General features: G+C 45.9%; 2 protein-coding genes across 2 annotated transcripts; one reads left to right on the top strand and one right to left on the bottom strand.

Annotated features, from left to right (window-relative positions):
* Window positions 1–28,435: 28,435 nt before the first annotated feature.
* On the bottom strand, window positions 28,436–134,599 carry XKR8 (XK related 8). Its single transcript, XM_078682507.1, has 3 exons — window positions 131,631–134,599; window positions 77,595–77,791; window positions 28,436–30,701 (listed from the first exon to the last, which is right to left on the bottom strand). The coding sequence occupies exons 1-3, from the start codon at window positions 131,993–131,995 to the stop codon at window positions 29,962–29,964; spliced, it is 1,302 nt and encodes a 433-aa protein (XP_078538633.1). The 5' UTR covers window positions 131,996–134,599; the 3' UTR covers window positions 28,436–29,961.
* LOC144823731 (uncharacterized) lies at window positions 133,864–135,322 on the top strand. The gene is made up of 2 exons (XM_078682508.1): window positions 133,864–134,296; window positions 134,598–135,322. The coding sequence occupies exons 1-2, from the start codon at window positions 133,864–133,866 to the stop codon at window positions 134,984–134,986; spliced, it is 822 nt and encodes a 273-aa protein (XP_078538634.1). The 3' UTR covers window positions 134,987–135,322.
* The last annotated feature ends 8,857 nt before the right edge of the window (window positions 135,323–144,179 follow it).

The raw sequence follows: 144,179 nt of genomic DNA, 5'->3' as shown, positions 1-144,179 counted from the left end.
TGTCCACCCAGTGGTTTTCCTTTCCACTCCAACTTGTGGTTGGAAAATAGGCAGTTCTGGGGTAGAAATCATACAATTCCCGTGTTACTATTGGCCCATCTCCTCTTTGTGGCTCCCAGCTACGCAAATATGGGACGACCTGGTTATCCTTAAAGTTAACAATCACCAGGTCTCCGGCTATGGTCTTGGGTCGGGAACCTATCCACCCCACCCTTCTCACATTTAGAATTCTTCCGTCGATATTGAACGGAAGGGGTCTGTTCTTTGTCAACCAAAACTGTACTTTGCTTTTAAGGTCCTGGTAACCTTCAATTTTTCCGATAGTGAGCTCAGGCACTCCCGAGAGGACGCACGCATAGGGTGCAGCCTCCGGTGGTAAGTTTATACATTTGTTAATTGCAACTAACCCCTCAGAACTCATTTCTACTTTGTTCAACCCTGCTCTGGGAACAGGGCTAGGGGCCATTGTCGATTTTATGGGTGCCTCCTTGCTTTTAAAAACTAATGGTACGGGATCCAGTATCTGGCTCTGGGCAATGTTGCTGTTGACAGTGGTGTTAAACTTTTTTAAAGCAACTATGCCCCGGGACTGATTGTTTAACTTGGTAATTTCGTCTATTTTTGAAAGCTTATCCCCAATTCTCTCTATCCTCTCAATGAGCGGCGATAGTAGGGTTTTGACCAGTTCCTCTAGTTGGGCCAGAAAAATTGAAGGTAAGAGGGATACAGGGGTTTCCGGTGTTTGACGTGCTTTGGGTATCTCAAGGATGGTGGTGTTAATGACCGGATGGGGGCTTGAGTTAGTTTTTTGACATTTCGCTGGTTTCCCCTTGTGTTCCATATCTTTGCGTTTTCTATTCTGTGAAGAGACCAGGGGATGTGCTGTCGCTTGGATGGTAGATTTATCTGTTGGTTCAGCAGGAGTTTCCAGGGGACTTTTATTGGGTTGATACGATTTCCTAGGCTCGGGGTTTCCGAAACCCATAGGGCATGTAGGGGAACCGGTTGGTTCAATTCCCTGCACTCTAGGAATGTACCTAGTATTGCAAATTGCATTAAGTTCCCTAAGAAGTAGAGAATTTGGTGAGTCAGTAGGAATCAAGGGGGATCGTACGCGACATGTAGTATCATGAGGAAGGCTATGTTCTATAGTCTCAATGGCCGATGTTACCCTTGTTATATACAGGTCCAGTGTCCCCTTAAGTGACCCTTCCTGTGATGAAGATTGTTTAGGGGCCCTTTAGGGGTCATGGTGCAGCTAGCTTGTAACCCAAAAGCACACACCTATGTATGTGACCAGAGGGTATCTTAGTCATCAATGGGGCTATCTGGAGAGGACGAAGATGTTCGTTTTAGCCTCTAGATGAGTAGACTCTGGTTAGGCATACCTTAGTTCAATTAGTTAATCCCAGAAGACCAGGATGGATGTCCCGACCCGACCTCCTCTGGCCTCTGAGGGCCACAGAGGGCCCGGGCTTAGCCCGGCGTCCCCCGAGGGAGGACTGACAGTATTTTTGTGCGCCTCCTGGCGCTGTGTTGTGGTCACGTGGTTCCCGTGGGCTGCTGGGGATTGCAGTCCCCTGACCTGCACTCCACACGGGTGGAAGTGGGAGCGGGCAGCGGGAGGCAGGCGGCGACCCCAGCTGGTGAAAGAAAAAGGGCAGCAACTCTCCACCCAAGCTCCCCAGTGGCAGTGGCAGCAGGAAAGTCCAGAAAACGCTCCCCTTTAATAATAAGAATTTGTTCCGACCCAAACAAATTTTTTTTTAGCAACATCAGGATAATGAAAGACTGGGTAGAAAACATAACTTTGTAACCTGTACCATGCAGCTTGCATGCAGCTCTTTCATGGCAGTTCATAGCTCACTGTGCTAGATTACATATGTAACTTATGAACTGCACAGTAACAAAAGAATCTCACTGACAAAAGTAGTAACCCAGTGAGATCTGCACACAAAATACTATTCTTTGATATGCATGGTACATATTCTTTGCAGCAGGTATATTAACCTTCTGTGCTACCTTAGATGATTCAAAACTCCCATCTCAGTCCTGCAGGTACATTAGTCACCAGACACTGGTGAACCGCACCTTAATACAAGTAAGGCCGCTTTTATTGTTGACTGAAAACTGCTGGATATTCAGGGAACTTTGCAGTGTCAGCCTCCGGTAACAAAACCGCCCTACCCCACCTTTTCAGCCTCCCAGGGAAACACGAGATGCCCGGTCCGGCCAGCCCTGCCTTGCTACAAACCTCTAATAGTACCCCTGATCTTCAAATAGATCCTCTCTCATGTGTATTTAATTTCTTTTATAGTGCTACTCATCCCAATTATGTAGGGCAGGGTGTCGGAGTGTGTTGCATCACACACTTATTATATGGAGACAATGAATCATATAAATGTGAAAGTCAATTTATAGGAAATGTTACTTAAGATAATAGGGGTTACAAGGTGTAATAATTCTTTCATCCATCATTCAGTCTTCCACCATTCATTTGTCCTTCCATCTGTGTTCCCGTCCACATCCATATTTAATCATTTATAAACCTATCCATCATGTATCCTTGCATCCATCACTTCAATCATACATTCATCCACCCTTTCAACCTATCCATCTGTACACTCATCCATCCACTCTTCCACCCATTCATCCATCCATTCAGTCATCCATCCAGCTACTTACCCTTTCACTCATCCAGCCATCCTTTCACTTACTAATTCATCCACCCAGGCATTCATCCTTCCACCCATTCACCCTTTCAGTCATCTATCCATCCATCCTTCCTTTCTTTCCTCATCCCCCTTTCACTTAGCCATCCATCCTTATATCCATCCACCCACCCATCTATCTTCTCATCCCACTCATGAATCCATCCATTGACCCTATCACTCATCCATCCGTTCACTTATCCATCCTCCCTTTCACTCCTTCACTCATCTATCCATCCTTTTGTCCTTCTACCCTCCCTTTCATTCACTCATCCAGCCTTACATCCACCCTTTCACTCATCCGTCCATCCATTCACCCATTTTACTTATCAATTCATCAATCCATCCATCATTTTACTCATCCATCCACACATTCACTCACCCATCCTCTACACTTTCACTAATCCATTCATCCTTTCACTCATCTATCCATCCTTTTACCTATTCATCTACCCTTCCACCCATACATCTATCTATTTACCTTTTCTCTCATCCGTCTTTCCACTCACTCATCCATCCATCCTTTCACGGTCCATCCATCCATTCTCCCTTTCATTCATCCATTCACCCTTTCTTTAATCGATCCAGCCATCCACCCATCCTTTCACATTGCTTATGAACTGAGCCTTTGTCTGCAGAGTTGCAGACAGAAGAGACCCATCAAGAACTCCACCCATGCTGTAGTTCCTAAAGCAAGGGGTGGGATGGGGGGAGGGTTCACTATGCCCCTGCACATAGGCAATCCGAAAAAGTGGAAGCAATAAGTCATGCATGATGCACAGTGCCAGGACATGAGGCAACTGTGACATGGTGTTGTTTCCATAGCTATAAGTGGGATGAAAAACTAGGGGGTCTCACCAAAGGGGGTGTTGGATGTAATTAAGGGCATGGCTTAAAACACCTAAGGAAAAACACGGGCTTAGCATAGTGTGCCGCCCGACTGGTATTTTGCTGCTTCTGTCATTGCATCGTGATATATAATACAACAAGTAACATTACACATACAGTAAGCCAGGGCTACTGGCTTTGTTAAGGGTTATTAGTTGCATAAAATAAAAAAGCATCATCCGCAGCTTCGTTGAATATAATACTGAAAATGCGACAGTGCTAAAATGATGAGACTGTGAAAGAACTATAACCTCTTCTTTTTAACATGTTGGATGGGTTTTTTCACCACCACCATCACCATGTTTCACCACCTTCTTTTCATGAACTAGTATCTCACGTAGCAGCATGGGCGTTTTTGTACATTTTGTCATCTGACAGAATGCCCTGCCCTATACCGAGGCTGGAGGAGGCCACCACATGCTTTAACAGCCCAGAACGGCCCATTGTCATTCTGTACGTGACAATCAGCCAGCACACAGAATGACAATGGGCAGAGTGGGGCTGATCTTGTGCTCTGAGGAGGAGTGAGAGGCGGCCCCATCAGGGAGTTGAAGCTTCTCTCAGGGGATGCCCAAAATTACAGTAAAAAGGAGTCCGTAAATGGGATCATCAGGGACAACGGCCCGTCCGTGAAATTCACGGTCGGCTGGTCATCCTAACTACAACCCCCTTAAACAAGAGGAATACTGCAGTTCCTAGTGAATACATATGACTGCAGTGCACAGCTTAGGGACACATTTAACACTAGAAACTGGTAACCCAAGCTATGCAGACCCATGGCATCATCTTTGATACGTACCTCATTGATACAGGCTACGGCCGGTTCGAGTCTCCCTTTCTTCCTGTACCTAATAAAAAATCTATTTAAATACATGATGATCATTAGTTCAGAAAATAAAACAGTGGTAAATGGGAAACAAAATAATAAATGTACAATGCCGCAAATGGACGAACTTCCACAGAGTGGACGCAAGAAGATAGGCGTGTTTGGTTCAACAAACAAAAAACAACCACACCACTCCATAAACAGAGTAAAAGCAAATGAAAAAAATAGTGTGACAAACCTTAACAAGTAGCCAGCAGTGAACTGATCTTTGTAACAGGGTCAGTCTCCAGGGCAGAACAAAACAGCCAAAAGGCGGGACTAATGTAAACCATTCACCAATGAACACAAAGCATTTTCAAAAGGCAGAGTAAGAAACGAATAATAAGCGATGGGTGTGCCTTAGCTCCATAGACGAGATACAGCATGTCAAGAGAAAGTGCATGCGCTGCCTAGGCTGGACCTAAAAATGCGCATGGGGCGAGAAAGGGAGAGAAGGCTGTTGGGCTGCAGCGCTGAAGAAAACATAGGCATAGCCGCCACTGTTAAAGTTGAATGAAAAAACTGGCTATTTTTGCTCAAATTTAACGTTTATTTGTGTTTGTTTCTATGATAGTTCTCATTCTGGCTCATGAGGCCTATTTAAAAATGGAGTCGCTGGCCTGCTTTGACAGCGAAAGACAAGACGCATGCGCATTAATGATGACAAGAATGAATGCGAGCCGCCTGTGCCTGTGCAGAAGAGAGTTCAAGGTCGTGGTGGCCTGGAAGTCTAGATGGCTGCCAAGTGATGAGAACAGTGGTTCTGAACGTGAGAACTATACCCGAAGTTGCAAATTGAAGAACTCGAATAGGCCGGACTGTAGAAAACAATGGGGGCATTAAAAACCCCTGACAGGAAGAAGAAGTATAACATTGACGATGAGGTTATGCTCATCCACCCCTAAATTGACCAATGAGGACTCGACTTTTCTCCGAAAGTTACTCTTTTAGGTAGATAGAGCTAGTGAAAAAGATATAAAAAGTGCTGATTTTACAATGGAAATAACGCTCTTTCGATTTCCTGCTAGACATGCTGTCGGACTGCTGATTACATTGGACACGTAAGAAACTTGGGAAAACTTTAACTTTTCCTTTTCAGCAAATGCACTTTAATGAGGGATTCTAGTTAGAGAGGTTAGGAAAATGGACTTTGAGAACTATCAGTCTTTGCTAAAACTTGCGTTCTGAACCTAAATTGCTAATGTTTACTTCTGATATTTTCTAAATAAATGCTAATTAACTGTTTGAATAAAATTTTCGTCTAAATGTCATTGAAGAGCTAAAATAAATAGAGAAGATTAGTTTGGACATGCTAAAACTGCTTGAATAAAATTAGATAAAATGGAAAATTAAGCTGGTCCTGAGTTTTCCTACACCTAATTTCTTACTAGCAGATCTGTCGACCCTATGATAAAACCATGGTAAATTTCTGAAAACTGCAGATGTAAATAGTATAACGCTAAGTTTAAACTAGACATCTCGCTAAATGATACAGCAGCTCTCCATTAGATTCACTGATCCCTAGGATAGAGAGAAAGTGTGCGTGAGAAGCTCTCAGTGATATGGGCCCCACTGATGAGTAGATGTATGTTCTGGTGTCTCAGGGATAAGTGAAATGGTTTCAGAGTTTATTTTTGGAGTAGCGCTGCATCACCACTACCAAATACTTAACTTTAAACCAATAACACTATTTTCCTCCATAAGATAACAATGAAGTGTGGAGTTTGAAAACCTAAAGAAATTCTTAAAAAAATTGCACTAACTAGCAAAAACGATTTTACTCGCCTGTTTACAGGAAATGTCCTACAGTAGTATCCAGGTATACTACTCTGAGTAAGAAAAGTAATCTAAAAAGTAACTTACCTGTAATTTTACTGAAAACCCCATTCAAGTCTATGTAGTGTATTTACTAAGTATTGCATTTCTCTGAAAGCATACTGTAAGTCAAAACAAAGTGCATATACAATTTCAATTCAAACGTTATACAAACTGCATTACTACTGTAAAGTATGTATTGCTTACCTGTGCCAGGCTTGCTTGGTTCTAGAAAATAAAATAACTTCAGACCAATTGTTTTTGTATGAAAATAATCTTTTAGTTTAGTTTTTGAGTGTGTGAATTCATTTGCTGAGTGGGTGTGTACAAAAAATAAATGCTTAACACTGTCCTCCTATACTACCTTACTGCTCAACCACACTACCACAAATAGAGAGTGAGGTGCTATCTAACTTTACCTCTGCCTACCTTTAGGGTTCCACTGGACTCTGTGCACACTATACCCCACTTTGGTATGGTATATACAGAGCCAGCTTTCTACAGCAAGAGTTACAGGCACAACCAGCACAAGAAAGACAAATAACTGATGTAACAAACAACATGATGCGTGAGGACTGCAGTGTATTATGGTAAGTTTCCTTTGACCTGGAATCTCAATACGAATGTACTCACTCGTGCTTGAGATTCCATGTTGCCTAGATTCGATATAGAGAACTCCAGACTGGCAGTTTGATCCTGGAGTTTGGTGGAGGAGGTGTATGCATCCTTTTTGGTTATGGAATAAACTTACTTTTTAAAGAACCATTTGTGTTTGTGTATTCACGATACTATGCGTTTTTGGCGATAACAGGGAAAGGACCCTGAGCCGTGCTACCCTGTTGAAAACATAACGAACTAAAGCTGTCTGAAAACAGAAACAGAATCTAAATGAAAACCCGTTGCATGGATTAAGGAAAGGGATTGGCAGCAGTGCGGGTTACAAGCAACACTGGAAGTGCTAAACAGAACAAGTAAGTGTTGGCAAATCCCTAGTGAAACACCGCTTTGCGCAAAAGGTCACCGTTGGAAGCATCTTTTGAAACCTGCATTGCCTTACGATGATCCCCTGGTGCGTCCACTCTTGCCACACGCGCCGAAGCGCAAGCAGCACAGCTTCCCGATGCTCACATACACAAATAGCGGGTCACTTCAGAATTCTTCAGCGCACTGTCCTCGAAGGAACCGTGTCACAATACATGACTTCAGCGTGACCCCAGGAACCAGAGGGTCATGTTAAATGTTGCGATTTTGGAATATATATATATATATATATATATATATATATATATATATATATATATATTTTAAATAGAAGAGACAAGAGAAGACTGACAAGAAGAAATGTAAATGTGAAGTGTTCAAACAAGGTATTGAAGCATACAAGGATTAAAAGGTACATATATAAGGATTCATACAGCCTAAATTTTGTTTTCTTTGTTACTATTTTTAATACTTCTTACAAGTTCGTATAAAGTAATTGTAGTCACGTCTACTGAGGCAGGGCCGGTCCTAGAACTTCTGGGGCCCCAGGCGAAAGGTAAGATGTGAGGCCCCTCTACTTTGCACGTAACATCATAAGAAGTTACATCACAGAAAGGGACATCGCAGGACTATTGATCTTATTTGGCATCGCTGAAGAGACCTAATGTGGATATAAGTAACAAGGACAAAAAGATAAATATACAAATTAAATAAGTTCATATATTTTAAAACTGATTAAATGTATTACATTTGTCACATTGGATGGAAAAAGTAGTTGCACGTCTGGGCGTACCCTGCCAACTTAGGGCAAATAAAGCAAACACAAGTTGGTAGGGTATGCCCAGACGTGGGTCCCTTGCTCACTTTGCCACTGGATTCAAGCTAGCCTGGCTGATGAGGGGTGTTACCCTGAAACCGGTCCCAGAATGCTTGTTTCCGGATCAGGGAAGACCTGGCAGGGCAGTTCGGGCTGGACTGTTCCCATGAGTCACAGGGTCAAGACTGATTTGCATATAGCTGGGTCTGAACGGGCAAAGTGAGCTAAAGAATTATGATGGTTTCAACCCAGATATGTGACTGGGGGTGAGTGTCTGAAAAGTTTCAGTGCTCTGTCCATCATACGAACCCTTTTTGCAACATTAGGATATTCAAAGACTGGGAAAAAAACACGGCGCTCTAATTTATACCTTGCAATTTGCATGCAGCTCTTAGATGACAGTTAATTGCTCATTGTTCAATGTTAGGATTTTAACTTATAAACGGCATGTAACAAAAAGATCTCAATGACAAAAGCGGAAACCCAATGACCTATTTACATTATGTGCACTTTGTGATCTGCATGCTGCATGTTCTTTGTAGCAGGCACATTAACCCTCTGCTACCTTTCCATGAGTCAAAACTTCCACTTGACAAAACTCCATCTCTCTCTCTAGGAAGAACATTAAGCACCAGAGTTGATTTTATTATTATTGCCAAAAAATGCTGGAGGCCAGGAAGGCTTTTAAAAACATAATATACTTGCAAACATGACGCCCTCACCCAAAGTCAGCGCTCAGTGCAATCTTACTGGTCGCACCTCCATAGAGCCTCCTTGCTCAAGGGTCCTGCAACCTCAGTGACAGTGTCACTGTTGCTGTAGGGTGTGCTGCTTCATAGGCCTGCCCAAAAAACTTGCAATGAGCTTCAATAAGGGTCGTGGTGGACAGGCCTTCAAGGTTAACCCACACGTGCCACGCTACCCCCGTCGCCAATTGGCGAGGGGGTAGTATTCCAAAGCATATGACACCTTACACGACATGTTTCGATAAAGCCAAACCAAAGATAGCATCTAACCGCGAGGAATATAATGCACTTAAGAGTATATGGTATGGCAATACCCTGGAACAGCTATAAGGACATGGTTCCGAAAGCTGCAGACAGGCTCAGCTCATGCTAGAGCACCATCTCACATAAAACCAAGCACTCTGCCTCCAGGATTGTTAAGGCCTGCCATAGGAGTGACTTATAGGTGTATATGTGTCCAGATATAGGTTTAGACATAGGTATAATATATCTAAGCAAGGGGTGATTACACGACCTTGCCCCAGCTGAGTGATCAGCCAGTTGTGTCAGTTTGGATGGCCAGCCAGGGGTGGCAAAAGATATGCTGCAGCCCCTGGTAGGCCTTGGATGCACCTATGCCCTAGGTACCTATAGTACACTGTACAGGGGCTCATAAGGTGACCCAATCCCAATTAGTTATGTTCCTAGGGTACATGGAGTCCATTTTACAGAGAGAGCAGATAGCCTGGGACCCTGATTAGCAGGATCCCAGGCCAACTAAGTCGAAAACCAGCTAAACACAAGGCAAAAAATCTGGGGTAACCATAATCAGGTATCCACCTTCCCACACATTTGTAGAGCGATTATGTGGGGCAGTGGGGCCTGGAGGAGCAGGTGGGCTTACCCTGTGAAATTTGAGCGCAACTGACAAAACAATTCAGTTATTTCAGTATTTACTCCAATGCGCCACTTAGTCTCATGATTTAATAAATTAAAATAATGGAGTTAGACTCGACTTCAATATTAGTCAAAACCACTGCAGCGATATGACCATCCATGTCGTTATGGCCTGACTAATCAGGGAGACACTATATGCATAGTAGGACGCAATAAGGATAGACAACCACACAGTGCATTACTGGTCGGGACCGGAAGCCACGAGCGACCCCGGCACGTTAATTTAAGCCCTCTGGCCACGCCTGGCCAGAGAGTGCTACAATGTTGTGCAGTGCTTCCGGCCTTCTGCCCGGGGGCAGAAACACTAGAGTGCTACATCCCATCCCAAATTAGTTCTTTTTCGAAAATACGACTACAAAGTCCTTTAACACACAAAGTTTGCAAGTCTCTGACTGGGCCGAGGATTTGGCCTCAGGTTGTATGGTCGTTGACGACTTCCGCGGTCGTGTTCAGCACTCACTGTCCCACTAGGTGGCAATAGCTGCTCGGGACTGGTTGCAGGCAGTCCACTAGGGGTGGCTGCTGACATGGTGCTGTCTTGCTCCGCTACAATCGGCATGTCCAGCTGGTGATGTGGGCCGGTTACTGGTGGTATTTGCTTGAACCATGACACTTTGCGCGTCACTGTCTCTCCATCCTTCTCGGCGGTGACGGTGGTGCCTTTTGTTGATTTGAAAATCCACGGCTCGGCTTCATAGGGGGTGCGGAATTTCCCTCCTGGGCGCCTTGTTCGTATCAGCACCGAGTCTCCTGGGACCAACAGCCGGGAGTGAGCCCTCCGTCGCCAGCTGGCTTTGTCATTGGTGTGGCGCCTCAGTTCTTGTGCTGCTTGTGGGTCATACGGTTCAGAAACCCAGGTGTCGGCCACGGGCAGCATGTCTCGCCGGGGGCCAGTTAGCATAAGTGCCCAGGGGGATCGTTGTGTGGTGCAGTGTGGGGTGCTTCTGTATTCCCTCAGAAAATGTTGGAGAGCCGCTTCCGGATCCTTCTCTTCCGCCGTTGCGATGCGTAACACTTTGTTGATGGTTCGCATGAAGCGCTCAACCTCTCCGTTGGCCTGCGGCCATTGTGGCGTGATCCGGTGGCGTCGTATCCTGAGTTCTCCAAGGAAGTCTTTGAACTCACTGCCCTGGAATGGAGGTCCGTTATCTGTTTTGATAACGTGTGGCAGACCGAATAGTTCGAACGCCTTGCTCAGAATCGGTTGTACGTTGGCAAAACTTGTTGATGGGGCTACTTCCACGATGGGATACTTGGTGTAGCTGTCAACCAACACAACTGTGACCCTGCCATCGGGAAAACTGCCAAAGTCAAGGTTAACCCACGACCACGGAGACGGTGCTGGATCTTCGGTGATGATCGGGGCTGGGTTTTCTGAACTGCTGGTGAGTTGGCAGGATCTGCAATTATGGACCAGTGTGTCTACGCTCTCCTCTAGATTGGGGAACCACACCTTTTCCCTAATTCTGGACTTCATCCTTTGCCTTGGTGGCCTTCGTGCGCAAGAATTGTTGCTTGTTCCTGCAGATCTTTTGGGATGACAACTCTTGACCCTCTCAAGATGACCCCACTGTCAGCGATGCTGAGTTCGTCATGGACTCTCCAGAATTGCCCTAACCGGGCCCTTTCATCCTCGCTCCACCCTTGGACATTGTTGAGAAAACCTTCCCATGACCCACTCGTTATAGCTTGAGCGACTCGTTGGAGTACTGGGTCAGCGTCAGTGTGTGTCTTGATCTTGTCGATTGCCATTGCTCTGGGAGATGACCACTGGGCGACCATGTTAACGAATTCTTCAGTTTTTGCTTCCTGGTCAACATCGGGTTCACTTGTCGGGGCAGGATGGCGGGATAAGAAATCGGCTGGATTCCTGGTTCCGGGGCGGTACACCAGGTCCATCTGATACTGTTGTACTTGAATGGCCCATCTCTCTATCCTCAGTGGTGGATGCGGGGCCGTGCCCTTGAACAGAGGAAGGAGTGGTTGGTGGTCAGTGACTACCCGGAACGGGTGTCCGCTCACGTACAGATGGAAATGGTTGCTGACCCATTTTACTGCCAGTGCCTCCCTCTCGATTTGTGACTATCTTGGCTCGGTGGCAGTGAGTGCTCTGCTCGCGAATGCCAGTGGGGCCCAGGTACCTGGTTCTGTTTCTTGGGTGAGTAGCACCCCATAGCCAACAGGGCTGGCGTCGACTAGTATCTCGGTGGATCTGGTAGTGTCAAAGTAGGCCATCGTGGTGCTGTCTAGCAGTGCTGCTTTAACTTGGTTGAATGCTTTGTCTTCGGTAGTTGACCATCTCCAGGGTGTTTCTTTTTTTGTGAGGTTCCGTAGTGGCTCGACAATGGTTGCTAGGTTTGGAATGAACCTTGTGCAGTATGTCGCCATTCCCAAAAAGCTCCTGACTTCGGATGCATTCGTTGGGGCTGGGGTGCCCTGAATGGCTTGTGATTTTCGGGGATCCCCTTTGACTCCATCGGAGCTGAAGACATTGCCAAAGAAGTCGATTTTTCTCTGGAAGAATTGACACTTCTCCTTGTGTAGGGTCACGCCATGTTCTGCCAAGCAATGCAGCGTGGCTCTGAGTTGCCGATGGTGTTCTTCAACTGTTCAAGAATGGATCAGTATATCGTCGCTGACGTTAGGGACCCCTTGTAGTCCTGCCAGGATTCCCTTCACTGCATTTTGGAAGATCTCGGCCGCCGATGATATACCAAAATAGAGCCTCTTGTATCGGCGGAGCCCCAGATGAGTTGAAAACGTTGTGATGTATCTACTCTCCTCCACCAGTCTTAACTGGTGATATTCGGCGTTGAGGTCGAGCTTGAAAAACCATTGCGAGCCGTTAAGATCGGCGAGGATCTCATCGACCGTTGGTGTAAGATGTCATTCTCGTTTGATAGCCCGGTTGGGCATCTGCATGTCTATGTAGATCCTAATCTTGCCTGGTTGCTTCGGCTTTTCGGCTATAACCATGGGCGACACCCACGGTGAGGGGCCTGACACCTTTTCGTTTAAGCCCTGCTGTTCTAACTTTAGTAATTCGTGCTCCACTAGCGGCCTCAGGTGAAACGGGATCCGCCGGTGTCGTAGTGCCACTGGCTGCACCGCTTTGTCAATGTGTAGTCTTATTGGGTCTTTCTTGATAGTGCCTAGCCCCTTGAATAATTGCGGAAAAAGCTCTAATATGTCTTCTGTCTGGAGTGTCTTCACTGCATTTGCGAACGCTATCAGTTGCAGGTCTTCTGCAGTGTGGCTCCCAACTAACAAATCTGCCTCCCTGTCGACGACATGAAACGTTGTTGTTACTTCTTTGTCTTCCGCTGTGACCTGGACGACCATCTTTCCTCGGAGAGGGAGGGGCTTCTGGCTTCCGTCTGTGAGAATGCGGATCTTGGACGGGGTAAGCTGCGGCCTCGGTTTCAGGCTCTAGTAATGCTGGAGACCCATCACATTGACTTTTGCTCCAGTATCGATCAGGCCGGTTACTGCAGATCCGTCTATTTCGGTGTTGCACTTTGGTTACAGCCTTCGCTTTTGCTTGGGATCGCTTGCGAATGAAACGAAGTAGCACTCTTCGTCTTCATCCGTTGAGGAGTCATCCAGCCGGTGGTACATTTGAAGTGATTTCTTGACTGGACGGGATGTTGTTGGTTCTTCTAACGACAGGTGTCTCACTGCTCATGCCAACGACTTCTTTCCGGATGCGTTCATGCCTCGAAATCCTCCTCTGCACACACTCGTGAAGTGATTCGGGATTCCGCACTTGGAACACGTCTTGCCTCTCACTGGGCACCCGTCTGGGTTGTGCTCTTCTCTTCCACAGTATCCGCACGGGGTACGTCGTGTAGCTTTGGCGGGCCACCTTCCTCGTCCGCCCCTAATTGGTGTTCGGATGGCGTCTACCCGCTCCGTCTTCACTTGGGCGTGCGTGTCTGCTTGCGGATTGAGCGCAGCTTCCATCGCCGTCGCTCGTATGTCAGATAGCTCATGTGACCGCGCGAGTAGCAGAATTTCATCTAGGGTTATGCGCGGTTGACGAAGTATGAGGGTCCTTAGTGGTTTGTTTTGGCAGCCTTGGATGAGCTGCGGTGTGACTTCTTTCGTTTGATCATCTTCGGTGCACGTGCTCACTAGCTCCCTGAGTCGTGCGTGGAAAGCGTCCATAGTTTCTCCCTCTCTTTGCCTGGACTGTCGAAATTTGAACCGTTCATAGTGAGGGTTAAGCTGGGAGGGTCAAAGTGAGCGTTCAACGCCCTAACAGCGGCATCAGAATCGTTCGACACGCCAGTGTTCGGGAGGTGCGCAAATAATTAGTAGATTTCATCTCCTCCGAAATGCAGGAGCAGCAACCTTTTAACCGCTCCATCGGTTTCGCGGGTCGCGATAAAGTAGTTGTTCAGACGCCCAATCCATACTGCCCATCTCAGTGACGCAGTTGACGGCTCAATGAGCTCACTGAACGGGGGTAGTTCTTGGATTTGAGAGTGCGCCGGTGGTGGAGGCGGTTGTGCTGGCTGCGCCGCCTGTTGTTGAGGCGCTGTGGCGGCTGGCTGATTCGACATCTCGTGTTAGGGTGTCAGCGAGATGGGGTCTGGCGTGTGATCACCTGACTTCGCCTCACTTGGCTGGTGGCGTTTGTTTCAGGGTTCGTATTGTTGCCCTTGCTAATGCTTGATGATAGGGAGTGTGTCTCCTCCTTCCTGCAGCTGATGCCTTAGATGATTTGCTTAGGGTTGCTCACGTGTTGCTATGTGGCTCTGCTGCTCCTGTGGCTGCCTGTCTTGGCCGTTGTTTTTTCCAATGCTTGTTGGCTCACTGGGTTGCCTATGGTATCCCTTTTGTGTCTCTTGCACGTTCCTGCAGGAGTTTAATGCCGTTTGCGGTCCGGTCTTAGTAGTGCCTCGCTGTGGGGTAGGCCGCTGGCGTAGGGCGCGGCCTCCACGCTTCTCGGGTGCATCCCCGGTGCCGATTCGTTCAATGCGCATGCGCGCGCTTCCCTTGTCGGTGCGGGCCTCTGCACGTCGATCGGGTGCCTCTGTGAGCTGCCGGTGAGTGTAGCGCTTGGGTTTGCAGCGTCGCTCACCTCTTTTCTTCTTGTCCCTTTCCGCTTCGATGTCGCTGCCGCTCGGGAGGGGTGCGTGTTCCTGCTCTTCCCTCACTGCCTCAGTGCGAGCGCGGCCAGCCCTTCTCCGCGGTGTGTCCTGAGTCCGCCGCACCTTCAGCAGCAGTTTTCACGGCGGTTGCGCTGTTCTTCCAGGGATCCCATCCTTGTCGCCAGTGTGGGGGCTGAGCTTGCCAGGGCATACACTGGGGACAGCAGGCCTGACCAATCAGGGAGACACTATATGCATAGTAGGACGCAATAAGGATAGACAACCACACAGTGCATTACTGGTCGGGACCGGAAGCCACGAGCGACCCCGGCCCATTTATTTAGAGTGCTACCATGTTGTGCAGTGCTTCCGGCCTTCTGCCCGGCGGCAGAAACACTAGACTGCTACAGTTATGTAGAAGACGGGGAACATTCAGGCCCTTTTCTACAGTCAAATCACGCCACTCCAAAATACAAAGACATGGAATAGCAGTTTCCGAGTTGAAGGTCTGTTTTCACTATATTATTCGTTTGACAGTAAAATTACAGGTTTCGGTACAGGTTGAAAGATTACATACATGTAACCCTCTCATGTCATGAAGCAGCGTTTCATCCTGATTGTAGGACATACCACTTGCAATCCTGCAATAGAAATGGATGCAAACTGTAAAGAATATGTTGATGAGAGCAGTGACAATGTGTAATGCGGTGAACATTACTTTTACATGCTTCAAAGAGCTTTCAAGGGAGAAGCTTTCAGGAAGAGGCTTGGCTAACGAGCTATCAGAATGGCTACAAAGAATGCAAAAGATATGCTGGAGATGATGAGTCTTCCGAGACTTCCAATGTTTTATGAAATTGCCTTGAGGCTGAGCTGTAAACACAGCAAGCTCCGTTAGGAAGGAGCCTTGGGCCTGGAATGATCTTACACTACAATATTGTTTTTTGCCTGAGGTATAAAAAGTTTATATCGGACAGTCTACCTAAGGAGTACAATCAGTACATATGGTAGCTGGAAACTGGCGAGGTAGCCAGTTGCTTGGCTACGAATGTACTTGTGCAAAAAACAAAGGACCTTAAACTTTATCCTTTAAATATCTAGAGCCAATTAAGACATCATTGCAGAAGAAATGTGATCGGTGAGTTCCAGGCCAAGAGTAGGGCAAGCTGCATCGTTTTACAAACACTGTAGTTCGGCCATATTGTTCACATAAAAGGTCCTCTATAGTTTATTACACTAATCATTGTAGAAATAATTAAACAAATCACTGGGTAAAGCACAGAGGGGGCACTGGCATCATAGACATGTTAGCATTAATAATAACATCCGGGAAATGGATATTTTGATAGGGTGCGGTTACACAGGGCCTGGAAAGGAGGCAGGTCCCTTTAATAGTTGTATCAGTGTTGAGTGCAGTAAGCTAGAGAAAGTTGTGGTGCATTTAGCTTTGGGTGCTTGTCAGTCGCTCCACAATCTGTTACTGAAGCTGATGTGTATTGGGTATCATCAGCCTACTTATGTCACACTAAAGATGCACGAGTGTAAGTGTGATACTACATATCATCATTAATAACATGGATGATGTTGTTAATTATGTAATGCCATTTGTAATGTAATTGATGGCATTATTTGTAACGTTATTTTGTATTTCAGGACAACTGCAGTGGGTGGCAGGGGCTTTTATGGTTCTGTACACTACTATAGCTGCCTTTTAGGCCTTTCAATATTTTTAGGTTCCCAATTCAGAGTCAAATTTGGGTCAGTCTTCAAGCTTTCTTTAAAAGTATAAGACTTCATTTTTGGGGCTTTGGTTCTCGGAAAGTATGTATATGCATCACATTTCAAAATGCATGATGCAATGGCTATGATCTTTTTTTTTTTATAAACATTTTTATTTGCATTTTATTATGGTACAACATTGCAATCATATCATCTTCGGTCTTTACTCCCATCCCCTCCACCCCCCCAGCGTCTCAGCATAAATTCCATCCAGTTCAAACCCCCCAAAATATGTCCGTTTAGATCCGTGGCAGTTTGCTTGCCTCATCCCCTGATTCTCCACGATTGATATCCTTGTTCCCTTGTATCGCTTTCCACCTTAAATCCCATCCTATAACCCCCATCCAGCCCGTGGTATCGTCTCCATTTGGCCCATACTCTGCTAAATTTCTTGGGGCATCATCTCGCCTTATATGTGACGCTTTCCGCTGCCATATAGACATCCAGCGCTCGTCTCCACTCCACCAGCTGTGCGGTGTTTCCGTTCCCCAGTACTTGGCTACATCCCTTTTTGCTATCACCAGGGCTAAGACTAAAAAGATCAGCAGGGGACGGGCAAGGTCCACATCATTAGTCATTCCTAGAAGGACCAGTTTAGGGTCAGATTGTAATGGGGCCTCAAGTACCTCCCCCAGCTCCCTCAGCACCTCCTGCTCTGTATCGTAGGGCATAACCAAATGATATGGTAGAAGTCCCCTTCAGCGCTGCCACATCTCAGACATCTTGTGTCACCAATCCTGCCCATCCTATGTAGTCTCACCCTATCATAGTACGTTCTGTGAAGCACATTATATTGTATGAGTCCTAGCCTGGACTTTATAGCTACTTCTCTAGGATGCATTAATACCGTGTCCCAGTCTACCGTATCCATTTCTCCCACTTCGTTCTCCCACTTCCTCCTAAGGTTGCCCAAGTCATCCGCCATGTTATTAATCAATGTTTTATACGTGAGGGAAACTGCCTTTTCTTGGATTTGTTCCTGCAGCAATCTGCCCTCCAGGGGAGCGTATTCTGGGAGTGTGTCCAGTTGGATTTTTTCTGCTCGCCACGTGTGTCGTAATTTTGCATATTTAAAAACCTGCTTATGATGTAGTCCAAATTCCGTCTTCAGTGAAGCGAAGGATTTCAGCTCCCCCTTAGCTATTATGTCACCTATGTTTGAGATTCCTATATCATCCCATCTCTGGAAGCCCTTTAATTTATTCAATTCTGTCAACCACGTACATTGCCAGATCGGTGTCTGGCGAATAGGCTTTTTCTTCCACCCGGTGCGCACCGTCGCTTTGTTCCACATCGCCAAGGTAAGCCCCGTGGCCGGAAGAAGTTTCGTTCTTCCCTTCCCCCCATATAGATAATAAGTACAGGGCCGGGCGGCCATGTGGTATCTTTCGAGGGCATATGTGGGGTGGTCCGCAGATGCATGTAGCCATTTAGTAATTGGGGCTAAGTGTTCCGCCCAGTAATAAGCTTCCAAATTCGGAAGAGATATCCCTCCGCTATACTGGTGGCGTTGGAGGGTGCTCAGCGCGACCCTTGGTTGTTTGCCCAGCCAAAGGAAGGTCCTGAGTTTCGCATTTATTCTCTCGAACACCTTTCGTGGTAGGGGGTAATACTCGTTTTGGAGTGCGTATAGAAATTTTGGTAGCGTTATCATTTTAAACATGGCTGCTCGCCCCAGTATAGTAAGAGGGAGCTGCCGCCATCTATTTGCGTCCTCTATAAAATTCTGCATTATGCGTTCTACATTCTTTTCGTATGACTGTTTTTTGTCGAGAGTCACATGGACTCCGAGGTACTGAAATCCTTCGGTTGTCGTCATCTACCTTCCGGGCAAATCCGTCCAGCTTCCGCGCCCACTGGGGTCGTAGAGGACCGACTTGTGCCAGTTTATCTGGTATCCCGCTTGCTCCCCATAGCGTTTCAGTTCCATAAAGAGCTCCGGGATCGTGGTTTCCGGCTTTCTGATGTATTGGAGGACATCATCAGTGTAATGCGAAATTTTCTCCTCAGCTGGGTCTGCCTCTCCCCTCCTAAAATCTCTGATGTCCTCGTTTTGGTGAATTCTACCCGCCAGCACCTCTATTGTGAGTGCAAAGAGGAGGGGGGACAGTGGACACCCCTGTCTTGTCCCTCTCCGGACCGGGAAGTCACGTGATATGGTTCCGTTTACCCTAACCTTGGCTCTGGGCTCCGTGTATAACAGGCGTATCCATGTCTGAAATTTAGGGCCAAAGCCGAACTTGTTCAGGACACCCTCAAGAAAAGGCCAATGTACTGCGTCGAACGCTTTTTCGGCGTCCAATGACAGGAACCAATGGGGCTCCTCTCTGTCGCTCATCTCTTGTAGTCAGTTATGAGTGCGTCTGAGGTTTAATCTGGTGGCCCTATCAGGGAGAAAGCCCGTCTGGTCTAGGTGGACTAGCTCCGATATCACCGACCGGAGACGGAGTGCTAGGATAGTCGCCAATAATAATGGCTATGATCTTTATGTAATATTTACTGTTGGTGTATCCAACATTTTCTGGGAAACTGCCTTTTTAAAACTGCCCTATCAAGATTTAAATGGGGGAAAATAGTTGTTTGGGACACCCTTTTTAATTGTTAGCCCCTTAAGTAATTTGCACAAACCTTCCAGGATTGTATGATGTGCCATTGGATGCGGTTGTGTGTAAAGCTCTTCCTGTTTAGGATTGTGACTAACTATCTTTGTAAAAAGAACTGCAGTGCTGTAATGAGTTAAAAGTCATTGACCATATTGGTTACAGCTTCTCAGAACATTGAGTCAGTGTCAAAGCTAATCCCCAAAGTCCTCTCTCCGGTGATTACTTTCATCTGTCTACCTCAGGGTACTTGGATATGTCTCTGTATATATCTACAACAGTGAGACTGTTCTCTGCTGTCAGCCTTTGGCGCATCTAACCATATTATCTAAGAATCTGTAGTAATCACTCCAAGCAGGTTGAGATGTTTTAGGAGTATTTATTGTAGCTCAATAGTACAGAAGTAATATAGCCCCACCAGGAGCAGCCAGCATGGTGTTCAGTCCTCATCCAACTGTGGTTTTCATACACCAACATTCCATGTTACATCATCGTTACAGGGTTCCACTGGTGGAGCGATGGATGACATAAACTACCATATAGCTATGATATAACATATCCTCTTTGCTTCCAAACAGAAAAGAGAAAAGTAAAAGCAGACATAGAAACTAGATGAACGTAATAGAGGGGAGAGTATAGGAAGAAACAGGGCAGAAATAGAGAGGAAGAAAACAACCAAAAAACTGCGGAAACAGATAAATACAATCCATATCCCATCCTCCTTTCTATAAATAAACAAAAGAAGAACAAGGAAAGAATAGAAGGAAAACCCACTGCTGACTACCAACTGCACACCCATTGGCCAGACAGATGTGCACCGAGGCAGGTCAGAGCATGATGAAACAAGCAGATGGAGAAGTAGAGAATTACATTATATAACTCATACTTCTCCATAATATAATAAACATTTGAGTAAAAAAAAATAGAAAAGTACTGGGCTACAGTGATGAGAATGAAAGAGGAAACAAAATTGTGAGGAAAACGCCCAGGCTAACGTGAACCAATGCACTATAGTTAATGGACAAGAACCAAACTATACATCCATGTGGGTAACAATATGAATGTGCAGAGGCGACTACAAGAGGGGTCTATACATAGTGCACTGTTATAATAAAAACACAACTCACACTACACACCTTACATAAGGTAAAAAAAAAAACATTGCACTAAGTAGTGAAGGTGTACGACCGTGAGATGTACCTCCGCTAGAGGTCCATTGATATGCACATGAAAGTGGGAAATGACCCAAAAACACACCTCGGGGAGAGATCAAGAAATTTGCATGTAAGTGCCGGACAACAGTCCGCGCAACACCTCGTGTAATTGAGGATTGGGAATGCGGGACAGCAGCCTCGCAACGTCTGAACCTTGAGGTAAAAGTGTGCACTGAAACAAAAGAGACATACCTCGTGGAGAGGTTAATGTTGTGCACAAGAGTAGCGGAAACACAACCCACGTGAAACACCCCGTGAAGAGGTAAAAACACTGTGCACTTTAATGAATGGGTAAAGGACCCATGAAACAAAATCCTAGACAACGTATGTAGGGTGACAAAACAAACAAAATGACCCTGGTGAGTGTCTGTTGTTGTGCACTGTAGTGACAGGGAGAATATGAGGACTGAAACCTAGATGAAAAAAAAAACGTGCACTGTAACAAACGGGAGAAAATCCCCTACCCTGTATGGAGGTACAGATATTATGCACAATGTGAGGTAACTGCAAAATCAGACTATAGACAAGAGTTGTGTACTCTAGCAATGCGACTGGAACCCTCACGACACTATGTAGGGATGGAGCACTGGTGAGCGAACTCTCACCCGAGGCAACGTACAGTCCCAAACGCAGCAGGTAAGCAGTTGTAGTGAGGAGAACGGTTTCTATAAGGGGCAGTGTTCAAATTGTGTGATTCGCCAAGTCCAGCATGCACATCACTGACTTAAGTCAACTACTCGGATTAGAGCTTGCTGACGAAAGTACGAGCATGAAGAGAGAGAACCGCCAGCTCCTTGAGGCTTAAAGGAAATGTGACAAACAGAATGTAAATGACAAAGTACCTTGATGAAGTATTCCATGGACTTGACCCGAAGACCAATTCTGCGGCAGCAGGGGCAACAGGTAGAAGAAAGAAAGGGAAACAGAACTGCACACGCTGTGTGTAAATTCAAATAACAGCAGCGGTTCAACTGCAGTGGCGTAAATAAATGAAATGCTAATGCGCACCAAATAAATGTAATAAGAAAACTTACAGTCACGGCTTGTCGACTTAAGATAGACATATGAGCTCACCGGGATGGCACATTCTCACAGTTGTAGGTGATGGTGAACCATAGTGGCACACAAAACGTGCCTTAACATGGACACTGGGAAAACTCAGTGTTGGCCTCTGGCATGGCGTGGTGTGGCGTGCAGAGACTCGAGTTGCGTAGAGACTGGAACTGCCACTTTTGCGTAGAGGGCGACCGGTGTAGAGGTCACTGTTGGGGCTGTGGTGTACCAGTTCATTGAACATACGCAGCTGTAGATTTAAGAGTTATTTCAACTTGAGAGTAGGTTCTCAGGAGTTCTTTGCTTCTCCTCGTTGCCATAAAAATATAGTAATCACGCCTTCCTGCACTGAAACAATCATCTACGCAATGAAGGCACCCTTGCAGCATGGTGCAAGGGTGCCTGCCTTGACACATGACAACAGATTGTGGACCAGCGCAGGGGAGAGCTCAGGAATATATCATATTGTAAATATGGCGCATCCCTGTCCTTTGAAAGTGATTCAGCACGGCGCAGCAAAATGGATTGTGGCAGCGCTAAATTAAGGCCCTATGAGACTAAATACTAGGAGTGTTTCCCATCTTATGTGGCTTCCATCCAATGCACGCCTGAGTTGCACATATCTATAGTTTGTTATTCATTTAACTGGAATTCCTCCTGTGGTTTTGCAAAGCTCTTGATATGGTTTCCTTTCACTAGGATGCCTATGCTTTCCCAGGCCTGGAAGCTGGTGAGCTACACTGGGTGTTTTCAACCAACTCCCTTGCCGTGATCATATTTCTTGTGTGACATTTTTGCTCCATTTTGTCCATCCCTGTGTCTCTCCAACACTGCCATACTACCTTAGTAGGTGATGGATGTGTGTTGGTGGCTGTATTACCATATGGGAACACCCACAACTGAGTATCCCCCCATATCTTAGCTATCTAGGCAAAAAGCTAGGTCAACTTGGTCGCCCCAAAAACACTTATTCACAATGATCAGCATAGAGGCCCAGAAATAATATTGGATGTCTGAAGTCCTCATTATATACTAATTGGGTGCTATTTGTCACCAGCAATATGTGGTTGCTGCCAGTCTCAAAGACATCTCACTACTGGCAATTTCCTTGATAATGCATGTGTGAGGTATAGAGGGGCATTGACAGTTCAATCATTTTATACAGTGCTACCCTACCTAAAAAAAAAAGTAAGGTGCAGTTTGCTCGATGGCTGGAGATTATTTGTAAGGTCTCATAAAGGGCCTGAATATTCAGCCACTAACACCTCTCTCCATTCAGTGTCAACTGTACCACTAAGTATTTGAAATTTTTAACTTGGGTCCGTAGTTTATTTTGTCAGCTTACCGCTGACTCGTTTTTGGGTATTGGAATTACGCTTGATTCGTTTGTTACTCATGAGGCCAGATGTTTGCCTATAGGACTCAACTATATTCATTAGTGTCTAGCTTGGGGTGACGTTCGGAAGATCAATACATCATCTGTATATAAGCATATGAAGTCTTTTGTAGTCTCTATCCAGTCAATGCCGCCACCTGTGCATCACACCCAATCCAGTTTGCTAGTGGTCCTATTACCAGTGCGAAGAGGAAGGAGGTGAGCACGCAACACTGCCCGGTACTTCCCCTTAAATGGAAGGGTTTCAGACAAGACCCTGTTTACTCTAACCGAGCACGTTTATATGCCAGTGTTACCTGTGAAAGGAAACTGGAACAAATATTCATGTTTTTTTAACCTGGTGGAGGAATTGCCAGCCAAACGAATCAAGGGCTTGTGCCTTTGCAGTTGTCAACTGGACCCTTCTAATGCAGTGCTGTGTGCTTCCTCCTAGGTGTATTAGGGATGTTAACAAACTTGACATTCTCATGGATAGAATTTTTGCAAACATCTTACTTCGTGATCTGGGAGATAGAATGGTAGGTGCGCTGTTCAAGTGGCCGTCAAGTTTTGTGTATTGCTGCAATGAAGGCTGTTTCCTGATTCGTGAAGAAGGCACCAATTTGTATCGACTCTAGAAACATATTCAGACAATAAGGAGCTAGCAGTGGTTTGCTAATGCTGATAAATTTCTTCTGGAAAGCTGTTCAGCATGTGATGTTGCTCAGATTGCAAGTTAGTTGTTGCGTGTTTAACCTCCTTTTCAGTCAATGATGACATCATCTTTCATGCTTCTTCAGTTTATTTCCTAACTGGAAGATGATTTATCAATGGCAGGCCTATCTGTTTGATCGGGGTGGGGCGTGCACTATACAGTGTACTACAGCACTATGCAAATACAGTGAGAATTCCTGCTAGGCTATCTTCGCTTCTATTTGGGGGTGCTTGATCACTGCTACCAGTCTCGAAGACATCTCACTACTGGCAAGCCTGTAAAGGGATTTGTGAAATGTATCCCCCATTTCGCTTATTGTCCTTTGTATTGCTAATGAAGCAAGTTTTGCTGTGTCTAGTGCTATTTGTTTAAGTGACATGTTTACCACCTTTTACTGCCTCAGTAGGGTAGGGTCAGATGAAGCCAGAAAATGGTTGATACAGTTGCAAGATTCAAGATACCAATGTGGTGATTTTCTATTTTGTCTGTTTATATCTTAAATGGAGATATGATTTTTCCTCTAACGTCTGCCTTAAAGTCCTCCCATAGTGTAACATAACGTTGGGAGCGAGCCTATGTTCACTTGGAAAAATAATTTTATCTCAGTGCAGATTTTTTTTTAATCTGCATGGTCTAACCACCATGCATTTAACATCCATGCCCCTCTTGCCATACTTTTTAGTAACCCAAGGGATATCTCCACTGAGGAGTGATGTGTGAGACCTCGGGGTGCACACGTGTTCCCTGTTTCCAAGGCAGGTGTTTGACTGGCATAGAGATGTAATCCACTCTGAAAAACGAATAGTGCTGTCCAGAATAATAAAAAAACACTTTTTCTAGTGCATTTCATATTTCCCAGGTATAGAACAGTGCCGTGTCCACCAAATTTGAGCCTTTATTTGATCCAGACGTCTCTGAAGTGAATATTTCCCTTGACCTGTATAAAGTTTCCTCCAATAGTTGTTGGGGTCTGTGGGATTTCTGCGACCAAATTTATGAGGTCATCTAGAACCTTCTTCATTAATGTTGTGGGGGATATATACTCAGGAAAGACAACAGTGTCTATCCTCTACTTTGCCCGTTCGTGTAAGATAGCCGCCAAATCGATCTGTCCAAGTTCGATCAAAAGGCAAGAGGAAGGTTGTTTTTATTGCTATTCCTCTCACACCTCTCTTAAATCCTGGCTAGACTACTCTATAATATCAATTTCGACTCTGGAAGGAGCATCTCATGTATGTGAGGTAGGTTTCTTGAAGTAGGAAACAGTCTGCTGCATGTCGTTTGGCAAAATGTAGCACCATCCCTTTTTAAACTGTGTTGTTTAAGCAATTAACATGCACATGTGGGATTAGGTATATCAGCCACGTTTGCCTTTAGCTGCTAAGTGTAGATGCAGACGGTCACATAGGAACAGATTTTTTTAAAAATAATAATTACTTTGTCAACGACCCCAAGTGCCTCCCACCCTTTACTTCCTCGCTTAAGGCATCTTTAATCCTAAATAATGGGAAAAAACATTGTTTAAACATCAGGAGCATCACAAAGTATTGTTCTTTGGATTAGATGTTTCAGCAGCCATTGTGTTCAGGTCCTATATGATGATCTTCTCTCCTTCTCAATGTCTGCTTATTTTTTCATCAACTCTCCTCTGATTTAGCTTGATTTGTCAAAGTCTGGCTGAACAAGGATGTGGTTGGATTCCTCTCCTCTCCTTGGTTTTGGTTGAGGGTTTCGGGTGATCTGTCTCAGAGTACATTCTGGTGTTCTTCTGAATTATCTGGCCTGGTCCTCTGTATTTCAGCCCCCCGACCTGTCCCTTGCAAGGATACGTCCTCCAAGCAACTCCCATCATTTCAAAGAATAGTTAAGTGGATGACCGTGTTTGTGGGGTCCTTCTCCACCACCTAGTCCTATGCCTCCATCAGTGTATTAAAGAAGATATTTATTTTGATCTGAAGAGAATTATTAGCTTGGCAGGAATTTTTTGTTTCACCACTCAAAGAATCAGCATTTTTGCTGGATTAACCTGGTGTAGCTTGGAAATATTAGTACTTGGGAAACTTTATATTAGAGGTGTGCACCATTGTGGGTTGCTCTCACTACCTCAGCTAATAGCTCTATAATTGAGAACTCTAGCAATCATAGGTCTTGGTGCATCCCCAGGAGATGGATGTTGCATAAGTACCCTGTTGCGATCTCCATTACAAAGTGCAATGAGAGTTCGTCATGCAGGATTACAGTTCATCGCCATCCCTCCAGGAATTTATCCGGCCCAGATCTTCTACTCTGTCAAGGAACCAAGTCAGAAGACGGTCGTTCCTGCAGACTCTCCCTTCTGCATCCTCTTCTCTAGTCAATAGATTCTGCAGATAGCTGTTTGAATAATCTAGCCAGAAAATCCTGCCTTTAACTACAGTATTGTAGAGGTGCTAACTCGGGCCCAATCAATGCCCAACTCTCCAATTTTACTCTCCAGTGCCTGTTTAGAGGACTGGATAGCCTGTAGCATTGTTTCTGGTGGTGACATCGGCGTAATCTGACCACGGTCATCATGTGCCAATCTGTCTGTGCAGAGGTTCCTGCCCTAGTCGTAGGGAATTTATCCATTGTTCCTGGTTTGTGCGTAGAAAGTCTGGTCTTTCGCCATCTTGATAGCTGAAGAGTAGTGATAGGTGTGCAGGGGCAGGAGGAATAACGGAAAGACACACCTTCAGAGCAAGACTAGCAGCACAATTCAGGTCTCACCATCTGTGTCTTTTAGGTTTTTTGGAACAGGACACAGCCACTCTTTGACTCTCCTTCTTATTTCTTTCTGGATCTATTTGAGGATAGTGTCTCTTAAATAAGTCAGGGGAGATGGGCTCTCTTTTCTTTAAATAGTGGGATAGGTCCTGGCACATGCAAGCTCCCCAGCCAGCCTCTTTGATCCACTACTTTCTGCCTCCCCTTTGTGAGATCTACTCAGCCCTCAATTCTAGTGTGCTATTGCTGCAGAGACAATCAGCATTTTGGATCCTCTGGACTTGATTACATTACCTAAGACTCCTTTTATATACTTCATATGCTAGGTTGCGGGCAGAGTAGGACTATTTACTTCTCAGGTCTCTGGAACTATCCCATCGAGGGATGCCCAGCTCTATTATTTACACAGTGTGTCCTCTGTATAACCCTCTCAATTCCTCACTGTCGTCTGAGGTGTGCTCTGTCCCCCGCTGCTGCGGTTTGATTTTCTTTCCTCCACCCCACCTCTCAGAGTTCTGGCCAAGGGAGATGGGGTCCAAAGGAGACCCCAGAGAGGCCCAGTCAGTCGTTCCCCAGTAACTGTACCTATGACCGCTCCAGTGAACCCACCACTCTTTTTCTTTAGGATCCTGCCCGAGAGCAGCATTTGACTCACCAGTCTGTGGGCTCACCGTCGCTCTGTTCCACTAAGGCCTGCAGCTCTAACTTGTTCCTCTCCGCAGATGGCTGCCTTAGTCCAATTAACTTTTTACCCAGGCTTACCTTTTGTCACTGTGGGACCACATCAAGGACAGAACCAGGGAGCCCGGCCAATAGGCCAACTAGGTTCTCAGGCAGTCCTGGCGCCACCTCTTTTTCTCATTTAAGCCCAGTTGCTGCACCTCTCGCTTGTACTCTGGATACTAGAGTGCCTCAAGCCTTTGTTCTTTCTGCTGTGCACTGTTTCGTGGTCGTTTAGGTGGCATCATCTTCTTTTTGCTCGGACTGGCCCACCACACTGCCCACCACGCAGGGCCCTCGGATTGGTCAGGACACGAGCAGCCAGCTCCCTCACAAATGGATGCTCTGAGATGCTTTCTCATTAACCCTGAGTTTTTCCCAATGGTGAGGAATAAGAGACGTGACTACTGATTGAATGGACTGTAAGGCAGTGGTTCTTAACCTGTGGTCCGGGGACCCCTGGGGGTCCATGACATCTACTTAGGGGATCCACAACTGCTTAGGAAATAAAATACTATTAACAGATTGGTAACATTTATTATATAAATAACGAAGCAAAATGTACAACTGAAAATGTTAAAACGTGCTGTAAATGTGAAGGAATTTCAAATCGGAGGATAAAAATTAAGTTGGTACACTTGGTTTGATTCATGGGAGCAGTGCAAGTGCATCAAACAGCATATAGTGTTGACAATCTGTGGCCTCAATTGAATTTACAGAAGCTCTAACTTTACCATTAATTTATTTTTTATGTTTGCTGGGCATTTGTTTGATAAATGCTTGTTTCTGTAATTTTGTGTATTGTGCATAGGCCGGATCCCCGGATTTCAATAACTCAGTAGGGGTCCCCGGATTCAAATAATAATTCGGGAGTGGGGCAGGATTATAGTAATGAGTAAATGGGGTTCCACAAATGTCAAAAGGTTAAGAGCAACTGGTCGAAGGGATCGCAGAGCCTCACTGAGGTAAGTTTGCCATCTGGGCCTCCCAGACAATGCCGCTATCGCGCCCCACTGGATGTCACTGGACCTACCTTCCTCCAAAGAACACTGAGGCTCTATTAGCCCAAATGCAGCTAGGGAGAAATAACTCTTGCTGCAACAGATCTGGTCATGGAGGCTCAACTTTCTCCTTTCAGACTATGAAGCCGATATTAGAAAAATTTATGTCCATCTTGCCTTCCACGGCAGGTCCCAAACCAATAATTCACCATCATTACATTCAACTCATTATGGAAACTATCTGCTGTGCCCAATCTTGGAATATAGCAAAGTGGGATCCCAGCTACCTTGACCCTTACTCCTTGTGCCATGGTCAGAGTATCTCTCATATATATATATATATATATATATATATATATATATATATATATATATATATATACACACATATATATACATATATACACATACACATACATATATACACACACACACACACAAATATACAAGAACCTACATGGGAAGACTCAACATTTGACATTTTCAATACTTTCCTGAATGTTGCACTTCAAGACCATTTCGACACCACTGGAGCAAACCCTTGACTGTCAGACACATTACCTATACACACATCGGTCACACAAATCAACACTGTTCCCATCCTTGTCTTGTGAGAGTACAGTTAACAGAAGCTCTAGACTACTCTAAACTGAGTTGTGAACTGCATATATGACAATTATATTCATGACGTTTTTGGTAGATTTGTGAAACAGAATAGAGTTGGAGGGACTTCACAACATGTTTTGCCCATCGACTAATGGCATGAATAACAACCAAAGAGTGGCTTTTGAATCCTCTGTAGCAAATAGTTAAATATTTCAAAATTAAAGGTACATTTACCACTGTGCACATTAAGTACATGAATTGAGAATTCTTTCCAGGAATCAACAGTTGCTTCAAACGAAAATTCCAGCAAGATTTGTAAACCTTCTATTTAACAGTTTAATTCCCAATGTAGGTAGGGAACACAAACTAGTTAGCTGCCGTTAAGGGTCCAAGTACATAGTGCAGAGGATTGTATGTAGCTTAAATCCCTGGTTCCAATCGTGGTGAGCCTACTCATACTACAGAAGTTGATTAGTTGGCTAATACAGTTCTTGATAAAGTTTCAGGAGTGGTGTGGGGTACCAGTACAGCCGAGCAGCCTGGAGGGGCTCAGTCACGTGATTTGTAAATATAACAAAAATAGCATCTTTATCTTAAATAGCAGCAGACGGTGTGCACCCTGAATGGTGACCCCACAGAATATCTATAGAGAAACAATATTGTGGACAAAATATGGAAAAAACTATATTGACAAGTAAGTAAGGCTAGATTTCCTACACTTAACTCCACGTATACGTACCTACCCGGTAATTATATCTTCAAAGTAGGTAGTTGTGACCTTAGGAATAGTTAATCTATACTGGTCTCTATGCCTCTACCTTTCCATATTTTGTCCCTTGATATTCTTGTACCACAATAGTCCAGGGGTCGACAGTCAGGAGTGCAATTCAGCAGCAGGCTTTAGGGCAATCTAAAATAGAGCATCTTCTGTGAAAGTCTCAGCAAACCAGAATCTGCTGGACACTAACTTGCAATGGCAACTAGGCAGCAGTAGCTGTGCACGCATTGGTATACCTTGGAAGAGGATGTATGACGTTACAACGCAAGCCTTTACGGAGCAAGTTTTACCGACTTGCGTTGGGGGGCGCTGGATAGTGAATAGTTTAATTTACTATTCCAACTCCAGTCCCCGTGGATAGTAGGGAAGGTGTTGGAAACTATTCCCTATCCTAGAGCGCCCCCCAGCGCAAGACGTTGTAAAAGTTGAGTTGTAATGGTTGCGTCGTAAAGGCACTTCGTTGTAAAAGTTACGTTGTAAAGGATGTTCCCCCTTGGAAGACATCGTCCCTCTGACACTAGCACTAATAACCATTGGTTGCAATCGTCCGGGCTGGACTGCTGAGTTTATGGACAGTGCAGGAAGCAGAGAAGACATTTTGCGACAGCTGACACATCCTCGGATTGACTGGAGGTTGTTGTTGTCTGATAAGGCTTCTGAAATCAAAGGCCATTGTTTTCTTGTCAGAGTCCACTTCATCGTAGGAAGGTTCCTGGAACTTCTTGGGGTGGAACCACTTGTAGTACATACACCTTAGCAACAGTCCAGCTGTAAACGACAGCACGGTACTCACACAGAGAGGCAGTGCATAACAGTCTGTAGTTAGGGGATCTCTGTAGTACCACCAAGTTACGAGCAGGAGTAAACTGTCTGTTGTTATGAATACATGGTATATTAAACTGCGGAATACAGTTCGGCCCTCTGCCACATTGAACCAGGAGAAGTACAGTATCAAAGCTACTGTTCCCCTGTAGAAAGGTTCCAGGCCTGGTAGTTTCATGAAGTCAGTCTGTTGCAACCAGACCCAGATTTGCAATGCGCACCAGAGGATCAGAAAATGCACACAGATGTAGTACTGGAACAGCACTGTGAATACTGCGATGCACAGAATCCGTGGACAGATGAGAAAAAAGTTCCACACAAAATAGAGAATGACGGCAACGCAGCTGAGTCTGTGCTTATTTTTGAGAAAAAAACGAAGTGACTGGTGGTAATCCTGAACAGCCCAAGAAATGGAGAAAAATGAGACGCAAATGCTGAAATCTAAAAAAGAAAGAAAGAATGAAGATTAAGAGCATGCATGAAAAACGAAAATTCGAAGAATGTGCCTGAAGACTTCATATGAATGCCAGTGCAATTTAAATTCACTCAAATGGTCACTACTGTGACAGAAAACATTCCGCATTAGCCGCTAGCAAAATTTGTCACAAAGAAGAAACTTTGAGGGGTGACTACATCAACCACTTCCATGCAACCGCCACAGGATCTCTCACAAAGGGGACACTCTGAAGTCAAACCAAATGTACCCTTCCAAATGTATGCAACAGATTCCCTCCCACAGAGGCATCTCTGAAGGGTGAAATCATGGGTCATTTCCCAGCATCCACAAAAGTAAATCTTGCAGAGAAGCTAGTAACGCACTTTAGTTATCATAGAAAGCAGGTCTTGCAGAACAAAGCCTAGACATAGTTTGGAGCGACCCAGGATGTCAATAAAAGGGACGACTTATAGGATAAGGCGGCCTGAAAGTATGGGGGTTTACTACACAATGTTCAAGTCTGAGCACTGCTGATGAGGACTGGGTTAAACATTCTGCAACTATTCATGGGTCTAAGGGAGAGTTGGGGATTAGGACAAGTTGCAAATACAGTGTTGAGTTTGTAGTCATGCAAAAGGAGCTTCAACATACATGAAATATCACTTCTTTATTCAAGAATCTTGGTCCTGATTGAAAGCAGGCGGCAGGTTTAGAAGAGATGCCAGAGTTCTAACAGCCTTTGCTTGCGAGAATTTAAATCCTGTTTTTCAGACCTGGAAGTACTCAGCCATTTCCAATCTTTCAAAATAGATCCATGCCAAATTCGTTCATGGGCTAGTTACATTAGAAGGCAGGATTACATGTCTTCAAGTACAGTCAGAAGAAGGGGTTACATACCGACACATTCTGTTTGGGCTCACTCAAGAGCTTCGGTCGTCATCAATCACCTTCAATCAATCAATCAATTAGGGGTATATAAGCGCGCTACTCACCTGAGAGGGACCCAAGGCACTGGGGTGGGGGGGGGGGGGGGGGGATGGGGGAGGGCGCAGCTCTGGCAGAGAATTAAGCTGATCTCTTGGCTTTCATGGACCTAGCCTCTGTCTTTGACAATGTACATGGAGCCACGTTTTGGTAAGGAAGCAGCGATAGTAAGAAGCTGGAAAGTCTAATGATACTATTTAAGTGGTGGTGATGCAGTACAGAACTTTAAACAGGGTTAGTGAGTCTATCGAGAAGGTGTGTTATAATGAGAATGAGGTTAGGATGGGGAAAAGGAACTATTAACTAGGAGAGTAACTGGGAACATTTGTCGATATGATTCAGGTGGAGGAACTGGCCCAAGGGTCACCTCGGCCCCAGCAGCCCAAACAGAGGAGACACCACACCAGAGTCCCTTCACCTCTCCTCTTCCTGAATGCACTGGAAGGAGAGGTCAAGAAAGGTCAGAGTGAAAGGAGCAGAGAAAGGATGGAAAAGGCACACTCACACAACCCGCCAGGAGATAGGGGTGAAGGAAAGAGCAGGAGAAAATCCAGGTCATACTCTAGAAAAAAATATCACTGATTGATAGGCAGGATGAGATCATTTAAAAAAAATAAAAAATAAACGCTGGGGAGATATTCTGTACACAAACGTTATTGGATTTTATAAAAAAATACCAACAGGGGTTGGTATAGAATCGGTCACAACGCCCCATGGCGTCTGTGTCACCTGTAACCATATGACACCTTGTAGATGCATAGCCAGAAATGCATTAGCCTTGAGTTTGGGGTGGCATAGGAAAAAAGAGCTTTGATTACAGGCAGATGTAGGGAGACAGTCAGGGCTGGCAGTTGTAAAGGCGTGGACTCCGGAAGACACAACTAGGGAAAACTACCCAACCACTAGGGACCGGGAGGGCGGTAACCAGGGAGGGGGAGGGGCAGAGAGAGGGAAGGGGAGGGGCAGAGAGAGGGAAGGAGGGGGAAGAGATCCAGTAGAACATGGGGAGGGAAGCTCCTGCTTTTGTTTGTGCAAAGTGAATCTACGCTGTGGAGATACACAAATTGGTAACAAATTAATTGTAATAACAAAATATGTAGGGTAACATGTGGAAAGATATTTATTCAATATTTCCAACATGTAAGAATGCTTTCCAGGTGCTCATATGAGTGACAAAGGTGCATATAGGGACATGAGTGAATACAGTGAACAGTCACATTGAAACAAGGAGTTATCCGCATAAATATATACAGTGAGGAGGGGGATTTTCCTAGAGAGGGTCGACGACGTTTCGATCTTTATTTATTTAAGATCATCATCAGGACTGGAATGAGCTTCCTGAAATATGTTTTTTTAAGACCCTGTTAATGAAAGAGCGTGTTGCTGGCGTTGGGGAAACCTTCTTGGTGGTTTGGCGAATCGATAGGAGTATGCCGGCAGGCGTAGATTAAGGTAAAGGAAAATGGCGTCATGAAGAAAACAATTCCCTGCCTGGGATAGTCAGCCCAGACGCGAACACAGCGGTGACTCAAGCAGCCCTGTAAAAAAACGCGGACCGCGGAGATTAACTCCCGTTCGGGACCGTCGGAACCTTCCCCACTGTATATATATGCACCTTTGTCAGTCATATGAGCACCTGGAAAGCATTCTTACATGTTGGAAATATGGAATAAATATCTTTCCACATGTTACCCAACATATTTTGCTCCTACAATTAATTTGTTACCAATTTATTGTCTGTTATTCTTTTGGACCTTTTTAGGCCACCCTTGAACCTCTGTTCTCTTTAACATATTCTATAACCCCAGGTTCTATTGTATGGGGTACCCTTGTTTTTTGAAGCTACACTAAGTGGAGATACACAGCACAGCAAAAGATTTCATTAGCTATGGCCTTCAGAACATGCTAACCAGTTTTTAGGTCTCGCCTGGCGTTAGCAGCGCACATGCGCTGCTCTCGCCATGCGAGGGCCTTTTGGAATCAATACAGATTCCAAGCGTGAACGAGGTGGGACAGAAGATGTGCACGCGGGGGACTGGATGCTTTACTGGTAGCGTGACACTCTGGGGACTTTTTTTTGGGCTTGGCTGCACGGCTCCTGACGGTGGACTCGGCATAAAACTTCAGTTTTTATGCATGAGGACTCAGCTTCAAAGGTAAGCTTTTGATTATATCTTGTTTATTTTAGCACACCTTAACCGTCGCTATGGTTAATACGTGATGACACTTTAGGAGCACAGCTTTGGGCATGGCAACCTTTGTAAACCTCTCAACCGTCCTTTCTAGTCCCAGACCGTGGCTGACCCGGAAGCACATGGACCATGTTTCTGGATGTGTTCGAACAGGAAAATATGGCGGCTCCCAAGACCAACCCAAAGGGTGCACAGGTGTGTATGGAGCCGAAAAGAATACTTTAGTCATAAGTTGGGGCTGTGCAGCGAAAGTGTTTGCTGTAGCTGTTGCTGATCTTACCGAGCAGCGCTGAGATCTCATGCTACTTCAACTCCGTCCCTTAGGGAATCTTCCAGCGATTCCCCACGCTTCATTTTTGTACTCTATTACTTTCTTTCTTAGCATGGATTCCGCCTAAAGTTGTTTTCACTTTTCTGGTGTTTTGACTGAGTGAAATATATGTCGTGCTCCCATACACATAAGCATATTGATACAGTACTGGAAAGGTGGGGGGCATTAGTCCTAACCACAGTAAGGTGTATTTTGTCAAAATATTCTTGTTAGAATCATTCTTGTTTTATTAGGGGGGTTATAGTGTAGGACTGAGGCAGTCCAGACTCAGCTGAGAGGAGGAATGCAAGTTTTAAGAGCCCCCGGCATTTGAAGTGCTTTTCCATACAAGAAAGCAGCAGTGACAGGGCAGGGTAGAGCTACCTTCCTGAGAGGCGCGAATTTCCAGCCCACAAGTTATCCGTGCGGGCTCTGGGGGCGTTGTCTCCTCCCTATTTTACCCCGGGCTCTCCCGCTTTAGCCGTGCGGCTGCTGGCAATGGGCTGTGGGTGTTCCTTCCTCCCTCCCTCCTAACGGCGCGGGAGGAGTGCGCAGGATTCCGGGATTGTTTAAGCTCACCCTGGCATTCCTTTCTGCCGTGAGATCACGTAGGAGCATCCCCTAGCGCCCTACCTCCCGGACGCGCATACCGGCAGCATGTCTGGCATGATCCGTATCGTTATGGAGGGCCCGGGACCCTGGGGCTTCAGGCTCATCGGTGAGAAGGACTTTGGACAGCCTCTCATCATCTGCAGGGTAAGTGCTCAGAACACCGGTATTCCAGGGCCCGCGTGCTCTGATGCCAGCGTCCATCTTATCTCTGCTTTGCAGGCAGGCCCTCTTTTTATTTCCGACTTCAGAAAACATAGCCAGAGTTCGCTTCCCACGGCAAGGCTTCTGCCGTCGGGTGCTTCAAAATATTGAAACTACCCACCTAAAGTGTGCGAGCGAGTGGGATGCCAAGACGAGCAAGAATATCACCTCCTGCCACCTCTCTAGGACCTCGTTGCTGAGGTCCAACTGTTGCGTCCTGCTCCTTAGGCGCCCTGGCTGGAAATGCTGCTTGGGAGTGGTCAGTCGCCACATCTATCTGCCCTGCTCTAGTGAGCCGGGGTTTACTGGAAACAGGAGGCTTTCCCACACCTTTGACTCCCAAACGCGTTCTCGAAAGTTCCCGCTGAACAGGAGTGTAGACCCCATGACTCCAGGAGGGCAGCCTGCTCTTTAACTTGAAAGCTAAAATCCTCTTGTGATTGACTGGTTGGTGTCCGATTCATGGTGTGTAGGGTGCTTTTGTTTAGTCATGTTAGTTATCTTACAGAGAAAGCTAAAGTCCTTTATATAAACCGCGTACCGTAGGATCTGTATAGACCTATGCACACCCTGTGTTTCCCTTATAAAGGCAATACTTCAGTCAGAGGTTTGAGGTTTTGGATGATTGGCACATATTTTTTTTCCTTCTATGGGAAAGAAGACCAACAATCAAGTGGTGAGTTTAATACTTATCAGTATTATCTATCATAGAGAAGCAATACTGCTGAGTTTGTTCTTTGTTTAAACCTTTCGATGGTGAGAACATTCAGACACCCAGAGAGAGAGTGTCTGCAAATGGAAAAACCGCGATTCCTTCTTTGGCAGCTGTTTTTTCCTTTCAAAGAAGCTTTATTTGATTATGTAGGTTTATTCAAAGCAATATAACAGTGGACATTATCACATTAAACTGAAGCACATGTAAGCATTTATATAGTATGCTTTAGAAGTAGGTAATGTTTACCTTGGAATTTCATTAGAATATTGAAAGATGTTGGATTCTAAATGATGCGCCTCAACCGCCGTAATATTTTTGCACATGTACAATTTGAGACATAGTAATACATGTTAATCATTATAACCATTTTGAAAACTGGGATGGTAACTGGGGGGGGGTGGAAGGGACAACTACTGACCAGATGAGGGAGAATCAAGAGCATTGAAAGGGTAATGGGACAAACTAATGGCTTGATTTGAGATGATTTGACTGATAACTAGTGAGGATCAGTGTTTCAAGAGTATCGGTGGGAACACTATGAAATCAAGGTGGGAGAATTTCGACAACAATCCTTTTCAGATGGTCAAGGAGGGAGTCCTAAGTTGCTGACAAAGGGTGTTTATGAAGATTTTCTCCTCAATACAGAACTCCCCACATTTGGCCCATTTTGAGAGACTTTGTAACCAAGATGTGGTGAAAGCGGTAAACTCAAACTTCCATTGTAGAGTTATTGCTCGTTTTGCTAGAAAGAGCACAAAATTGGCTAAACTGGACCCAGACCGGTCTTTCTTGGACCTCATGTACATGCCTAGTGCTATGGAAGGTCACTCTAAGGGGGAAGGTTTGCATATGATGGATGTAAGCAGGTTTTGTTATGTCAATCTAGAAGAGGTTGTGGATGGGGCAGCTCAATACCATACTCATGAGGCCAGCATTTTTTGTTGAACGTCTGGGATACATAGATGCCGCCTGCGGAAAGTATTTATTCATATCGAGCGCAGTTAGGTAGGCTGAGTGGAGTACAAAGTAGTGGGTTAATTTAAATTTGGAATTTCTAGATATAAGCTGGGAGACCTCTAGAGTGAGAGACCATTCCTTATCATGTAGAACTCTACCTGCCTCATCCTTCCACCTCGTTCTAAATGAACCTAGCATAGAGATGCCAAGGGGAGAAAAGTTCTATAGAACCATGAGATGTACCATGAGTTCTAGACCCATAGAAAATAACACTTGGATGAATGAGTGAGGTTCACGGATGGAATCTGAGATGTGCCAAAGCTGCTGCAGGGCGCGATGGAGAGTATAGCAGAGTAAGAATAGGCCCAGACTGAGTTTGTGTCTATGAGCTTTGTAATGGGGAGCAAGTGTTCCTCACCAAATAGGTCATCCACTGTCAGGAGGTTAGACTTGTGCGAGTGAGTAAGAGAGGTCATGGTAAGTGGACTGGTAGGTGTAGGGAGACCCAGCAAAGAAATTGACAGTGCATATGGGCTGAGTTTCTTAGTCAGGTGCAAAGCATGCAAGTAACAGTACAGCGCAGTCTGAGAAGACGAGGCTGGAAATGGGATCGCCGGGGATCCGAGAGTAATCATATATGTTCAGGTTTTTGTATTTCAGCAGTGCTGAACAAGTAGATGTCTCTTCAAGGGAGAGGCCTGAAAGCCACCTCCTCAACCATTAAACGTGGGCGTTAAGGCAGTAAAACTCTAGATGTGGAGCACTAAAACCACCCTCATTGGTTAGGTGACAACATTTTGCAAGCGCCACCTTCTGTCTACCCGCACCCAGATCAGTTTGTCAAGGAGTTAATTCATGTTACGAAAATAAGAAGGGGGAAGGCTAGCAGATTGGAAACTTAATAAAACGGTTGGGTAAGGACCTTCATTTTCAACAGAGGCATGCGTCCAATAGGCACTAGAGGAAGAGTTTTCCAAAATTCAGTCTGATAAAAGAAGGATGACACTGCCCTAGACAATTTAATCTCTAGGAGGTCCTGATCGGAGTGGGACAGATAAGTTAATCTCTAGGAGGTCCTGATCAGAGTGGTATACACTAAATACCCAGATATTTAAATGTTGTGTTCACCCAACGTAATGGGTCGCCGTCTAAGTCATGATGCGTAAATGGAATATTGGGGAACAGTGGGAACGTGCATGATTTGGCTAGTTTACTCAAACAATAGACCCTGCAGCAAAGTGCACAAGCAATTGCGGTATATCAGCAGCAGGAGCACGGCAATCATCTAAATAAAGGAGGAGGTTATCAGCATATAGTAATACTGATTGAACTCTATCCGGGAGTCGGATTCTCCAAGACAAGCTCGATGCTCAGAATTTGGCCACCTGTGCCTCCATCACAAGGGCAACAAGCATTTGCAATGCTAGGTCTCGCATTTACGCGAATTTAAGCTATTGGCATTGTAAATAACAATGCCTTTTATTTATGCTTTAAAAACGAAAACTAAAATAAAAGGCATTGTCATTTGCAATGCCAATACCTCAAACTCGCCTAAATGTGAGACCTATAGCATTGCAAATGCTTGTTTAAATTTCTTGCTTACGTTAGGTAGGGTGAATATTTGCTCTGCTGTTGGCTACTTTTAGATCAAGCAGTATCACTAAGCAGATGTATACATTAATGCTAATGACTTGTTTTTTAGGAACCTGCTTGACAGGGTGAACTGACCCATCATACTTGGATGTACTTTTAAGTGCACCACTTTTTATCCCTCGCTTTTAAATTAAATGATATTTTGGATACACTGAAATCTGAATTGACTGAATTACTGATATGAAGATAGAGGGCCGGCCTGATTCTACTGATACAAACACGTGCAGATTTACTACTTTTTGGAGTTCACAAACAATGCTAGTATTGCACCCGAGGCACATTTCCAGGCATAATACTGACAATGTCATGTGACATTTCTGAACGTTTCTATTTACCCAGTGCACAACTGTACACACACTAGAATTCCACACTGGATTAAGACAACCATGCTGCACAACGGCATATTTTTTTTCTCTATGGATAAAATATTTTTCCCACTGGGGAAAGTCCCCTTACACCATCATGGATTTAGGTGATGTTTCCAGTACTTTTATAGTCCAAGGGGGATTTTATTCCAGCCCTTTGTTTGACCAAATTACAGATCTTTAGGCGTGAATGCATCAAAAAAGTATAGGCGTTCACTAAGTCTAAAGGCAAAACATGCTTTTTAATCTGCCCACTTCGCACCCTTTGTGTACAGTGTAATAATTTCCAATTGTATACACTCATGGTATACACTAACGAGTACTAAATGCCTTTACGCCTGCTATGTTTCATTTACTGAATAAGAGACTGTAGTATTCTATGCATTTCACTTGTCTCTGTTAGATTGTATTTCCACTTATGTTATGTTTATCTCCTAAGTTCTGTTACTATGGATTCTTGGAATCCTGTTGTGTTCTCCGAGTGCATTCCACAGGCGGGGCACTCTGGCTTGGACCACGACTTGAACAGACGGTTGTACCAGTATTGCCCGTTCTAATAAACTACTTTTGATCTACCACCTTGCATCCCGTGGATTTCTACAGAGACGGGGGTAAATGCAGTCATTTTTACTGCAAACATATGTTTATGGCCCACGCGTTTTACGTCCCTCAAAGAAGTCCTTAGTCACTGGGAAAGAGGAAAAGGAAGCTTGAGAAAGCCCTTCCCGTAAACTGTGAAGTCACTGAAAAAAGGTGCAATAGAAAAGCGATTCAAACAAGCTTTTATCAGCAAAGAAAGGCTGTCTGAGTTCTTCCTGGCACTGCATTAGGTTGATGGGTTTGTACCAGATTCAGAATCTTTACCATTACAAAGCTTATGATAACCTGGCGGAAGGATAAGTCACTTATTTATGACCCACGCAAAGCCGGCTTTAGCCCAGGTGGCTCTCAGTGCAACAATTTCTTTTGGCGCCCCCAAAGACCACCTAAGTCACGGATACCCTCACTACCACCCTTTAACAGTCTCCATAACCTCTCTCTCAGATGCATTTAATTAATTTTATGGCGTCACTCATAAAAGTGAAGGGTGTCAGAGCACTTTACATAACACATACTTTACAAATAGACAATCAATCACAGGTTTGTAAATCAGGGTATAGTAAATGTTACATAAGACAGAGGACAACGAGGGGTGGATTCACAAGTCATCCATACAGGTAGGCAGTATAGTTGAAGAATATTTGGTCTGTAGAAGCACAAACCCGGAATTTAAAATGCAACACAATGGAATGGGGCTCTCTTTAATAACAAGAAACGATTTGTACCCAAATGAACCAATTTTTGCAACATTAGAATAATGAAAGTCTGGGGAAAAATGCATGTGCTCTAATCTATACCTTGAAGTCTGCACGTAGTTCTCCTATGACAGTTAATAGCTCACTGTAAACTGTAACCATCAAAAGGAAGTATCTGACAAAAGCAGTAACCAACTGACCTGTTTACATTATATTCACTTTGTGATCTGCATGGCACATGTTCTTTGCAGCAGGCATATTAACCCTCTGCGCTACCTTCAAAACTTCCACGAGTCAAAACTTCTACTAGACAAAACTCCGATCTTGCAGGAAGAACGTTAATCACTGGAGTTTTCTTGACATTTTAATTGTTCACTGAACATTGCTGGAGGCCAGGAACGCAGCAGCAGGTGCTTTTAAGCAAACAGGCGCCCCCATGTGAAGTCAGCACCCGGTCGCACCGCCCTAGAGCCGGCCCTGGACCAAAGCCTCACATTTTGCATTGACAGGTAGTGGTTTGCAAGTTGAACATTTTACTTTGCCAAGTAATCGCAGCCTTTCATTTATGATTCTGGCAACCACATTCCTACCTTTAGAAACTACCAGAACACAGTCTGACTCTGCCAGGATCCTGCAGCTCTCGGAGCCTTAACGGTGAAGAGTTAGACCTCTTGTCTAGTCCCTTTTCTAACGTCTAATAATCGACACTGAGCAAGACCTTCTCTTCAGAAGTGAACAAGCATTTTTTTTAATCAGACTGAATGTAAACAGAAAAAATTGGTAATAATTTCCTGCAAGGCTCGTTTACCTTTTTGTGATGGAGAGGTTTTTTTTCTTTTCTTAATTGTCTTCATTTAACAGTCATTATTCTCGTAGCTTTATGGATAAAATGGCATATGTATTACAGCTCTTACTACAATTTGACTATCACTTTTTTTTTGTTCAGGTCAACTTTCCATGCATTACTCCATAGCCACAGAGATCATGATTCCAGACTCCATCCTCCCCGCCTCGCCTTCCAAACCAGCTTCCTCTATCCCGTGGTTCATCAAGTACAGTAGGTGTCTTTTCCGAAAGTCATTATTCTAATGCAACTCCGACTCCAGTCCCTTTATGCAGCTTCATTCTGGTTATTACTAGTTTGCACATTATTCCTTTGGGTTTCCTCCGGTTCTTCTAGCTCCCCCATCTACATCTTGTTGTGTGTTCGGGGTTAGTCCTAGTACCTCTTGTATCATCATCCCCCAAGCCTGTAGTATCTCTAGTAGTTTCTCGTCCCGCCTAGTTCTCCTTATGTGTTCCTCCTTTGCTGCTGCCCATTCTGTAGAGACGGCAGGCTACTGGTGAGTGCTGAAGAAGTCTTTATTAAGTTGTACAGCTGAAATCCCAGACAGCCCTCAGCCATGGTTGCAAGCACGGCGCCAGCCTTACCAACCGTCCTACACCAACTGTCAATACTCTGAGCCAAACACGCTCCAACGTGGACGAGGCAGAAAGGCATAGAATGTCCATGCGCGAGGGGCCCGCAAGGACAGAACACTACATATATCTCTTTTCCATAAAGATAGAAGTAAGAGCGGGGCACCAGGGAGGAGGAGGAGGAGGAGGAAGATAGACCAAGACGAGAAACAAAAGAGAGAGAGAAGGAGAAGAAAGGCAGAAAGAGAATTACCTGAACCTGGCCAGCAGTCTGATATCCGTACCACTCCTCCTGGGGGGAGCGGGAGAGTTAGTTACAAGATTATGGTTACGGTTTCTGGATCCTGGGGGATGTATGGTAACTATTTCAGCACCCTGGGAAGAATTATCATGTGACTTGTCATTGACTTGTCAGTGACTTTAACAACCTTGTTCTTATACCACCAGGTACGCTGATTGACACGAACTGCACTGCCACAGATTTTGTCAATGCGAACAGGTTCACTAAACTTTGAGTCACCTTTTCTTTCAAAACTTTGTTTTTTAAATTGGACTAAGTCACCCACTGCGAAATTCCTATTGGAGACATTTTTCCTAGAGTCAAAGTATGTTTTTTGTTTGGATTGAGTGTCTTCAACTTTGTTTCGAACCATAAAGTCAAGCTTGTGTGCAGTGGTCCTGTGTTTAAGCCACTTGGACATTCTTGCTGGTCTGAACTCCGAGCAAGCCTTCCTGCCCTTGAGCAATTCGAATGGAGAAACACCAGTGGATGAGTGTGGCGTGGTTCTGTAGAACCACAACATGGTCCTTACAGCAACAGGTATAACTTTGTTGTGAGATATTGCCCACCGTATGCAATCCCCAATGACTCTATTGAGCCTTTCCACTAATCCATTGGTTTGTGGATGATAGAGGGAGCTTTTGAGGTGGTTAATGGAAAATTTGGTAAGGTAACATCAGCAGAAATAAACTGTACACCCTTGTCTGAGATGACTGTCTTGGGAAAACGCTCCCGCATGAAATCCTCTTTCATGAAGTCAAGGATTTCTTTGGAATCAACTTTGGCTACACATTTTACTTCAGGCCACTTCGAGTAGTAGTCAACTAAGACTATTGCAAAACGGGTCTGAAGGGGTAAGGTGTTGAAAGGGCCCAGTATGTCAATACCCAGTTTTTCCCAGGGAATATCAGGAAGGGAATGGGTGTAAGGGGAGGGTCTTGTCGCAACCAGCACAAATGTGACAATCTTGGACCATCACGTCAATGTATTTGTCCATTTGTGGCCACCAGAAGTATTCATGTACTCTGCGTTGCTTGAGCGTGGCACCCAGGTGTCCATCGTGAGCTTTAGTAAATAGGATTATTGTGAGGTCGCAAGGGGACACCATTTTTACTAACCTGAGGATAAGGTCATTTTCTACAGGTATTTCATCACTTATTTTAATATAAGGTTAGATATCAATATTTAAATTTTTCTCTTTTGACCAACCTTCAGCCATGTATTTCTTAACACATCTCAACGTTTCATCATTATGCATGGCAAATTTCCAATCATTTTCACAAATAGAACAAGTGTGTTGTATTTCTACAACAGCAACTAAACAGTCTTCGAGTTCGTCATCGCCATTGGGTCAGTCACTACCCACTGACAAGTTTGGAGCCAGAGGCAAACGTGAGAGAGCATCAGCATGCACATTTTTCCCTCCCAGGATGGGTACAATATCAAATTGGAATTGAAGGAGTTTGGAAGCAAATTTAGCTATGCATGGTGTACTGTTGCGATAATTAGTGTTACCTAAGATGGCCACCAAGGGTGCAATTGGTACACCTGGTGCCACGAACACCAAGCGTGCCAATTGCCGGCCTTCGAGCATCGCCTCGGTCCTCGCCTTGATCGCCATTCGCGACGGGCTCGGTACCTGACTTTGGTACTAGCAGTATTATCCCACCCCTTGTGCTAGGACAACGGTTCCTAGAAGCCCGTGGGCTTCACAACCAACAGTTCGGGCTCACCCCGACAGGTGGTTCACCTTCAAACGCCTTCACAGCAGCGGCGCTGCCATTCTGGAGTCAAATTGCCCCTTCTTCTGAGATCTCACTCCGGGCTGAGTCTACACACGTGGACTTTACAGGCCTCCCCTGGTCAGACAAACATATATTATTGTTTGCATGCAGGCACATCCATGGCCCTGATGATGATCCCATGTATTTTAGCCAAGGGATCGAAACGTCGACACTAAATGTACCATATGCCACTGAATAATATGAAAAAGTGTACAATGGTACTTATATGAGAATTAAGTCTGTGTAAATACATACCCAAGTACAGACACCCTCCCATTGCCTGAACCCCCTCCCTCTACCCTGTTTGTGTACGTGTGGGTCGCAGGTGCGTCCTATCGGTTATTATTGTTACCATTCATGTTTACAAAGCTTATCTCTTAAAATAAATGCTGTCCGGCTGGACAAAAAACATACTGTCTAATTAGCATATGTTTATCAATTGCTCTCTACTCAAATTGTCTAGGGACCACTGTCTTTAGTAACAATTATACTACCCAAGGTCCCTAGTAACATTACCTTTGGGTCCCCTTGTCTCCCTCAAAATCATTTTTCTAAGGGCACTGATGTAGGTGTCAACATCTTCCTCGTACTTTTGTATCCTTTGAAGAACTTGTGTCTTAACACTACAATGCTTGGCTGGACATCATATCTACAAGCCAATTTCTTAATAGTACTTCCTCATCCGCACCTGCGGGATCTGGTAGATGTTTTAGAGTAAATAGCCATTCACATCCAAGAGGATGTAGCAGTACATATTTCTTTCAGGTCTAAATCTATGTGCCCCAATTGCACCCAAATAAGTTTCAAATGCATCAAGCCAATAACGCCAGCTAATTGGTGGTTCACCAGGGGAGTCAAGGAACGGTGGTGGTGGACTAACCGCTTGTATTATATTTAAGTGTGTAAACTTAAATCACTGAATCGATAAGCCTTTCACATAAAATGTAATAATACAATAGTTCCCACACAAGTTGATGTTATACGTAAAGTAAATACTACATGCAATGTGAACCAACATCCCAAAAAAGCGTTATGCCGCGCAGGGCCGCCTCAGGTTCCACCCCTTCCTGGAAACGCGAAGTCAGGCATCAGACATGAACTGTGACAGTCTTGTAGTTACACACAATGCAGCTGCGCCTGTGTGTACAGCCTCTCCACCTATCTGTTGATGATCCGTCGTCGGAGGTGAGAGTATGCGAAGGGTGGTGTGACGTCAGGATACCACACAGCTTGTGGTTTGAGGGCATACTGGTCCGTGTGAAGTCTGTATGGGATCAGCTTCCAGTTCGTCGCCACGAAAGATGTAGAGACAACAGGATACCCGTGAGTGTTGAAGACGTCTTTATTAAGATGTACAGCTGAAATCCCACAGACAGACCTCAGCCGTGCATGCAAGCATGGCGCCAGCCTCCCAACCGTCAACACTCTGAGCCAAACACTCACCAACGGACAGCACAAGCCAGCAAGGCATAGAATATCCACGCGCGAGGGGCGCGCAAGGACAGAACACTACACATTCCTTAAGGTCTGTCCTCCACTCAGGGCCGGCTTTAGGCATGTGCAAGCTGTGCACCTGCACATGGCCACCAAACCCCAGGGGCCACCACGCCAATATATATCCTTAATATATTAATCCTCTGAGGATGGATACATATTTGCGTGGTGGCCCCTGGCAGGGATTTGGCGGCCTCCGGCTCTGTTCCACTTCTAAACACCCTGACCCCCTCCCCTCTTTACTGGCCTGCGCGCTCCGCCCCGCCCGAACCCCCTCTTCCGAACCCCCTACCTACGCTCCTTGCCCAGGGCCACCATGAGCCTAGAGCCGGCCCTGCTCCACTAGATAATGGCTGGGCCCTGTGGGGTCAGCCAGTGTATTGCTATTCATCTCTTGGCCATCATTAGCTCTAGTATTAATAAAAATCTACTGTTTTACGTTTTGGGTTTCTGGGTAACAGTCCCAGGAGAAAGTTCCTTATTTCTAATGTTACCTTCCACCCCATCACTCTACTAAGTTGTTCTATTACTTTCGTTCAGTATTCTTGTATTGTGGGGCAGCGCCAGACCATATGTATGAAATCGGCCTCTGTGTATCAGCACCTGGGACACCTTGGGTCTCATGTTGTATTTGTGTTATGTAGTCGCCTGGGGGAGAGATAAGTCATGTGTACAATATTGTATTGTATCAGTTTAAACCTGGCACATACAGACTTTATATACTTCCTCATGTATTTTTGTCCAATCTGCCGATTGTGATGGTGAGTTATGTGATTAACAATAAGGTGTACTTGGAACTGATCCTGCTAAACTCTCAACTTACTACCTACAAATTGCAAACAACTTAACTAGCAACCTTCTTTCATTCTACAAGAAAGCAAATGAGGGGCTGACCTATGGGTGGCTGTTACATTATATAGTTATATACTACCATATATAACAGCGGTCAGCAACAAATTATAACTTATACCTATTAAATTCACACACTACATAACTGTATGAGGGTTGTCTATCAGCAGCACTGTACACCCAAAAAAACAAACATCACCATATGAACAGGCATGGAATAATTGAAGACATCTGTCTCGCACTACTGGACGCTTCTGGAGGACTTAATATAGTCCATTCACTGCAGACCCCCAAATATCTATACAATCTGACCGCTCCTTTTCATATCACATAGACATTGTGATATGGGATGATCTCCTCACTTTCTTTCTCCCTCCTACCATACTAGCTCAGGACCACAACTATATACAACATCTTAAATTAGACAAAGGAGTGCAGTAACCAGCTAAACAGACTATATCATATGAAGTACCATAAAGGGATCTGCAGAGCTGTTCAAAGATAACAGCATACTGAAAACCAAAAAAAGCACATCTATCTCTTACACTTCATCATCCAACACACTGCTACACACTGTGTCCCAGAACACGATAACCGTGCCTCGGTGGTCAACACGTACAACAAAGAAACACTTCCCACATAGGATCAAAACACAAACAACATCCTTCCAACCACACACCCTACATGGTGTAGCATGCTACTCATGTAGGCAAGCACTCCACATATGGGGTAGTAAGCAATATATAAATGCTGCAATACAATACAATGAAATTAAATACTAAACGACCCATTTGTAATCAGCTTCTACTCAAGTTAGAGAACTGAAATGAGATATCCATCAAAAATTACAGATGTCCTGACCGCCCTTCTATCAATTCCACCATCTAATTTAGAGGCTGGTGTAATGAAGTGTTTTAATGGAAAGCCACCACAGCTTCCACCATCAGGGAAATCATTGTATGGAGAGATGGACCGCCGTATTTACTCTTGTTCTACTAAAGCTGTAATTTCAACCATGACCACCATGAAGAGAAAATTCCAGGAATGTCCCCTACACACTCAAAGAAAACTTCCAGCAAATGGGTTACATTAATAATGCCATTTACAAAGATAGCCGCCCCCCTCTACCCACATTTTTGGGGTCCGTATTCGGAATAGGATAATGAATCGCAAGTCCGCTATGGAAGGTCTTGCTCAAGATGAAAATATTCTCCAACACGGTAGAAAGCTTAATATTTGGCAGGCAACGCCACTGCCACACCAGCCAAGTCTGGCCTGACAAACTTTAAATGATTCCATACGAGCCTCTGGCATTGATGCTTGTATACATCTTCAACCACAGCAGCATGTAAACTGATTTTGGTATCTCGCAGCAAAGACAAAATAAATGAAAGCTGCTTTATTATTTGCTGATACAGCAAACAAATGATGGAGTGAACGCCGACAATGCAAACATTCTCCCCCAGTCAAATCATCGTTCTTTTGCCCACTATGCCACCCCAGTTTGGACCCAGCCATATGCAAATCAGTCTTGACCCTGTGCCTCATGGGAACAGTCGAGACCGAACTGCCAGGCCAGGTCCTCCGTGGACCGTAAACAAGCATCCTGGGACTGGTTTCAGGGTATGTCACCCTTCTTCAGCCAGGCTACATTGAATCCAGTGGCACAGTGAGCAAGGGACCCACGTCTGGGCATACCCATCCCACTTATGGCGAAAGTGTTACAGCAATCAAATGATGGACGGAATGCTGACAATGCAAACATTCTCCCCCAGTCAAAAGATCTGGGTTAAATCCATCGTTCTTTAGCCCACTACGCCACCCCAGTTTGGACCCAGCAATATGCAAATCAGTCTTGACCCTGTGACTCATGGGAACAGTCGAGATCGAACTGCCAGGCCATGTCCTCCCTGGACCGTAAACAAGCATCCTGGGACCGGTTTCAGGGTATGTCACCCTTCTTCAGCCAGGCTAGATTGAATCCAGTGGCACAGTGAGCAAGGGACCCATGTCTGGGCATACACATTCCACTTAGGGCGAAAAGTGTTACAGCAAACAAATGATTGACAGAATGCTGACAATGCAAACATTCTCCCCCAGTGAAAAGATCTGGGTTAAATCCATCATTCTTTTGCCCACTACGCCACCCCAGTTTGGACCCAGCCATATGCAAATCAGTTTTGACCCTGTGCCTCATGGGAACAGTCGAGACGGAACTACCAGGCCAGGTCCTCCCTGGACCGGAAACAAGCATCCTGGGACCGGTTTCAAACTGGGGTGGCGTAGTGGGCAAAAGAAAAATTGATTTAACCCAGATCTTTTGACTGGGGGAGAATGTCTGCATTGTCAGCATTCCGTCTATCATTTGTTTGCTGTAACATTATTAATTGCTGAGCTACAATCACCACCCATGCCACATCCCATTCTGATTGCCAGAAATGGAGGAGGCACAAACCCCTTTTCCACCTTTTAGGTAACTCACCACCCTTTTCTACTTATCTTCCAAGAGTTCTGTCACACTTCCCCACTCACCAGATGTTTCTCCTTCTTCCCTGCTACTCAATTCTCTGTCCCTCACCATCGGTAGATCAGACTGACATAAGTGACTGACATTAGTGACAAATACTTGAAGAGATTTTGACAAACTCCTAGCCTTATCCTGAGCTCCATAACAGGTTGAAATACCGCCCTGCTGTTGGCAATCACTCAAGTCTTAGTGTATGACAAGGAAATACTTGCTGCAGCTTCCAACTTAACTTAATGGAGGCCAACGAGGCCCCAATCCTCAGTACATTTACCCCTACACTCATGGGTTCATTGATAGTTGTCACTCCAGCTCTTGCCTCCACATCCGCCGTCATGGTTGTGCCTAAGAGTGTGCAGCACTTTAAGATTTTGTTTTCAGATCTTGAGCTACTCTGTGGGTACTCAGCTGTCCATCTCTAAAGGAGATCAAGATACTATAACTCTGCTTAAAATCATCAAAGGCACCTGGTTGGCTCTTGACACATTAGAGGCAGTGGGGGGTCAAGCAGTCATGGCTTATTTTATCAAGTGTTTATGAGTAGAGACCTACAAATGCAGTGTAAAAGAATCACATTGTAATGTTCAACCATACTTTAGAATAATATAGTTCTTTATCTATATGGTAGATGACTAGAACTGTATAAATAACAGTCACTAAAGCTAATATTGAGTCTATGGCCAACAGACTGAATGTAACTAATGCGGTCTCTAGTTTATCCCAGGACTTCCTTAGGATTTAGAAAATCAGCATCTGTTGGAAGCTGGCTCAGCATATACTACATCAAAAAGAGATATAGTGTGCACAGAGTCCAGTAAGACCCCAAAGGTATAGCAAAGAATAAATACATAATACCTTACTCTCAATTTAGTGGTAGCTGGGCTGAGCATTTAGGCTTATCAGAGGGTAGTGTGAATGCATTTGTTGTACACTCACATACAAGGCAGGAACACACACTTAGTGACTAACTCCAGGCCAATGTTTACAAACATTTTAATTTAGTTACTTTTATTTTAGGGACCAAGTAGAACTCAGTTGCAGATAATTAGACTTTTCAAGAATGCAATACTTTCAAGGTACAGTTGGCAAATGTTTTGTATAAGCATCAAAAATTCTTGCGTGAAATACTTTCCAAGTTCAAAGAGATGCTTTGTATTATTCTCAGAATCAACACAGTACAATACAGAGAAAAATCCATACAATCTTGTGGGAGGAAAGACAGGTAAGTAATTTCAAGTAAGCACTCGACTTACAAGTTCTGTCTTCGGAAGGTTTGACCAACACAGTGCAACGCTTGGACCAAGGTAGGTACTGCACCACTAACTGCGCTGGGGCGACTGGGTGCAGAGGTCACTGGGCGAAATATTAGCCTATGGGAGCTGAGGGCACCTCGAAGAGGTACCGATTGCAGGTAACTACCTGCAGTTCAGAGACACAGGCCCTGGGGTTTGAGGTCAGCACTGTAAGGGCTACCAAGCAGCACCAAAGCTGCACCACCAGCGGCACAGGGGGGCCGGGTGAAGTGTGCAAAGGAAGAAACAGATGCCCTATAGGAATCAAAGGAGATCCTCTGTTGGAGAAAACAGCTGCAGTCTAGCTGATGAAATCCAACGACTAGAAAGGCGAGTTAGATAGTGGGGGGATACCAGAACACTGTTGGTTGGGCACTCCAAAGCTTTGGGGCTGCGGGTGCAGGTGTGTCTTTAGGCATCAGATTTCCCTCACCGGATACTGTCGCAGTCAGGGGGACCTTTCAAGATGAGGCTGCTGGCGTCGTTGGGAAGTTCAGGAGAGGTTTCCAAAGCTGGATCCTAGGTCAGGATCACTGGGAGACATCACTAGATGGTTGGGCCACCTAGACTCCGGCTGTGGGCGATGGGTGCTGAGTGGGGAGGATTCGCAGTTCCAGGAGGCACTGGAGTCCTTGTTGGAGGCTGTTTTTGCTGGACAAATCTGGTGTCCACGGGAGAAGAGAGTCTTTGTGAAGGCAGCTCAGGACTCTGGGGTTCTTGAAGGTTGCGGTCAACTGGACTCGCTGGTTTCTGCGAGCAGGGTCCTTGAAGCGGGAGACAGGCTGGTGGGACTAGGACGAGTCAGTTGTCGTCTTCCTCCTTTGCTGCTGCACGGCTCTTCGGTCCTTCTTCTTCTTAGGTCATCAAATCTGATGAACAAGGTTCAGAGATGCCCTTAAATACTAAATTTAAGGGTGTTCCTTACAGTTTCCAAGAATGGACTCAGACACTCCAGGGGCATACTGCTCATGAAGCTGTGCTCTCGCCCCTGATATAGTGCACCCTGCCTTAAAGGTGACTTACCTATGCCACAGGCAGTGGTGGGTAGGCATGGCACCCAGGTAGGTGTGCCATGTCAACTTTTTTAAGTTTAGTCACACCGCAACACAGAGTGTAATGGCAGTGTGCATGTGTTTGGTGTAGGGCCCCTTAGGGTTGCACAATACATGCTGCAGCCCTAGGGGAACCTCTCTGGTCACAAGGCCCTCGGTATTGCTGTTTCCTTTTACAAGGACTTCTATGGAGCCCAAAGGTGTGCCAATTGTGGGAGCAATGGTACAGTTTTGGGGGAAAACACAGGCCCTGGGAACCCGATCGTCAGGGACCCAGGGTACACTAATTCAAAGTGCATCAGATATCAGGCAAAAAGTTTGGGGGGGGGACAATGCAAACAAGTATTTGCAATGCAATCGGTCTCGCATTTGTGAAAGTTAGAGCTATTGGTATTGTAAATGATAATGTTTTTTACGTATGTCCATCTGTTTTCAGTGGAGTGGTTGTATGTTTGTAGTGGTGTTATGTGTTTTGTATTGGAAATGTTAGTTGTGGAACTGTGTGGGGTGGAATTGTGTGAAGTTCAGTGTATGTGTGTTTTGGAATTATGTGGTATGGTGAATAGATTTTGGTGAGAGGTGTATAGAATATATGGAAAGTAATATGGAGAGGGGTAGGTAGTAAGTGTGTGAAGAGGTGAGTGAACACTGCAGAGAGCAGTAGAAAAAGTGTGTGTGAAAGAGTGAAAGAAGGGTAGAGAATGTTGAAGACTTATAAAGAGGCCATGTTTATATAGGTAGAAGACTCCATAAGCAGAGGATGGTAGGACATGTTAGAGGTGCACATTTTTTTTAGAATTTCCTTGTGTTTGAAACTGTGCCGAAAGACGTGAAGTGGATGAATATGAGAAATGATGGATTAGTGTGTGGGAGAGAAAAAGTGTTTTGAGAGGGAGAAGGAGCAGTGTAAGTGTTAATTAGGGGGCGGTGGAGGTGAGAGATGGATTTGAACTTCGTTTTAGTATTTATAGGAAGGTAGCATGTCTTGGTAAATAATCCGGAGAGTAGAGATGGACTTTGAGGGCATGATGTGAGGGGGTAGTGGAATTGAGAGATGTATGGGGTTAGTGGGCGTGTGAAAAATGGATGATAGAGGTATTATTTTGCTTTTATTGTAATTGCTAGTTGTGTGTTCGCACTGTGTTGTGTTTAGTGTATTTGTGTTTTCGAATTATGTGGTATGCAGATTAGATAGTGCTGAGAGCTGTACTGAATATTTTAAAAGTAATTTTGGGAGGGTCAGATAGTTTGTGTATGAATTGGCGAATGAACACTAGAGAGAGTAGTAGAGAAAGTGTGTGTGACAGAGAGAAAGAAAAGGAGAGAAGTTTGTAGACAGATAAAGAGGTATTGTTTGGGTAATTAGAGTATACAGAAAGAAAAGGAGGTTAATATTCTTGAAAAGCTTTTATAATGTACATTGAACTGTAAGAACCTTCACTTCCTCACTACAAGCCCAGCAGGAGACAAAGTAAGATGCTGCCATTTTAAAAGCTGAGAAATGGTTTGAAAAAAAGCAAAACTCTGCAACAGCCATTAGTATGGTGTGCCCTCTCATTGAGTCTAAGGAAGGGTGTGTTCTTAAGTATTAAAGCCCTTAGGGCCACATTATCAAAGGACCGCGAAAACTAGGCCTTTACTCTATTTTAAGGTACACACAGAGTGAGCAATCTACTCAGCCACACTTCTCAGCTCATATAAGCGTCACACCCACAGTGACTTTTGTAATTGAAAAAAACATGCCTGGTGTGTAATTAACACAAAATTCAATAGTAGGGCTGGTGTTCCTTGGTAAAACTAGAGAGTAAGGGAGGCACAGGTTCCCAAAGCGTAAAGGGTGACTGTTTGGGTATAGGGAAAGGACAATCAATGAGACTGTTCAAGTTGCCCTCACACATCCCCTAGAGGATGTCATGCTTCATCATTGGGCGATACTCCTCGTTGGCCCGGCGCTGCAATGCCCAAAGGGTCCCCCGAAGGATCGCTTTGGAGGAGATATTTTTCGAGGCTGCCGTAGAGATCAATGCAAGTGAGGAGGTAGTGACGTGGGGTGTAATGTGCAAGGTTAAAACTGGTAAGGGAGTTCCTAACTTCGGTGAGTCTGCTGTATTCTGGAGCACATTGTCGTTTTGTTGAAAGCACATCACTTCCTTGAGCACGTAGCACTAATTAGTGTGGCGCTAGATGATCAAAAGGAATCTCACATTACAATGGAGGGCTGGACAAGCATCTACTTTACGTTACCAGCCACTGCGATGTTCTTGAATCCCAAGCCAGTGTTCACCATTTGAGTGGCATTATAACCCCGCCACCTGAGGGGGGGAAATCGCTGTGCACGAGCATGGGTGTGACTATCTCGGAAGTCACTTACGTTGATGCAGGTTACTTAAATACATGTAAGTCAGAGCCAAAGTAAATAAAAACAAGAAACAAGATGAAAACATAAGTTACAGCTGAGCATATTTTGTTCTGTGCCGCCTGCAGAATAAAGTTAAGAGTTTGGCCGCCATGCTAAAACATGAAGCGTGACAGCCATGATAAGGGCGCAGTGGGGATCAAATAAAAGGCGCGTGCCCTCCAACAATAAATAAAGAAACTGTAGGGCACCTTGCTGAGCCTTTTTTCAAGCTCGTAATTGGAAGGCAGGGCCGCGCTGAGGCAGGGAAGCACTTGAAAACAAGCATTTGCAATGCAGTAGGTCTTGTATTTACGCGAGACCTATTGCAATGCAAATGGTAGTCATCACGGACAACGGGAGGGCGTGGGGGAGAAGGCACGGACAACGGGAGGGCGTGAGGGATGGCAAAGGCACGGACAACAGGAGGGAAGGCAGGGGGAGAAGGCACGGACAAAGGGAGGGTAGACGGAGAGGAGAAGGCACGGACATCGGGAAGGAGGGAGTGTGGGGGGAAGAAGGCACAACATCAGGAGGGAGGGGGGAGTAAAGGCGCCAAAGCATGTGTTCCTGCAGTAGGAGAACCGCATTAAAGAAAATAGTGCTCACAGTCTAAATAACACGTAACATGTAACAACCGAAGTGGCCCAGTCGCCATGGGAGGTGACAAATGAAGAGGAGGCGGTACTATGGAAGGACTAACAAGCCTATTGACGAATCAGAAGCCAGCATTTAGGACAGATAATGACACAAGCCACTGTCAAATATGGGCGGAGTGGGAGGGGCTTATATTCCCTACTCCACCACAACAAGTCTCGCAGAGCAGCGCATGCACGCTGGCTCAGGCTCGACCTAAAAAAGGGCACTTTCTACAGCCTCTAAACCACAAAATCTCACTTAAGGAATAGGAGAAGATCTCAGCTATTTCTACCATTTAATGTAAAAATGTGGGTTCGAGGGTGGGTGTACTCCAAGGATTGGGACCCAAGTGGAAAGTAAAATTGTTGCAATAGTTTCTTGTTCAGACCCCAGTTATCTCTTATGAACACAGCTCAGTAGCCAGGTTCAATGCTGCACAGGCCAGGCCACTAGTGAGCAGCCTGGAACAATCTTATGCAGCCCAGTTTGCAACCACCCATAATCCACCTACTAACCCAGCTTGCTATGGTTTCAATCAGTAACCGGATTTAGGAAAAATGTAGCATAAAAAAGGATTGTGGTTTAAGGGACCACCCGGACGTTGTCCCACAGCTTAAGCAACATAGGGCCAAACAAGTAATCCTCGTAGTACGTATTGCTTGTTTACCCTGCACTCTGTTACTAATACAACCTTAATGAAATGCCACCTAGAAATCTTTTTATTATTAAGCTTTGACTCCCAGGAGGTAGCAAGTGTAAGCAGAAATGACTTGCTCCTAGAATGTGACGCAGGTTTAAGATTCACACAAATCTAATGAACGTCAAGATAATGCATTACTTTATAAAAAAGTATAAGACTTTTATTTACTTTAATGTTCAACATATTAGGAAAATTAATATGGGAAACAGCATTTCCAAAGCGGAAATAACCACACTTGCGGTTTCAATTCAAGCAGAATAACGCTTGCCTTAACCACGCATATGCTGTAAAAATGTGAAAACATGAAATGTAATACCCTGGTGCCATAAACGGCATTTAAAACACGGGCTGAGCCACGCATGCAATTTCAATGCATGCGGACAATACTTGCCTTAACCACGCATATGCCTCAACCAGGCATATGCGTGGTTAAGACAGTCGGCAGTCTAGATGCAGAGTGGATGGGCCGGGAGAGGAACAGGAAGGATCAGGAGAGGAAGGACGGCACGGCTTGGTAAGTGCAGCTGGGTTTGGGAGAGTATTGGGGGGGGGGGGGGTTTAGGGCTGGGGACAGTTTTAGGGCTGAGGGCGGAGAGGGGGGTCAGGGTAGTTTTTAGGGCTATACCTGGGTTTTAGGGCTCAGGGCTGGGGAGAGGAGGCAGAATCTGGGTTTTAGGGCTCAGGGTAGGGAGTCGGTGGTTCTTAGGGCAGGGGTGGATTGCATGGCCGGGGTATTGGGTTTTAGGGCGGGTGGCTGGGGTGTGATCTTTACCACTCACTAAGCCATGCACCAATAGGGATCCAATTGTGGCCAATGACCAATTCATTAATTGGATCAAGAAGACTTTAGACCAGATTCTCCCGAAAAAAATCACCCAACTTAAAGTGGGACCCAACATGACACCATGGTATTCCCCAAAGCTCTGGTCACTAAAACAGTTCTGCAAGAAATCTGAAAGAGCCTGGAGAAAGGACTTCTCACAAAACAAAAGAACGGACTACAGGGAAGCCATAAGAGCATACCAAGCTGAAATCAAACTTGCCCAGTCCTCATATTAGGATGAAAGAATCTCCTGGGCAGCTAATTCTCCAGCGGAATCATTCGCATTGCAAAAACATTACTCAAAGCCGCCTCATCCCCGGATAAACCGGATACCACCGGCCAATGTTGTAATGAGCTTGCAAACTATTTTTATAATAAAATCCAAACAATCTATGCATCAGTCTCCCCGGTCGACAGTCTAAACAATTTCCACCTAGAGGATAAGGATCTACACAGAAAAGAAAGATCACCTCCTGGAGGCTTTCTTGCTGATGGACTGTGATTCCCTGCATACCACCTCGGCACTTGTAAAGAGCGGGTCGCCTACAGACCCAGTTCCACCTAATATATTGAGACAAGTGTCCGAAATAATCTCCCCAGTCATTCTTGGCCGTATGATGTCTCTCTCTCTCCTCGGGAGTGCCCCCCCCAACCCTCCCCTTTTGGAAATGAGCGATGGTAAAGCCTCTCCTGAAAAAGCCTAGTCTTGATCCGGATCTACTGGGTAACTTTCGCCCTATCTCTCTCCTCCCTGGGATTAGTAAATGAGATGAGAAATATGTCAACGCAGAACTCTCGACATTTCTGGAGTCCCTCAATCTCCTCCATCCCTCGTCAAGGAACTGAAACGGCGGTGTTGGCAGTTGTCGAAGAATCTAAAAAGATTCTCGATTCTGGAGGGTCAACAGCAATTATCCTCCTGGACCTTAGCGCTGCCTTTGACACGGTCAACCACCAAATTCTGATTCATCGACTCAGAGGTTTGGGGTGACTGGGAAAGCGCTAACATGGTTGCAATCATTCCTGGACGAGAGATCCTTCAGGTCTTTGATGGTGATGTTTCTTCAAAACCTCTACCTCTCCAATGCGGAGTCCCGCAGCGGTCGTCCTTGAGTCCATCTCTTTTTAATGTCTATAAGACTCCACTTACAGAGATTGTTCTCCCATTTGGGGTTCATATAGTGACTTACACTGACGACACCCAACTGGTCGTAGCACTAAACCACGCGGACAATGCCTCTATCGGCCTTTGTCCCTGCCTAGAAGAGGTAGTCAAATGGATGCATCAATCATACCTAGAGCTAAATGGTAACAAGACCGAGTTGATGCTCCATGGCAACCTATCCCTCTTCAGGGCAGATGCTCTATGGCCAGACTGTATGGGCCCGTCCCTGTCCCTAAGACCCAGATGAAGAGTCTAGGCTTCTGGCTGGATCAGGATCTCAGATTCATGGACTGTTTCGGCATACTATGGATGCTCCGTAAAGTGCTCCCTTTTCACGCAAGAAGGCTTATGGGACAAGCATTTATTCTTTCCCGCCTGGACTACGGGAATGCCCAATAACTCGGAGCTCCGGTTTCGACCCTCACAAAGCTCCAAACTGTGCAAATCTGCGCTGCAAGGATGCTTATGGGGATCTCGAACCAGCAATCCGCAAAGCGCGCCTTGAAGTCGCTCCACTGGCTTCCTGTTCGGGAGAGAGTTAGCTTTAAAGCCGTGTGCATTGCCCATAAGATGCTAACTGGAATGGTCCCACAATCTACCACTCCATGGTCCAGCCTTATGTGGCACATAGACGGCTGCGCTCTGACGATTTACATCTGGCTGCTGTTCCCAGACTTCATATCTCTTTACCAATCATGCCTTTACCATGAAATTTGTGGTAAAGGAATGAGTGTTAAAGACGTGGTCAGGGTTCAGACTGCGCTGTTTAGACATGAGTGGTTAAGGCATGCATTTTTGTATCATACAACCCCTTGTGCAAATGTGTAGATAGCAAACTGCACTACAGCGCTTTGTTGCAAACCAGATAGGTTTGCCTAATATATATATACACTATTAAATACTATTTCTCCGTAACCCTAATGTCACCCTTTCTTTAGGAAGGAGTTATATATGCACGTGGCCTTTTAAACTGCTGTTATGAAAACATATTTACAATGGAGATACCTACTATGGACAAATTATTATTATTTTTTTTTTTTTTTTTTTTTGGTGTAAGACATTTATTGTACATAAAGGAAAGTCACACTGCGTCACGCCAACAACCCGGAGGCAGGCCGCGATATGTACAGATGGTATGCAATGACGGGTGTAGTTCAAGGAAACATACAGCAGAATAAGTGCTGCATCATCGTAAGATGTCAGTAAACAGACTAAGGCATGCAGATATGCAGTGTAACAACAACAAATCAATTGGTCTTACATTTTTTTTGTTTTTTGGGTGCCGCAGACAGTCGATATCTCTCAAACACATGACGTCGCCCCATCAGATTGACGAGCGCGACAGCCGTGGCTCATTTAAACATCATCTCAGCATGGACACGTGCGCGGACACCTTTCCACCCAAACCCCCACAACAACCCGGGGGAAACAACAAACTAGGTGCATAGCGGAAGCAGCAACACATATCACATCAGGCAGATGCAGGGCTGTGAGTACTAGGGCCAGGCAGCTTAAGAAGGATGTCAACGTGTAACAGGGGCAGTGGCGGGAGTATCCCATGTATCCCCCGCAGGGCGGGGGGGGGGGGGGGACAGGCAAGACTGTGTGTCCCAGGCAGCAAACAAACCACTGGAGAAGGGGTGTTCACGGTGGGGGGATCTCAACCCATGTCATCAGAGACGCCCACGTCAGGGGAGTCCTCGGAGGCAGCAGATCCAGCTCGCTCCCTAGTCCATTGAAGGAACGGCTCCCAAATGTCTTTAGGTCTGGAAGCGGTGGGCATAGACTCCCAGTAACGCGTGAGCTGCGTCTGGCCATAAGTCACGTCCTTAATCCATGCCATAAACGCAGGCAAGGTTCTGCGGCCCCAGTTTATCGCCACCTGGCGTTTTGCGTAAAGGAGCAGTAGCGCGTGCAGTTTCCGGTCACCAGGCTCGGTGTCTTTTACATAACCCAGCAGGCCCGTGAGCGGAGAAGGCTCGTCAGTCCTATGTAGAATTTGGTTAACGGCCATGAAAATGGCCGACCAGTACTCATGCAATTTAGGGCAGTCCCATGCCACATGCAGGAAGGATGCGTCCGGCCTACCACATTTCCAGCACGATGCATCCGTCCGGACGCCCATGCGATGCAGCAGTATCGGTGTGCGGTAATACCGGTGCAGGAACTTAAAATGGACCAGTCTTAGCCTATAATTTGGAGACAGTGCCGTGAGTTGTGCACAGCAGTAGTCCCACATGTCATCAGTAAGGGGGTCGTCCAGGTCCGCCGACCAAGCTAGTCTGGCTTGAGGCACAGTGATCGGGGCTTGCTCTTGCATACAGTTGTATAGTCTAGAGACCAGTTTCGCGGGGGACGGTTTAGACAGCAGATTCTGGAGTGCATCGAGTTGTGGCGGCTCCTCTGGGAACTGGGGCCACAACTTCTTACATGACTCCCGGAGGGAGTGGTGTAACAATGCGTCCGAGAAGGAGTCAGGTTGGCCGTCGTCGCGCGCCCCCAACTCAGCAAACGTCCCATCTGGATAGAGATCAGCAAAGGTTGTTACGCGTTTCCCGCGGATCATGATTGTATCACCCCTAGTACATAGGCAAGGCAGCATCGGGTTGCTTCGTAATGGGATTGCCGGCGCATAGAGGAAGGTAAGCCGCGCCCGGATCCGCAGCTCGCGCCAAGACCAGCGGATCATTTCCGCTGTGTCTATGTCCTTCGACGGGCGTGTGACCTTGCCATATAGCGCCACCTGCAGAGGCGACGGGGCGACAGTGGCCAGTTCCACCGCCACGTGTGGCTGGTAGGGGGTGGGGAAGGCCCAGAAATGTAGAAATTGCGCCTGTGCACACAGTGAGTACAGCTTGAGATCGGGTGCCCCAAGACCTCCCTGTCGTAGTGGGAGCGTGAGCAGGGCCCAAGAGGATCTCGCCTGACCCCCGGCCCACACCAGATTCAAAAGTAGTGATCGCACGCGCGCATGGAAATGAGCAGTCATAGGTAGCGGGACATTGACAAACAGATATAAAAATTTGGGCAGTACCACCATTTTCGCCAAGGCTATCCGCGCCACCAGGGAGAGAGGGAGCCTGTTCCAGATCTCTACCTTTCTCTCGAGCCAGTCAACGGCTCTCCCGAAGTTCAGGGACCATAGTTCCTGCGTGTCTCGACTCACCCAGATTCCCAGGTACTTCACCGCATCAGTTTCCCACCGCAGGGGGTAGTCCGATGGAGGTTGGTTAGTGGCGTCAGTGAGGGGGAACGCAACGGACTTGGACCAATTAATGGATACTCCAGCCAGACCCTCAAAGCGCACGAATTCTCGGAGCAATGGGTTCATGTTGTCAGCAGGGTCTATAACGTAGAGAGTAACATCGTCTGCGTATAAGGATATCAGCAGATTTCGGGCGCTGAATCCGATCCCTCGTGCCGTGTGGTGCTGACGGACTCTGGCCGCCAGCGGCTCCATAGCAATAGCGAAAAGGAGAGGAGATAGTGGGCACCCCTGTCTGGTCACCCTTGAGATGTTAAAGGGCTCGGACACAAGACCGTTCACACTCACACAAGCCCTGGGTGCATCGTACAGTAGTTTTATAAGCGTGATGAAGTTATGGCTAAACCCCATCCTGCCCAGGATTTTGAACAAGTAGGGCCACTCCAAGGTGTCAAAGGCTTTGGTGGCATCGAGGAACACCACCGCAGCCTGAACAGAAGGGTGGAGATAGTGCAAGATAGAAAAAAGAGTTCTGAGGTTATGGGAAGTTGCGCGGCCAGGAATAAACCCGGACTGGTCAGGGAGAGCTATGATGGGCAGTAACGGTTGGAGCTTGTCTGCGATGATCTTAGCAAAGATCTTGGCGTCCACATTGATAAGGGAGAGGGGACGATATGAGTCGAGTACCATGCCGTCTTTGTCGGGCTTCAGGAGGGTTATAATCAGGGCTTCGCGCATCGAGTCAGGGAGGGAGTTCAGTTCGAGGGCCTCAACAAACAGCGAATGCAGCCTCGGAGCCAACTCCTCCGCATATGTCTTATAAAACGAAGTTGTCAGGCTGTCTGGGCCAGGTGCTTTGTTCGCAGGCATGCTCTTGATGACCTGAGCTATGTCTTGAACAGTAACGGGGAGGTCCATGTATTGCCTGTGGCGATCATTGAACCAAACAAGGGCAATAGAATCAAGAAAACCGTCCAGGGAATCAGGGGCGACCGTCTGTCTAGTCGTGTAGAGGGATGCATAAAAATCAGTGAAGGCTTTTAGTACTGCTTCTTGGTCCACAACCAGGGTACCCGCGCTGTCGTGTATAGTGTGAATGTGGTGCGTTTGCTGCCGAGGGGCTATCAGCCTGGCCAAAGTTCTGCTCGGCCTGTCCCCCTCCCCATATCTGCGGGCTTCAGCTTGTTTCCCCAGAAATTTAAGTTCTCGTTGCGCCTCCTCATTAAAAATGAGCAGTTTGTACTACACTGGGTCAATCAATGTGCCGTATGGAGCGAATGCGTAGAGTAGAGGTTCAACTGCGCGAACTGCAAATTCACTACACACGATGTATTGTGTGTGGCGACAGCCGGCTGGCTTGTCGCTTTGTCTGTCGCGATGGGGGAGGACATTAGCATGGGGCGGGCATCACCACTGAGCCTACTGTCTTGGAATGTTAGGGGCTTGGGAGATAAAATAAAGCGGGGATTGGTCTTACAGCACATCAGGAGGTCCAACCCAGCCTTGGTCCTGCTACAGGAAACTCATTTGACTGGGCCTGCCGTAAGGGCCATGGATAGGAAAGGCTACAGTATGATTGTACACTCTGAGTTCACTAAGGGGTCCCGGGGTACTGGGATATTAATGCACCGCTCCACCAGGTTCATTGTACACTCAGTTAATGCAGACACACAGGGACGCTTTGCGGCGGTCCATGGGCAATGGGAGGGGAGGCCGCTGAATGTAGTCTCGGTATACATACCACCGGCTCTGCACACCGTAGCTCTTCCAGACCTGGGGAACTTTCTGTTACACCTCCAGGAAGGGGACCTAATAGTGGGGGGAGATTTCAACGCAGTAGCACACAGCTCTCAGGACCGTTACCCAACGCGCACACGCACTCCGGGGCCTACCAAATCGTTTGAATTCATGGAAGCACAGGGTTTAGTGGATATATGGAGGCAGTTTCACCCGGACGTCCAGCAATACACGTATTATTCGGCAGTTCACGATAGTCTGTCACGAATAGACTACTTCCTCACATTGGGAGGGGGCCTTCTTAATATCACTGACACTAACATCAGACCACGAGGGATTTCGGATCATTCCCCGCTAACTCTGACTCTATCCAGCCAGGTGCAGACCCACAGGCGCCTCTATCCTATTTACCCGGGGTATCTTAAGGAACCTGTAATAACCAAGGCTTTAAAAGCATGTACGAAGTCATATATCACGGAAAATGAGGGTTCGGTTGCTTCACATGTAACATTCTGGGAGGCCTACAAAACAGTTCTTCGCGGGCAGGCGATATCGGCTACCGCACAACATAAACGCACGCAAAGCAGAGAGCTATCAGACCTGGAAGAACGACTCGCCAATGCGACTCGGGCGCATGAAAATGACCCGAGTGAGGACACACTTCACACGCTCCGGCTGAGTCAGCAGAGGCACACCGATCACCAGCGACATAAAGTGTTGGGAGGGATGGCGGCAACGGCAAGTAGAGTATATGACATGGGGGATAAGGCAGGTAAACTCTTGGTATGGCTGGAGAGGAAACGTGGAGATCAAAGGGCCATACTACAACTCAGGGACTCGAGGGGGGTGCTGCAGACCAGGCCTGACCGAATAGAGGAACTCCTCGCGGACCACTTTGAGTCTGTTTATTCCCCCGAAACTGAAGTTCCGCGCGAACTGGTGGAGGGATCGCTCATAGGGGTGCCGACCCGTACTCTCCTCCCGGACGCCAGGGACGAACTTGAATCGGAACTGACGTCAGATGAAATACAGCTAGCCGTAGCAGCGTTGCGCCCAGGGAAAGCATTGGGTCCCAACGGCGTACCGATTGAATGGTACAAAATTATGTCTGAGACACTTTCCACTCCCCTACTCGAAATGTACGAGGAAAGCCGGGAACGGGGGATCTTGCCCTTTGACCAGCGCATGGCCACCATAGTGGCGATTCCGAAGCCTGGCAAACCTCCTGAGGACTGCGGCTCATACCGCCCTATATCGCTCCTCAACGCCGAAAATAAAATTCTGGCGAAATTACTGGCCGCTAGACTGCTGCCGCACTTGCAGCACCTAATTCATCCGGATCAGTCTGGCTTTATGCCGCACCGGAGCACGGCGCTGAATTTGTGAAGGTTGCACGGAGTGCTGGCACGCGCCCCGCGATTGACGGAGCCAGCAGCGGTGCTCTCGTTGGATGCCCGAATGGCGTTCGACTTGGTAGAGTGGCGCTATCTTTTCGCAGTCCTGGAACATATGGGATTTGGCCCCGGCTTCATCTCATGGATCAGGCTGTTATACACCGAGCCCGTTGCGAGAGTGACGGCCAATGGATGTATCTCGCGGGATTTCCCACTAGCAAGAGGCACAAGGCAGGGATGCCCGCTCTCGCCGCTACTCTTTGCATTAGTGTTGGAGCCCCTGGCCACCATTCTCCGCTCCACCCAATTGCTGAAGGGCATACAGTGGGGTGACGGTTGGGAAGACAGGGTCTCCCTGTATGCGGATGACATGCTGGTCTACCTCATGGACCTAGACACTGGCATTCCGGTCCTGCTGGCCCTCTGTGAGACCCATGGTGCAGCATCAGGATATAAACTAAACTGCTCCAAGTCCGTGCTGTTCATGATCCGGGGTGACCCCCCGGCACTGCCTGATGGGTGCCAGTTGATCATAGAAACACGTACCTTCAGGTACCTGGGAATTCAAATCACGCTGGACTCAGACATTTTTTTAGCTCAACCTGGTTCCCTTGATGACTAGACTGAGGGCGGATGTGCGCCATTGGAAGGCCCTCCCCCTGACCTTACTGGGTAGGGCGGCGCTCTTTAAAATGCTGGCACTACCTCGCTTTCTATATGTCCTGGAAAACACCCCGACGGCGGTTCCAGCGTTGTTCTTCCGTCAAGTGACGGCACAACTGACCACGTTGCTTTGGAATGGCAAGCCGGCCAGGGTAGCACAGCTGAAATTAATTAGAGATTGGTATAGCGGGGGGATAGCGCTCCCGAGCCTTGAACTGTACTATTGGGCGGCGCACCTTAAGGTGATCAACCAATGGATTCATGGTACCCATGATGACCCGGCGTATGTGACCGATAGAAGGCAATTAGGTACGGCTACCCTCCTGGCCCCGCTCTATAACAAGGGTTTGGTTGGGAAGCTGGAAGGCCCGACCAAGCACACAGTGACTATATGGCATAGGGCTCAGAGGCGGCTTGGATGGGAGGGGGTGATTACCAAACTCACACCACTATGGGACTCCAGAGCTTTTGGTACTTTACGTAACAGTAAAGGGTTTGATCGGTGGGATACCATCGGGATATCCACAGTGGGCGATCTATGGTCGGGAGGCGCAGTACTCTCTTTCGACACACTGAGGACACAGTATGACCTGGGAGTGACGGAAACGTACAGATATGTACAAATTAGACACGCACTCATGTCTGTGTTGGAAACCGGGGCGCAGATCCCGGAGTCGGCTCCATTAGAAGACCGGCTGCTAACGGACTATATGGAGACGAGTGCTACATCCCTCACGTACCGTAAACTGTTGAACAATTTGCCAGATCCGCTGGGGCGCCTGAGGGAAAAGTGGATGGGGGAGCTTGGGGATCTGGATGAGTCAGAGTGGAACGAGGCGCTAGCATCACCCAGAGAGGCAGGCATATCCATGCGATTTCGGTTGGTCCAATTTAAAATTTTACACAGAGTTTATTACACCCGCACAACACTCTATAACATACACAGGGCAGACCATCCCTATTGCTTGCGAAACTGTGGGGAGGAGGGCACACTGTTTCATACATTATGGGAATGTCCCACTTTACAAAATTACTGGAGACGCGTAGCGCGCACAATCAGCCAGACGCTAGACACCCCTTTCACACCTACCCCTCGTGTATGTATACTACACGTATGGGGCCCGACAGATCTATCACTACATGGGAAGCGTTGGGTGGTCATTGGGATGATGCTGGCGAAGCGCGATATTGCACAGAACTGGGGTGCGCCGACTACTCCGACGCTGTCGCAGTGGTGCAAGAACATGGATATGCTTATGTTGAAGGAACGGGAGGTCTATAAACAGAGACTCAACCCACGCAAGTGGAATAAAATATGGACGCCATGGAACTCATATAGAGGGGATATTTGTGAGCCGTTACCGGAAGATGAGAATGCAGATAGTTCTGGGGAGGAGGATGAATTGGACTAATGTGGCGACCTCTGGGGTGGACATTGATGGGGGGGGATGCATGGGAAATAGAATCTGGTCTCAAGGACGGACTAACTAGTGGTCCGAACTTAAAGTAAATGTACGCATAAGCTCTACTCGCACTGATAATATGATTGTCCTATGATACGGTTCGTTAAGCTTGACCCTCTTATGTAGTATGTTCAGAGTTGGGGTGAAAAGAAAATTTGAAAAGTTGCTCCACTGATTGAATGCAGCTGAATGTTGACGCTGCGATGTTACGATGATGCTTATTACTGCTAATTTGTGATGGCAACAATAAAAAAATAAAATAAAAAAAATGAGCAGTTTGGCTTTAATACGGCCAGCCAGCTCCAATGTCGGGTCCTGACAGAAGGCCAGGTCCAACTCCCTCAACTCCCTCTCCAACTGGGACAGTGAACGGCGTATGGTGTGTAGCACCCCTGCCTGTCTAGCTATACATTGGCCCCGTATCACCGCCTTGAAGGCGTCCCACACAATAGCCTCTGAGGAGGCCGACCCTTCGTTATCCTCAAAGTACTTCACAATGTCAGTTCTTATTTCCTCGGTAAACACCAGGTCTGTAAGGGCATGAGGGGGTAAGCGCCAGGAAAACGCCCTAGTCGTGATGCCAGGAACCCTCAGCTCCAGTGCGCAGGGGGCGTGGTCCGAAAGTGACCTAGCCTGGATGTCAACATTCTCCACCCACGTCGCCACCTCAGGAGACACCAGCCAAAAGTCTAGTCTTGACCCAGCAGCATGATGGCATGTGATACAAGTCCCCATTCTTTCTCCAGGATGTCTAACCCTCCACACATCAGACAGCAACCCCTCATCCATCACATCAAGTATTGCCTGTCTCGCTCTAGCATGCGTGGGCCTGGCCACGCCTTGTCTGTCTAACTCATCATTCAACACAACATTAAAGTCCCCTCCGATCACAATCGAGTGACAATCTAACAGTGCAATTTGTGCCCAGACATCGCGAAAGAAGTCCGGGTCATACACGTTCGGGCCATATACAGCAGCCAGAACCAGCGGCTTACCCTGTAATGATCAATGCAAAATGACATAGCGGCCCTCCTTATCAAGCACATATTTGTGTTCCTTCCAATCCAGCCCTCTACGCACAAGTACAGCCACTCCCCGAGCATAATTAGAATAAATGGCGGAGTACACCTGTGACCATCTGGCGTGCCGCAGTCTGGGCGACGGAGTTGCGTTTATGTGAGTTTCCTGCAAGAAACATATGTCCACATTGTGCCTGGCCAGCATACCGTGCATCAACCTAGCTTTCTTGTAGTCCCCAAGGCCTCGGATGTTCCAGGTCCACAGTTTAACCCCCCCCATGACAACAACTCAGCCGACGTATCTGGGCTCCCACCACCCGCGCCTCAAACGACGTCTGAAAGCCCACACACCACACACTCAACAGCTCTCTGCGTAGCATATAGACAAAATTGCATTCCAATTCGCACCAGTTCAAAACAAGAAACCAAACACCCAACCATCCCCTCCACCCCCCACCCACGCCAACCCCCCAATCAGGTTGCGATAAAACCCCTTGCGTGCTAAGACCAGCACTACAGTTAAAGAGAAACAAGAAAAACGGGAGGTACCCCATGGGGGCGAGGCGCTCCCGGCTAACCTCCCCGAAGACTCTGGGTGGCTGCACAGTCAAGGATCTTTACAGCATTTGAGAGGTAGCCTGTCTCTCGAAGGTGCTATAAACAGAACACTATATGAAAGATTGACGACACAGACCTGGGCCTCCACTCAGCGTCTAGATCGTCCCCCAGGCAGGGCCAACAGGCCAGGCCACTGGCAGCGAAGTCCTCCGGCACCCAACGCACTTGAGACAGCCAGGGCCACCAATACAGGCAACAAAGAAGGGGGCCTCACGGCCAGCTAGGGTCGTTGTAGTCAATCGTTGTCGCTCATCTGGTCTGCGCCCTCCTCCAGTCTGGGCGACTTTCGGCGAGCACTAGGGCCACAAACGTGCTTGGCGAACTTCAGAGCTGATTTTGCGTCTGTGAAGAAGTGTGCAGCCTGCTCGTGTAGAACTTTCAATTTGGCCGGGTATAATAAGGAGTACGGGACTCCGGCTTGCATCAGCAGTTTCTTGGCCGGCATAAATTCCTTCCTAGCCGCCTGGACAAGAGGAGTGAAATCAGGGTAAAATGAGAGATGGTTCCCTTTGTGGGTGATCTTTCCTTTCTCCCGGGCCAGCCTCAGAATGCGGTCCCGATCCTGATAATTCAACAGTTTGGCCAGAATGGGCCGAGGAGGGGTGCCCGCCTGTGGTTTTTTGCCCAGGGTCCTGTGTGCCCTTTCAACCGTGAACACCTGGGATAGGTTGGGGTCAAATAGCTCGTGTAGGAGATCAGTGATAAATACCTCCATCTTCCCAGTGTTGTCCGTCTCCGGTATGCCAGTGATCCGAATGTTGGATCTGCGGGACCGAGCCTCCAAATCATCTGCCTTAGCGCGCATGTATTCCAGTTCGCGCTCAATGTTAGTTATATGTTGTTTAGTTTGTTGTTGGAACTCGCTGCATTCCGTTTGTCTGTTCTCAAGGCAGTCCAATCGTGTCTCATGCATATCCACCTTGGACTTTACTGTCTCCAGCTGCGCGGACATGGCATCCAATTTTGAGTCAATACTCTTGAGGCTAGACCGGACCTCCATTATTAAGGCGCCAAAATCAATGTCAGGTGTAGGACTAGTGGAGGGGGGCGTCGCGGCCTCCTGATCCGCCTGAGACTGCTTGGCCTTTTGTTTTTGCTCGAAAGTGAGCTTGGGCTGCCTCGCATCTCTGTTGCCTCCCATCATGGACTCGCGGATCGATCTTCTCGTTTGGCGCGCTTTTCACTCCCTCCTGCGCGCCGCAAAGCCCGCCACCAAGGCAAGCCCGGACCAAAGCAAGTTGTTTCAAAGGGAATCCGGGGGGGTATGCTGGTTTACAGTTCTAGCGATCCCAAGCAGCCTGTCCCAGTTAATATTGCAGCTCAAGTCAGCGCCGCTCGGGACAGGGGCAGATGGCAAATCTCACACCGAGAGTCACAAACAAAGCAGGATGTACGCACCAGGGGCGCGACGCCTCACTGCGTGGGCAGCAGGGCTCAGCGGTACAGGGATTCCCCAAGCAGGATCCAGTCTCACCCCGACTCCGCCGAGTGTCCGGGCGGCAGCTCCCCGCACCGCACCGCTTCACCAAGATGGCGGACGCACCTCCAGATCGGCGCCGACTCGTCGTAGGAGGCGCTCCCCAGGTTCGAATTTGCTGCACACGCACTCTGCAGGGCTCGGATTCTGCCTCCTCAGCTCTGCAATCCACAGCGGAGTTCTGGCAAGTGGCGCGGGGCTCGTTCAGTGCGCTCGCAGGCCTGAGAATCCTCGGGGTCCGGTGAGCAGCAGCCGCCGCCCCGGGCTCCGTAGCGGTGGGCGGGCTCGGGCAGGCAGGTCCTCAGCGCCAGATCTCTTGCGCCAGGCGCCCGTTTCCTCCAGAAGTGCGAGCGAGTGTGCCCCCGATCATGTAACGCTCATACACCCGTGAGCCAGGGTCTCTCGGTAGCGTTAGGTAGGATTATTGCAGGATTGTCAGTGTGCAGCCGGCGGAGCTCGCTCACAGAGCGGCCATTTCGCAGCTCGGTTAGCCACGCCCCCCTACTATGGACTAATTAACATATGACTTGTTGCACCTTGAGAAGACTGGTTTGGCCTCATATTCGGTTTCCTTTTTTTTTTAAAGACCTTTATTGTACAATTATGCAATGACACAGCATAAGGCCTACAACCGCAAGGGCCGGCCGCGTTATGCACAATTTCCTTTTCACCACTGTCGGAGTAACACAGCCCTTCAGCCGACATCCCTGGGGCCCGGCGGCGTGGTAAAGTAAGGTGTACACAGATCAGTCAGTTCGTGTTCCAGATAAATTATAGGTCTATGTTTTTTTTCTTTTAAACTTAAGAACAAATGTTATTATTTTTCTAAATAGCAAACATACACGGTAATCCCCTCCACTACAATCGCTTTAGTAAATTACACTTAGGCAGGCCTCCACACCCTAAAGAGTTTGAAAAGTTTTCTTGTGCATTTGGTGCATTAGTCATGTTTCTCAAGTAGGCCACTCCTTAATACTTGTCCTATTCCCCTCCCTCGTCCTCACCGTCTTCATCGGAGCCAGAAACATCGTCCTCCGGCAGTGGCTCACATATATTTTCCCTATATATATTCCAAGGAGTCCACACTTTATTCCATTTGTGCGGGCTGGCCCTGGTGACATATACTGCACGTTCCGTAATCATCAGCATGTCCATGTGTCTGGTCCACATCGTCAGGGTGGGCAGGTCTGAAGCGCCCCACCTCTGTGCTATATCTCTCTTAGCCACCATGATGCCTAATGTGCCCCACAGTTGACCATATCTGGATAAATCATTTGGGTCCCATACGTTCAGAATGCATTTACGTAGCTCTGGTACTAGCGAGACTTCAAGCGTTTGTGAAATAGTACGCATCACCTGCCTCCAGTATTCAGTTACCAGGGATCACTCCCAGAGGGTATGCATTAGTGTCCCCTCCCCTCCGCAGCCACGAAGACAGTAGAGGTGTGGTGCTCTTCGTAGCTTGTGTAGCAGGGTTCGAGTATAGTATATCCTATGTAGGATATTGAGTTGAACTAGTCTGAACTTTGCCGAAATACCCACTTCTTTTGGGGACACCAGCGCCTCATTCCACTCGTTATCGTCCATGTCGCCCACCTCCTCTATCCATTTCTCTCTTAATTTTAGTGTGGGGTTTGGTAGGTTATTTATTAATTTACGGTAGGTGAGTGAAGTCGCCCTATGCTGCATAAAGTCAGTAAGTAGTCTGTCTTCCAGTGGAGAGAACTCTGGGATTTCAGCGTCTGGCGGTATGGCCTGTAGCAATGCGTGTCTGATCTGCACATATCGGTAAGTTTCGTTCGGTCCTAAGGCATACTGTTGCTGGAGCAGGGAGAACGGGATCACCGTCCCCCTGTCCCACAGATCCCCTACCGTGGATATACCGATGCTGTCCCATTGTGCGAACCCCTTGCTTCGCCTCAATCGTCCCAACGCCTTGGTATCCCAGAGCGGGATAAGTTTAGTGATCGTGGCCTTCCAACCCAGTTTCGCCTGGGCGATATGCCATAGGGTGGCTGTGTGTTTCGTGGGTCCTGTCAATTTTGCCATCTTACTTCTGTCATAGAGGGCTGCGAGCATGTGATCTGTGCCTAATTGTGCCATGTCAGCCCTGTAGGCTGGGTCGTTCGGTTTCCTCTTTTAACTTAATGGCTGCTTCTACTGTATGTACCTACGGTCTCCCTAATGCTGAAATCATTAGAACTGTGAGAACTGCTGTTCCTTGATGTTTCCCCTCATGGCTGATTGGTATATGTCAAACACAAGGAGATGATGGATGGCGTGTTGAAACTTTTCAGACACTCACCCCCAGTCACAGCTCTGGGTTGAATCCATCATGATTCTTTAGCTCATTTCGCCACCTCAGTTCTGACCCAGCTATATGCAAATCAGTCTTGACCCTGTGCCTCATGGGAACAGTCCAGCCCGAATTGCCAAGCCAGGTCTTCCCTGAACCGGAAACAAGCATCCTGGGACCAGTTTCTGTGTAACACCCCTCATCAGCCAGGCTAGCTTGAATCCAGTAGCAAAGTGAGCAAGGGACCCACATCTGGGCATACCCTGCCAACTTAGGGCGAGCAAAGCAAACACAATGGCTGCTTCTACTGTATTTACCTACGGTCTCCCTAATGCTGAAATCATTACAGTGTGAGAACTGCTGTTCCTTGATGTTCCCCTCATGACTGATTGGTATATGTCAAACAGAAGGAGCTGATGGATGGAGTGTTGAAACTTTTCAGACACTCACCCCCAGTCAGAGATCTGGGTTGAATCCATCATCATTCTTTAGCTCACTTTGCCACCTCAGTCCAGACCCAGCCATATGCAAATCAGTCTTGACCCTGTGCCTCATGGGAACAGTCCAGCCCGAACTGCCAAGCTAGGTCTTTCCTTAACCGGAATCAAGCATCCTGGGACCGGTTTCTGGGTAACAACCTTCATCAGCCAGGCTAGCTTGAATCCTTGTGTTTGCTTTGTTCGCCCTAAGTTGGCAGGGTATGCCCAGACGTGGGTCCCTTGCTCACTTTGCCACTGGATTCCAGCTAGCCTGGCTGATCAGGGCTGTTACCCGGAAACCGGTACCAGGATGGTTGTTTCCGGTCCAGGGAAGACATGGCTTGGCAGTTTGGGCTGGACTGGTCCCATGAGGCAGAGGGTCAAGACTGACTTGCATATAGCTGTGTCTGAACTGGGGTGGCAAAGTGAGCTAAAGAACGATGATGGATTCAACCCAGATCTGTCTGTAACTGGGGTGAGTGTCTGAAAAGTTTCAGCGCTCCGTCCATGTGTTTGCTTTGTTCGCCCTAAGTTGGCTGGGTATGCCCAGACGTGGGTCCCTCGCTAACTTTGCCACTGGATTCAAGCCAGCCTGGCAGATGTGGGCTGTTAGCCCGAAACCAGTCCCAGGATGCTTGTTTCCGGTCCAGGGAAGACATGACTTGGCAGTTCGGGCTGGACTGGTCCCATGAGGCACAGGGTCAAGACTGATTTGCATATAGCTGTGTCTGAACTGGGCTGGCAAAGTGAGCTAAAGAACTATGATAGATTCAACCCAGATCTGTGACTGGGGGTGAGTGTCTGAAAAGTTTCAGCGTTCCGTCCATCATCTCCTTGTGTTTGATTGGCATATGGAACAACTGGACCAATTGTAACTGTTAAGTGCTCTGCATTATTCCAGTATTTCATTTGTGTTTCTGATTTACCATCTCTACAGACAGCTGGTGTATGCTTTTTTTTATATAAAGCCCTTATTCTGGCTTCTATGAGAGGCTGTTATCAATGCAGAAATCTTTACAGTGCATGAAATGAAATAATTTTTTTATAAAGCGCGATAGTTAGCCGCAGGCGTCCTAGCGCTATTAATTAACAAGTGTGTATAAGGAGGGGACTATGTTTATCTGCTAAACAGGAAGGTTTTCAATTTTTTCCGGAAGGGAGGAAGATTGGGCTCTGAGCGAAGTGAGAGGGGAAGGGAGTTCCAAAGTCTGGCTGAATTCACAGAGAAGGTTCGCCCTCCGCATCTTGCTCTTTGGAACCTGGGGTTGCTCACTCGGAAGGCATGTGCCGACCTAAGCTGTCTGGTAGGAATATATGGATTAACCAGGGCGTGATTTAGAACTGCTCCTTTCTTCCAAAAAGCACGGTGAGTAATACACAGGCTTTTGAACTCGATTCTTTCCCTAATGGGTAACCAGTGAAGGTCTTTAAGTTCAGTTTTCACGGATTGGCGACTAGGGATGCCCAGGAGAGTGCGGGCGGCACAGTTTTGAATTACTTGGAGTTTTTTGAGGGTTGTTTGAGGTGCTCCAAGGTAGAGGGCATTCCCAAAGTCTAGTCGAGAGAGAATAAGGCCCTGAATCATGATCTGTTTTGCCTTTAGAGGAAGGAGTCTTACACTCCTTCCTCTAAAGGATTTTACGGATGAGCCTAAGGATACCTAGGCAGGTAGCTGACAATATTACTGCCTGGCAATTGAAGGTGAGTGTTTTATCCATCCAAATTCCCAGGCTTTTAATGGTATCCTTAGGTTCAGGGGCTGAGCCCAATGAGGGTGGCCAGATGGAGTCGAAGGACTTTACCGGGGAGTTGCCTAGTATCATTAACTCCGTCTTGTCTCCATTTAACTTTAAATATGACTGAGTCATCCAGGCACAGACGGCTTCCATACAGCCCTTTAGATCACTTGGCTGGGTGAGAGGATGATTCAATGTTACCACCAGCTGGGTGTCATCGGCGTATGATATAATTTGGACACCGAAAGGGCGGATGATCTCAGCAAGGGGACGCATGTAAATATTAAACAGTGTGGGGCTCAGGGAGGAGCCCTGAGGAACCCCACAACTGAGAGGTTTACTGGCCGATGTAACATTACCCTCACAGACTCGAAAAGAGCGGTCTGACAGGAAGGATTGAATCCATGCCTTTGCCCTAGAACTAATTCCCAGATCAGAGATCCTCTGTAAAAGGATGTCATGATTTACTGTATCGAAGGCGGCACTGAGGTCCAATAAAATAATGGCCGCAGTGCCGCCCTGGTCAGTAATCATTCTAGCTCTTTCTGTCACAGCCAGTAGTGCGGTTTCTGTCCCATGCATGGAGCGAAACCAAGTCTGTGACATGTCCAGTAGGTTGTTAATTTCTAGGAATTCTGTAAGGGTGTTATTTACATGCTTCTCCGCAATTTTACTTATCCAGGGTAGTAACGAGATTGGACGATAATTTCCTGGATTCCTCTGGTCTAGATTAGCTTTTTTTAGAAGGGCTCTCACTGTTGCTTGCTTCCAACTTGATGGAACAAAGCCTGAGGATAAGGAGGTGTTGATCAGATTCGAGATGGTAGGCAGGATGGAGGGAATGACTGTCCTCAGGAACTGAGCTGGAGCTGGGTCGCTAGGAGATCCAGACTTCACCTGGAGCATGATGGTTTCAAGGGTGGTAGGTTCCAATGTTGGAAAAGTTTCCAGGGAAACCGAGGAGAGTGAATCTTTCTGCAATGGACCTACTGAGATAGTGGGGACATGTAAGAACGATGCGTATATTGTAGCTATTTTACTGTGAAAAAAATCTGCTTGCTCATTGCAGCGGGTCTGAGCACTATGAGGGTCTGGTAATTTATCCGGTATTTTCAAAAGGGTTTTCGCAATTCGGTAAATTTCTTTGGGTTTTGACACTGCTGCGTTTATTTTGTTCTCATAAAAAGTCGATTGAGCGATCTTTATGTTGTCTTTATAACGTTTTATGGAGGATCGATATAAATTTTTATTTATTTGTAGATAATCGATGCGCCATTTCCTTTCCAGTTTTTTACATTCTTTCTTCATATTACGTAGATCTTGGGAGTACCAAGGTGCGTTTCTTGGACTATGTTTGGATGCAAGATCTATGACTGGGAGAATGCTATCCAATGATTGAGTGATCCATTTATTAAAATTGGCATTATTAGTTGTGGGATCAGGATTATATGCTGGAGTGGAGGCTTCGAAAGTGGATGCCCACTGTGTATGGTTAAGTTTTGACCATTTACGATCCCTGCGGGTTAACGGCGTTGGAGTGGGGTGTGAGATTGATGGTGACCAGGTAAATGGGATCAGAAAGTGATCGGACCATGGAAGGGGAATAGGCGACTCAACTGTAAGGTAGGTGCAATTGCTAAAAATGGGGTCTAAAAGGTGTCCCTTGAAATGAGTAGGTTCCAGAACTCGCTGGGAGAGCTCTAGTGCTTCAAGACTATTTAATAGTTCAGTGGCTGCGGGGTCCGAGGAGTCATCCAAATGGACGTTTAGATCACCCAGCAAGGTGTAATTGGGTAAACTACAGATTCCGCTGGCTATAGAGGATGGCAAGTTATTGATGAAGTTACCAGGAGTGCCAGGGGGTCGGTAGATGAGAGTCCCTGAAAAGGTGCATGTGGGGGAAAGGTCCAGTGAGAAAGAAAGGTTTTCACAATTGGGCATCTGATTAGGGAAGCTGCGACAGTTGTAGCAGTTTTTATAGATAATGGCTATACCGCCGCCTCTTCCTATTGGGCGATCTGCTCGCAGTATCTGGTATCCTGTGGGGAGTCCTTGAATAATATCGGGATCCGAGTCTATGTGAAGCCATGTTTCCGTGAGGAACAAAACATCTGGTTCCTTGTCGGATAAGAGTAGAGAGATCTCTAGGGAGTGTTTAGGGAGGGATCTACAATTTACCAAGAGCATATGGTACGTTGGTCCTAAGGTCTGAGGAGGGGACCGGTAGGCACAAAATTGGCAGGCGAAGTGATTGGTGGTGGGGTTCCATGTGGCACGACAGGGAGTGGGGGCAGGGCCTCGTAGCTGCAATAGGGACGTAGAGCTATAAGTAAGGGATGGATTTTGGCCATGGGTTGTGGCCCCTGGTCCCGGCCCGTCGCGGACTTGCCGGAACTTGTGGTCACAATCATAGTTAATTATTTCCTCCAGTTGATTTGTGTGCACTTTCAAACCTTTTTCCAGGACCCAATACTGGTTCCTGGAAAAAAATATTAAATTCCGGCATGCATTGTAAAGATTTCTATTAAGAATGGCACACCGGAGGTCAATTAAGCGGAGTGAAATGCAGGGAACTATGGGAGCTGAATAATATATGGGTCACGTAAACTGCCTCTGATGAAAGAGCTTGAAGGCTCAAAAACGCGTCAGGCAGCAGGACTAAGCAATCGGAGTGAAAATGCCTGTCCCTTTTGAATAAATGATTTGGTTTAAATCGCAGCTGGAGGAGTACGTGTCCAAATGCATAGGGGTTGTTTTAGAGATTTATACACGGCGAGTCCAGGCCATGGGAAGGTTGCACCGCCTTTCAAGGAGATCAGAGAGGCCTGTCTTACCTGAACTGTTCGGCGAGAATGCGGCGTAGCTGGTTCTTTGTACTACAGGAACAGGATTCTTACTCTGAGGCCCACTGGAGGGCTGTTATTGGGTCCTAGAAAAAGGTTTGAAAGTACACACAAATCCACTGGAGGAAAGAATTAACTATGATTGTGACCACAAGTTCCGGCATGCACTGTAAATATTTCTATTAAGAATGGCACACCAGAGGCCAATTAAGCAGAGTGAAATGCAGGGAACTGTGGGAGCTGAATAATATTGGTGCACGCAAACTGCCTCTGATGAAAGAGCTTGAAGGCACAGAAACGCGTCAGGCAGCAGGACTAAGCAATCGGAGTGAAAATGCCTGTTCCTTTTGAATAAATGATTTGGTTTAAATCGAGTGTGAGTCCAAATGCATAGGCATTGTTTTAGAGAATATATATATACATAAATATATTTTATTGATTTAGCAATATTTCCTATTTTAATTCTATTCCTCCATTGTTTTTTTTGGGAGTGCGTAGCAATACCTGTGGGTGGCCATGAATGGTGATGGACTTACTCCAAGACTGAGCTGGAGTCGTTTTTCAACTGTTTTGGGTGTTTTTTAGCTATAGTAATTTCGGAACTGCAGTTTGTGAACAGCAGTGGGCTAACTCTTTAGTGGGAGGCGGTTTGTTCCTCCCTAACTCTCTCCTTCATCATAGCACGCCAGTCATCCTCCACCTCACTCTGCACCACTCCAGTTTAAATCACATCACTGCACTCTACTCCATTCTGCACCGCTCCACTCTATGCCACTGCACTCTATGCCTCTATACTCCAATATGCACCACTCTACTTTATGCCAATGCAGTCTACGCCAATGTACCCTATGCCACTCCAGTCTAGGTCACTCCACCCTACTCTGCAACACTGCGCCAATACACTCTACTCTATACCACTCTACTCTACGCCCCTGCACTCCATGCCAATCCACTGTACACAACTCTAATCTACTATTCACCACTGCAATCTATGCCACTGTACTATACACCACTGTGCTCTACCATGCACCACTCCCCTCTACGCCACTTTGTTCTACTCTGAAATAAAATAGTCTACACCACTGCACTTTATGCCAACAATCTACACCACTGCAATCTACTCTGCAACATCACACTCTCCACCACTGAACTCTGCTACCTTACTTTGCACTACTGCACTCTATGTCTCTGCACTTTGCAGCACTGCACTCTATGCCATAATACTCCACTTTGCACCACTGTAGTCTACACCACTGATCTCTATGCCAGTGTACTCTACTCCACTGCATGCTCTACCACTGCACCCTACACCACTCTAATCTACGCCACTCTAAACCACTGCACTCTACACCGCTCTACTCTGAACCAGCCTACGCCACTGCACTATATGCCGCTCTACTCTGCACTACTGCATTCTATGCCACTGTGCTCTGCATCACTCCACTCTACACTACTACACTTTCAGAACTTCACTCTATGACACTGCACACCACAGTATTATACTCTACTCTGCACTACTCTATGCCACTGTAGTCTGTGCCACTCTACATCACTGATTTCTAAGCCACTACACGACTGCTATCTAAAATGCAACATTCTAGTTTTAGCCACTCCACTCTGCAACACTATATTTGACGCCATTGAATTCTATGTCGCTGCACTATATATCACTATACTCTGCAACACTGTACACCAATCCACTGTATCTACATCAGTCCACTCTACTCTAAGCCACTCCACTGTACGCCACTCTGCGTGACTCCACTTTATGCCTCTCCAATACACGACACTCTATGCCACAACACTCTACTCCACGCCATTCTACTCTACACCATTCCACAGCACTCTCCTCTACGCCACTAACCTTTAGCCATGCTGAACAGCAGCCACGTGAGATCTATTGGCTTTGCCAAAGCTTGTTTCTACTTGCATTCTTTTTATTTTTTTGCATATGTGTTTAGTTTGTGTGTGTGTGTGTGTTATTGTGGTTGTGCCAGAGGCTGAATGCAAAAATGAGTCAGTGGATGGAGGAATAGATGCAGGAATCCAAAGGTGAGTGACAGTGCCTGTATGGTGACTTATTAATACCTAAAATCATTTATGACACAAAAGGCGCTACCATTCTTAAGCCAGGCCTACTTGCATTGCCAATGCTTTTCCTAGTTCAGAGCACCCTGCCAGCATTTAAATAAAAACACATTTTTAATCATAAATATGTAGCTACCATAAACTTTTATCAAATTTAAAAAAAATCTAGATGCTACTCACACTGGTAAGTAGCCGCTCCGTTATTGTACAGAACAATGTAGAGAACCAATGTAAGCTGAGGCACGTTCTCGATGAATGTCTCAAACAGCCGGAGCATGCTTATGTCATGGGTCAGGTAATAAGCATAGCTGTTATATGCCGGATATTGTGCCCCTTTTCTGTAGGCCTGGAATCCCACCTCCAGAGCGTGTATGCACCTGAAAGAGAGAACAAGTCGGTGTAGTTAGTAGCTAATGAGCATTTGACTAAAATGAGCAACTGCGATTAAGAGCATGTATTCTTCATGTACAGTAATTAATTATTCCATCATTATTTTGCATTAAGCACTTTAATAGCAAATACCTAGCTTCAGAGAGCTTCGAAGCACTTTAGAAAACACATTTCAGGAGTACAAGACCATGAACAAATTACATTTAATGTTATGGAAGCAAACCAAACTTAATGATGGAGAGAGAAATACTCAAAAGTGCGGAATCCAGGAGTGGAGGCAAGTTCCTGGTCTTCGGCCGAGGTCATATGTTTTTAAGCCTGTGCGAGGGCATGTGTAAGACATCACACACAAAGAGCTGACCTGATGTTCAGCTTTCACTGGCATTCTGGTGCAGTCCCATTTGGTCAAGGGTGAAGTTCAGTTCCTCTTGTGGTAGGATTTGAAATGCTTGTGGTCAAATGTGAGGCTGAACGAAACTAAGTTATTCGTTTTTTTCTGAACTTTAGGAGTGAATCGTTCAAAGTATAGCTGGGGAAGGTGTGCAAGTGTGTTTTCTTTGCAGCACTTAATTTATTTATAAAGTTTTATATAGCGCGAACATGATCCCGAGGGATATCAGAGCGCTTCACAATTACGAGTGGGTGGATGATAAGGGATGTACAGGCGTCAAATACATATCAAACAAAATAGTTACAAAGGGAGCATCAAAACATCACATTAGCTAAAAATAGCGGATCTGGGAGGGGAAGAAAAGATTCATTAAGGAAATATACCAAATCAGTACCATATATGAAGGTGTAAGTCCAGTATCTTACAGCAGATGATCCAAACGGTTTCAAGCTGTGTAATATTTTTTCTCATTAGAAATAGCTAGTCTCTTGGAGAAGTAACCTGAACATTCTAGGACGAGAGAGCATGGTAGAAGCACATGAGGTCTTAAATGGAATACTAACTGGCAGAGGGAGCCCAAAAAGAAATTTTCACGACAAGAGGTAACGTGGTCATATTTTCATAAGGCATAGAGCAAACTGTAAATCTTCCTTTAGAGAGGGAAGAGTGGTATCTAATACGCCCCTAAGGAGAGCACTTCTTACAACCCTATATGGAAGAGCCAGGGTCTGTAATGTGTGTGGGGTAGGGGGGTGGGAGGGAGCAGGCCTTTTCAGTGTTGGGAGCCTTAAATGGTGCAGGTATTCTAGATTTGAGGAGTGTTGTAAAAGAGAAGCTTGGCCTCAACATGGAAAATTATTGATTTTACACAAGCAGAGTTTGGGAGCATCCTCCTAGGCACACAGCAGGGAGTTGTATCAGTGCCAGAAGTGGCATTGCAGACAGGGTAAAAATGTGCCCAATTTATTGAGTCAGAGGTAAGGTATGGACATCCGTGACTGTAGCTAGCTCTTGGATGGTGCTTTAATTTTCCCAGTTAATCCTTCAGTTATTGTTGGATGCTGCCTTCGTTTTAGAGGATGAAAACCCACTGTTTGGTTACACAGACAGCGACCGCACGAGTCGATTGTAAGGGGGGGGCTTTGAAGATTGCACATACGTATGTTACAGTCTGTTAGAAAGAAAGATGAACGACTGCAGGATGGTGCGGCCGATGCTCATGAGTGAAAATGGAGTGGGTATGATGGTCAACTGTGTTGAGGGACACTGATGGATACAGGAGGACAAGGAGACTGGAGTTCCTCCTTGTACATGATCGAATGGGTGTTATTAACCTGGATGAGCTACGCATACGGGGTAGGTTCTAGACTGGAAAGATTTCAGATGGAGATGGAAGTGGTGTTGCTCAATGTGGTCTTGTAGATATAGTGCTATGGCCTTTTCAGCCATTTCTTTTCAAGGAAACGAGTGCTGGGTCGATAGCTGGCTATACCTTTTGTGTCTGGTGTGAGTTTCTATAGTGGAAGGAGCTGGTTTTCAGCAGTTAGGCAAGCAAACGTGTAGTTTACTAATCAACACGGTTTGAGGGAATTGATACTGTTGCTAAGATCCTTGGTGGTCAGAGTCTGGAAAAACAGAAGCTTCTGTATGTATTCAAGTGGATTATATGGTATAAAGTTGTTGATGCCTTCATTGCCTTTAAGTGTTGTTATTTTGTGGATGAAAACGTTCTTTATTGTAGTCCCAGTTCTTCGTACTTGGCACCCACCATTTTAAGATGTACGTCATCCGAATGTCTGTGTTGTCACTGAACTGTGCTCATCCAAACAGGAGCTACTAGATCAGGCAGCCTGACCAGGGCTACAAAATGCTGCCTTGCCCAACCAGCAGCAAAGCATATATATAGATTCTGCTACCTTTCTAAGTTCTTCAGCAACTGACAAAGCCATGTTTTAACCCCATAACTGCTGGGCATCCCGAAACCCCTCCCCCAGTGCTGAGACCTTTTTTGGGTAGTTTGGGCTTAAGCCTTCATAATGTTTTGTCCTCATAAAGGTTTCCACGCCAAATGTGCTTCCTCCCCCCCCCCCCAACATCCTGGGGATTTCTAAAAGTACACAGGGTGTGTGATTCCCCTGGAGGGGGCCTAGAAAATATCTAAAATAATATCTACATTTTTTATTTCATTTTTAGAAAAATAGGGAAAAAAGTGCTCTGGATAAAAGTGTCTTTTTACTTCATAAAATTGGCAACAACAAATTATATAGTAACATTTATTTGCACGATTAATAAAGACCATTGCAATCGAATAATAAAAAAAGAAGAGTAACCAGTATGTCAGTTGCAACAAAAAAGAAAAACACAAAGGAAAAGAAAAGACAAAAGAAATTAAAATTGTGAAGGTTTAAAAACACCAGGATCTCAAATGCCAAGCATTGAATAAAGGAACAGTAAAAAGCTAAAATACAATTCATCAGCAACTGTCAGAATCCAGGTCCAACAAAAGGTAAAGCGCCATACTTTTGTTTAGGGTGATATGCAACAAAGATATGTGGCGCCTCACCGACGCCAATACAAGCTCCGGGAGGTTTAGACATGCATTCTGAAATCATACTTACATCATGATACAAGCCAAAGTGATTTGATTTTTGTTTTCTTTAGTCCTGAGGCATATTGGTGCTGCTTATATGACAAACTATTGCTGGTTAGTGGTGTCCTACAGTTGATTTTCAAAGAGCCAGGTTTTCAATAATTTCCTGAAAGAAATTAAACTAGGACTGTTTTTTAAATTTACTGGTAGCATGTTCCATAGCTTGGCTATTACTGCTATGAAACTCATCCCTCCCCAATGTGCTCTCTTAGTTTGAGGGCTCACCAAAAGCATGTCAGCAGATGATCGAAGATTTATTTTTGGAATGTACCAAATAAATATTTTTTTAAGTAGTCTGAGCCTGACTTGTGTAGTGCTTTAGAAGGTATGCAAAGAGATTTAAATGTGATCCTTTTGGCAACTGGATGAAGTTTGATTAGACCGTGCGATACTGATTGAGGCTTGGAAAGTCCAAAAGCAGTCGGGCCGCTGCATTTTGTAAGACCTGTAATTTCTGTAGAAGTTCTTTTTGTATGTTTAAGTATAATGCGTTGCCATAGTCTAATCTTGACAAAGCCAAGGCGGACACATCCGTTTTTTTTGCAAATCCCTAGAAATGAGGGACGTATTTTCCTGACCAGCTTTAGATTAAAAAACACTGCAGAAGTTAGTGTTGACCTGATCCTTAAAAGCTAATCTGTCATCAAAAATAATCCCTAAATTCCTCACTTTTTTGACCGGCGAAAGAAGGGATCCCAGCTCGTTTGGCCACCAACTGGAGGATCAGAAGTCCGGATCATTGCCCAGTTAAAGCACCTCCGTTTTCCCCGAGTGCAACTTTAAACAGTTGTTTTTCATCCATTCATTAATCTGGGTCATGCATATATTGAAACAGTTGGCTATTTCTTTTACATTGCTGGACACTGAAACAATTAACTGTGTGTCATCAGCATATGAGACAACTGAAAAACCAAAGGACCTAATAAGCTTAGCCAGCGGTGTTACATACACATTAAACAGAGTAGGACTCAGAGATGAGCCCTGTGGTACACCACATGGCAGCCTAAACTGTTCAGAGTAACATACTCCCATCTGAACAAATTGAACCCCATCTGCTAAAAATTATTTGAGAAGTTTAAGATCTTGGCCTTTAATCCCAGACAAGAAGAATCAGTCGGCGAGAATGATATGATCAACAGTGTCGAAGGCCACAGAGAAGTCTAATAGTAACAGGACGGCCTTCCCTCCCGAATCTAGGATGAATCTTAAATCTCTGGAAGCCATTATAAGAGCAGTTTCCATACTGTGTGCTTCACGAAACCCAAATTGCGTTGGATCCAGTATTTCATTTGCTTTTATAAGAGAGGCTAGCTGGTCGTTCACTGCTTTGTCTAGGACCTTTGCCGGAAATGGTAACCTGGAAATAGGTCTATAGTTACTGGGTTCCTGCACATCCAAATTCCGTTTTTTTAGCAGAAGGGGTATAGAGGCCATCTTCCAGTTTCCTGGAAAATGACCTGCTCTAATGATTTCATTGAACAAATTAGTCAGCTGGTCACTTATAAATAGTGGTGCCAGGTGTACTATTCTGGGCGGTCATGGATCTAGCGGTGAGCCAGAGGTGGTTGTAAGTATTAGCTTGTGTTCTATACTCAAAAGTAGAAAAGTTCTCCCATCCTTTAATAACTGGACAACTTTCAAGAGTTGTTTGATCTAGTGTTTAATTATTGGTAAACGAATTAAATACATCTTCCACTTTTTTCTGGAATAGCTTAGCTTACAAAAGGTCTGACCGCCAAAGTTGCTTATAGGTTGAGGTGCTTTTGCTAAACTTTTTAATGAGCGGAATAGCTATTTATTGGAATGTTTAGACTGGGCTGCCATTTCAGTAAAATACATTTTTTTCTCTTCCATGATACGTTTTTTTTATAGTCTGTTATGGCTTGTGAATAGTTCTTCTTGTTGACTAGGTCGAATTTGGATCTCCACTGTCGTTCTTTCCTTCTGCAAAGCTGTTTCTGTAGTCTAAGCTTATCTGAGAGCTACGGCTCTGAAGAGGTTTTTCTTCACTGAGAGATCAGTTTTAATGGGGCTAGGGAGTCAACCACAGACTTGATTCAAGAAGAGAAGAGACTGCCAACTCTACATCCGAGGTTCAGGTTCAAAAACAAGTTTATTTAGACAATTGTCCATAAAACATACTAAAAAAATACATATTAATTAAAACCTTTAAATGAACCCCCCTCCTCCCCACCCCATCCCCATTAAATAAAAATTTTTTAAATTCAATTCTGTTTAACAGATCATAGGAACAGAGCAATCCAAACTGCCACATCTAAATATCGCATCTCAGACTGTAACTCCACCGCCTTGTTCCTATGAAAAGCATCATATTTAAAAAACAGAGGTCTTAAAAACCTAATCCGATTTGCAAGATAAAAAGCGCAGTCCATAAGAATAAGCGTAATAGTGCATTTGGCTTTCAGAGGGCAGGGACAAAGACCACTATTATTTTGCACCCCTGTCTTATATGGGTGGGATGAATAAATTGGATTACATCTCACCCGAACCCTTAGAATTTCTTTTCTCAAACCTGGATCTGGTAACTGTGATAAGTAAGGGAAAACACCATCCTGGCCAAGTGAAGCTAACAAGAAGCTTATAGATGATTTCTTCTTTAGATATAATATCTTCATTGCGGTCATTCTGGTTCTAACGGCCTTTTCCCACAACCTTTCGCTGCTTTGGCTCTTTTCCCAGCACAATTTGGATAATTTAGCCACCTCATCATTCTGTGAATGTCTCCTTTAGTTTCTTGGTCTAACAGCGCTGGGATGCCCCAGGGTAGCCATGCGCTATAGAAATGAGTATTCATTCGTATTCATTCATTCTCCAACACGGTGTTGAAGTATCTTAGAGCCCGGGTGGCGGCCGCCCTGTTCCAAGATACCAGGCTGAACTCTCTCCTTATAGCCTGGACCATGGTACCTTGTGGGAGTGATAGAAGTCTTTTAAGTACTGCCCCTTCCAGTCTGTCCCATTCAGAAGTTGGATCAAGAGAGAATAACTCTCCTCCATACAGGCCTATTGGTGGAATCTTCCCTTCATAGGCCTTTAATAATGGGATATGGAATAGGCCCCCAAATCTACTATTAAATCCAGATAAACAGCTTGCCTGCAAAAGGGCCTTCTGCCTAGTGGCATCCCAATGTGCGCCTCAATTCAGATTTTTCCTAAAAGTTAAACCCAGGTATTTATACTGATCCACTTGTTCCACCACCTGAGAATCAAAATACCAGGAAAAACTCTGCACTTTTTCCCCCAAAAATCATAATTTTCGTCTTTTCCAGATTAATACAAAGCTTGTTCTGCTTACTATAAGAGGCCAATGCGTTGATTTTCCTCTGCAGACCAATTGGAGTGTAATCCATTAATACCAATCATCTGCATAGAGTAGACAAGCAATATGCTGATCCCCAATTTTAGGCGAAAAAGACTTTGATTGGGAAATAGCTGTTCGGAGGTCGGCTAAAAATAGACTAAAAAGTAGGGGTGCAAAAACGCACCCCTGACGCAGGCCATTGTCGATAGAGATTCTTTGGGACACCCGTCCTGTCTTGTCTAACTCCACCTGAGCCCAATTGCCAGAGTGCAGGGATTGAAGGGCCCCAAGAAGATGTAGTGGTAATTCCCAAGCGGCAAGTTTTCCCCATAAAATATACCTGTCAACAGAATCAAAGGCTGTCCGGAAATCTACAAAACAACTGCACAGTCTTTGATTTTCCTCCATTGCCTTTCGAGTAATAGCCCACAAAGCAGTGGTCTATGGTTGAATGGTCCTCCCGAAAGCCCCCCTGTTCTAAAGGAATTCTCTTAGTTTCAGTGGCCCATTCTTCAAGTTTGGCTAAAATAATCTTGGAGAATATCTTTAATGAAATGTCCAAAAGGCTTATAAGCCTGTAATGCATTGGGTCTGTACCGCTTTTTTAAAAATCGGTTTCACAATAGACCCCTTCCAGGTAAAGGGGTAAAGGCCAGACCCTGCAACCCAACTGAACAGAGTAGAGTAAATTTCAGCCCACCAAACACTATTTGTTTTCATTATTACCGCCGGGACATTGTCAGGACCGGCGGCACGAGAGAGTTTTATTCTCTCAATAACGGCCTTAACTTCCTTCACTGAGAACCAGTTGGCTGGGAGGGTTTGCCCATAGATGTGCTGAGGGCCATCTAAGCCTAAGGGTCCCCTGTATAACTCCGTCAGATGAGTGGCCCACTGTGCTTCCGGTATCATACAGGTCAGAAAACCCCCTACTTTGGCCATTAAACTCTTTGTCCAGAATTTTTGCTGATCATTTAATAGTATAATCTCCTGCATCTCCTCCCACTTCCTATGATAAAAATCTACCTTTTTCGACTGCACAAGGGATTATATTGGCGTTTAAGTTTAACCAGCTCTTGGGTGGCTAAAGGAATGAAACGACACCTAGCACTCCTTGCTTTCTGTCTCACCAGTCGTTTCAACTTTTGGCAGTCCTGATCGAACCAGCCCGGGACACCCTTTGTGCGGGATTTTGTATGTCCACCCTTTCCACTTATTTTCACTAAAATGCAGCCCAAAACTCGTTGCACAATATTAATATACCACACAATAACATCATCAGCATGAGTAGGGAAGATAGGAACCGTCTCCTCTAACTGGAGAGTTGCTAATTGTTGAAGATGCATAGTGTCTAAACGTGTTGTGAGCCTGCGCGGATAGGACATCTCTAAGGGAAACACTCTCTCAGGGGATACTGGCTCACACAAATCAAGAACTGCTGTGGTTGCCCAGTGGTCACTGCCCTCATATTTTGCCACCTCAAAGCTCTTAGAGGCCAAAATTCCAAAGGGACGTAAACACTGTTCCCTCTAGGCCGCGCGCGCGCGCACCTTCCCTGACGTCAGCGCGCACCACCTAGCGTGGAGCGCGCACACAGGCCGTCGCAAGAGATTCGCGCCGCCCGCCGCTTGTAAAAAGCGAGTGGCGCGAACATGACATGCGGCACTTTTCCAGTGGTGGCGGCGGTGCGGGCGTGAGGAGTTGCAGGTAAGGAGCGGGAGGCAGGAGGCGGGAGGCGAGAGGCGGGAGGCGGGAGGCGGGAGGCGGGAGGCGGGGGGAACTGGTGGTTATTGTGGGGATTATGGCAGTGTGGGAGCAGGAGAATTGGCTTGTCAGGGGTTTGAGTATTCTCCAGACTGCCGATAGAAAGCCTTCTTAAAAAGCCTTGTCACAAGATTAAAAGCTTTTCAAGTTACTGTCCTCGGAAATTTGGCTGACGGAAATGACTCGAGAGCCTTGTTTTAGTGCGTGCCCCTACTGCGAGTCCTACTGTGCTTGTTTAATAGGGAAAACTAGCCATCCAGAGAGGTGTATGTTCGCCATGCTTGAGTGTCTAGCAGCAGGGGCGCGGGCGCTCTGGTGTTTTCCTTTTCTAATTCTCGCTCCACAATGCCGGTGATTGCTTTCGCCGAGAGATGCATGGGGGTTTGGAGACATTTAATTACGGGTCAGCACAAAATCTTTAGGTTCTGTTTTGCCTTCTGCCACGCCGCTTGAATTAAAAATCATTGTCTGCAAATTGGTCGGTGCGTTCATGAAAACAAGGCGCTTGGAAGACACGCCGTGTACACTTAGAATACATATTTGACTGGACTATTATTATGACCACGAATGTACCTTGGAAGAAATGATAACATACTGCAGACAAGGAAAACTTGTTTTTTTTCGGTATTCACTGACTATTATTGGCAATTGTACGCAAGCTACATATGGTAAGTTGACCGCTTTGCCGCTTAGGTGACCGAAATATTTCTGTCTAGACTAGCCCTATCTTTCACTGTTTAAGTATTGCTGTTAATCGGAGCCCGTGAGGGGGCTCTGATTGTCAGCAATATTTAAACAAAAGGCCACAGCAGACACAAAAAACGCGTGTCACACAGGACAGGAAGGCCCAAAAAACGAGTGAGGCACAGGACAGGAAGGCCCAAAAAACGAGTGAGGCATAGGACAGGAAGGCACAAAAAACGAGTGATGCACAGGTCAGAAAGGCACAAAAAACGAGTGAGGCACAGGACAGAAAGGCACAAAAACCGAGTGATGCACAGGTCAGAAAGGCACAAAAAACGAGTGAGACACAGGACAGAAAGGCACAAAAAACGAGTGGGGCATAGGCCAGAAGGGCAGAAAAAACGAGTGAGACACAGGGCATAAAGGCACAAAAAACGAGTGGGGCACAGGACAGAAAGGCACAAAAAACGAGTGGGGCAGAAGGGCACCAAAAACGAGTTGGACACAGGACAGAAAGGCACAACAAGCATTGGAAATGCAATAGGTCTCGCATTAGAAAAGTTGGAGCTATTGGTCTTGTAAATGACAAATATTTTATTTATGTGTTGGTTTTTAAAATAGCTAAATGGATAGCTTTGCCATTTACAATGCCAATAGTTATAACTTTCGCGAATGTGACACCTATAGCATTTGGAATGCAACATGTTTTCTATTTACGTGACTTAGATGGCAGCTCTGGTCGTTAGGCCACATCTCTAGAGAGCACGAAAGTGCAGCAGGGGAGAGAAACACAGAGAGGGAGTAGAGAGTGCAGCAAGGAAGAGAAGCATGGAGAGGGAGCCCAAGAGTGAAACAAGGGTGAGATGCACGGACAGGGAGCCTGAGAGTGCAGCAGGGGACAGAAGCATGGAGAGGGAGACAGAGTGTATCAGGGGCGAGAAGTACGGACAGGGAGCCCAAGAGAGAAGCAGGAGAGGGAGTCTGAGATTATAGAAAGGGAGAGAGTTGAGCATAGAAAGGGAGAAGATGAGTTTGGGAGAGAGGCATGAGAGGTGGAAGGCAGAGCAATGGAGATAGACCAGGGAAAGGAGTAACCATGGGGGAGATGAAGATGAGAGCAACAGGGAAAAACTAGTGGTGTTGACTAATGCCGAAATGGTATAAATGATGCTGTGTTAGTGCTCATTGACAATCGTGTGTACCTTGAGGAGAGATGGGAGAGGGGAGGGGAAAGAAGGGAGAGGGAGGAAAGAGGGGAGAAAGGTAGGAGAGTGTGGTGAGAGAGGAGAGAGGGTAGAGGAGAGAGTGGTGGGAGATGGTAGAGGGGAGGGGAGAGGGGGGAGAGAGAGAGGAGAGAGAGGAGACAGGAGAGAGTAGAGTTGTGAGAGGGGAGAGTGGTGAGAGGGAGGGTAGAGTGGGGATAGAGGGGGAGGGGAAAGTGATGGGAGAGTGAAGAGTGAGGGGAAAAAGAGAAGGGAGGGGAGAGTGATGGTGAGAGGGGAGAGTGGTGAGAGTGCATACTGGTGAGGTGGGATGCGAGAAGATAGTTGTTATAGGGGAGAGTGGCGAGGGGAGAGTAACAAGACGGAGGGCATTGGTGTGGGGAGGGGGAGGAGAAATGAGACACGGCCGCAGCGCGGGGCCGAGCGGCGAGAGTGCCATTTGGCGCCGCAGACACGCGCGGTTTGGTTCCTGGCGCACATAGCCATGGTTGCAGCGCACAGAGACCCTCCACTGCCGCACACAGAGGAAAAAAATTAGAGGGAACATTGGACGTAAATATATAATCAATAGGGCCCAAAGAGTGGACTTGCCGAGATGTCACTATAGCTGGTGAATCCTTTTTAAAAACGTCCGTTTAAGTAAATCAGACCATGACTTGCCAGCCTTTCACTCAGCACTTTGGCCTCTTTTTTTGATGGTACCTGCTGGAAACTGTGCTAAGGGAATGTTGTAGGAATCCAACACTTCCTCTAAGTGTTGGTCTAGCTGTACAGGGAATAAACAAGCATTTACATCCCCCGCCATTATTATCACTGGTTCCGGGTATTTTGCCATCAAATGCTGGAAAAGGGATTAAAATAATTCCAGCCAGTGATTCATTTGGTGATGATCTTCTTTATGAATATATACATTTATAAGTAAAAAATAACTGGGGAAATTTTTACCCACAACCATTTCCACAACAGATAACTGCAGACCACTTGAAACATTTATGACCTCCAATGGCCTCTTAATCACCTTGGTCGATATTAATGTTAGTAGACCGGCAGATGCTCTCCCCGTACCCCGGGAATGACCTTTGCTATTCAGGGTCATAAAGCCTTCGACTGACGGGTCCTCTCTTAGCCGAATACCAGATGAAAGGGTTTCAAACTTTCTTCGAGTTCGCCGCTGTTCCTCAAGCGTTCAAACCCATGGATATTCCAATTTAGGATTCTTAGATTTTGAGAGGACTCCTCATTCTAGAGTGGAATGGGCCCCTTATATTCCAATCTCCTTCCTCCGGCAGGTGTTGCAGTGGGGAAAACCTATTTCTTTGAGGCAATGCGAATTGTCTAAATTGTGAGAATGGCCTATCGTTTACTATAACCACTCTCAAGTCAGTGGCTGGATGGCTACTTTGTGTGTAGCTTCGGGCCATTGGGACGGAATATATGATAGGGATCGTTCCCATTGAGTTGCAGATAACCCACTGTGCATGTTTAAAATGGCGGGAGGGAATGAACCTTGCTGAGGTACTAATAATTGAGGGCTCTTTTTTACGGGACATAGTGCCTGTAGACCTACTTTTGCTAGGTCTTCGTCCGCCTTAAGTACCAGGTCAGCAATACAAGGAGATATAAAAGAAACTCTGGAAACTTCTCTACTTTGATCGCCTAATTGAAACCCCACAGATGTGGAATTTTAGTTCGTGTATTGAACATCATCTACGCCATCTTGCAGACCCACGTACGAGCATACACGACAGCCATTTTAGGTACCATGGTCTCCCTGTTCACGATCGCCCGTCAGCACACTTCCCTGACCATGCAAGCCTTCCCCGCGCACCCTGGCTGCCCCCGCACTCGCATGCACAAGTCATGAACCCTCCCCTCCCATGACTCTGTCCCAGGGAATCGCACCCCGCGCCTGACCAACACCTCCTTTCCGTCCATGAATACCCCTCCTTTGATGACCCCTTCCTCTGAGCCTGAACGTCAGCACTGACTGCTGGTCATCCTTTAGCCCGAGGATACAGTTTATTGCCCATTACTGTATGCACTCGCCTCTCCTGAAAGAGGCCACTATTGATCATGACATCCCCACCCCCGGAGATTCGATCAGGCGCACACATTCCAAAGAGATCGGCAGAACACTCAGCTGCGTGATAGCCCCTCCCAATCATATGAGGGGAAAGGGTCTCTACTGTTGTCATGTGTTGGAATGGGCTGGAACTGGGGGGTGTCGGGGATATCGTTCTGATGTCATTCTCATGCTTCATAAATGCCCTTATTGTAATAAAGAGCGTCCACATGTCTTGAGCCAGTGTATAAAAGACCAGGTCTCAGAGAGGTAGAGAGAGCACCTCGAGACGATACCTTGTTGTCCGATCTGACGTGTTCTACTCCGTCGGAATAAAACTTGTTTCCTGTCTTCCAGTCTCCAGCGCCTGCCTCTTTATTGAATAACTTCGTATGGTATTAGAGGCGTTTTACGCCGGGCAAATTTAACTTAGGAAACAACTACTGAAATCGCCTGACCATTGTAAATTGATCTTTATCACAGACTCCATGTCCAATGAGGTTATCCCTGAAAGAGAAGTGTTGGAACAACTGAAGAATTTTAGAGCGATTCAGGGGTCGAAGTTTCTTTGCTTTTTTCCCTCGACGAATAATATCGAACAGAAGTTCTGTACTACCTAATTGCAACCTGATAGAGGATTCCTGAGCTGCGGGGGTTCTAAGGGCAGTTTAATTAAGGGTGGAGGCTCAACCATCTTATTACGAGCTACCTTTAGATCCTTATTAGAGATGGTAGAGCGGACTGCAGAGGAGATAGAAGACAAGTTAGGACAGATTCACATTTAGTTTTACGCTTTTATGTACCTTTTTGCATGGAAGCACTTTTACAGTACTATCACATTGGGGTCTGGGATGTTGGCCTTGGGCACAAATACCACTACTATATTCCCTTTTCTTATGCATGCGTTTCTTCTTACATACACGTGGGACACACCACCCAGGCAATCCATTCCAGGACCTAACTCCCATTGTACGATACGACCTTACGGTAAATTTTGAGGGCATAAAACCATGCTGCCTTTTCCTCACAAGTATAGGGTATTGAGAGACATAAACAGAACTCTCCATATCTAACTGGCATTCACCTTTCTCTGATGTGACACTACGCAACCCCAGCAACTCTGCAGCCATTAATACAGGAGGTAATTGAGTATTCGTATCGTGTCGAATATCATTCAAAGAATTTAATTGGTCGACTTGGTTTGTCCTTATTGACACCAGAGTTTCTAGAATCCCATGCAAGGTGGTCTGCATAAGTAACATTACGTCCAACAGGGATGACGAGGAGGAGGGCTGGAGAGATATAGACCTCCCCTGTGATCCAGGAGTAGAATGTGGAGACATTATATAATGACGTTGGATTTCCTTGATCCTGTTGGTCTTCTCGTGAAGGTGACTGAGATGTGCTGGAGTCTTCGGGACTAAATGATGGTAACGAAAAGTTGGTGCTGCTACTGCTCGAAGCGCCAGGTCTTGAGGTGCATCCTGAAGCTGAGATGGTCCTGGGTCAGCCGTAGGTGACTGGGGAGGGAGTTCCAGGTCTTCGCTGCCAGGTAGGAGAAAGATCTTCCTCCGGAGGTGGTTCTGCGAATTGGAGGGACGATGGCGAGGGCGAGGCTGGCGGAGAGGAGCTGGCGGGTGGGGGTGTAGAACGAGAGGCGGCTGTTGAGGTAGGCGGGGCCCAAGTTGTGGAGCGCTTTGTGTGCGTGGGTGAGCAGTCTGAATGTGAACCTTTTGTTGACGGGGAGCCAGTGTAGTTTTCTCAGGTGGGTGGACATGTGGCTGTGGCGAGGGATGTCGAGGATGAGGCTGGAGGCGAGTCTGAAGTTTGGCGGTAGTTCCTGCGTATAGGGCGTTCCCGTAGTCCAGTTGGCTGGTGACGTGGCCCTGGGTGACTGTTCTTCTGGTTTCTGTGGGGATCCATCGGAAGATCTTTCGAAGCATACGCAGGGTGTTGAAGCAGGAGGATGAGACGGAGGATGAGACGGCGTTGACTTGTTTGGTCATCGTGAGGGAGGAGTCCAAGATGAAGCCCAGGTTGCTTGCGTGGTCCGTGGGCGTCGGAGCAGTGCCCAGCGCCGAGGGCACCAGGAGTCGTCCCAGGCGGAGGGGGATTGTCCGAGGATGAGGACTTCCGTCTTGTCTGAGTTGAGCTTGAGACGGCTGTGCTTCATCCAGTCTGCTACCTGTTTCATTCCTGCCTGGTAGTTGGTTTTGGCGGTGGCTGGATCCTTGGTGAGGGAGAGTATCAGCTGGGTGTCGTCGGCGTAGGAGATGATTTTGATGTTGTGTTTTCGTGCGATGGTGGCGAGGGGGCTCATGTAGATGTTGAAGAGGGTTGGATTGAGTGAAGATCCTTGGGGTACGCCGCAGATGGTCTCGGTGGCCGCGGACCGGAAGGGGGGGGGAGGCGGACACTCTGGTTTCTTCCGGAGAGGAACGAGGTGATCCATTCCAGTGCTTTACCTTGGATTCCAGTGTTGCTGAGGCGGTGTATTAGGGTGCGGTGGCATACGGTGTCGAAGGCTGCTGAGAGATCCAGGAGATTGGGGCGGCGGTTTCTCCGTTGTCGATCAGGGTTCGGATGTCGTCTGTGGCTGCGATGAGGGCGGTCTCAGTGCTGTGGTTGGCTCGGAATCCGGACTGGGAAGGGTCGAGCGAGTTGTTGTTCTCGAGGAAAGCGGTCAGCTGTTTGTTGACGGTCTTTTCGATGACTTTGGCCGGGAAGGGGAAAAGAGAGATGGGTCAGAAGTTCTTGAGGTTCTTGGGATCAGCTGTGGGTTTCTTCAAGAGGGCGTTGATCGCTGCATGTTTCCAGCTTTCAGGGAAGGTGGCTGACGAGAAGGAGCTGTTTATGACGTTCCGCAGGGGGGGTGCGCTGATGGTGCCGGCTTTGTTGAAGATGTGATGGGGGCATGGGTGGGAGGGTGAGCCGGAGTGGATTGTGCTCATGACGTGGACGGTGTCTTCACTGCTGATGGGGGTCCAGGAGTTGATGGTGATGGGGGGGGTCGCAGGTTTGGTGTTTGGTGGTGAAGTTTGGGGTCCGAAGCTGTTGTGTATATCTGCAATTTTGCGGTGGAAGAACGTGGCGAGGGAGTTGCAGAGGTCTTGCGAGGGGGTGACGTCGTTGTTGCTGGCATTGGGGTTGGAGAGCTCTTTGACGATGCTGAAGAGTTCCTTGCTGTTGTGGGTGTTGTTGTCCAGTCGCTCTTTGAACGATGTCCTCTTGGTGTTCCGGATCTGCTGGTGGTATTCGCGGGTGGCGGCTTTGAGGGCTGTCATGTTTTCTGTAGTCCGTTCTTGGCGCCAGGTCTTTGAGCGTTCTGCAGGATCTCTTTGCGGCCTTGAGGGTGTCAGTGAACCATGAGGGGTTTCTGGTGGTGGACTTGCTGCAGGGTTTTTCATTGGGGCGAGGTCGTCGGCGCAGTTGGTGATCCGCACTGACCCCCAGACCACCCTCAGAGGAACGCTCATCTACAGACCCACAGGCCCACGCACACAATTCAGCGAAACCTTCGCCGACATCATCAGCCCGCACGCCTTAGCCTCACCAGAATACATCCTCCTAGGAGACCTGAACTTCCACCTGGAGAACAACAACGACAACGCCACCACCACCCTGCTCGACAACCTCGCCAACCTCGGACTCAAGCAACTGTGGACACCCCCACCCACCGCGACGGCCACACCCTAGACGCCATCTTCTCCGCCAGCAACCACGTCGCCTTCAACCACTCTACGGGACTACACTGCGTTGGTGTCGGGTGTGTTGGTGTCAGCAGGAGGGTTCGCGCTCAGTGACGTGGCAAGCAGGTCCGTGGTGATTTTACTCCAGCATCTGCGGGGGAACCGGTGTGTGTGGTTGTGGGATGTGATCTTCTTGAAAATGAAGTGTATGCAGGTGTGGTCGGTCCAGTGTAGTCCCGTAGAGTGGTTGAAGGCGACGTGGTTGCTGGCGGAGAAGATGGCGTCTAGGGTGTGGCCGGCGCGGTGGGTGGGGGTGTCCACAGTTGCTTGAGTCCGAGGTTGGCGAGGTTGTCGAGCAGGGTGGTGGTGGCGTTGTCGTTGTTGTTCTCCAGGTGGAAGTTCAGGTCTCCTAGGAGGATGTATTCTGGTGAGGCTAAGGCGTGCGGGCTGATGATGTCGGCGAAGGTTTCGCTGAATTGTGTGCGTGGGCCTGTGGGTCTGTAGATGAGCGTTCCTCTGAGGGTGGTCTGGGGGTCAGTGCGGATTTGGAAGTGTAGGTGTTCGGCGGTGGGGGTGGTGTCTTCGGCGTTGGTTGTGATGCTGATGGTGTCTTTGTAGATGATGGCCATCCCTCCTCCTGTTTTGTTGGCTCGGTCCTTCCGGGTGATTTTGTAGCCGTCCGGGATAGCTGTGGCGATGTCGGGGCTGAGGAGGCGTTCATCCAGGTTTCCGTGAGGAAGGTGACGTCTGGTGCTGTTGTGTCGAGGAGGTCCCAGAGTTCGATGGCGTGCTTGTGGACAGAGCGGGTGTTGAGGAGGATGCACTTGAGGTGGTTGTTGTTGCTGTTCGCTTTGGCGGGTGGAGTGCGGGGTCTGAGACAGGTGAATTTGCAGGCTTGACAGGTGAAGGGTCCGTGGGTGCGTCTGGGGGTGGCTTGGTAGCAGGCGGGTGGACGTCCGGTGTTGAGTGCGATGAGGGCGGCACTGTCGTATCGCAGTTGGTTGGGTTGGGTCCGGCGAGGTCCAGGGGTTCTGGCGCTGGGCGCGGTCCAGGTGCGGACGGGCGCAGACGGGCTTGCCTTTGGCACGTCCGCTGCGCGCGTCCTGGCGGCGTGCTCCATAAGAGGTGAAGAGGGAGGGAGGGGCAGCTGGGAGGCGGGACCGGTGCGCGAATGGGAAGGGATGCACAGGCAAGTGGGCGGGCCGCAGGGGGGGGCAGCGGCGGGAATCAGGGCAAATACAGACGGCGGTAGGATGCTGGAGAACGAAGAAACCAGCAGGCAGAACCTACAAAAAAAAGAAACAAAACGGGGGAAAGCAGAGAAAGGGCACAGAAAGTGGAGGAGAAGCAGACAGATCAAAAACGGCAGTCACTAGGAGCCGCGAACTCGCGGAGGCAGTGGCAGCTGGAGGCGGGGGCCACTATCCCTCAGGAGGAGCCTTGCAGCGTGGGGAGCATCCGGACCAGGGTCAGGACACACTTACCGCCGTGCGAAACGCACCTTAAGAGGCCGAGTGGGAGGGAGGGGCATCTGGGAGACGAATGGGAAGGGATGCACAGGCAAGTGGGAGGGCCGCAGGTGGGCAGCGGAGGGAATCAGGGGAAATACAGACGGCGGTAGGGTGCTGGAGAACGAAGAAACCAGCAGGCAGAACCTACAAAAAAAGAAACAAAACGGGGTGAAAGCAGAGAAAGGGCACAGAAAGTGGAGGAGAAGCAGACAGATCAAAAACGGCAGTCACTAGGAGCCGCGAACTCGCCGAGGCAGTGGCAGCTGGAGGCGGGGGTCACGATCCCTCAGGAGGAGCCTTGCAGCGTGGGGAGCGTCCGGCCCAGAGTCAGGTCACTTTCATTTACCTCTGCTGTGTCGTTTAGTGGTGCATCGGGCTTGCCGTAAGAATGGTCTTCTCTCCAGCATGGTTAACTACTTAAACCTGTTCGGGTTAGTTCCCCTTTTTTTTTTTACCTCTACCCCCCACCGGGGGCTCCCGCAGGTTTATTGCAAAAGGTCTGACCGCCAAAGTTGCTTATAGGTTGGGTGCTTTTGCTAAACTTTTTAATGTGCAGAATAGCTCTATATTTGAATGTTTAGACTGGGCTGTCATTTCAGTAAAATACATTTTTTTCTCTTCCATGATAAGTTTTTTTATAATCTGTTATGGCTTGTGAATAGTTCTTCTTGTTGACTAGGTCGAATTTGGATCTCCACTGTTGTTCTTTCTATCTGAAAAGCTGTTTTTGTAGTCTAAGCTTATCTTAGAACCACGGTTCTGAAGGGGTTTTTCATCACTGAAAGATCAGTTTTATGGGGGCTAAGGAGTCAACCACAGACTTGATCCAAGAAGAGAAGAGACTGCCAACTCTACATCCGAGATAAAACTTGGGTGTTGAATTTACTAAACAGGATCAAACTCAATGGGGTCGATGTTCTTCCAAACACAACTTTCAAAAGCAGGTAATAAATTGGTTGGTCTTTCTTGAGTGGGTGCTATACTAATGCTAAGTTACTGCCTTATAGTCTCACCATAATAGTGGTAATCCCTCAATTACCTTTATTGTCGAATTGTTTGTAAAAATGTCATCCAGAGTATGGCCTGCTTCATGCGTAGGGTGCTTCACTAGTTAATTTAACTCAAAGTTGGCCATTAAATTGACCACAGATGCCGTATCGCCATCATTCAATTTTTCTAGAGGAAAATTAAAATATCCTAAAACGAAAAAATCGGAAGTGTCAATACTAGTTTCAATGAAAGGACTTATATTGTGGAGAAATGTATTTCTTGGACCAGGAGGGCGATAGATCAGGATGCCTCTAAAAGTATACGTTTTAGTAAGTTCAAAGTGAAATGAGAATACTTCGCATTCCAAGTCACTACCCGCTGGGGATCCCGATACCAACAAGTCTTTTTTATAAACAATAGCCAGCCCCCCACCGCGTTTCCCTATTGTATCAGCTCTATGAATTAAATATCCTGCTGGGATTGATTGAACCAGGCCTGGATCAGAAGCCTGGTGGGCCCAAGTCTCAGTGATAAATACAACATCAAACGTGTGCATACTTACCATCTCTGCAAACTCAAGTCTATGTTTGACTAATGATCGAGCATTTACCAAAGCACAACAAAAGCATTTATCCAGAAGACTTGCTTGTATACCATCACAGGAAAGACAGAGTCCACAGGATGTGCATTCTAAAGGACCAGAACAGGGCTCAAGTATAGAATAGTTGCTTTAACTCATCGTTCATTATAACATGGCAGGTTTCTGCAGTGCAGTTCATCCGGCATTATCACATTTTGGTCTATCCAGTGATGAGGTAGGAAGTGAAATGGCCACAGGTTGTTGGTGCGATCAGTGGTGCTGCCGAGCTGCTAAGATATTTAAAAATGCATGTTTGCACTTTTCAGTTTGATTAAGCAGTTCCAAATGAAAGACTTTACGCACATTCAAGGACCTTGTGGTATTTGGTATACTCAGGTTCTGCGTTTTGATATGTTGTGCAAATTGTATGATGTGCGTAAAATCTGTCAATTTTGAAAATCCAGGCCTTTTGGCCCTGAAGCTGGTATCCAATTATGGTGGCAGCTTGTACACTGACTCCATTGTGTGCCCTCAAATTATAGTTGTGATCTGTTTAATAAGTAACTTTTAAATTAAATTTTTGCAAAACATGCCATGGTTTGTGGTGTCAGATCTTTCATACAGACAAGGTTTGCTTGGCGTCAAATTCCAATGCCGCTTGAATAAAATATGTTTCAGAGATAGATTTCAAACCGGGCAAATACATAGAATATGTAGAAAGCCATCGAGTGGATATTGACAAAACCTCCAATCCTTGTTCTCCATTGGTTGGTGCCATCTTGGAAGAGCATCGATTGGTGGTAGAAACCCAAGTCTGACTTGTACCTCTTTAATTTTTGCATTGTAAAAGTAGCGTTCATATGAGTTTGCAGAGTTGTTGCCTTGTAGGTATAGATGGTCATCCAAGCATGATTATGCAACCTGAATTTGGCTTTGTATTCACACCAAGAAATCTACTTGACTGAATGACAGGTGGGGTAAGTTAATATGCCAGAACTGTTCTGCTACCAGATGTTTAATTGATGCTGCTAATTCCCCCGGCCAGATGTTTGCGTTCAGTGGCACATTCAATACTATTGCCATAGTAATGCTATTAGTGCGTTTGTTTTTGACTGCCTCAATAATGATGGAAATTTGATGAAATACCCTTCTTGTACCAGTTTTTTGTCTTTGAGGCCAAATTCCAGTCCAGTTTGACACTGGTGAGGCACTTTGGGGCAGGTTGAACAAGAGGCGAAAAACTTTGCTCTGTGTCATATTCAAGAAGCAATCAGATTTTCCAGGGAAGATTTCCAGGCCGTATGTCAGCATAGGTAGATATTTTGCCTTTATCGCTGTTAGTAGCGGCTACCAAGCCTAACTTTACAGCTTAGTTGCCAGTGACTGAAGTGCTGCAATTTGTGATGCCACACGTTAAGTGCAGATAATGAGACCAGCGTTCCTTAAGCCACATACCTAGATACTTAAAGGTTACGCTACCCAACAAACTTCCCCAACAGTACCAGGTCTGCTTCTTAATTATCCTTTTACCAAAGATGACCACCTTTATTTTCTCAAGTTTATGGCAACTCATTAGTCAAGCAGTATTGATGCAGTGAGGTTAGCAAAGTGTGCAAGTCTATGCTAAAGAGAGTCAATAAGAACGGTTTAGTGTGCTAAAGTCACCATCTTCCTAGCTTTCAGGAACATGCAGCGTTGAATCAAAAAACCTATTTTTTATACCACAGTTTTGGCACTTTTCAAAGAGGTAGCCCATTTTTTTTATTTTTTGTGCTTTCAACCAACTTCCAAGTTGTGGTAAAAACCAGTGTGAAACCCACGATTGATCCAGGACAGCTATATATTTCTAAAAAGTAGACAATTCTGAATTCAGCAAGAGGCCATATGTGTAGCTCCCTCAAGGGTTTCCCAAAGAAACAAACTGATGAAATAAAGAAATATTGACTATGCGTAGGAAAAATCAGCCATTTGTGACAGTGTTTTCATCTGTAACTTTGTCACAATGGCAGACTTACGAAAGCAATGTACCATTACATTTGCTACACCCTTTTGTTTATGGGGATATATAGGTTTTGTAGATTATTTAAGAACCCAAGGTACCCAGAGCCAACAACTGAGCTGCACAGTACAATGGTTTTTTATTGTGTATTGAGTACAGACCAATACATATGGTGAAATATGCAGAGTGACAAATAGGTATCAAGGTAATCTATGTATTTCTAAAATGGGCACATAATATGGCGTTTAGGACAGTGGTTATTTGTGCATCTCTGTTTTTGTGGGTACCCAAACGAGCATATGATGTAGAGGGTATTTTTCAAAAGGTCTTCTTTCTTACACACTGGCTTACATTTGGAAGGCACAAATTCAGCAAAATCCAATTGGTAGTGACAAATATTTTACTATTCTATGCTCCTACATGCCTTCCTTCCACCCGGCATTCCCCTAAGTCTTCTGTTAAAAATTGTACCTCACTTGTGTAATTTTGGACCCTAGCTCAGCCAGCACCTAGGAAAACCTAGCAAACCTCTATATTTTTTAAACTTAGACACCTTGGAAAATCCTGGATGGGGTGACTTACATGGCTCTCACCAGGTTGTTTTACCCAGAATACCATGCAAACCTCAAACTGACTAAATAAAAAACACATTTTCCTAACAATTCTGAGATAGAAAGTTCTAGAATCTGTGGGGAGTCACAAACATCCTTCCACCAAGCATTCCCCCAAGTCTTCTGATAAACATTGTGCCTCACATCTGACAGTAGGCCTGGTGCCCACAACAGGAAATGACCCAAAACACAACATGGGTACATACACGTCTCCATGCAGGTCGCCCGATTGAGTAATCCCCACTTCCCACCAGGGGAAAGGGATGTGTGCCACAATCAAAGTTTAAGGAGCAGGCACACTCCATAGGGGTAGCTGCAGTGCTTAAGGGACCGGCGTGCGGCGAGAACACATGTAATGTACCCATACCAGCTTGGCCACATGCAGGAGGCTGCCCAATTCCCTGTCCGGGCCAACTAGGGATAGCAGCCTGTCTAGTACATTCCTAGCCCTTATGTCTGCTCATATAAGTCTACCGTGCTCAGCCTCTACACCAGCTAGCAAGGGCATAGACCATTGTAACTGGGCCACAGTGAAATACAGTTCAAGGTCTGGGACTCCAAGCCCTCTCTCGAGCATTGGGCGCTGAATCATTGGAAGCGAAACTCGCTTCCGAGCGGGTCCCCAGACAAGATCAGATTCTAAACTTTATGAAGCAGCAAAAAAGGATCTCAGGGGAATCACCAGCAGAGCAGCGAAAAAATATAAAATCCTCAGGAGGATAAGCATCTTTGCTATTGAGGCTGTGCCTATGGGTGTAAGAGGTAATTTAGTCCACAAATGTAGGAATTGTTGCAGCAAGGTTAGGGTCTCGACATAATTCCCGTCAAACGAATTCCTGTCTATGTAATAGACATTCAAACCTAAGTAATGAAAGGTCTCAAACTCCAGGGGAGACGTCTTTCTGGCAGCGCCACGCAACATTAAGGTGTAACCCAGTGTAGTGGAAAAGTACAGGACTCGCCCAATTCACCCGTAGATCGGTCATTTCGTCAAAAAGATCAAGCAGGGCATAGAGGGCCGGTAGGGCAAGAGCCTGGTCCAGAATAAATAACAAGACATCATCCGAGTATAAAGACATGGTGTGCCAGTCCAATCCTTCCTTGACACCTCATGCCGGGCCCCTGGCATGCAGTTGGAAGCTAACAGTTCCATGGCTAGCGCAAAGTTCTCCAGTGAAAGGGGCACACCCCTCCTGATGGAGAAATAATGTGAACTCCGACAGCCAGTAGGGACCCTTGCCTGTGGGGCGGTATACAGTATCCTGACCTATTGTAAAAAGCCAAGACCCATCACAAAAGTTTTCAACAATCGGAGCAAATAGGACCAACTCAGTGTATCAAACACTTTCACAATCCAAGGAGATCGCCACCAGGAAGTCAGCCTCCTGGGAAGCAGCGTCCATGATATGATACAAACCCCGAATATTGGAGTGAGTTACCCATCACGGCACAATTCCACATTGGTCTGAGTGAACTAAAGAACTGAGCTCCGGGATCAATCTGTTGGCAAGGACCTTGCTTATTATTTTATAGTCAATGTTCAGCATGGACAGCAGGTGGTAGGAACTCGCCTCAAGAGGTTCTCTGCCTAGCTTGGCTGGCACCACTATGAGAGACTCCCGGAGAGTACCCGGAAGCCGCTTCTTCTATCCATATACATGCCCAGACAATTTCCAGGATGCAGGTGCAAGTGTCTTGCATCCTTGTAATGACTGCAGCAAGACAGCAAGAAAAAATGTTTGTTTTCAGCCAGCGCATCAGATTGCCTAGATTGCAGATAATCCAAGCATCTGAGTATCTGCAATAGAACAAAGGAAAACATTTTGTTCATCCAGGGACATTCCTTCATTTCTCAGTTTTAGTTTGATAGGGGTCAGCATTCATCATCTCCTACTGGACACTAAAGGTAGTATAAAGATCCGTCAGCATTAGCAAGGGATCAGAATTAACCAGAGGATTGTTGGGGAGCAGGGACACAGCCAAGGAGAGTGACATGCAATTGTTTCCATAAAAAAAGCATGACCCTATTGGGCGGCGCAGCTGAAGCCCATCAATCAATGGATACATGCTCCGCAAAACGATCCAGCATTTCAGGCCGATAGGGCACAACTGGGCGCGGATAGTCTATTGGCTCCGCTGTATGACCAGAGGAAAGTGAGTAAACTGAAGGGGCCCACCAGACTTACAGCAGCGCTATGGCATGCAGCGATAGCGGCGCTGGGATGGAAAGGGAGGATAACCAAGCTCACATCACTGTGGGACTCTCGAGCCCTGGGAAACCTGAGAAACAGCAGAGGCTTCTCTCACTGGGATACCATAGGGATATCTACAGTGGGGAACCTATGGGAAAAGGGAGAGGTGGTGCCTTTTGCCAGGCTGCAGGAACTTTACGACCTGGGAGAGAGGGAATCGTATAGATATGTTCAGATACGGCATGCGTTGCTCGCGGCCATACCCCCTGACATGGAAGTGCCGGAGTCGTCCCCACTTGAGGATCGCCTCCTATCGGAATTCATGATAGAGCGTGCAACATCACCTACATACCGCAAACCACTCAACAACTTACCGGACCCAATGGCTCCATTGAAGGAGAAATGGGAGGGTGACCTCCATGATATGGATGAACACGAATGGAATGAGGCGATGGCGTTGCCTAAGGAAGTGGGTATCTCCGCAAGACTAAGGCTTGTACAGCTAAAAATTTTGCATAGGGTGTATTACACAAGGACCACGCTACACCGCATCCACAGAGCACAACACCCTTACTGCCTTCGTGGGTGTGGGGAGGAGGGCACGTTCTTCCACACATTATGGGACTGCCCTCATATCCAGGAATACTGGAAGCGAATAATGCGCACGATATCACAGACACTAGAGATTTCCCTACTCCCCGAACCACGAAAATGCCTATTGAATGTGTGGGACGCTACTTATTTGTCCAGGCACGGTCAGCTCTGGGTTACATTGGGTATGATAATAGCCAAGCGAGACATTGCACAGCGCTGGGGGGCGGCGGAAATGCCAACAAAATCACAATGGTGCCTAAATATGGATAGGGTGATGGTGACGGAAAGGGCGGTGTATTCGAACCGGGCCTGTCCGGGGAAATGGAATAAAATTTGGACCCCGTGGAACAAATATAGAGGGGAGATCTGCGAACCACTGCTGGAAGATGATCAGGCTCTATCGGATGAGGAAGGGGAGGAGGACTACTAGAATACGCAGATTCTACGGGGAATGGGTGGTCATGGGCCCGGGCGGACTTAGGATCCAGAGAGAGAACTCAAGGGACAAGTAGGGGATGATACTGAGGGGGCTGCCTCCTAGGGACCCTGAACGCTTCATGGCCACGTAATTGCAGGGTCTTGGAGCGAATCGGGTTGACTTGACACTGAGGTAACGCTTCCATACTCAGCTAATGCAACCAATAATGTACGACCGACATGTGATTCCTTATGTTTTCTGTTGTTGTTCTTATTGTTTAAAAAATAGAAAACCAAAAACCTGTACTGATCAGCAGAATATCGACTATAATGTACCCCTTTTATTCACTGTAATAATGAGATTGCAAAAGAATAACATTCAGACTCCAACTTTATACTACTGACTTGTGAACGCACGATTGTGATAGCAGCCGGCCCCGTGGGTTGTAGGCCAACAGCTGTGTGACTTTAAGGGTACAATAAAGGTTTTTAAAAAAAAAAAAAAAAACGAAGACAAGGCTAAGTTAGCACTTAACAAAAGAAGAGAGGTTAATGTCTCTTATAAGCCACTTAGATGGAGCCAAAAGACTCGAGGAGTTCGCACCCTATTTCCTCAACTGGACCTCGATCGTCGGGGTCCAGTTGAGGAAGTACGAGGTGTACAAGTGGGCTGCGAGTGCTGAGGGCGATGTGCCAGGGACACTCCAACCCCCCTCCTGAGACCCATGGTGCAGATAGCGCCAAATTTTAAAGTGCCGAGACACTCCACAACTAGGAGTGATTTTTCGGAATGAGCATTTCGCTCTTCCAATTTTTATGCACTTTAAACACTTTTTTCATTAATTTTTCACTTTCACGCCCCCAGGTTAGGGTGGACGATTAGAGAGTCCATACCGCCGGGGTTTATCATTGTCCTGACGAATGCCTAGGTAAAATAAAACCAATACTAAGGCTGAAACATGTTGACTAAGTTAAATCTGAATTAAAACATCCATTACCTTTGGCTTTATAATTCAGACACATAGAACCCTTTTATTTGTGTCCTAGGGATCATTAATAAACTTTTTTCGATACCCTTTAGACACTTTTAAGTTTAATATAACCTCTCAACACACCCATCACACAATACCAGCTCCGCAGTCTCCTGGCGTCGCAGCACACCGAAGAGGCACTAGGTCTCTTCGGTGGGGCCCGATGATGAAGCATGACACTGACTAGGTCGGTGTGTGAGGGCTTTCTTCTCAAACCCAAATAGGGTGCGAACTCCTTGAGTCTTTTGGCTCCATCTAAGTGGCTTATAAGAGACATTAACCTCTCTTCTTTTGTTTATTGACATATTATTGGGGATTAAGAGAGTGTTCCTGTACTTCCCTACCTCTCCCATTGTTTTTTTGTAAGTTAGCACTTATTCAGGGCTTGAGGTAAATACAGAACAAGACGCTTACTGCAGCTTGGGGATTTACAGGACACAACATTCCAAGCAGCATCACGTCAAATCCTAGATGGATAGTTGTTCCACTAGAAGGACACTAGTTCCCATTAAGGATGGTACTCAACCCTCTGTTCCGGTTCTTGGTTGGCAGGAGAAGAGGCAGCTTAAAAAGACACAAGACAGTCCTTGAGGCCTAGCACCGGTTTTCTTTGACTGGCGTATTTGATTCATTCAAGGTCACATCCAGCACCTCTCTGCTTCTACACTTGGTTGCTATTCTCATGTCCCTTCCGTCGCACCCCCTCCATTTTGGCCTGGTCTTTTATGGTTATTTGTCCTCTGTTATTTCTATGCTGACAACTTCAGTGTGGAGGGCTCTTGATCACCGACTAATGGTCCAACTGTTTGGTAACGCTAGAGAGGTGAGTTTATACATTGTTCTTTGATTAATGAGCTACTACTTAACCCTTTGGGCACGGCCAGAACCGCAGCAAAAAAAAATTCAATGCGTGTGCAGATCGGAAGGCTCCCGGACGTCCGACGCACACGAGCACCACGGACGTCCGACGCATGCAAGGGGTTAAAACTTCCAGGGACCCACTGTCTTGCAATCCATGTCTCAACCCTACCAGGTTCCCCTCAAGTCTATTCTTTATTGCTGCAGTGCGGAATATTTGGATTTGGGGGTGGCATTGGACTGTCTGCGTGCATCTTTGGTACAGAGAGACTTGTCAAATCATAGATGAAGCCCAACTGTCAAGATATCCATTGGCATATTTCGATCCGTATTTTTACTTTATTGCAGTAATCACTGACCTGATATTAACAAAAACAGACAAGCATTTGCAATGCAATAGGTCTCGAATTTACACGAGTTTAAGCTATTGCCATTGTAATTGACAATGCCTTTTATTTATGTTTTAAAAACGAAAACCTAATTAGAAGGCATTGTCATTTGCAATGTCAATAGCTGAAACTCGCGTAAATGTGAGACCTATTGCATTGCAAATGCTTGTTAATGTTGTGCTGCTTTTTGTGTTGGGTGCAGGACCTGGAAAATAAGATTTGGGATTTAAGACATAAGGCAACTTGGGAATGATTGAATTCTAAACTGTTGCCACTGATGAGCTCTGAAATGGGTAGGTTGGGCGTCGGGGTGTCCTTGTACAGAGGGATAGGCAGCGAAACCTTGCAGGTCATTATGAAGTTTCAATAAAGAAATCCTATTGATGAACCTCAGTCTCTCACAGTGCTTGTGGGGTTTTGCGACAGAAAGTTGTGAATGTCACAAAATGTTTCTTGCTCGAGTGAAGCAGGAAACGGATGAATTAAGGTGCATCGGAGGCTTTCTGTGTATGATCTCGTAGAGTAAGGTTGTTTAGTGATAGAATGCTCTATTTTTGATTCCAGCTCATGCCTCTTTATTCTACCACTTCCTGCCCAGTAGCGGTCGGCAGTAGTTGCGCGCAACGAAATTAGTTTTCTTTATTTAAATGTTTACTTACCCGTAAAACTCCATAATCCATACATTACTACCCCTCACCCTGCCCCTCATCACCGCCCTGCAGAAACACCTACTGCTGACCGCTACTGTTCCTGCCCCTTTATCTCACTCTTTCTTGTACTTTTTCATACCTATTCACTGTTCATACTTCACTGTTCTGCTTTTTTCTTTTCCTTTCTTTCTTCCTTTTGTGTTCTTTCTTTCTTGCTCTGGGTGTAGGTCTGATTAGGAACAGTAAGTGCCGGTCTTCAAATCGGAGTATTAGTGGGCCTGAACAGCAACCACCGGCTCAAATTAAGCACTGCGCGACCAATGCTATGCCCTGCGTGGCTAGTTTTGTGGAGGACAGTTTAGTAGTTTCGACTTCACCGAGTCCCCATCACCGAGGAAGGGGCGAAAGGTGTCAATGTAAGGAGGAATGCCGCTCTCCCACCACCACCACCCCCTGCTTTATGGACACCTGCTGCCTGTGTACTAAAGAGGCAGAAATGTTCATAAAAGCCTGTTTGGGAGACTCCTTTCAGTATAAAATCCATATACGTTTTGGAGTTCACCTCCGAGCAGAAAACAAATCCTCATTTAGTTTTGGCAGGCGGTAATTTATCTAAAATACGTGCCATAGAGAGGCCTTTGTGCTGTGCTAGGGAGGTTAGATTTGAGCGGTTGTGCTTTGAAAGCCCACAAAGAATTCTTGAAAAGAGCCAGGAGCTCATACGGCTGACAAGCGGGGCTCAGATTTGGTACATGGGCCAAGTGCACGCTAGTGCAGCTCAAACCTGATGGTGCTGGGCATTTTATCATTGACGCATGCACTTATCAACACAGTGGTTGAAAGGTTCAAGATCTGCTCGGTTTTGTAGTTTTTTGTGACAAAAGGGCCACCCTGGGGCCTTGATCTGTGGAAGAGTCGAGGGCCAGCGGGAATGCCTGAGGCTGGCAGCGGGATGCCACTATAGCAGCTCTGCTCTCTTACAGCACGAGCCCCGAAGATTTAAACTTTCAGTGGACCCTGGCACCAGCAATAATTAATGGCCTGATTTGCCGGACGCCTGAGGGAAAGGGAGTAGTGATGATGAGGTGACCAGGTTATTTTGTAGGTGTGTGCGTGCATTCAAAACACGTGCTTAGAAAAAAGGACACAGATTTTATTTTTATTTAACCAACCTAACATGTAAATAAATATAAAAAGTAGTTTGAATCAAATTACATCTTATGTGACTGTGACAAGTGTGTTAATTACTCGACCTAAAAAGCTCTCTGTGCCAGCTCATTGCTTGCTAATTTATTCATCCTCTGATTGCTATCACTGAGTAACATCTATCCTAGACAACACTCTGCGCCTCCTGGAACAGAAACATTGTTTTTGTTCGTGTTCGCTGCTGGATTGCATAACAGCGTCATCTGTCACTGTCCAACGTTCCCTGCAGAAGCCACCGTACAGAACCCCATCTTCATTAGACATTAGTGTGCGAAAGGACGGGGGTGGGGGGCACGTAATTTGCAGGTGCGTGCGAAGCACCAGGCCCGGTAATTAGCAAGAGTGCCAGAAACTTTGACGGGAAAGAAACCTGGAGGCAGCTCGAGCAGATGCCGTGCCCCGAGGCAGCTCATTCCAAACAACTAGACTGACAAGTTATACCACAAAATGAACACTCTTCCAGATTGCACCTGTGTAAAGCACAGCGCCGGCCCCTTTGACACCTATTCTCAGCGCAGCCAAGAGAGATCAAATGTCTGCGTCTCTTGAGGCTTGGTTTATGGCGCCATCTAGTGGACTTTCTGAAGTATTATTGTCTCTTACAGTGCAAAACAAGTCTTAAAACAAGCGCGCGGTAGGAGCGTGTGAGAGCGCGGTGGGAGCGTGTGAGCCAGAGGAGACGCCATGCGCGTGCACATGGTTTGTCCGTCCGCGCACATGGTTTGGCTCCCTTTGCTAGCAAAACCCACAATAGAGTCTCAAGGCGCAGCAGCGCATGCGCTGAATTCACTAAGCGAGACCTAAAAAAGGATTGAGAGTTGGACGAAGCTGCTTCACCTTCTCAAAAAGAACAATTGATGGACAGAATGCAGAACAATGTCATAAATTCACCCCAGTACAGAGATCGGGCCTAAATCCATTGTTTCTTTGCTCACCATGCCATACCAGTTTGGGCCCAGCCATATGCAAATCAGTCTTGACTCTGCGCCCAATGGGAACAGTCTAGCCCGAACTGCCAGGCCAGGTCCTCCCTGGACTGGAAACAAGCATCCTGGGACCGGCTTTGGGCTTTCAGCCCTCATCAACCAGGATGCTTGACTCCAGTGGCATGGAGAGCACAGGACCCATGTCTGGACATACCCGTCCTACTCGGGTGACAAATGCAAAAATAACAATTGATGGACAGAATACAGAACAATGTCATACATTCACCCCAGTACAGAGATCTGGGCCTAAATCTATTGTTGTTTTGCTCACCATGCCAGTCCAGTTTGGACCCAGCCTTCTCAAAGCATCATGAAAATCTGTGCAGTGTTTTTAGGTTTTGCTTAGGCAGCTCTTGCGCTGTCTCTGCAAGATATGCTGTATTCAGGATATGGGCTTTAAAAGCTCTGCCCATTTTCAAGGGCTGCCCCGGTTTCATGTGTTGTTACTCAGAGCTTATGAGCACTATTTCTTCCTTTTATTGGTACATATACAATGATTTGTACATACAGGGAGCAGTTATATTATCGCATCATTCCATTTTTATACATTTCTAAGTTCTGTTATACATGTTATGACTTACAGTAATCTTGAATAATAATGATCATGTTACTCCCCAGTGTCTGTCCTAGAAGCCTCAGTATGTCTGCCAGGCCCTCCAAATTTTCTCTCATTTTTTGGGGCACCCTCTACTCTTGTATACCATGTGTCCTGCTTGCCAGCACCAGTCTTAATAATTTTCTCATTCTTTTTTTAATCGGGATGGAGGTCGCTCCACATTTCCTTGCGACGTTCCGTTTTGCAACTATAGCTGCTAGAGCTAGCCACTGTTTTACATGTCTCGGCCAGTCTTCTTCTCCTGCAGTCATCAACAGGAACCATTTGGGCGCCATCGGTACCTCTAAGCCCACCACTGCAGCCATTGTTTTGGCTACGTGCCACCAATACCTCTGCAGGAGCGGATATTCCCACATCAGGTGATAGAAGGACCCTTCTGACCTGCACCCTCAGTGGCACAGTGTGTTTTCATACGTCCAATTCGGTGTAGCACTGACCTGGGGTAGTATACTCTGTATAGCACTTTCAGTTGTATCAATCTGAACCTTGCACGTATTACCACTTCTCTTGGGCCCTGGAGCATTTCCACCCATTCCTCCTCCCCCAGGGGGGCTAGATCTAGTTCCCAGATAGTTCTCAGAGTGCCCAGGGGGTCCAGGAATTATTGATTATCTTTTTGCACAGTAAAGAAATGGCGTTGTCCTGTAGTTGTTCTGTCAGAATCCTGTCTTTTAATGGGGAGGCTTCCTCCAGGGTATCTCCTTCCCTGATATATTCCCGCAGGGCATGTCCTAATTGGGTGTATCTGAGCCACTCCCCCTTCCCCAAGTTGTATTCCGTTTGTAGGGCTGTAAACTTGATATACGCCTATCCTCTCCATAGGTTTCCCATGGTCTTCAAACCTAGTAGCTCCCACTTGGTGAAGTTTGCATACTCCTTTCAGGTGGTCGCCCAACCAGAGGCGTGTCCTCCCTGTAAGTTTGCCTTCCCACCCCAAATATTTTGTTGCTGCAGACCGTGGTTTTATCACTGTTCTAGTATGAGCTGGTAGGTTTCCTCCCTGCTCGCCTGGTGTATATTATTGCCTGTGGACCTTTCATTCCCATGACCCGTCTATCAACCCTATATGCTGGTTCAGCCCTTTCTCTGAACATCCACCCGTTTATAATTATCAGCTGGGCTACTTAGTAGTAACCACGAATGTCAGGTACTGCTAAACTGATCCGCACCACAGTAGCGCTCGGAGCTACGAGTTCACCCTTTGGAAGAAGGAGGGGGGACACCTCATATGCGTGTTTTGCATTGCAAATAGTAGTCGGGGAAGAGCCATTATTCGGAACATCGCTGCTCAGCCCATCATAGTTAAGGGCAGAGTGTGCCAGTACTTAGCATCTGTTATGAGTCTGTCTAGTTGTTGACCCAAATTCTTCCGATAGACCTCTGGGGTCTCCTTTGTCATGTGGATCCCTAGGTATTTAAAGCCATGTTTTTCTATTGGCACTACACACCTGGACGTCAGGGTGGGTATTCCCCCTGACAAGGGGAACAGCAGTGACGTGTCCCAATGAACTCCTTGCATGCTTCGGACACGATGGGCGTGTGCAGAGGACGGCCGGGGGCCGTCCGAATCCCGCCCACTATTCAAATTACCCGCACAGCATGAAAATGTGCGCAGCATGCAAGGGGTTAATTCGATATCCCGAGTACTCCCCATATATGTGGAATATGTGTAAGATTGGGTCTACTGATTATCTCGGTTTCCCCACATATAAAAAGTTATCGTCCGCATATAGTGATATACAGTCTTCCCATTCCGCCCTAATCGGTACCCCCCAAATCAGTGGGTACTGACGTACCCATGCTGGGAGTGGCTCTAGAGCCAAAGCTAACAAAATTGGAGACAGAGGGCAGCCCCACCTGGTTCCCCTCTGCAAGGTGAACACTCGAGATACTGTGGAAATAACCCGTACACTGGCCAATGGTTGTTGGTAAAGAAGTTTAACCCACCTTATGAATTTGGGGCCCATACCCAACCGATCCAGGACTGCAAAGAGGTAGTTGCATTTCACGCTATCAAATGCCATTCTGGTGTCTAGGGATAGAAGGACAGATTGTTCTCCTGGGCATTCATCGGCTATATGAAATATTCGGAACAACCTTCAGAGATCTAGCCTAGTTCCCCTATGGGCCATGATCCCAGATTGGTCTGGGTGAATAAGGGTGGTAATCACACCAGCTAGACGCATGGATAGGAGCTTAGTGAGTACTTTCACCTCATGATTGAGCAGCGAGATTGGTCTATAAGGCCTGCACTCCGTTGGTGGTTTACCTATTTTTGGCATTATCGTTACAACTGCAGTCCTGTGTTCCAATGGGAGCATGCCCTCCTGCTGTGCCTGCTCAAACATGTTCAACAGATGCTTTCCTGTTACGTTCAGCATGGACTTGTACATTTCTACTGGCAGGTCTTTCGGCCCCACTGCTTTCCCTGACTGTAAGGCTTGGGATGCTGATTTTATTTTGTCAATCGTCAGGTCGCCCTCTAACATCTCTATAACATCTCTATCTCCTCCTCGGTAAGTCTTGGCAAAGTAATGTCTCGCAAGAGGTCTTTACAGTCCTCTTCTGTGTGTGTGCAGAGGAATGTGTAGATTCCGTCATTAAACTTAGTGAATTTCCCAGCCACCTCTGCCCCAGTTTCATGCTTGCCCCCCTCCTCATCCAATAGTCTTGGGACCCATCCTCTGTTTGTCTTCCTCTTGTCTAACCAGGCCAATAGCTTGTTCGCCTTATCTCCTAAATCATAGAGCTTATGTTGTGTAGACAAAGCTTGTGCTCTAGCACTGTCCTCTAATAAGTTCCATAGTTCTTTTTGGTGCAGTCTTAAGCGCTGTCTATCTTTAATTGCTTGGGAGCCACCTCCTGTTGCCCAAGCTTCCAGGGTTATTATGTCATTTTCATGGGCAAGGCATTTAAGGTGTCTCTCTTTCTTGATGGCCCCTATTTTCGCCTGAGTTCTACCTCTAAGAACTGTTTTTAAGGCTTCCCAGAGGGTCAACTTGGAGTCAACTGATCCCACATTTTCTTCAAAGAATAGCAACTCTCCTTTCCACATGTCTTTCCTGAATTCCTCTTCTTTAAAGAACCTTGGGTCTATTCGATGGGGCAGTGTGTGGCCCCCATCAGGGCCTGATAACTTTCCCTCCACCGGGGGAGTTGTCTGACACCCCTCGAGCTATGTGTGCGGCGTCCATGAATTCCCCCAACTCTAGGCCCCGTGTGATTAAATAGTCAAACCTGGATGGGCTTCCGGTCACTGCCGACAAATGGGTGTATTGCGTCATTGTAGGGTGTTGGTGTATCCAAATGTCCCCTGGGCACATTACTTCGAGGCATCAACCAAGCGGACTTCCCTGTCTCGCAGTATTTGTCCCTGGGGAACCCCTCTCAGCTACATCTAACTCTGCTGACACGGTGTCATTCATATCGCCTCCCAAGACCAATCGGCCCTCTGGGAGTTGCAGCAACAGGAGACCCAATGCCACAAAGTGTATCCATCTGAATTCCCAGGGGGCAGTAAACTGAACACAAATTCTTTCCCCCTCCCATGTCCCACTTACCTCTACATATCGCCCCAGAGCTTGTCTACACTGTGCCTTGAATAAAGGGGAATGCCCTTCTAGTCGGTACTCCCAGCCCTCTAGATCAGAAGGTATACCCTGCATGTGCCATCAAGGTGTAGCCATATCTATGCTTTGCAGTAGTTGCCTTTTAAGTGCGTTTTCTGCAGGAGAACCACATCTGGTGCGTGCCTTTTAATGTATTGCAAGACTGTCGACCTCTTAAGTTTACCATGGAGTCCATTTACATTCCAGGACCACACCTTCGCCTACGTCAGTGTCTGTTTATGGTACCCCATCCATGAATTAACTTGAGTTTGGTGCCCTTTCCTTCATCTTGGTCATTATCTCAGTAATGGTCTTTTGTTTGCTCAATTCATATAGAACTTTGGTACCGCACCTAACCAAGAACTTGCACCCCTATCTTCCCCTCTACTACCTGATTTTAAGGTTATGAAAACCCCAACTCTCCAACCCACAGAGCGCCTGTCGCCCTAGAACTTACATAACAATTTAACTATTAAATTGGGGGGGGGGGCGTGCTCGACCCAATAGAACAGATAATCAAAAAGCAAAGTTCAACTCACACACCCCTCCCCCACCCCTTTCGAGCTCATTACCGGCTGGTAGCCTCTTTGAGTCTCATAGGAGTGTTCCCGGCTATATGTCCCGGTCAGACATACCCAAAGTCCCAGTGTTTCTGCTTGCAGGTCTGAACTGCCTCAGGGGGTAGGGTCAGATCCCTCCAATCTTACCTCCGCCTTGGTCTCACCACTTATCATTCTTGTGCCTCTTCATTTCCGGGCGGACTACCGGGTCTTGAAGATGTGGCTCGTTGGTTTCGCCCAGCTCCAGTCTCTTTGCCACCATTGTTCAGTCCACCTCTCCGTTAGGATCTACGCCTATGTCTCGGTCTGCTGTGCGCCACCCCTCACCACTTCCGGAAAGGTGAAAGGCCAGGTTCTCTTATTGGCTATCACCCACAACCGAGCCGGCAAGAGCATCATGTACTTTAAATCTCTGTCTCTTAGTTATTTTTTCACTGGTTCAAAACGTCTCCTTTGTCGCTGCACTTACACAGTAAAATCTGGAATAAACCTAATCTGGGTGTTTTCATAATGTATGTCTCCTTTCGCTCTTGCTACCTGTAATATTGCATCCCTGTCATGGTGATTGAGTATTCTGGCAATGATCGTGAGCGGCAGGCCCCATGTTTAGGAGGAGGTAGCGGCGCCCTGTGCGCCCTCTCAATGAAAGATAATCTTGGAAGCTGTAGCTTATTGACGAAATCTTCTGGGAATAGGTCGATGCTGGGCCTCTCTGCCCCTTCCGGGACTTCCACCACCCGTATATTGTTTCTTCTTGCGCTCCCTTTCTGATCTTCCAGCCATGCGGCCATATGAGTGGCATGATGTGTGAGTGTATGCACTTGGTCTTCCAGGTGTTTTATCTTCGATTGGAGCTGGGTGATGTGAGTCTCAGCTGTCAAAACCACTCAGTTTAGAGAGAGATGCCCTGATAAGGGTGACCTCAGTTGACACTGAGTCTATTTTTGGTTCTAAGGAGCCCTTTACGTCCTGGATCGCTGCCATTATAGCAGCCAGTGAAGGTACTTCTGCCACCCCCCTTCTCCGCTGCGGGTTTCGTGATGGAGTAGTTCTCTATCTTTTTGGATTGGACGGGGCCTGCACCCTTGGGGCTTAACCATCTTCTCTTGGTCTGCTGTCAGGATTCCGTGGGTGGGGACCCACAAGCTTCCCCAACTACCTGGCAGCTATGTTCGTTATGGGTCCTTGGTTTCTCTTACCCTTACATGAGTCTTTGTGGGCCGGCTAGTGCCCCCAAACTGTCCACTCCGACTCAGAAGTAGTCGGTCCTGCCCCGCGGGACCCAAGCCTGGTCTGTAAGTCCTCTGATCTAGTTTGGTTCAGGCGGGGGGGGCCCGGAGTCCGAAGATCGTATAGCCTCCGCCCCGCTACTCCGTAATATGCTGCAGAGTGCTTGTGATCGATCGAGGGCACTGTTTCTCATCAACTGAGCCCTTCCCTTTGGCGATGTGCTTGCGCGGCCTGTCGCACCGGTTCCAGCTAGGTAGGCCGCGCTCCGCCTTTCGCTAGGAGGATACCATGAAGCCGCCCACTGTGCAGGCCCTGTTTCACCTCATATGATTGAGCTGCGCCGTACGCCCAGCGGTCCCTCTGTCGTTTGGGCTCAGCCTCTGATGTGCACCAAGGACTCCTCGTACTGCCCCTCAACTCAGCTCCTGATCGGCCTTTAACCCAGCGGTCCAGTCGATACTCTGGTGCAGCCCTGAACTACGGACGCTGTCCTCCTCACATCCTCTTGGTCTCGAGTCGATGCTTGTATTGGCGGGCTTGGCCACTTTGCCTGGGCTCTCTTGTGGTTCCGGACCCCGACTGTCTGCGTTGGCGCTCCATTTGCCTGATCACTGCATACCACAGTGGTGTGTCCGGCAGGCAGTCGGTTGTGTGGACCTCGGCTCGCTTCCGTGAAAGCTGAATCGGATTGGTGCTTTGTCTCCGCGCGGCTACTGCCCTAGGCCCTGGCAAACTCCTGAGCCATGCCTTGGCCGAACTGGGACCAGCAGGGAGGAAGAGTGCAGGGGTACGTCCCCCTATCTCGTACTGCTCCCTGGTAAATAAAATGTCCCCCAGGGACCAGGATTTGGACGGATGTTTCGGGCTCGGACCGGAGCTCCACAACTCTGCGGCCATCTTGGTCCGTGGACAAGCCATGCCATCCCCCCCCACCACTATTTCTTTCTTGAAGTTGGAGCTCTGGAGACCAGTGCTTGTGGATTACACAGCTCTGTTGTAAACTGCTGTAAATCTTGCTCTTATCTTGCTGCATTTGCTGTGCATTCAAAGACCAAGGTCTGTTTTGGCTACAGCTGCCGCCTCTTCCCTCCTGCCTTTGAAAGGCACGCGCTGGCGTCATGGTTTTTGCCATCCTATGATTCAAAAATCATTTGCAATGTAATACGTCTCACATTTGCAAAAGTTTGAGCTATTGGCATTCTAAATAGCACCCTTCTTAATAGCTCACTATCACAGAGCATTGTCATTTCACCCCTTAAAAAGGCCGTTATCCTACCCATCCTCAAAAAACCTGGCGCCGACCCCTCAGTTCCTATTAACTATCGCCCCATCTCACTCCTACCCTTTTTGGCGAAGGTACTGGAACGCCATGTAACCAGAACACGGAGTACCTTCGTGGAGGAGAACAGGGTTTTAGCCCCCAGGCAGGCGGGTTTCCGCCCCGCACACTCCACGAGTCCGTGGTATTATTGGTACTTGACAACCTCAGAGAGGGTATGGACACCAACCATCCTCAGGCCCTGGTCCTCCTCGATCTCTCCGCCGCTTTTGACACGGTTGATCATGCCATCTTACTTTCCCGTGTCAGAGCGGTGGGAATCGAAGGTTCGGCCTTGGTCTGGCTGTCCTCCTTCCTGCGCGACCGCACCCAAGCAGTGCGATTGGGTGACTTTTCGGCGGACTTCCGTGCGGTTCAATGCAGGGTTCCCCAGGGCTCCTCCCTTTCCCCCCTGCTATTTAATTTGTATATCGCCCCACTCATCTTCGCCCTCCAACAGCTGGAGGTCTCCGTCTACAACTATGCGGATGACCTCCAGCTTATTTTTTCCCTATCTTCTTCCCCGAGTCAATATCCAATTTCCAGTCTGTCATGATCTTTATCCAGGACTGGATGAATCACAACCACCTGAAGGTAAACCCCGACAAAACGGAGTTGGTGCTGACAGGTGGTTGTTCCAGGCTCTGGTCTTCTCTCTTCTGGCCCCCCTCCTTAGGCCCCCCCCTCTTCCATCTTCCTCTGTAAAAACCCTTGGATTCAAACTGAATGACCAACTATCCCTTCATTCCCAAGTCAGATCTGTTGTATCTTCATCCTTTCTCTCCCTCCGCACTATCCGCAAAGTCTCTCGTTTTTTTTCGCCCTCCGCACTCAAACTCATAGTCCTGGCGATGGTTACTTCCCGCCTGGATTACGGCAATGCCCTTTACTGTGGCATGCCCGCGTACAACGTGCGACGTCTCCAGCTGGTCCAGAACCAGGCGGCCCGCCTGGTATTCAATTTGTCCAAATCACACCACGTCACGCCCCTTCTTAAGTCCCTACACTGGCTCCCCATACAGGAACGAGCCCAGTTCAAGCTGGGCTGCATCATTTTCAATGCCCGGTCCGGCTCAGCCCCTGCTTTTATCACTTCCGAAATTCACTCCTATGTTCCTCCCAGGGAGCTACGCTCATCTACCCAACAACTGCTCGTAGTTCCCCGTTTTAAACGCAAAAAATGGGGAGGCTCCAAATTCTCCACACTCGCTCCTGCTTTTTGGAACTCCCTCCCAGCGCACCTGAGATCCTGCCCCCAGTACACACTCTTCCGCAAGGCACTCAAAACCTTTCTTTTTACACAAGCCTTCTCACCATAAAGCCTCTTTCTGTGTTCCTGTCTTTCTCCCCCTCAGGGTTTTAGTACTTTACAGCGCCATGAAACCGCTCAGTGTACGCGCGCTTAAGAAATATTTTAAACTCAAACTCAAATAACAATGCCATTTATTTATGATTTTTGAAAACCTGCAGGCGATGTGTAAACCCATACTTTCTACTTATAGTCCTTGCTTACGAGAAGCAAGGCTGGCAGCAACTGCGCCTCTTTTACTGCCAGCCTCGCTTCTTGTAAGCAAGGACTATATACGTTTGCAGGTTTTCAAAACACATAAATAACAGGCCTTATTTACAATGCCAATAGCACAAACTCTTGCAAATGTGGGACCTGTTGCATTGTCAATACTTGTTTGCTGTAGGGGAGACATATTTTCTCACTGAATTACTATGGAGTTTGACACTTTTATGGCACTCACATCCCTATAACGGTTTGCCCCCTGCATGATCTTCAGAAGCCCTTCCATGGTGCAGTTGATGTGGGTAACTGTGAGGTGTACCCAAGCAGGGCCAAACTTATGTAATTCCTCGGTGGAGTTCAACGTAAAAATATTTACATAAGCATAACTGTCACTCTATGCGATCAAACAAAAATTGTCTCCTCCCCCGATATATATCTCTCCCACGCAACTCTTTCCAAGTGACCTTTGTTTTCCATCTCCCCATTTATCTTTTTCTCTCCCCGTTATATTCGATCGTCTCTTTCCAAGCTTACCATAGCTGTCTAACTTCCTGTTTCGTTTTCAGGGCACTTTCCATTGTGTTACACCAGCTACCATCTCTTCTCTGTGTTAATTCCCTTATTGATGTAGCTGCTATCAACGCGGTTTTACATGCCATTCCAAACTGTGTTTTCTGTCATTGGACACTTATTATTTCTGCCCATAATGCGGCCTAAAAAGGTCATTGCAAATATTTGAAGAGTGACTAATATTTCTGAGCCAACACCCATAATGGTTTGCGCACCCGCCTATACAACAATTAGCATTGTGAAAACCACAGCTTCCTCATTTCTTCCCAGAGAATCTACACTAAGGCGTACACTAGCTGACCTCAGACATTGTGCAAGGTCAGATAGACTGAAATGAGAAATAGGTGTAGTCAACAGGAAAATATGAGTCCAGGAATTCATAAAGTAAAATAAACATTATGAAGAAAAGACAGGCACCACAGTTGAATGAAGTGGGTTGTGAAAGTGAGTTGAAGAAGCACAGATAATGTTCAAAGTGTGAGATAGTCCCTCTTTAAATCCGGGTCCAAAACAATATTGTTAGTCGCTGTCTCTGGTTCCAGTGAGATAAAATGTACGAAAAGAGATGTTACCCAAAACAAAAAATGTATTTCACAAATGTGTATCAAGAGCAGACATAATGAAGCTTGAGACTGCTTTCGGAGATGTGGTGTGCCTGTTTAAAGGAATCTTACATGGGGACAGTGGTGTCCTGTCAGGCAGAATGCAGCGGTCATGCATATGGTCCAGAAAACAAGGCCCTCTAGGTAAATTCTAAACAAAAAGAAGATATAAAATTCTATCTTTGTAGCTTGGAGGCTCAATAAGTGTAATCTAAGAAGCTCCCTTAAACAAATCCAATGCATACCGGCATTGGCCAATGGATGTACCTATCCATACATTCAATCAGTAAACACACATACAGGAGTGACTGGGACATGTTTATGTATTTGAAAAGTTTTATATAGCGCAAACATGACCCATCAGTATCAGAGCGCTGTACATATAGCAGTCAAGTCATACATACAGGGAAAAGAGAGCAAATGACACGCAAGAAGGAATAAGCAAGGAGAGATACAAATACAATATACCAATCAGCCTGGCAGATCCAAGTTTCAGAGGTTTCCACAGGAAAATAGTCAAGCAACTTCAGGACTACTAGTGAAGGAATCTATTCATCAGATGCATTTTTGGATCTTCTTTGAAGGAGGTAGTTGAGGGGTTTGTCCTTTATTCTGCTAACATTCGCATACGTATGGTTGAAGGTGGGCAGGTTTCTAGGCGTACTATTGGGAATGTCATGAGACATCTCCTGCAGGATCTCATTCCTCATGTATGGGAATGTACATAGTTAAGATTTCCGCACTGGAGGATTGGAGCTAATTTCGCAAATACGCGTTTCTTTTTCTTTTCCCGTTTCTTTTTGACTGCAGGGAAAACATATTCCTCTACACTCTCAACAAATATCAAAACGACAATTACTTTTCCCATATTGAAAGAGCATTTACTCCAGCCCTTTTCTGAAGTACCTTTCTTTTTAAGTTCAAGAAAATTTTTATTAAAGTAATTTCAGACAAAATGAACACAATAAACCAATATAAATGTTACATAAGATCGAGCACTAATACAGTAAAAAAATAAAAAGAAAGAAAATACAATAATGTCATTGATGGCAAAAAACCATAAAGTTTGGTAGAAGTCATAAAGAAAAAAGGGGGAAATAAAGGAAAAACGACTGAAGGTGCACAGTAGACTGTAAGTATGACTGAGAAGCATTAAAAAAAAAAAAGTATACCTATAAACCATTCAGAAAATTGAAAACAGTAATATGAAATATACAATTTATAAATACAAAAATAGAATAAGATACATGAAGCATATGGAAGAATCAAGAGGTCTTCATGGAGGTTTGGGAACTTCCTGTTGCAAGGGAGATATTGGCAAAGAGCGTCTGGCGCTTTGTTAAACAAGGAGGTAACAGGATCCCCCAATTCCTTTCTTTTTTTCGCCAGGGTTAGTGGGTATACAAAAGTAGTGTCTAATCTGTGATTATAGCAGACTGCGTACCACCAAGCCTGATATGATATTTTTGTGAAGTCTTTCCAGTTTTTGGTGATTTGTTGAAAAGCAACCGCTAACAATAAATCAATAATTCTTGTACGCAGTGTACACTGATTCCAAATAGGAGAAGCACTCCCCAAGAAAATGTGTGAAACAGAAAAGGGATGTGTGGAGAATTTTTTTTATTGATCTCTGACCATACTTGCAACCAAAAAGTGCGAACTAGGGGGCAATCAAAAATCATGTGGAAAAGGTCTGCACGAGGCGTTGAACAGGACCAGCATGAATCTGTGGAATCTGGAAACTGTTTGCTGAGAGTGAGTGGTGAAAGTAATAAGCGATTGTAAATAAATAATAGTGTCTGAGTCGCATTAGCAGCTCTAGAAGACTTGCGCAGCTTCAACCAGATTTTGTCCCAAAGATCAATGGGCCAGGAGACGTGTAAATCTTCTTCCCAATTCTCCTCCGTCTTAGTTTTAATACGGGACGAGGAGGAAGTTAAAAGAGAAGCATACATTTTTGAAGCTCTGGCTTTTTTGAGGAGTAAAGGCATACTAGAAGGTTCTGGGTAAACAAGAGAAGGAGAAGCAAGGTATGCAGCACGGGCCTCTTGAAGTGCAGTGATTAACAAGGCATATTTAGTTCGGAAAGAAGGAGGAAACTTGAAGGAAGAGATAGCGGAGGAAAAGGAAAGGAGTCGACCTGGATGGTATAATTGATGAACCCATATGAGACCACGAGATCTTCATGCCTTCCAAAAAATGGGCCTATTATTAATTAGGATAGAAATATTGTGCCAGATAGGTTGCTCAAAAAAGGATGGGATAGGCAGACTAGGAAGAATTTTAGACGTGTGCTTGAGAATAGGAGTAGATACACATTGTGGTTTTCGAGAAAACATAAGATAGTCTTTAAAAGAGAAGGGAGAAATGAAAGAGCTCTCCAGGTCCAACCAAAGAGGAGATGAGGTGGTAGAATCCAAAAGCCACCTAGACACTTGATGTAGCAGGAAAGATTTATGGTATAGAGAGAAGTTAGGAAAGTTCACCCCACCCTCCGTTTTAGGACGCATCAGTTTATTCAAGGACATGCGAGACTTTTGTGATCCCATAGAAAGGTAGAGAGAATAGAATTAATTTTTGGGAAGTATTTTGAGGGGATGGAAAATGGGGTGTTGGAAACGGTAAAGAGGACGATAGGCGAAAGCATCATCTTGATTGTATCCAACCTCCCCCACCAGGACAGATAAAGAGGATGCCACTTGGAAGTAAGGGTAATTAGTTTCTGAATACAGTCGTCCAAACAACCAGTGACTGTGCCCTTAAGAGATGCCGTGAAATTAAGTCCCAAGTATTTAATAGACTCGGAGTTCCATGAAAAGCCCGAAGCAGAGAAATCATTTTTAAGAGTAAATTTCGTAAGGGGTAAGATCTCGCACTTGTCCCTGTTTAATTTGTATCCGGATACATGAGCAAAAGGAGTCCACCTCAGTTAAGAATGCAGGGAGGGAAGAACTGGGTTGGGAGAGGAACAATAGGACATCATCGGCATATGCCGCCATCTTAATGTTAGTTTGCTTGAAGGTGAAACCATGAATATCATTGTTCTGGCGAATTCTTAATAGGAAAGGCTCTAGGGCAAGGTCAAACAAAAAGGGGGAGAGAGGACAGCCTTGTCTAACCCCTCTGTTAAGAGAAAAGTAAGAGGATAAGCCGCCATTTGCCGAGTGAAGTACCTTTCTGACCATTTCCACGATGGGAAAAGTACAGTTTGTAGACCAGTCACAAACGAACAAGCGATCCCTATCTTAACACCAGCTTCCCACCCCTTGCCTGGGATTTCTCCACATTCTTGAAGGGAAATCCACAGCAGTGAAGCAGCTTTAAACTTGCCAGGAATCTGTTTTGTGAATTCCTTGCAGAAGTTGTATTCGGCAGGAAACCTATTTTAACATTTGAAAATATATTAGCGAATAGGTCCAACCGTATTTAGAAAGAAAATAAGTCAAGTGTTTTTAAGGACGGTCTAATAGAGGTATCTGAATGCACCACATTTATAAATTATTTGCCTGAAATTGGTGGTTCGTGGTTCCTTTGGTGTTCGTGACAGCGTGTACAGCGTTGTTGACGGAGGTTCTAGTTGGAATTGCGTATAATATATATATATATTCCCAGCTGATATTTATGTGGTGATGCATATTGAGGCTGTTATGGTATAGCTTCCTTTGATGTATATAGTACTTTCCTGCTGCTGAGGTGGTTATGTTATAACTCCTAGGGCATTTTGTGATTTTTATTGATAGAGTTATACGAGCTCCTTACCACGGCATATAATAATTGTGAGGACTGACCCTGCAGCATAGACCTCATCTAAGCGATGTGGTACAATATGAACCTGTGCAATCACTGTAAACTGAGCTGCAGCTCTTCTGTTTAGTTCGAAGTAGACCTGCGAAAATTGAAGTAAAAGAAAAGCAGAAGGGAAGGCAGATGTTTGACCATTTTCAAAAATGACTGGACATATTAAACACAGACCAGGGTCACTGGACCTGGCTCAACATCTTATGGTTTTAAAGTCAAAAACTTTGGAAACTTGTTTTGTGACCTGTGAATATTGCTACAGCTAGCTCAAATATGTCAGGCGACTGTTGAGGAGAGAACCCACTCCCCTCCCTGCAGTGCATCTTAAAGGCTCACGCTGACATCTCAGGTCAGACACCGTGGGTGTGGCAGGTCTAGATGACAGTATTAATTAAGGAACAAACAGATAGGAAACCTAACATGTTAAAGAAATATTTCAGGACGTCCTCAGAAAGGCCTGGTATAAGAGACAAGAAGTGTAACCCTTCACCCCACCCCCCCACGTAACTATCACTATAGCAGGCTTGTGCAAGGTCGAGCTATGGTGAGAAAGTCTCTTCCAAGCCAGGTTAATGTGATTAATATAGTCATGTTTAAGCTGACTAAGCACTTTCTAGCCACGTGTGATCTGTTCTTATTGGCCACCCTCTCAAGCTTGTCATATGATTCAGTCCGTCTTCTTTATGTGAAATTAGACTAATTCTTCTGATACAGTTCGATAAACAGTATGATGTGAGTTTTACCCAGACGTAAAAACTAACTCCTATTTGAAAGGGAATCATTTGCTGGTTAGTTGAACAACAATTGTCCTATTTGAGTGCGTGTCTAGCGCAACTGCAAACTGTCATTTTGCAACTGATCAATTTTAACAACATGCTACTGACCAGGTCGGTTATGTAACAAAGTCATTGAGTCAGAAACTCAACAGACGCCATCAGTTAGGAAACGTCCTTCTCTCAGACTGCCACCCTACAATTACAAAGAGCAGTGAATCAAGATTGTAGACCTGTGTTATATAATTAACAATAGAAGCTGGCGAAGCTCCGGATTTTTGGATTAATCAGAGAATTGGAGCTACTGAGGTTCATCAAGGAGATGGAATATAATTTGTTGCAAAGCTAGACATACCCACGTGTGAGCATTTATAGGTCACCAAAATATAACCGCCCTGTAATATATTTAGCCTGTAATACTTTATGGATTGCTCTTAATATAATATTGTGATTTCAGGCTACACCCTTGTTGTGTATCATATGCTACAAACAGGGATGGTAATCACTACACACTATGTCAAATGCTATCTGATTTCACGGAGCAGTAGGAAATAAGCTTTCAGAAATCTTTCAATATTATTTTACAATATTTTCTCCTTTCTAAAACGATTGCCTCTTCAAGGATTTCTCAAACAGTTAACAATTCAGAGATCTGCCAGGTACTCCTGAGCATACCATCAAAATACTGTTCTTTGCACAGGCACAAAACCTGAAGTGATTCGTATAGACCAATATTTAACATATGTGCTTTTTGCAGAGCGATTTAAATGCTACAACTAGAATGTTTCACATCAGTATTTTGTGGTTCTGACGAACTACAAATTTGATGATACTGAAGAGAAAAGACCATGTACTACACCGCTTTTTAACTAGGGCCGGCATCCTTATTTCTTTTTATTTTATTTAGAGTGTTTTAGAAAGCGTGCACATGACCCAAGAGTATCAGAGCGCTGTACTGAGGTTGAATCCTTACATTATTTATCGGGTTTAAACCATTAGTTTATGCCAAACCAACATTCCTCCTTTTTAGTTTTCACATTTATGATGCTTGTGCTATTAATGATGAACATACTGTACTCTCTACTTACTATAAGGGATTTGGGTTAGCCATTTGCTTCTTTTGATCTATAACCTTTAGATATTGACTTGAAACATTGTACATTACATCTTGAATCAGCCCAGATAAGTATTTTAGTTCCCCAGTTTTTCTATTGGCTCTTTGGGTATATCCTTAATCCTATATTTGAATGCATGAAGAACTATTTTACATCTGAACTTCGTTGGTGAGCAGACCAGTAACACTTGGGAGCAAGCGTTAACAAAAGCATCTGAAAAATAAATGATAAAGTAAATAAAGTGATTAAATTTTTCCGTAGCATCCATTTGCCAGATGCCTTTGCCTGGGGTTGTAGCCAATAGTTTTGATGTATTTATAGCTTGCACACACTCAATCGCCATGCCAAACAAACAGCATGCCTACTGGATTTGCCACTGCTTGTTATAAAATGCTGATTGTTATTTAATTATCCTCTGGAGGTTCCACATAATCTCAACTTTATGTGGGACCTAACTATTTATTTTACTCTCATATACTCCATTCCAACTTCTATTAAGACCACATCGACGGCTTCAGTTTTCCAAGATTTTTATTATAATACTAGTTGGCTACTTTGCCTTTGGCACTGAGCAAAAAATGAAAAACACTTTGCAAGCAAAGAAATATCCATGGATAATTGGATACTGACAATGGAAGCTGTTCAGAGCAAAGACAGTAAAACTGGAAAAAATTGGAAGAGTAAGCACCAATAATAGAACTATTCCAAAGGGTCCCTTTAGGAAATAGAGAGGCAGGGCCTTCCAAGGGTGGGAACCACGACTCTGAAAGTTGAACAAAAGTAAAGAAAAGTTACTTTCAGATGTTTCAGAGACCCATGCTTGGCTATTTGAGGCAGATTAGGCAGACTGCTGATACAGTTCGTTGTAATTTACCATTTTCCCCTGTCATCTGGTTTTTCATGGTTTCAGTGCAAGGGTGTTTAGGGCTCATGGGTTTCCTTGAACAGCCCTTGACCACACATAGATTTCCGAGGGCTTTGGGCAAATTGCTTCCTCTGTAGAGGATGTGGCCTAACGGCTAGGGCAGTCGACCTCAAATCTGGGGAACCGGTTTCGAGTCTCTGCAAGGGCTCGCAACATCCTGTGATTCTGGGCAAATCACTTAATCTCCCCGTGCCTAACAAAAATGAATGTGTCCTCATGTAACGCAACTGGTGCTCGTGTAAAGTCCTCTGATACCTTCGGGTCAAGTTTGTGGTGTATAAAACTCCAGAAACCAAACTGATAGCAACACAACTATTACTGATATTTAATTCCTCATTCTCAGTTACCTCTATAATTGAAATAACTGGGAATGAGGACCATGGCCCGAGTCCAACATTTTTGGCAAAAGACAGTTGTCATCACTTATTGAGAAATCAAGTTTTATTAAGCATAATGCATTGAAATCATTGCATATACACATCAAGATGCCAAAATTATAAGCATCAAGTGCTATACTTGGTCAAACACAAATCAAAACGATAAAAAGCATAAGTTTATGATGTCCTAAAATCCAAGCCTATGTAGTAGATTAAAGTTAGTAGAGGATTTTATTATGGTAAATTTACTCATTCCTGAAGTTGATAAAAAAAAAATGCGGATGAAGAGCTGGATCCTGTTCTCAGACCTTGTCTGAAACTTAGTAAGTCAATTGAGGGAAAATGACGACCAACAGTTTAGGGCTTGCTAGGATTGCCTACCTTGATTTTCATGTTAGATTCTTTATCCCGTTCTAAGTCCTTAACAAGAACTTTGTGAATTGATAGTTAAGGATCGTATCTGACAGATCAAAACATACTATTATTGCACGCCTACATGAACGAATGTTACACTGAATAAAGGTGTGGAGTAGTAGCTCCCTCCAGTCCTTCATAAGGACTGGAGCTATACACACAAGGTGGATTAATTCTTGCTTTGCCAACCCACATAATCTGCCATTCATGATTTCACTATTCCTAAACCATGGTATAGTATGGTATGGTTAAGTGAAAGAAGATGACTAAATCGAAAATTCTGTATTTTTTTCTTTTAGAAAGGATGAATGTTCTATTCCAACGTATGGCTGGTCTTACAACTGATACAACAATTCAGGAGTATCCTTGTGTTTGTTCATTTTGTCAGTGCCTCTTTAACCTGGTTTAGTGCGTTTTTTCATCACACCACTCAGTAATCTGGTAATGATGTATAGACGACTCGCATGTCCCAAAGAGACTTTATCTAGAGTGATTGCAGAGAGGTTTTCAAGTACGTCCTTGCAGTTTAATGTTCCTCGCCTTTTTGTCATTTCAGACCATAGCAGTTTGTTAAGCGATTTTTGTGTTGATGCTCTTTATTTGTCGCAGCATGTTATGAAGGCCTCCTGTCTGGCTATAGTTTGTTTGAGTATACAAAAGTTCAAACGTATCTGCATTGACAACGAGACTTTCCGCAATGCGAAAAAGAGCCTATAGGTTTTGGAGACTATATTGTCAGGCAACGTTGAGTCAGGACCGCACATCGCTTCAATTCCAGAAGTTAACATTGGGAGCAATTTTGCAGATACATTTTTCATCATTTGTGTCAGGGAAATAACCCTAAGTGTTTTACATAGTTTGAAATGCTGCTGTGAGTGCACATCCTTTCGCTCTAAGCTGCCGCTTTTGGAGCAAAAACAAACTTTTGAAATCGATGATCACCTCAAGATACTTGTACTCATCCATTTTCTCAATTAGTTTATCTTGGAGAAACCATTTTTTATTTCTCCTAATTTTATTTTAAATCACCATAACCTTGGTTTTTTGTAGGTTTATTTCCATTCCATTTTTTAGTACAGTGCTAGAGCGTAAATAAGCCTTTGAAGACCCACTTTGGTTTGGCTTGCCCGTATAAAATCATCTGCCTATAACATGTTAGTTAGTGCTGGCCACAAAGCTTGCCGGCGGAACTGGGGAGAGAATTGACAGCCTCCAGGTTGGAGGTCAGGAAGGCCCGAAAAAGACTGAATAATTGACGCGCTAGAAAGCATCCCTGCTTCAGACCTATGTGGGTGTTGATTTTCCTTATTCTGACCATGTGTTGGACTATAATAATTGGATGGCTCTGAAGAGGGAAAATAGTATTTCAAATTGAACCAATTTTGTACATAACTTGTTTTGTTGGACACAGTCAAAAGCAGCTTTGCATTCTACAAAGTAAAGATGTAAGGATAGTTGCTTCTTCACCTGTTGGTCGATGGTAAGGGAGAGAGCTAGAATGTTGATAGAAGTTGGTAAAGCATGTTTGATTTATATGAATTATTTCCTTGTCAATTGCCCACATTGTTGGGTCTTGCAGAAGCAAAGTGGCAAAATATTGGGCTTCATTGTCGAGAAGCATTATGAGCCTGTAATTCCGAGGTAATGACCTATCGCCCCCTTCGTAGATGGGGCTGATGATAAAGCCGCTCTAGGAATTTGTCAACATCTCACTCTGCAGTATGTTAAAAACTGGGGACAGTTTGGCAGCCCAGAATCGTGGATTGGTCTTATAAATAGCTTGAGGAATGCTATTCGGCCCTGGTGCAACATCATGGGGCCCTTTTGCTATGTCCCATACCATTTCAGGCAATAAATACGATTATGAATCTTCTTTCAAATTTGACCCTGCTGCGCGAAGAGCAATATCCAGAACAGTATGGTTACTTGAACCCAAGTTGTTCTCATCTTGAACTCTGAAGATGACATTCGATATGTCTGGTGGTGGGTTTGATTTCTTATTTCCTAGAAGCCGGCAGAAATGGGATTAGGAAAGGCTACCCATGTTGTTTCAGCAATCTTTGAATTGTTCATAATGTGGGAACTTCTCTTCATCATGTTAATAATTGGCAGACATTTGTTGAGTTATGCTCCTAGCTAGCATGTAGAACTTTCACCCAAAAGTGAACCTCACTTTTAAGATTTACATTCATCTTTGAATTAGTTAGGACTGCTTAGGTTGCTTGGATAATCAGCAGCTTCACTTTTTGGGGGATTTTGGTTTCCTGGTTGAATTACATCGGTTATGTACCCTTCACAACACCATTTTTAGGTAGGCAATTTTCTTTCCCTGTGTATTTATTAGGGAGGCGCTCTCCTCTTTGTTCTGTGTCTTGTGTCCACATCAGCGCTTACTGGTTACAAAGAGGAAATGGAAAGCGGTTAGGATCTGTCCCACGTCCCCAAATCTTAGGCATAACAAATGCAGTAGTCTCCTCCCCACCCACTTTCACAACAGCAGCTTTGTAGCACAAGTCCATGCACCACCTCCACAGCCTGTCATTCCCTGCACATGGAATAGGCAGTTGTGTAGTCACCCTCACTTCACAATCACTGCTAAAACATGTGGGACTGGACAACTGTCCACCTTTTATCAAGAGATTTCAGAGGTGATGGGATCTCTGGAATAGGTAAGACCACAAGTTTCAGCAAACACCCGCCACATTTCTTATCACTTGTCAAAAACAGTAATTCCTCCACAAGACCATGCTAAGGTATTTGAGAAGGGCTTTATGCACTAGGTTGAAACTAATTTATTCGGTTCACATGGTCCTGTCCCTCTCCCAACTCCTTTTTATTGTTTTCAGCAACAGATAACTCCTAAGATACAACCCCTAGATAGCATTTACTACAGAACAGCTGATCTGTTAAAAGGCACCTTCCGCTTCCTGGAAAAGTAACCTTGTATCGTCAGCACATGTGTATTTGGATACAGCAGCGCACCAGACAAGGCCTACAAATCTATACTACTATTATAAAGAGAGAACACAATCCTTTGAGCCAGGTAAACTCGGGAACCACAGCGCCAATCAAAACACCCAATACATCATAGGAAACGTCAGGGTAAGCAGATGGACATAGGCTATATACCATAAAAAATATACCTTAGAAGGGCAAAGTTCGTTCTTTCAGAAAGTAGTCCCTTGGAAGTAGCGCCATGTCTGAGGTGGGCGTGTGCGTTTTATGCGTGCTGACATCACAATCACGGGTCCGCCATTTTAGTAAAGTAGTAAAGTGCTCAGAGAGCGGACAGGAGCGTGGCCAGAAGAGGGCAGGACAGGAGCGCCGAACCAACAGACTCCGGAGTCCGACATGCCAAGAGCGGACAGAAGCGTGGGCAGAAGCGGGCAGGAGCGCTAAACCGACAGCCTCCGGAGTCCGGACAGGAGCGTGGGCAGAAGCGGCCAGGAGCAAGGAAACGGGGGCAAGGAAACAACACCCTGCGCACGTGATGCTGGTGAGTACGCTCTGCTGCTCCCGCTGCTGGCCGCTCTGCTGCGCGTCTCCTGCAGCGGTGCTGCCCCCAGCCCCCTTCTGCCACGGACAACGTCGGGCGGGCTGCTATGCTGGTGAGTACGCTCTACTGCTCCTGCTGCTGGCCGCTCTGCTGCGCGTCTCCTGCAGCGGTGCTGCCCCCAGCCCCCTTCTGCCCCGGACAACGTCGGGGCGGGCTGCTAGTTCTTTATATTAGTGGCTCTTCCCCACTTCAATAAAAATCATAATTATAAATGCACACTATTCATCAAACCCATTCACAGGCTATGATGCTGCTCTTGCATGTCTTTATATGTTTGTTATCAAAGTTACAAGAAACAGGATTTAATACCTAATCTAGCCCTGTGTGGGGAGAGCATACTGATCAGCCTTATCCCATTATGTCCATTTAAATAGTGCTATGAGGATGGTGGGGGAACTGTGGCTATTTCATATCATGCCAATATTCATCTCATTTCTTTAATTTCTTGCTCTTCCAATTATGGTGCATAAATTCTGATTCGCAAAATACTTCTGTCACAAAGTTTGTCCGCCTCTGAGCTCCTATTAGCGGCAATCGGGACAAGAAACCTAGTTTCCCTCCCTATTCTGTGCGCTTACAAGCTTTTTCAGAAAATACAGCCTGGGCCCGATGCTGTGGCACTCTAATAACCGCTGTGAACGTACAAAAGCCCAACACATAAGACCTTCAGGAACTTATACACCTCTTCGTTTAGCTTCATCACATGACCCGTACTCACAAATACATTACAGCACAAGCTGTATCAAATGTTATCAAGTGAAGTCTACTTAAACACTGACACCTAAACAAAGACCTTCGGTAAAAATACCCTGCTTCTAGGACATTTCACGATGAGACATTCACTGGTGCATGCATTGTGCCGTCGTCTGTCCCACAGTGAATTCAACATATGTGTTTCCCTTTATTCTGTCTGCTTTTTTCCTTGTTCCGCTTCTCCTGTAATCTCTATGGTTTTGGAGAAAAGTGGCTTGGTACCCTTGATTGGATCAAATGTGGGGGTGGGTTGTAATCTGGTTGGTTTTTTTGTCCATGCTCTGCGACCCGCCTCTCTTTTGCAGTGTGAGGTTTTTTCTTCTAAAATCAGGAGGAAGGTCGGGTCAGTGGGAACTTAACCCTGCGTACTCTTTATTTTATTTTTATTGGGGGGATGGTGGCTACCCCAATGCCCCCATTCATGTTTATTTTTAAAGTCTGTACCTGTTGTAATGTCTAATTTAGGGATGCATTGTAGGTGATTAAATGACCAGCACAGTGGTGTGCACAGCAAAGGTCTTCGTACCATCTACCTTATGCATATGGCTCTTGTGAGTGTGTGCAATAGTAATTACCAAAATAACAAAATGCAGTAAGTCCATCAAAAGTAGTTCGAAGGGGCTGTAATTAAGAACATACAAATACGTCAAACCAATCAAAGTGACAGCTCACACTCCATTTTTGTACAGTAGAGTAGTCATTCATCTACTTCATTATGTTGAGCTTAGTGAGAATAAACTCTTCTAAAGTATCATTATACTATTAGAGAGACCACATCATTATTTTACAGAATGGGGCCAAAAAAAAAAGATTTAAAAAAAGCTTGTAGTACAAAATAGATTAGTTTGTGTCATCTATGCGCTAAACTAAAACAACCCTATAGAGAGAAAAAGGCCCAAGCTACATTGGATTGCAATAGACCAGCAAAATCATGCATATGGGTCCTTATGACTTGTCAGGAATGCTTTGAACAAAATAGGACCAAAACGCATGTTTAGTCTTTTTCCCCACAATCAATGCACCAGCTTTCTTTGATCACGCCGTGACTGCAAAATGCCTCTCCCAAAGTATCAAGAGGATACATTCTGAAGTAGGTCTCTAAAGATACGAAGGGTAAAGTTTTAGAACAAACTTTCCCAAAAACTTGGAGGAGCGGGGAGGAGGGAGGGAGGAGGAGGGGGGAGGAAGGGGAGGAGAAGAAGATAATACTTATTGCAAATTTGAGTTGTGTTTTACATCATATTTTTTTAATTAAAAAAATTATACAGTTTGTGCAATATAATTGTATGTAGCGGGGTTTTTAAAAGTGTATGTTCTCAGGAGCCTCTATATGTAATACTATTGCATTTGTCGTTATATTTGTTTTGGGTATTATTTTGTTCTTTCAAACTGGGCTCCTAGCATGCTTTTTCTACAATGTATTATATAAACTAAACTAGCATGGAATTTGACACGGCAATTGGGGACTGAAAATTTGACTTATTTCAAAACATCTGTAGTCCAAAGAGTATTCTATTATAAATGAGTTGATAACTAGTTGGTATTTTCAAAACTACGATTAACTTTATATCCACGTGAAAGTGGGAAAGAAGGACATCTTTCTTCAAGAGTAAACATCATTGTCATTTGTCTACGATGATAGATAGTAATAGTATCAGTGTTTTTTTATAATTTTTATCAACTGCTGCTTTTAATACTGTGTAATAATGCATTTTTCTAAATATTTTAAAACAAGATTGCATTTCATATTGTAACGGCTTTTATTAACTATACAATAAAATAATTATTACTGCTCTTAGCTAGATAGATTTGGTTCTTGGGAAGACTGACAGTGCTCTCATATCCGTTAAGTAAGACAATACCTCTATGTCACTAGGAAACGCCTCGCAATGGGTCATTAACATCAACCCATGGAAGTGGCAGAATTACTGCAAGATTTAACTGTAACGGTTATGCTTGCCTGAATAACTAATACGGGGATTCCACATAGTAGCATGCTACCCGCATAGAGTGTGTTTGGGCGCATCGAGCGGGGTAAGGCGCTATATATACACACCCCGCCGCACTCAACCAATTACCTGGATAATAAAAGTGTTTCCCCTGAGCTATAGTACCAAAGTGCCATAACTTTATCGGACCCACTGTCACTCGAGGAACTAAGGGCATTAATGAGCAAGAATACCCCGTCTGTCACCTAAACACAGAGTGCTCGGTCACGTCAGTTGACAGACCGGGGCCCACGGATACCTCGAGAGCGCCGCGCCAACTGCCCCGCCCCACGCAGCGCGGCTCGCTCTACCTGAGGAGGAAGCCCAGCTGACAGACGTGCAGGAAGGTCCGGCAGCGCGGGGAGGACAGCAACCTGTAGGAGGTGAAGTCCGACAAGCACAGCTCCGACTCCTCGTCTTCCCGGACGGCGGGCGCCTCCGCGGCCTCCTGTCGCTCGTCCGCCCGGTACCAGCCCCAGCTGAAGAGCTGCACGGAGACCGAGGAGAGGCCGAACAGCGCCAGCACCAGCCCGCCCCAGTAGTAGCGGCCCTCGCTGAAGTAGCTCCCGGCCACCCACAGGTCGGCGGCCATGTCGCACAGGAAGGAGCCGGTGCCGAGCAGCGACAGGCACAGGTCTCGGAGCTGGAAGCGCTCCGGCGGCAGGGAGGCGCTCATGGCTCGGGTGCTGCGGCCTCAGGACGGCTCGGCGTGGCCGGTCATGGCGCAGCGTCTGTGCTGCAGGCCCGCTCTCACTTTCGCTGGAGGGGGTTAACGGGAGCGGGGCTATGCGGAGGCCTCATATTACCGAGGTCCGCTACAAGGCACCTTGGCGTCAGCTCTCACTCTTAGAGTAAGCACGGCGAGGGCGGGCTAGGCCAGGACGAGGGGGGTGTGGGCAAGCGACGCCAAGCTCCATGGCTCCTCCTCAGGTCGCGAGGAAGCGCCCGTGTACTATTATCGGATTATGGCACCGCTTCCTCAGTGCAACTGTGTACACTTTATAACTCCTTGTCCCGTATTTGAATCGACAAGAAGAGAATCGCATCTGTCTATTGTGAAGGACAGTGGAGTTACAAAGACAGAGGGATTCCCCTGGCCTAAGGCACCCTTTTCTCCTAGATCGTGGGCAATTTGAGAGTGGGGGGAGGGGCATGGTGTGTGGGACCGCCGTACGTCCTTTAGCGTGTGGTCGACTCGGTTTCCCCAGTCCTTTCATGTGCAATTAGAAGAACCTCCCGTTCCACTTCCGTACTAACATATAGGGTAGGCCGTGCAGATCATTAGAAGAAAAAAATATATATTTAATTTGCAGGATCGGTGCATGGATTTGTGGGGGTGCCAGGCAGAAAAGGAACACGCGAGGACGCCCTCATTTTCATATGATGAAACATCGTAGAAAGCGACAGAACAGGTAGTTGCATCAGTTAATAATTCGCTGGCATCGTTCAAACAACTTTCCAACAAGCTTCTTACATAGTGTAGATATAAGTAACATCGATGCGCTTATAAAGAACCCTAATAAAATAAAAGTGCTGTTTGAGTGGAAATACATTACTTCTATCAAAGTAGGTGGAAAAGCTTGTCCTAGGTCTACCCAAAACCTATTATTATTGCAGTGATCTTCTCTAAGGAGCTATATAGCGGGTCTTCAGGGACTCTGAAATCCTCCCTTTATGCCAATGAAGTCCAAAGATCAGGCATCTGGTTTTCAATAGCGATGGAGCACTAATAGAAAAGGATAGTCACTGGATCAAGTGAGTGAACTCTAAGTGCCACAGCTATCATGCACAGGTAGGGTGGTTGATATATTGGCAGGCAGAAGCGCCAAAGACTAGACCACAACCGCACACTTAGAACCTAACCACAGCAAGTAATCTCAAAAACAGTTTTTAAGAAACTCAACTAAAAGAGAAAATGGGGAAAAAAGGCTCACCAATTTGTGGGCAACTAAAATCTGCCATGAGCAAGTCACTGAACAGAAAGATGTAAATTAAAGCAACAAAACAAGAGGAACTTATAATAAATGGTGTGCAGATTACACTTATAAGAAAAGGAAATCCAGCAATGTGGAAGAAGTAAGTTTGTAGTAGTGACATTTGCCTTCCAAAATAAAGTTACCGCAATTGCACAAAACAAAAAGTTTAAGTCCATTTCCCTAATATGGAAGAAGATGCTTGCAAAATTGTAAAGGGTCCTGTTGCTAGCCTCCTATTTAGCGTTAAACCATGGGGCATATGTATCAAAATTCCGATTTGCGACTCAAAAAGTAATTTTTTGCAAATCGCATTGTGAGAATTGCAAATCGCGATGTAAGTTGCGAACTTTCTGCGATTCCTTAAAAATCGTAGAAAATTCTGAGAATCCCATTTTTTGCGATTCCCTAATTGCGAAAATCGCAAATAAGAAATCGCAGATGTAGGGATTCTGCAATTCAGGTGCAGCTTGATGACATCACACCCAGGAAGTGGGAGTTATTAGCTACACCTGATTGTCTGAGGCAGAGTCAGAGGCAGAGGAGTGAGCACAGCATTGAAACTGCTACAATGGAGTCAAAGGACAAACAGAAGGACCAGGAAGGTGCAGAAAGAAAAAGAAAACACACATTTAGTGAAAGAGAGCAGGAGGTGCTTATTGAGGAGATGGTGTGCAGCCATGAACTTCTATTTGGTAAGAAGGCACTCTGGGCACCTGAGTCCAGAAAGAGGAAGATCTGGCTGGACATACAGGGGAAGGTCAATGCAGTTGGTGTAACCCCGTGCATGGTGGAGGAGTTAAGGAAGCGCTGGTATGACATGCGCCAAAGGTCGAAGGAGAAGGTGGCAGCCAGGCTGACGGAAGCCAACAAGACCGGGGGTGAAAAATCATCTGCCACCTACTCAACACCCCATGAGGAGTTAGTGGAGTCAACCCTCCTACCCGAGAGCGTCAGTTATGTGGCTGACATAGACAGCTCCGACCCTGCAACCACCAGCCAAGGTAAGATGCATGCCAAATGCAGCCGCACACATCACCATCCCATACATACAGTCAGGCATGCACCAAACACAAACTACACATATCACTCCGGTCCACTTTTTTCAGCATACACAGCAATGCATGATGGGAGATGTAGTCAGATGAATAACGGTGGGTCAATGAGACATAGCAATGTTAACGCAGTATGTGAATTCATGTAAAGGGGAAAAGTCAGAGCAGTTAGCCAATACAAAGTGAGAAAACTTTGAGTGAGATATTCAGACAATGTCACAAAATCATAACTTACCCTTTCCATCCGCAGCACAAGCCAGGACACAGGAAGACAGCGCAGAGTGCGAGGAGTCTGAACATTTGGATGACCAGGCAGATCATGGGAAGTCAGACGAAAACACAGAGGCCATGCCTGTCCCACGTAGGAAGCGCACCATTGTGCCACCACTGGAGGATGAAGCACTGGCCACAGGGGAGGAGGATGTACAGGCAGAGCCAGGGCAGCGTGTGACCCAGGTGCGTGAACAGCACACACTCCAACATAGGGAGTGCGAAGCAGTGAGACGCAGGTCAAGGGCCAGGACTAACTCTGCCACAGGCGAAGATGCCACAGTGTTTGCAGGACTTGAGGGCAGCATGCTGCAGATACAGCACCTGCAACAGAAATCTATGATGTCCATTAATTGTCAGCTGTGTTAAATGAACAAAAGCCTGCGCTACATGGGGGAGGGCATCATGGGCATGGCAGGTGCCATTCTTCAACTCTGTGCAACATTAAACAGGGACCAGGCAGCCAGGCACCAGGGCTAGCCAACGTTCAAACATCCGTCTGCACAGCTACACCAAGGTGGTGAACTGCCTGTGCATTACCACTAGCCAGCTGACACGTCGCAGCGTCCGCATGCAAGTGGAGATGTCCCACTGCTAAAAAAACACAGTGAAATGAGGGTCAAGAGGGCCTATATTTACTATATTTACCGTCCCCGATATCCCAAAGGCCTTATATTGAAACTATGATCTACAAAGGGGAATATCTGGGTCATAAAATAAACAGGTGTGTCCTGAAACAAAGTTATAGGCACAACTAAGAGACTAACCGCTAACCAAGAAGAGTAGCTAGAGGCTGAGAACTTATCAGCCTCTGGCTACTCTTCTTGGTTAGCTGTTAGTCTCTTAGTCTTGCCTATAACTTTGTTTCAGGACACACCTGTTTATTTTATAACCCAGATATTCCCCTTTGTAGTTCACGATGTCCCACTGCTGCCACGACGTTGCAAAAGGCTTGGCGCAGGTCACCACTGCCGTTGAACAACTGCAGACAGTAAACACAGATGGCCCAGCACTCATGGGCTCGGGAGAGTGAGGAGATATCTAACAGGAGCAATATCACCCCACCAGTTCCAGATCCAAGAAGGCGCAGTGGGAGACAGGGTTCAGCACCTGTGGACCCAAGGGAGGGCAATCAGTCCCCAGAACTGGCAGCAGCAGTCCATCCCAGAAAGGGTGAATTTGAAACAATGAGTCACGCAAATGGGTGAGGCAACCCATTCCTACAAGACTCCAGGCTTGCCTGACTACCTGCACTGTGGACCTAACGTGCTATGGACAGCGACACCCATTGTGTTGGTCAGACTGTGTGACCAACTTCCATCCTGTATTTAAAGGTTTGAATAAACACAGATCTGTTACAAAATATATATTGCCTCATGTCCTCATTACTCACCTAGAAGTAGTTCTGTGTGATCTCAGCACGTCTGATCTCAGCAGCTGCCCCAACTCCAACTGCTGGTCTGCCAGGGGTACCTTGGGCCATCATCGTCCGACGTATCAGTATCACTCAGTTCTATTGGGCTGCCTTTTTTCATAGCTATGTTGTGCAGTATTGCACAGGTAGCCACAATCTTGCAGCAGGTCTCAGGGCTGTATAGGAGTGCTCCTCCGCTTTTATGCAGACACCGGAAACGAACCTTCAGGATCCCAAACGTTCACTCTATTACACAGCGCATAGATTTGTGTGCACAGTTGTATCTCTTCTCCCTTGCTTTGGCTGGATTTAGATACAGGATCAGGATGAAGTCCCGCACTGCATATGCATTGTCACCTGCTGGGATGGAAACAAGAGGTGAGTCAATGTCCCACCCCCCAAAGATGTACTGTATGTAGGGATGTGTGCCATGCATTTAACTAGCAGGTAGCCCTCCCCAAACTTGCCAGCATTGAGACTTATGTGTATCCCACTATGTCCAAAGATGAAAGAGTCGTAAGTACAGCCTGGGTATTTAGCTACAATGTCATTGATGATATGTTTGGCATTGCAGATGACCTGTATGTTCAGGGAATGGTATGATTTACGGTTTCTGAATACATATTCATTGGTTGATGGGGGTGTGAGGGTCACATGGGTCGCATCTATGCAGCCAATTACGTGGGGGAATCGTGCAGTCTGGTAGAAGTCCAGTTTTGTTTGCTGTAATGCCTGTTGTGTGCTGGGGACTTGTATGTGATGTTGTAGCCTCTGTACCATTGCATCTAAGAATGCATGGAAGAAGCGCGACAGACCACTCTGTGAGACCCCACCTGCCACTGCTTTCACCCTTGAAAACTCCCTGAGGCCAGTAGGTGCAGTGAGCACAGGACCTGCACATGGGTGGGAATGGTTTGTGTCCTGCATGTTGGGTGTTCCAGATTGGGTTTCAGCTTCAGGTCTAAAATGGTCTTTGTGTCCAGCCTGTACTTCTCATGGATCTCCTCCTCAGTCTGCTGGAACAGAGTGATGCGCGCTCTGAAGATCGGTTCCTGTCGCATCCTCCTCTGTGCTGCTGAATTCGCAGCCTCCTGGCTAACATTTAGCACTGCCATTGTGGAAGTCCCTGTTGCATTGTGAGCCTGTTTATATAGCTTGCACCTGTTTACCACCTGCATTGACTTAGTGGTAATATTAAAGTGCAAAATTGCCAATTTTTGAAAATCGCAACTTGCAAAATGTTCATACATTCCTTTGCGAATACTTAAATTGCGATTTCTCAATTTGCGATTTTCGCAGCCTGCGTGTCGCAGAATGCGAATTCGCAGAGAAATTCTCCGACTTCGGGCCCCGTAAATTAAGAAATCCCAAAAATTGCGATTTCAATTTTTATTTTTTATTTGTGATGCGAAAATGTGTCATACATCACATTTCTCTATTTCGCGTTCGCAAACCCAGTTTTTTTTATGATTTGCAGCGTTTGTGAACGTAAAATTGTTTCATATACATATGCCCCAAATTTACTCAGGTCCTCTGGTAAAACGATTGGCTTTTGGTTAAAATAGATCATTGAGTGCAAGATCATTTCCTTTTTTTGTTTTTTTTTTCAAATTTTTTGTTTATTGCAAGAAAAGAAACCATTCTTTACATACATATGCAAAAGAAAAAGAGCATCCAGACATAAGTATTTGCATTAAAATTCAAACGGAGGAATAGAATACATAAATTCAAAATGTTTAAATCATAACCCAAAAGCAAGTACAAGGGCGGTTGATCTCTTTAAAAAGATACAGAAATATAAACATGTCAAATAAATGAACCCCACATTTTTTCCCTCCCTTTCAATGCCTTGGGACCCCTTAGTTTTGCCAATGCTATTTCCATTGTATAGATTTCATTGATGAGACTCCACCACTCCATTACACAGGGAGGTTCCTTAGATATCCAAGTCCTTGCTATAGCTAGCCTGGCACATGCAAAAACTATTGTTATCAAATCCTTCTGGCTGCTAGTAATATCCTGGATATCGAGCAGTGTTACATGCGCCGAGAGTGGTAGGAATATTATTTGTTTTATTATTTAGGACCGTTATTATACCTTTCCAAAACATACCAAGTTCCGGGCATTGGTAGAGCATGTGTTCAATGTCAGCCGCTTCCAAATTGCATTTAGGACATTTAGTATGCTCGCTAGCGGCATTTCCAAGTGCCCATCGAGCAATTCTTTGTGGTGTATAATAAATTTGACTCCCGGTTCTGTAGAATTGCAGCCTTAAGTTAGAAGATTGAACTACTTGGTTTATTTGCCGAAGTGATCCTGCAATCTGATTCGAATTGATGTTGATTCCTAATCTATTGGACCATTTATCCACCATTTTCTCACAGTCTCCTATCCTACCACAATTTAAATGCCCATAACTCTCACTTATGAGCGATTTAGTTCGGAGTGCAAGATCATTTCCATCATCCACAACTTAGTCAAGTCACACCACTTGTGACCTAACCAAAAACATTTTTGTCCTTCCAACCAACAATGCAAGATAAGTCATGCTGAACTTCGTAGCCGCCTACTCACATAGGCTGAAAGATTGGCACATCCTTCCGATGTGAAGTGATGTGCATACAATATTTCCCCTTCTCCACAGTGCTAAGCCATCATTCTTTTGAACACTCACTCCATATTCTCACCTCCCACGGGGACAGTTCTAACTGTGCTGCTCAAAAGCAGCAATTTCCAAAGACCGAGCTGTAACTCTCTGAGGTTTAGGATTATTTGTTGTTGGAGGAGGCACACATCAAGCTGTGCCTGCCAAGGATAGCACACTGACATTCTGCACATGACAATGAGCTGGCTGACTTCATTCGAATGATTAAACTGATTATGTGCACACCAGCCCTAAGACTGCAGCAACCTTTTGAGTTGTCACTTACTTCTGGCCAGCCTAGGCAGAGAGGACAGTTTATCTACAGCACTAAACAAAAGTCCCATTGGTTGGCCTTGGCAATAGGCCCGCTAGTCAACTCTGAATTCTTAGTCTTGCCTGTCCTAGTCTGACCTCCTCTCTTAGGTCTCACAACACTGAAGTATTGCAGGGTGGACGACATTCCATTTTCCTTACACAAGGAACTTTGCACAGGCAGAGACACCAGAAGGCATTTGATGGAGCTAGGGGACTATTGGGGAGTACATTTTGGTGTTTTATTTCATAACTACCTCCTCATCTAAATCAGACTCTTAATATATAAAACTAGGCTACCTAGCAAATGTGCTTATCGAATATGATTCATATGACACACTGTACTTGAGTTCCAAAACTTTAACTACCTTCTTGAGTAAGCTATTGCTACCTTTTGGAGAGACAAGTTTCCAAAATGAATACCTCTTATCCAAATGAAATAAAACAGTGTCGAGCTCAGAAACCCCAAATGTAAACAATGGTACCTACCACAAATGCTGCAAATTAACGACCTGCTGCAGTGGAAGGTCTTGCAATATAATTATCTGCCTTTTTCACATTACATAAAATATTGGGGAAGCTTCAAACGGTCTCAATACGAGTATTGTTAAAAAAAGAAAACACTTTGTCAGGACTCCTAAAAAGATTGGCAATTCACAACTTACTACATACACCTGAAGGCACCCCCAGTGACACTTCCTAAGGCAGAAAACCTTTAAAGGAAAACTAAAAATCTATACCTTCAATAATACTATCAAGGTTGCACTAGCACAATTAGTGTGCCATCGACCACTTACAGATGTTGACACCTGCATAACTTAGTGTTTCTAAAAACAATTTGCTGCCAGAATAAGCTACACCAGTGACATTAGTTAGTCACTGTTTCCTCCCTAGAAATATACGACTTACTTGGACAGTATATCTTTTAAGCAGGATCAAGGATATTTAGCTATCTCTGGAACACAGTGTTAGACGATTTTTACTTATGTTAAGGTTAGGCATTTTACCCCTAAATAATTTTTAAAAACAGTGGTCCGATAACGGGAATAAGACCTGAATATGTGTTCTCTGCAATGGTGGCACTCCAGATATTACGCATGTTCTTTCTGTTTTTTCTACTGCAATGGTTAAAGAAGCTAGAAATCAATTTTTAAAACGTTTGTATCTTAAATATAAAATATCTGAAATTGATTTAGCAAAGTCACCCCTAAGGAATTTGTATGTTATATTTTGTATGCGTTTTTTAATTCATTTTTACCAATGTACTAATTGTTAAAGCTTTGCACTGAGACTTTTAAACGTTTCAATCTTTAAACTTCTTTTAATTGTAATAATTTATATTTGGAAATATTGCTGATCTCCAATGAGATATAAATCAATAAAATTTGACTGTAACTTTGGGCAGTTCACTAGAGTGGGTAGACTGGTCCCGACACTGGAGGTGGTCCAGTGATCTATTTTGGCCATGGAAATAGGAGACAATACATACAATCCTAGCTTTACCCAAGCTGCTTAAAATCAAGACTGAACTCTAAATTTGGGCAAGTCCGATAACCTACTGACATATGCTTGGAAATGGTAGTCTCTTGTCCTTGCCACCAGAATAACTTCTACCCCAATTGTGGTACAAGAGATTTATTTATTTATTTATTTATTTATTTAAGTGATTTGTAGAGCGCACAAATACCTTTGGGTGTCTCGGCGCTGCGGACTGTGTAGAAGACCAAGCCAGGAGCAGGTGGTTATTGATTAAAAAGCCAAGTCTTTACTAGTTTCCTAAAGGCAAGCAGGGTAGGGCAGGATTTAATGTGAAGGGTGTTCCACAACTTGGCTGTGGCCACGGTAAATCTTTTGTCACCGCAGGAGACTTTTTTAGTTCGAGGGACGTTCAGGAGATTGGCTGCTGATGATCTCAGGGGTCAGTTGGGCATATAGACACCCAAAGCCCTCTTAAGAAACTCAGGTCCAGTGTTGTGGATAGCTTTGAATGCGATGCAGAGTGCTTTAAATTTAACTCTGCTTCTTACTGGTAGCCAGTGGAGTTTGCGGACCACCTTTGAGATGGTTTCGATACTTAGGGGTGTTTGTTAGCATTCTAGCAGCTGAGTTCTGCACCATCTGTAGTCTATTTATGACCTTCTGAGCATTGAGTAGGAGGCCATTACTATAGTAAATTTTTTACATTACTATGGTGCTACTAAGGGTGTTTCCGGCACTGAATGGAACAAATGGTAGGAGTTTTTTAATAATCCTAAGGGTATAGAAAGTGGAGGAGACAACTGCATTGGCATGGAATGAAAAGAATACATTTTCGTCGAAGAATTCACCTAGAGTTCTAACTTTCGAGACAGGGGCCGATGGAGGTTCCAGATTGGCTGGCCACCAAGTGGGGGACCATGCGGGGAAAAGATTACCAAAAATCAATACCTCAGAGTTCAACTTGAGGCAGTTGTTGGCCATCCAAGTACTAATAGCCAACACTCCGCCTTGAAAGCTAACTGCAATTGCTCCTCCGTCATTATGGATTGCGAGCACCAGTTGTGTGTCATCTGCGTAAGATGTCACACCCATCCCGTGGGTTTTGATGACCCAAGCCAAGTCCGACACGTAGATATTAAATAAGGTCTGACTCATAGATGATCTTTGTGGCACACCACATGGGAGGGCAAATGGGGAGGACTTAAAGTCACCAAGACTTACTAATTGTGTGCGATTAGAGAGAAATGAGGCTACTAGATCTTTAGCCCTATGTTTGATGCCAATGGTTGAGACACGGTCGATCAGTGTAGCATGGTCGACCGTGGCAAAGGCTGCTGATGGGTCTAACAACACTAGAACAGCAGCACCACCATGGTCGAGTACTGTCCTGATTTCGTCTGATGCTTTAATGAGGACAGTTTCTGTACCACAGCCTTTTCTAAAGCCGAATTGCTTATCATCCAGAAGGTTGTTATCCTCTGTATTGGGCCAGCTGCAATTTAATTAATTTCTCAAAGATTTTTGTTGGCAATGGAAGGCTAGCGATAGGCCGATATATTTTTGTTTCTGCTGGATCAAGGTTCTGCTTCTTCAGCAGCAGCTTGATAGCCTTTTTCCAAATAGGAGGCTAGATGCCCATTTGAAACATGGCATTGCAGGTATCTGTTAGGTTGGGAGATATAAGATCCGGAATCAGGTTTAAGACTGAAGAGGGGCAGGGGGCAGTGGGGAGCCTGATTTGATGGTAGAGATTAAGTCAGAGATCTGTTTTGGTGAGACTTCATTGAATTGCGGGAAAGAAGGGGAACTTTCTTCATTGCTGAGGACACCCGTCAAAGGGTCGGCTTTAGGTTGTGCGGCAAATTTATCATATATTTTGCTGACCTTCTCTTGAAAGAAACTGGCCTGTGAATTGCAAAGATCTTGGGTGGGAGCTATTGGGGAATTCGTTGTCAACCCTGATGGTTTTGTGACTACCTGAAACAGCTGCTTGGTGGAGTCTTGGGTAGATTCTATCTGACTAAGTTAGTATTTGTGTTTCTCCATGATAAGCTGTTTGTACTTGGATAGAGCTTCCTTGTAGAAGGTTTTTACAGTGATATTATAGTCTCTACGCCAGCGTCTCCTGAGGTTCCTGCATTGTTGTTTTTCAAGTCTAAGTGACTCAACCAGGGGGCCGAAGGAGCAGCTCTATTTTTAGAGGCATTTTTAAATGGTACTAGAGTGTTGAAGGTGTTGTGAAGCCATTCTGTGTAATTTGATGATGCAAGTATAGGGTCTAATGTGGAGATATGGTTTTTAATCACATCCTTTCTGTTCGACCAAGTTGCGTGCTGTGTGGCAAACTTATTGAACTTATTCTTCTGCTTTTCTTGGGCCCTTAAAATAGCTTCTAGTAAGTGTGTGGTTAACAAAAAAAAACTGGTCTGGATATTACCTGGGGTGTCGGAGGGATTTCAACAGCTGCCAGTTTCCTTATCTAATCACGAAAATGTGATCGGATGGTAACAATATAGCCTTCTCAGCATGCAGTACTGCATTGCAGTCTTGGATCTCCTGATTAAAGAAATGTTTGCTCTTGGAAAATCATCTGCTCTCTGTACTTCGCTTTCCTAATTTGACAATATGTGTGCACTTTGAATTAGGCTTAATGAAAGAAACTCTAAAGACTTATTTCCACGGCATGCCCCCTGCAAGGTTTTCATTCACACTTTTCGGTTAGGGCCATTAAATCAATTTGCTCGCATTCAGTATTTGCATCTCTAAAGGGGACTGCATCCCTGAAGGTGCATTGTGTTGGATCCGTCCTGGGTTGCAGCTCTACCTCTCAGCCTTGCAGTAAACAAAAGTTAGCCAACTTTAGCACCTGTTGTATAGCCCACTGAGCGTTGGAAAACTGTGGATTTCCTGACACACCTCCTACAGTGCTCCTAATAAGCCTTTTTTTGTATGTTGGGGCTGAGAACAGCAAGGTGCAGGACATTTGATGTCCCATATCAGCTCAGTGTGGGTAGCTAGACAGCTTAACTAAAAGTGGGACAAACCTGCACATTGACCCTCAGCATTTTGAACCAATGCAGCACCGTAACTGGGATTTGTTGCACCCTTGTGCCTGCATAGATCATATCTACTTTGGCTGAGTTCTTTCAAAAAAACAGTGACCTCCTAGATACCATCTAATTCAAGAATCAACACAAACATAAGGTCTCTGAGTGACAGCAGCAGCGCTTTCAGGATGCTGACACAGAATATCACTAAGTGAAAACTAAATTCAGAACTCACATTTTTACTCACTCACCTACATATACAATCCTATCATTGACTTGAGCACCTGTTCCAGAGATCTGTCTGTAACCTACATGTAACTCGTTCCTTAACTCTACATAAGTGATGAAAGCTTGTCCTAATGTTCCCTATTTTGGTCTATTCTACTTTGAATGGAAGAAAGCACTAATTGTGCTCTGTAAGAAAGGAAGGTTTGGTTCCGTACTGTCATGCTGTACATGTTCTGTGAGTGAGCACACTGCTGTTGATCGATTTATAACTGTCCTGTAATGGGGAATGATTGCGCTGCTATTGCCCTTGCTGTATGTGTCCTCTGAAGGATTGAAGCTTGCACTGTTTGTCAAAGGTGTACCTATTCTATGGAGAAGGGGGTGTTTTCCCTGCTATTGCCCCATCTTACTAAACACAAAAAAGGATATATGAAATGC

The sequence above is a fragment of the Lissotriton helveticus genome, chromosome 3_1 (assembly GCF_964261635.1).
Source record: "Lissotriton helveticus chromosome 3_1, aLisHel1.1, whole genome shotgun sequence".
NCBI lineage: Eukaryota > Metazoa > Chordata > Amphibia > Caudata > Salamandridae > Lissotriton > Lissotriton helveticus.
The sequence above is the reverse complement of the archived record's forward strand: the minus strand, read 5'-3'. Positions and strand labels throughout refer to the sequence as shown.

Excerpts from the sequence above, each read along its gene's own strand:
- XKR8 (XM_078682507.1), bottom strand. The coding sequence starts at position 131,995 with ATGAGCGCCTCCCTGCCGCCGGAGCGCTTCCAGCTCCGAGACCTGTGC. Across the intron at positions 77,792-131,630 it reads CAGCTGGGCTTCCTCCTCAG|GTGCATACACGCTCTGGAGG; the intron begins GTAGAGCGAGCC and ends TCTCTCTTTCAG. Across the intron at positions 30,702-77,594 it reads CGGAGCGGCTACTTACCAGT|ATTTCAGCATTTGCGTCTCA; the intron begins GTGAGTAGCATC and ends TTTCTTTTTTAG.
- LOC144823731 (XM_078682508.1), top strand. The coding sequence starts at position 133,864 with ATGGAGTCAAAGGACAAACAGAAGGACCAGGAAGGTGCAGAAAGAAAA. Across the intron at positions 134,297-134,597 it reads CCCTGCAACCACCAGCCAAG|CACAAGCCAGGACACAGGAA; the intron begins GTAAGATGCATG and ends TTCCATCCGCAG.